Raw genomic sequence first — 144179 nt, 5'->3', positions numbered from 1 at the left:
TAGTGAGAGCTATGATGGTCAGAAACTGTCTTTCCATGTGGAGCAGGCTACTACGGTTTTGAGGAAGCATGAGTTCAGGGAGTTCAGAGACTTCAGTAGGATGTCATCATTTGCAGAATCACAGTTCCTTAGCGGAGGGGAAACTTTGTTGATTGTTCACCACTCAAAGGTGTTTTTACAGGAGTGAGTCCATCTATGACTGGCTGTTTTTCAGAAACAAAGACCTGATTCTGATGTGTTGGTTTGTAAAAGTGTGTACATTGAGGGGAATTGTGTTGATTGATTACATGGGTTTAAAACCAGTTTTTGATAGCTACTTCTTATTATGACTACAGAACAACTGCCTTTCCCTAAGTTTTGGGGAACATTTTTATTCTCATAAATCTCTGATCCTGTGTATATGACCTGTATATTTTTCCCCTTTCTACAATCTTGCAGGATCTTCTCTTTGTCTTCAATGTTTGAAATTTCACAATGTGTGCATTAGCCTAAGACTGTATTCACTTAATAAATTTTTCTGTCTGGAAATTCAGATTATTAACTTCTCTTCATTTTTTTCTTTTGGATGCTCTATTAGTCCATTTTCCTGCTGCTGATAAAGACATACTCAAGACTGGGCAATTTACAAAAGAAAGAGGTTTAATTGGGCTTACAGTCCACATGGCTAAGGAGGCCTCACAATCATGGCAGAAAGTAAGGAGGAGCAAGTCACATCTTACATGGATGGCAGCAGGCAAAAAAAAGAGCTTGTGCAGAGAAACTCTCGTTTTTTAAAACCATCAGATCTCATGAGACCCATCCACTGTCACAAGAACAGCACAAGAAAGACCCACCCCCATGATTCAGCCATCTCCCACTGGGTCCCTCCCACAACACATGGGAATTATGGGAGCTACAAGATGAGATTTGGGTATGGACACAGAGCCAAACCATATCAGATGCTAACACACTTGACCAGTTTCCTAATTGTCTGACATTTGTATCTCCTGTTTTCCATTCCCTTTTCTTTTTGCTGGAAAAATTCTCAACTTTACATTCTGACCTTTCTATTGAAAATATTAATTTCTAGTTGGGTGGATTGGCTCACATCTATTATCCCAGCACTTTGGGAGGCTGTGGCTGTAGGATCACTTGAGCCCAGGAGTTTGACACCAACTAAGGCAACATAGTAAGACTCATTTCTACAAAACGTAAAAGAAATTAGGCAGGCATAGTGGCATGCACTTGTAGTCCCAGCTACTCAGGGAGCTTAGGTGGGAGGATTGCTTAAACCCAGGAGGTCCAGGCTGCAGTGGGCTATGATTATGCCATTGCACTCCAGCCTGGGTGACTAAGAAGGATCCTGTCTCAAAAAAAGAAACAAAGAAAGAAAATAAAATATTCCTTTCAGCTATGTATTTAATTTTCAAGATCTGTATGTGTTTTGTTCCATTTATTTATTTGCTTATTTATTTTTGCATAGAATTCTTTTCTTGTCTTGTAGTTATAGTAGCTTCTCTTTGTGAGATGTTTGACTTTTATTTTATCTTCATTTCCTTGACATTACTTTTTTTCTTTATTCATTTTCTATCTTCCAAGTTAAAGGCTTTCCTCACATATCTTATCATCTTTGTATCTGATAATATTTAAGAGTGAGATACTGAAACACTGGCTGGAAGCCCTGAGAATATGAGAGCTGGGCTGGTCTGATGTGGGTTTCACTGTAAGAGCATCACAGTGGGTTGGGTCTACTGAGGGAACTTCCGATGTCAATATCCTTCCAAGGTCAGGTCTTTCATCATGGACCAAGCATATTTCCCAGAGAAGACTCCATGTCCTGCCTGGAGGGTGAAGGTCTAACTTTCAGTGTTCTTGGCCCAGAGAAGGAAAAGATGGATATGTATTGGGTATCCCAGAAGCTAATATGCATGAATTCACTTAATCCACTATTTTCAGTACAATTCTCTCACACTCAACTGCACTGATGTTCTTCCAGTGTAGAACCATCTATTTTACCCCATTCTGGAAATAAACTTCACCCTTTTGCCAGTTAAGGAAGGTGCAGTCTCTGGGATGCTACACAGATCTGGGGAGAAGGCTAGGGATCCAATCAAATTCCTCCTAAAGAATACTTCCAAACAATCCTCCTTATTTAGTCCATATCCCTTTTACCCTCACTTCTTCAGGGACCTGCTGCCATTAGTTTCCAAGTCTTCAGATATGCTATAAATCAGATTAGTTTTTAGTTTTCTCTTCTGCCTGGTGGGATTTAAATTTCTCAAATCTGCTCATTTTATCACTATGTATTCATCTGTTTTCCAGCTTCCAAAATTTTCCCTTCTTCAGCTCTCTCCATCTATTGGGTTTAAGCCTTAAAATATCTATTTACTGGTAGTTTTACTGGGATTTCCAGAAGTCAACAAAATAGAATTGTATGTTAGTCTCCTACCTTTACGCAAAGCTTGCTTTTCATTTGCTATTTACGGGAAGTGTGTTAATGGCTTCATAACTGAATCTAGCTTATAATTTATTTGTGATAGATCTAAAACTGGTTAATGAAAGATGGCTTCAATTACAGTAGGCTTAAAGCAATGTCTTTCTCCTTAAAAATACAGAAAAGAAAAAGCAACTCAGCACTAACCCAGTGAAGGGGCATACAGATAAGTCAAGATTTGTATATGGGGGACGGGCGCGGTGGATCATGCCTGTAATCCTAGCACTTTGGGAGGCCAAGGTGGGTGGATCAGCTGAGGTCAGGATTTCAAGACCGGCCTAGCCAACATGGTGAAACTCCGTCTCTACTACAAATACAAAAATTAGCCTGGTGTGGTGGCACATGCCTGTAATCCCAGCTACTCAGGAGGCTGAGGCATGAGAATAGCTTGAACCTGGGGGCAGAGGTGGCAGTGAGCCGAGATCACACCACTGTACTCCAGCCTGGGCGACAGAGCGAGACTGTCTCAAAAACAAAAACAAAAGTTAAAAAAAAGATTTCTGTATGGGAATATTCTTTCCGTGCGTTTGTATGCCCTTGCTAAAATGCAGGTTGCATAACAGCCTTAATAAGAAAATTCCTAAGCCTGTGGAAACTTGTGGGAGGGGTGTAGTCATGCATAATCTCACATCGAAATCTGCCAAGGCAGTGAATACTATAGAATCCACAACTTCAGTTTTCATTCTGCCCCACAGCTCAGAGCTGGAAACATATGTGCTTATGAATCTTTGTCAAGTTAATCACTTTTTCCTTTTGCACCAAAAATTTAAAACAGACTTCTTAACAACTGTCGCTAGCGTAATCTGTTTACTAAAATCATATGATAAATCACACTCGAGGTAAGTTACTGTTGTTCTGCAAGTTCCTGTTACTCTGTTAATGGCTGTCATTTTTTCCCAGAGTTGTGCTCTCCTGCAGCGTTTTGCGGACGGCTGGCTATCGTACCCAGAATCAATCACACTGGGACACTGAAAAAAAAAAAAAAAAGGAAAGTAAGTAGAGTCAGCTATTTCATCTCTTTGTGAAACGTCTCCCCATTCTCGGCCTGAAACCATAATTTACCTTCCCAACCTTAAGAAAATCTTTTCTGCATTCTGCTACTTCTTGAAAGTTGCCTTTGACCTTCCAGTGATCTTCTCTCACTTCCATTCTCTTTCAGCCCTGGCAGCATTTGCGAAGATGACTCAGACCCTCTTTACTGAAAGATAATTTATAAAACAACTCACATGTCATAGCCTCCGCAGAAAAACTTCATTTCCCACTTCAAACCCAAAGTTTCCCTCCTTTAACTATATCCTAATTGGTAATAACAAAAGCACACATTGAACAATGACTTAGACATTGTGCTAAGCACTTTACATATATTAACTCTTCTCACCATCCCAATAACACTATGAAATACAATCTATTGTTATATCCATTTTAATAAATAAGAAAATAGAATCCAGAGAGTTTATGTAATGTGCTCAAGGATAAACATTGCTCAGTGGCATGCCATTTGGTAATTGGTACCACCAACCATGCAGTCATTTGTCCACAACAGAAACCTAAGAATCAGGATTAATTGCTTTCTCTCCCGTTCTCTCCACATTCTTACCATCTTAGGCCAAACTACCACCATGTCTCACCCAGACCACTGCACCAGTCTTCCAACTATTTCCATTAATGTTCCTTTATAGACTATTCTCCATATAAATGACATATGAATTTGATAAATCCATAATCATAATGAGAGATTTTTAAAAACCTCTTTTTTTTTTTTGAGACGGAGTTTCACTCTTTTCGCCCAGGCTGGAGTGTCTTGGCGTGTAATGGCACTCTCTGGGCTCACCACAACCTCGGCCTCCCAGGTTCAAGCGATTTCCCTGCCTCAGCTTCCTGAGTAGCTGGGATTACAGGCATGTGCCACCATGCCTGGCTAATTTTGTATTTTTAGTAGAGACGGGGTTTCTCCATGTTGGTCAGGCTGTTCTCGAACTCCTGACCTCAGGTGATCCACCTGCCTCAGCCTCCCAAAGTTCTGGGATTACAGGCATGAGCCACTGTAGCTGGCTGGTAAAAACCTCTTTCAAAAACTGACTTCATGCAGACAAAATAGTCATATGACTCAAAAACATTTATTTTTATTGTGCAAATAACACAATTAATGATCCAAATCTTACGGAAATATGTGGAACACTACACACACACACACACACACACAAATAAAGAATACACAACAACACTTAGAACATTTACAAAAATTGGCTGGATGTGGTGGCTCACACCTGTAATCCCAGCACTTTGGGAGGCCGAGGCAGGCGGATCACTTGAGGTCAGGAGTTTGAGACCAGCCTGGCCAACATGGTGAAACCCCATCTCTACTAAAAATACAAAAATTAGCCAGGAATGGTGGCACATGCCTGTAGTCCCAGCTACTCAGGAGGCTGAGACAGGAGAATAGCTTAACCCAGGAGGCGGAGATTGCAGTGAGCCGAGATCGCACCACTGCATTCCAGCCTGGGTGACAAAGCAAGACTCCATCTGAAAAAAAAAAAAAGTTTACAGAAATTGACTATGTCTTATGTCTCAAAGTGAGTCAACAAACAACACAGTCATTATTATATAGACCATATTCCCTGATCACAATATAATAAAGTTACAAATCAGGAGCAAAAGGATAGTTAAGCCCTCTGTGTGTTAACTCTTCTTTACTCTTCCTCTATAAAAAGGAACTAGCATTTCCCAGCTCCCTTGGTCTCTGGTAACCTGGTAGGCTCTGCAATGGGAAGCACTGACTGCAACCTGGGGAGTCACAGGGGGTAAAGGAAAGATGTTCCCCACTTCCTGTGGGGGGCGCGAGGAGAGGATTCCTTACAGAGAAATTTATATCCCAAAAAGCAAGTTCTGGTTTTGAGCCTCGTCCTCATTTTGCTGACTTCTTTGCACTTTGTTCACCAAGCTAACCTTTTTCCTTTCTTTCACCATTTCTGTATAATTCCTTGATTTTTTATTTATTTATATATATATATTTTTTTTGAGGTGGAGTTTCGCTCTTGTCACCCAGGCTGGAGTGCAGTGGCACGATCCCGGCTTACTGCAACCTCTGCCTCCCAGGTTCAAGCGATTCTCCTGTCTCAGCCTCCTGAGGAGCTGGGATTACAGGCACCCGCCACTACACCCGGCTAATTTTTGGTATTTTTAGTAGAGACAGGGTTTCACCATGTTAGCCAGGCTGGTCTCGAACTCCTGACCTCAGGTGATCTGCCTACCACGGCCTCCCAAAGTGCTGAGATTACAGGCGTAAGCCACTGCTCCCGGCCTCTGATTTTTATACCTCTGTAATGCCCTCTTGAATCCCTTCTCCTCTTTCTATTTTCGTTGCGACTAGTCCTCTGGCCGCTCACCTGGAAAGGCAGTGGAGAGGGTTGTAACTCTGGGAGTTGAATTATAACTAATCTTCTAATGATGGTGTTTAACAAAAGCCACGTTAAAGGCAAAGTGCTTCTGTTTCGAAAAATACTCTCAAACCCAGTTTTCTCTTGGCCCTCACACCACCACAGCAGCAATCAACAACACAGAAGAAGACTTCTTTGCCTAAATATGTGGGGAATTTCCCCACTCACACAGCAGCAGACACCAGCTGGATGTCCTGCAATTCAGTTCCGACACTATCTACCTGGAGATAGCATCAGATTCTATCGGCTTGGGGCTTAGTCCCCAGAACTGCCCATTCCACAGACACCCATTGCAGATGTGGGCCTCTGGGACTTCCGACCACCCAGCTTCAAGCTGGGGTTCCTACACCTTCTCTTTGTGTTCGGTTAATTTGCTAGAGCAGCTCACAGAACTCAGGAAAACACTTACGTTTACTGGTTGGTTATAAAGGGCATTACAAAGGATAGAGACGGAGAGATGCATAGGGTGAGGTATGGGGGAAGAGGCGCGGAACTCCCATCCCCTCCCTTGGCGGTCACCGTCCAGGAACCTCCGTGTGTTCAGCTATCTGGAAGCTCCCTGAATCCAGTCCTCTTGGGTTTTTGTGGAAGATTCATGATATCAGCATTTCTTCCCCCGGCTTATAGGGCAGGAGCATCTCTGGAGAGGATCTTAAGACCCGTAGTCAGAAAGGTGGGGTAACACTAGACTCCTGCCTTCCGGAAGGTGAAAGAAGGGCAGGAAAAGGTCAGAGAGATTCTGTTTTCTGAATCTGCTCCTGAGGCCTAACACACCCAATGTTATAACGAAAGGTTGTAACGAGGGCTCTGGGAGATATGGTCCAGGAACTGTGGACGGAAATGTGTGTGTGTGTGTGTGTGTGTGTGTGTGTGTGTGTGTGTATAAAATAACACCACAGCTTCCTAGCCAGAAAGAAGAGGAGGCCGACCTTGACTGTAATGTCTTAATGCTGTTAACACAACTGAGAAAAACAAGTGTCAATCAGATGGGGCATTGGCAACTGGAAAACAACAGCAAACGCTAAGGCCAGCGGGTCTGGTCAAGTTAGTTCAGGATGCCTCTCTGTTGTGATTATTTTGTTGGATTTAACTTCTCTAGAACCAAATGTAACCGGTCTCTACATTTCTGGCAATCTCACACCGTTCCTTCAGTGATCCATGCTCGAAATGTGTAAATGATCGCTGACTCTTCTTCCCCTGTAGTCCTCACTATCTACTTGATTGAGCCTTTTTGATGCTTACTCATTTTTTTTCTCTTCCCTCCTCCCAGCCAACCATAATTTCAGGTGCTTATTAAAACACACTCAGATTAATCCCTCCAACTAGACCTCTTTGACTCTTCCTGACCCTCCCAAGGGTCCTGCCCTACTATTAGGTAACGACATAAGACCCAGGAATAAGTATAAGGATTCCCACTGGCCTCCATCCTGGTATTTAAAACAGGCACAGTGCTCACACCTGTAATTCCAGCACTTTGGGAGGCCAAGGCTGGAGGACTGCTTGAGTCCAGGAGTTCAAGGCCAGCCTGGGCAACACAGGGAGAATTCCTCCCCGCTCCATCTCTACCAAAAAATAAATTGAAAACAAAAAACAAAACTAGCCGTTTGTAGTTCCCAACTACTTAGTAGGCTGAGGTGGGAGGATTGTTTGAGCCTGGGAGGTCAAGGCTGCAGTGAGCCATGATTGCCCCACTGCACCCAGCCAGGTGAAAGAGTGAGACCCTGTCTTAAAAATAAATAAATTAATGAATTAAACAAAACAGGCCTCACTTTCCTCAGGGAACCCTGGATCCTCTCCCTACCCCGGACACAGTAGGTTCAGTTGGGTGAGTTCTCTGCTTTCCTCTAAACATGTTATGCTCACACTTGGCCCCCAGGGTTTGCACTCAGGGTGCCCAACTCACAGCCATACTGCAAAGTCCCACTTCCTCCTTGAGTCCTTTGCTGATATGCCCTGGTTTGCACCGATTCCTACCCTGGCTTTCTTTAGAGCCAAAGACATTTAGGCAAGGGCGGATGGGCCATGTTGCTAAGGAGGCTTACCCTTGAGGGCCCCTTAACTTGGACAGTCCCCTCCAAGACTGTGCACCTAATTTTTATTTATAATTTTGTATTGTCTTAAGAAGATCATTTAAATTGTAAAAGCCTCAGGCCCCACGCAATCTGGGTCTGTCCCTGAATTTAGACATTAATTTATATTCTTTTCTTGAAGGATTTTCTAACTGGTTAATGTACAACAAACCTGTTTTCTCAACTTAGTATGAGCTTCTTTGCTAAATAATGCTGTGCAGTATATAGTGTGGTGGTTGAAAGGGTCATCAGTAGAGTCCCACAGACCTGTGTCCAAAGATCACTTCTGCCGTTTCCTAGAGATGTGGCTTTTGGGCAAGTTTAGATTTTCATCTTCATTGATCTTCAGCTTCCTCAGCTGTTAAATGGGAATGATTATGGTGAAGCTTGCATTATGACTTTCAGAGGCCCAAGGCACTTTTGCCTTCATAGGCCCCTTTCTCCATGAAAATGATTACCAACTATATTTTGTGACTGTGTTGGTAAAAAGGCTAATATAATTCAACAGGGATTCTGTTCTTTTTTTTTCCTTTCTGATGCTAAAATAAACAAAAACATTTTCATGAGGCCCTAATAGTATCATGGACCCTTGACATAGCGCCTAGTGAGCCTGATGGATAAGTTGACCCTGATTATAGAGCACACAGAGAAGCCTGGTGAATAATAAATGAGACAGTGTACATACAACATTCGACAAAGTGCTGGTGTGTATTAGGTGCTCAGCGGACGTCAGATATTACTTTTGTTATTATTATATGCCTCTTTCATATAGAAATGCTTACTAAATGGGATTGAATAGAGCTTATTTTACACGAAACCATTTGTAGCAATGGGAGTTTGGAAACAGATATCACTTGCTTATATATTATTATAGAATGTCAATTAAAGCTTTCTGTTTCCCGACTTGGTACCCATCCTGTATTTACAAGCAGTTATTGCCTACGGACCAGGTGCTTAGATGTCTTGAATTTCAACAGAGCTCCTTAAACACTAGGTTCCCAAGCTCCACTCAAGAGATTCTGACTCAGTGGCTCTGGAGGGAGATCTGAAAATAAGTCCTTAAAAAAATCTTACTCCCTTGGTGATTTTGAAGAGCAGCTAAATTTGTTGGAAACCACTATCGTAGGCAAGCCGGTAGAGGTCGGTGGCAGCTGAAAGAGTGGTATACGGGGGCATTAGCTTACCTCTTCCTAAACTCTGTAACACCCACCCTCAATCACTGCAAATAAAATGAAGTGTCTGCTAGGCAAATGCAGCTTCCAGACAAGTCCCCTAGGCACTCCCTTCCCAATCAGATTGTACCACTAGCCCCCCTTAGTAAAGTAATTTTGGAGCAGTCTTCAGAAGAGATATAATTCATATTGTAGCTTTCAAGGAACTTCCAGGATAGATATCAACACAAAACCAAGGTAGCATACTTTTAAGATTTTAAGGACCGAATGGGTACTGTGGACATTGAGCACTCAGAAGAGGAAGCAATCATGATAGACTGAGTTGCTGGGGGAGCCTCAAAGTGAAGAGTGACTTATGTTGAATCATGAAAGAAGGTGGACCTGAGACACTGAGACAGGAAAAAAAGAATAATAGACTGGGGGTTAGGGGATGCAGGAATAAAACTGGCTTTGCCACACACTAGCTGGGTGTCTTTGAAAATGAAGATACGAAAAAATGTAAACCTGTCAACACGTATTCCAAACAAGAGAAACCTGGTATAAAAATGCTAATATTTGCAAAAATACAATTTAAGACAAAAAAGCATTATTAAGAATAAAGAGGGGGCCGTGTGTGGTGGCTCACACCTGTAATCCCAGCACTTTGGGAGGCCGAGGCGGGCAGATCACAAGGTCAAGAGATCGAGATCATCCTGGCTAATATGGTGAAACCCTGTCTCTACTAAAAATACAAAAAATTAGCCGTGCCTGTAGTCCCAGCTACTTGGGAGGCTGAGGCAGGAGAATTGTTTGAACCCAGGAGGCGGAGGTTGCAATGAGCCAAGATTGCGCCACTGCGCTCCAGCCTGGGCAACAGAGCGAGACTCCGTCTTAAAAAATAAAAATAAAGAAAATAAAGAAGGATACAACACCCTGATAAGGAACAGTTCACCAAGAGGATAGAATCATCATGTACTTGTATGCACTAAAAAAAGAAAAAATGTCCTGGAATATGTTAATTCTCAAACTGGGAGAATTGACACATGCATATCAGATAATGATGGATGAAGTATTTAAAACATAATAAGGACAAAGAATAAGTGATTTGAACAAGAAGGAAAAACCAAGGCACAGAGCAATGAAATAACTTGCCCAAGGTCTTGTAGCTAGTAAGTGAAGAGCTGGGATCCAGACCCAGGAAATCTGCTTTTATGCCTCCCTCAGCTAAAGTTTCATCTTGAGTGATAGAGCCTTAAAATGTGTTTACACCAAAAAGAAATATTAAGGATAAGTCAATTAAGCATTTAATATACAATTCAAGAAGTTAGAAAAGAAAGAAGAGGCCGGGCGCAGTGGCTCAAGCCTGTAATCCCAGCACTTCGGGAGGCTGAGGTGGGCAGATCACGACCTCAGGAGTTTGAGACCAGCCAGGCCAAAATGGTGAAACCTCTTCTCTACTAAAAATACAAAAATATTAGCTGGGCATGTTGGCCCGTGCCTGTAATCCCAGCTACTTAGGAGGCTGAGGCCAGAGAATCGCTTGAACCTGTGAGACGGAGGTTGCAGTAAGCCGAGATCATGCTACTGCACTCCAGCATGGGCGACAGAGCGAGACTCCATCTCAAAAAAAAAAGAAGAAAAGAAAAGAAAGAAGAAATATCCAAAAGGAAACAGAATGCAAAGTAAAAACAAGAATAAAAAAGAAGCTGGGCACAGTGGATCCCACCTGTAATCCCAGCACTTTGGGAGGCTGAGGAGGGCAGATCTCTGGAGCCTAGGAGTTGGAGACCAGCCTGGGCAACATGGCGAAAACCCATCTCTACAAAAATTAGAAAATTAGCCAGGATGGGAGACATGCATGTATGCTTCCAGTTACTCGGGAGGCTGAGGTGGGAGGATCACCCGAGTGCAGGAAGTTGAGGCTGCAGAGTGAGCCATGAAAATGGTAACTATGTGAGGTGATGGATATGTCCATTAATTTTGTGGTGATTATTTTACAATCACATATTGATATATGTATCAATATGTTTTGATACATATATCAAAACATCAAGGCCAGGTGTGGTGGCTCACACATGTAATTCTAGCATTCTGGGAGGCTGAGGTGCGAGGCTTGCTTGAGCCCAGAAGTTGGAGACCAACCTGGGCAACATAGTGAGACCCTGTCTCTATAAATAAATAAATACATAAATAAAATAATAAAAAATTTGAAGGGTAATTTTGTTTTATAGTGTACATATAATCATATAACTTTGCTATTTGCATATGGAGGGCGACAGTGAATATTCATTATCAAGAAGGGCTTTGGATTCAGAAAAGGTCGGATTTTTTATTCCAATTGAAAATGGTCTGGAAATACACATGCACAGTTGTTTGTCCTCGTTCACTCTCTCTTTCTTTCTTTCTCTCTCTCTCTCTCTTTTTTTTTTTTGAGACGGATTTCACTCTGTTGCCAAGGCTGGAGTGCAGTGGCACAATCTCGGCTCACTGCAACCTCTGCCTCCCAGGTTCAAGTGATTCTCCTGCCTCGGCCTCCTGAGTAGTTAGGATTACAGGCATGTGCCGCCACGCCCAGCTAATTTTGCATTTTAGTAGAGACAGGGTTTCTCCATGTTGGTCAGGCTGGTCTCAACCTCCCAACCTCAGGTGATCCGCCCGCCTCGGCCTCCCAAAGTGCTGGGATTACAGGCGTGAGCCACCGCCTCCCACCTGCAGTTGGCTGTTTGTTGTTTTTTTGTTTCTTTGTTTTGTTTTTTTATGCTGCCCCGCCCCCTCTGGTTTTTTGTTTTACAGAAAACAACAGGCCCAAATTGAAGGCTATTCTTTGACGTAACTGGCCAACACTCTTCAAAAATGTTAATGTGAAAATAAAGATTGAGAAACCATTAATGCTAATTTCCTGATATTAATCATTGAATATTTATTATTCATTAGTCTGAAACTATGTTACAATAGTTACTAAGTATACATAGACTATGTAGAAACTCTGTGCTCCATTGCTAACAGAGTGCACATTGATGCAATTTCCCTGAAGGATAATTTGGCAATACCCTTCAAAAGCAGAAACGTACATACTTTTTGATCAAAAATTCCGCTTATAAGCAATTGTCCTACAGAGTTGGTTTCACATGTGTGAAACGGTTTAAGTAAAATTGCGTATTCATTATAAGGGCAGCAGGCCGGGCGTGGTGGCACACACCTGTAATTTCAGCACTTTGGGAGGCCGAGGTGGGCAGATCACTTGAGGTCAGAAGTTCCAGACCAGCCTGGGCAACATGGTGAAACCTCGTCTCTGCTAAAAATACAAAAATTAGTCGGGCGTGGTGGCACATACCTGTAATCCCAGCTATTCAGGAGAGTGAGGCAAGAGAATCGCTTCAACCTGGGAGGTGGAAATTGCAGTGAGCTGAGCTCATACCTTTGCCCTCTAGCCTGGGCGACAGACTTAGACTCTATCTCAAAAGAAAAAAAGAAAAAAGACATTGTAAGGGCAGAGTTTGGAAGCAATGTACATAACAGTAATGGGATTTTTTTTTTTTTGAGATGGAGTCTCCCTCTGTCACCCAGGCTGCAGTACAATGGCGCGGTCTCAGCTCACTGCACCCTCCGCCTCCTGGGTTCAAGTGATTCTCCTGCCTCGGCCTCTGGAGTAGCTGGGATTACAGGCGCCCGCTACCATGCCTGGCTAATCTTTGTATTTTTAGTAGAGACGGGGTTTCACCATATTGGCCAGGCTGGTCTCGAACTGCTGACCTCGTGATTCGCCTGCCTCGGCCTCCCAAAGTGCTGGGATTACAGGTGTGAGCCACCGCACCCGGCCAGTAATGGGATGGTTTTAAGTAAATTATGATATACTTTTAAAATATAGTAAAATGGACACAATAGATTCCTATAAATGTACTTTTCTGGAAAGAATCCCAAGAATAGGGTTATTATTAACAGAAAAAAGTAAAGCATAGAACATTCGGTAGAATATGCCCTCATTTGTGTGTGGGAAAAGGTATATGTGTATGTATGTATATGCATTTATTTTATTATGCACCTATCTATATTTTGTATGCACATATACACATATATTTGTATACTTCTGTATATGTTTATATACATATATTTGTATACATTGGTATATGTTTATATTAGTAAATTAATAGGATAGCTCTCTAATGATGCCTAAGAATGTTGAGAAAATTTTGGCCTCAGAAAGGAACTGAGTTGCTAGAAGAGAGAGGGTAAGGGAGACTTACCTCAGTATTTCCAGTATTTCACTTTGTGTTTTGTGCAAAATATGAGTATTCCTATCTTTAAAAAATTAATTAATAAGAAAACTATGTAGAATGTTAGAGAGCCAATATGAAATCAATAGAAAAGAGTGAACATTTGTTAATAACATCAGTTAATAACATCAGTGCAAGCAGATGGAGAAGGAACTTGTACTGAACAATTCTCCAAATATAGAAATAATTTGATTTTTTTTTCTCCAAAGGCAGAAGAACAAGGGGCAGGAAGCCAGAGAAAGTTAGACAAACATGGCATGTTCAGAAATCTGTTTCCAGCTTAAAGGTTATCTTTTTATAGGCTGAGGATTATCACGTGATCCATTTCTTCTTTTCAAAACCAAAGTAAAGTGGTTAATTTTACGGTATATAAATTATACCTCAATTTAATAAATACATTAACTTTTAAGAAGTTAAGGATGATGATACATTCATCGGCCATCATATTAGCCGGGCGTGGTGGCATGTGCCTGTAATCCCAGGTACTGCAGAGGCTGAGGCAGGAGAATTGCTTGAAGCTGGGAAGCCGAGGTTGCAGGGAGCCGAGATCGTGCCACTGCACTCCAGCCTGGGCGACAGAATGAGACCCTGTCTCAAAATAAATCAATAAATAAAATTTAAAAAATCAAAATTACTATATAATAATAGTTAAAATAAAAAGTTTAAAACCAAAAAAATTTATTTAGCAATAAAATGAAAGAAAGTTTGTTTTTTTTTTTTGAGACAGAGGTTTGTTCTGTCGCCCATGCTGGAGTGCAGTAGTGTGCTCTCAGCTCACTGCAACCTCTGCCTCCCGGGTTCTAGTGATTCTCCTGCCTCAGCCTCCCAAGGAGCTGGGATTACAGGTGTGTGCCACCATGCCCAGCTAATTTTTGTATTTTTAGTAGAGACCGGGTTTCACCACGTTGGCCAGGCTGGTCTCGAACTCCTGACCTCAAGTGATCCCCCTGACTCACCTCCCAAAGTGCTGGAATTACAGGCATGAGCCACCGTGCCCAGCCAGAAAGGGAAGTATTGATACCTGCAACAACTTGGATAAATCAGAAAGGCATTATGCTAACTGAAAGAAGCCAGTGTTCAAGATTAGAGGCTGTCAGACTCCGTTCACATGACATTCTCAAAGACAAAACTATAGGAAGAAAGAACAGGTTAGTGGTTTTCGGAAGCTAGGGCTAGGTGAGTATAAAGGGATAACAGGAGGGAGTTTTTAGGGAGTGATGGAATTGTTCTGTATCCTTATCATGGTGATCTGCTGGGTGCGGTGGCTCACGCCTGTAATGCCAGCATCTTCAGAGGCCGACGCGGGCAGATCACTTGAGGTCAGGGGTTCAAGACCAGCCTGGCCAACATGGCGAAACTCTGTCTCTATTAAAAATACAAAAAATTAGCCGGGCATGGTGGCAGATGCCTGTAATCCCAGCTACAGGGGAGGCTGAGGCAGGAGAATTGGTTGAACCTGGGAGGCGAAGGTTGCAGTGAGCCAAGATCATGCCATTGCACTCCAGCCTGGGCAACAGAGTGAGACCCTGTCTCAAAATAAATAAATAAATTAATTAATTAAATTTAAAAACTCAAAACCACTACATAATAATATTTAAAATAAAAAGTTTAAAAAGCAAACAAAAAACCCCAAATAGAGTTGTATCAACGAGGTTTTGCTTGTGATTTGATTTTGTGGCTGTGATTGTCCTGTTCTCTTTCAACACAATAACCCTAACCCTCTCCCTGTTTCCTTCAGAAAGAGCGAGGGAGTAATTCTAGCCTATTTTTACAAGAACGCAGTGGCTATAGACAGTAAGTACTCTCCCATGTGAAAGCACCAGCTAATTAGACTTTGGTGGATGGTCATGACGTACCCAGTGACATGCTTTTACAGTTCGTTGTCATTGTTCTAGGTGCCGGTGTGAAGATGACTCAGCAAAAGTGGAGAACCAAAGATTCTAGGGCAGCACCAAAACTGGGAAAGCAATTACAGCAGAAGTTGCCTTCCCCATGGTAGCTTAGCAACTTCGTGTCTCTCCAAGGCAGAGAGGAAAATCAAGTCTAACAGGCCTTCCCGAAGGCTAGGTGTGAAATGCCAGAAGCCATCTTTGTTTCTGGCGATGTCACTAAATAAGTATTTGTTGATATAAAGTATTACACATCTGTTCTCCCACATTTCAGCTAAATTGCCAAAAGTTAACCCTTTCTGGAGATGCAGAATGGAGCAATATACCTAGCTCTCATTCATTATTTCCCTTGCTGATATTCTTGCATAGCTTTTAGTTTATGCATTTGTCCCAAATAAACCTAGAAAAAGCCACTTGTCGTAGGACAAGATGAGCTGATGATTTGAATCTCTCCCCCAGTGAGGAAGAAACCATCTGTGGAAAAGACTGTATAAGGTACTTCCTGGTTGAACGGTAGGGCTCTGGAGTCAGAAGTCTTGAATCTGAATCCCAGCCCTGAAATGTATCAGCTGTGTGCCCTTAGGTAAGTAACTGAACTTCTCTGGCTTCAGATCCCTCTGTGTGTGTGTGTGTGTGTGTGTGTGTGTGTGTGTGTGTGTTTTGTTGTTGTTGTTGTTATTGAGACAGAGTCTCACTTTGTCACCCAGGCTGCAATACAGTGGTGCTATCTCAGCTCACTGCAACCTCTACCCCCCGGGTTCAAGCGATTCTCATGCCTCAGCCTCCCAAGTAGCTGGGACTACAGGTGCCCACCACCATGCCTGGCTAATTTTTTGTATTTTTAGTAGAGACGGGGTTTCACCATTTTGGCCAGGCTGGTCTTGAACTGCTGACCTCAGGTGATCCGCCTGCCTTGCCCTCCCAAAGTGCTGGGATTACAGGCGTGAGCCACCGCAATTGGCCCTCTCTGTTCATTGTAGGTGCTGAAAGGAACCCAGTGAACTAGTGATAATACTTATCACATACCTAGCGCCAGGTCTGATGCTTAATTCATATTCAGAAAGTAGAAGCAATTTTCATGTGATAGGTCGTTAATGCCAATTTTATGTATCTGCAAATGAGGATGTGGGGGGTTCCAGGAAGTTATTTAAATGCTTTTGGTGCACGGTTCCTTCACCCTGCCTAGGGTTACCTACAACACACCTTTGGGGAACTTTGCCTGCTTCTTTGCTAGGCTGGGGTCCCATTCTCTTGGATCCTTTGCTGATCTGCCGATCAGTCTTGTAAACTATTTATTGCAGAGATGTTAATGACTTTATTTGACTTTTCTACTTAGAGACAGATAGATTAAGAAGTGTTTCAGGCTGTGGCCAGCTGGGACCATTCAGCAGCCTTCAGGTAACGCCTCTTTTAGCACAGGTCGGCCTGGCAGCCTGGGCTGTGGCCCCTGTGTGAATTGGCCTCTTGCACTAGAGGATGGTTGGGTGGGTGGTTGAGGCTGCCCTTCTCATACTCCAGGGTCTTTGTTCATATTTATGACACCTACATTTCTGCTTCCCTTTCTTACTTCTCCCTTCCCAGATCAGAGTGGAATAGAGGTCATTAAAGCTTTATAGGGGTAGTGCCAATAGAGAACTTTAGGTCTGGGGAAGAATCATTAGTAAAGATCGACTGTGTGCTCTGGGTGCCTTTAGGCAGCCACTGTTTCCATTGGTGTTTAATATTTATTGCTTTCTCATAATCTTCCAGCTGCTATCTTGTCACTGTTAGGAAGACTGGGGAAAATGTCCTATGGATATTTATTTTCTACCACATATTTAGTATATCACTTGAAAGTTTGAGTTTTGTGTTTCTTATATAAATTATGAATAATAAAATAAAAATCATCACTATTGCTTTCAGGCCAGATATATTTTTATTGCACAACATGTATCATGTACAAGAATATCACAAGATTTGGAAATGTTAGTCCTAGAAGAGTTTGACACAACGCAATGATAAGACAGTATGAAAAATGGAGCTATGAATAAAAAAGAATCCATAAGTCCCCAGAGCCTATGAATATGTTATGTTGCATAGTGATGTAGTTTGGATGCCTGTCCTCTCCAAATCTCATATTGAAATGTGATCCCCAGTGTTGGAGGTGGGGTCTGGTGGAAGATGTTTGAATTATAGGGGCTGATTCCTTATGAATGGTTTGGTACCCACCCCATGGTAATGAGTGAGCTCTCATTCTGGTAGTTTCTGTGAGAGCTGGTTGTTTAAAAGAGCCTGGCACCTCCCCTTCCTCTCTTGCTCCCTCTCTGTCTTGCCATGTGACACTCCTGCACCCCTTTACCTTCTGCCATGATTGGAAGCTTCCTGAGGCCCTCACCAGAAACCAATGCCTACACCATGCTTCCTGTACAACCTGCAGAGCCCAAATAAACCTCTTTTCTTTATAAATTAACCAGTCTCAGGTATTCCTTTATAGCAATGCAAATGGACTAACACACGTAGCGAGGAGGAATTAAGGTTGCACTTGGAATTAAGGTTCCTAATGAGCTGACTTTAAGATAAGGAGATTATCCTGGATTATCTGCATGGGCCCAGTGTAATCACAAGGATCCTTTTAGTAGAAGAGGGAGCCCAAAGAGTGAGGCAGAAAGAGATTTGAAGATGCTACCTGCTGTCTTTGAAGATGGAGGAAAAGAGCCACAAGCTAAGGAATGCAGAAATTGGAATAGAAAAAGGCAAAAAACACAGATTCTCCCCCAGAGCCTCCAGAAGGAATGTAGTCCTGCCAACACCTTGATTTTAGCTCCACGAGACCCAGTTCAAACTTCTGACCTCCAGAACTACAGGGTAATAAATTTGTGTTGGTTTATGTCAACAAGTTTGCGCTAATTTGTTGCAGCAGCAGTAGGAAACTAATACACTACTGCTGAGGGCTTATGTCAATAAAGACAATACTGATATGAAAATACCTGTAATATAATTGCAAACACAAATATCAAGTGCTTAGTGGACAAGGAGAGAAGAGCCTTCCCCCATGCAGAGTTCAGATGTTGCTTGATGATGGAGTTTACATGGGAAATTATATTATAAGTTACAGGTATTTAATATGTATAGCAACCCCATGACATAGTGACTGTCTGCAATTTAGAGAGGAGGAAACAGATAAGAGAAGTTGTACCATGACCCACAGCTAGTTAATTGAAAGAACTAGGGTTTATAACATGCATTGACTGTATCCATAGCCTGTTGTTTCAGCCACTGGGCAATTTTGCCTCTCGCTTCAATGGTTGGTCAAGGGGATATGAATGGGTCATCAACAGTATCTACTAAATACCTCAAATCAACATGCCCCAAACTGAATTCATGATCTTAACCTCCAAGACTGCTCTTTCTCCTGGGTTTCCTGCCTCACTAAATGATCTCACTGCCAACCCAGAACCTTGAGCCTTTTCAGTATTATGCTAGATTCCTCCCTTTCCTAAACTATCCATATCACGTCTGTCACCAAGTCTTGTCAATTCTACCTTTAAGCTTTTCTCAAATCCACCCAGTCTTTGCCTTCCACCACCAATACATAATCTCAGGCTACCACCATCTCTCACCTGGATGCCTCGTTGGTCTTTCCAACTCCCGTCTCCAGACTTTGTCTCTTCTAATCCATTTGCAATCAAACAATCAAAGTGGTCTCCAGAAACATACATTCAATTATGCATCCTATCTGCTAAAAACCATTCAGTGACTTTCCCTGAGGATAGAGGCCACAAGTCCTAACAGGTGTTTCTAGACATTCCAGGACCTTGCACTTGCTTACACCTTTAACTTCACACCGTATTCCTTTCCTATTCAACAATTCCCTAAAAAATGTGTCTTTTCCCTTCACCTACACACATACTTTCTACCCTCAGTCCTTCAAATATGGCATGCTCTCTCCACTCTCAGGGCCTTTGCTCACCCTCTCTTCCTCTAGTTATGACTTACCATCCCTGAGATCAAAATTACAAGTCATTTCTTTAAGAAAGTCTTCTCTGATCTCCTTTTCTTTTCTTTTCTTTTTTTTCCTTTTATTATACTTCAAGTTCTGGGATACATGTGCAGAACGTGCAGGTTTGTTACACAGGTATACACATGCCATGGTGGTTTGCTGAACTCATCAACCCATCATCTACATTAGGTATCCTAATGCTGTCCCTCCCCTAGCCCCCCACCCACCATTAGGCCCTGCTATGTGGTGTTTCTCTCCCTATGTCCATGTGTTCTCATTGTTCAACTCCCATTTATGAGTGAGAACATGTGGTGTTTGGTTTTCTGTTATCTGTATGATTCCCACAGCATCTGGTATGTCCTCATCATGGTATTTCTCACCCTGAATTGTAAGCTGTTTACCTGTCTAGATCCACCTCCCTCCTCCATAACTGAGAGATCTGTTAGGTAAGAACTGTATCAGACTTGATCATTGTTGTATCATCAGTACACAGTACTACCTGGCACATAGTATATACCTATGGAACAGATAAATACCATTGTTCACTGAGTGAGGGAAAAAAAATTTTCTGCATCCTATGGCAAAAGTGATAAACATGTAAATCTGGCTGGCTATTGACTGTCTCCCAAATGCCTGAAATCTGAGCGTTCAAAGCAGTTTTTTGCTTTAAACACCACATACCAAAGAAAAGGCCTCTCTTTGAAGTCAGCCTAGGAAGCCCAGGGCCAGGAGAAAGTGTGGTATGAATAGGCCTACCTCCCACCTGCTGCTGGAGGAATTTATCACTACTCTGAAGAGTATCCAAGAAGATACGTTTCCCGGAAAATCAAACCAAAGATCTTTCCAGAGCCCCGACTTTTAGTAATCCAGTACAATCGGTCTATTCATCTTTCTGGTAATGATTTCTTTCCCCCTCAAAGCACTCAATTCATTTTCCATCACTGACATGTAATCCAGAAATAATAGAGGTTAGTCTTGTATAACTCATATCCAAAAAGGGAAAGTGCCAACACCCTGAAAGAAAAGCTCTGAATTAAGTATTCCCAAAAATAATTCTCAGCAGATCTGGGGGATGTGAAAAGGCCTATTCAGTTGTGGATGATAATTCTTTTTGCTGTTTATTATAAATGTGGTTCCCTGATAGAAAGCATTGAGTTTAAAAACACTACTCTGGCACAGTCCTTGTAATTACATCCCAGGATTCAAATCTGAAAATTGTTTCTAGTTCTATTTTCTAATAAAGTCTTACTCAGTGGTGCTAATACTTGAAATTGGTCTTTAAGAACTCTTAAAAAAAAAAAAAAAAAAAAGGACCAGGCGTGGTGGTGCATGCCTATAATCCCAGCACTTTGGGAGGCTGAGGCTGGTGGATCACCTGAGGTCAGGAGTTCAAGACCAGCCTAGCCAACATGGTGAAACCCCATCTCTACAAAAATACAAAAATTAGCCAGGCATGGTGGTGGGCGCCTGTAATCCCAGCGACTCAGGAGGCTGAGGCAGGAGAATCGCTTGAACCTGGGAGGCAGAGGTTGCAGTGAGCCAAGATCGTGCCACTGCACTCCAGCCTGGGAAACAGAGTGAGAATGTGTCTCAAAAAAACAAAACAAAAAAAAGAACTTTAAACTCCCACTGTGTGGCAATGCACAGTCAAACACATGATCAGACCCCCAGTGAACATGTATCAGGAGTGAGAAATAAATCTTTGTTGTTTTAGCCATTAGGATTTGGGGATTCTTTGTTTCTATAGAAGTAATAATTTCCTATCAATCCTTTGACTTAAAAGCCACTTCGGAAGTGAACAGAAAAATCAGGCAGCTTGGAGAAAAAAGAAAGCCCAGTTCTATTACTGAAAGGGCTAGTTTGGAGAATAAAGCATAGACATTAGACAAAATCGGGTTCCCTAATAACTTCCCTCTAAATTGATCCAACCCATCCCAAACTTTAGGTCTCTCCACTGTAGGGCCAGATCCTGATATAAAAAGCGTATTACTTCATGGAGATTCAGAAGGAGGGGTTCTTGAGGAGAGGCAGGACAGAGAAACAGAATACAGCAAAGGGACTCAGCTGAGCACGCTCCGTTCCTTCTCCCTACTCTTCAACGAGACACGCCACTCCTCCCCGGAAGTATTCCCACACTTTCCCTTCCTGAGGAGAGGAACTTCTTTCCCTGCATTGAAAAACTCACAGTTGAAACAATGGAAAGTTGATCCATTTGAGCCCAAAGTAAGGTGGGAGGAACACGCAAGGCCTTCTTGCACCTTAAACTATTTTTGAATTTGTAGTTACTACAATTATGTAGTGTGACATCTATCCTAGGACGTGGATGGTTCAAAGCCATCTATTTTCAAGGAAAGCAGGATCCTGTACTGTTTCTGAAGCTGTGAGAAGCTGGATCAAATAAAACTATATCTGGGTAATAATAGCTTTATCTGGCCAGGTGCAGTGGTTCACGCCTGTAATCCCAGCACTTTGGGAGGCCAAAGCAGGTAGATCACCTGAGGTCAGGAGTTCAAGACCAGTCTGGCCAACATGGTGAAACCCTGTCTCTACTAAAAATACAAAAATTATCTGGGCACGGTGGTGCACCCCTGTAATCCCAGCTATTTGGGGGGTGAGCTATGAGAATTGCTTCAACATGGGAAGCAGAGGTTACAATGAGCTAAGACTGCACCACTGCACTCCAGTCTGGGCAACAGAGCGAGATTCCATCCCCGCCCAAAAAAAAAAAAAAAAAAAGAAAGCTTTATCTGATCTCTAAGAACAAATCTGAAGGGGGAAAAGTCCTTAAAAGACAACCTGAATAGAGGGACGTGAGAGGGAAAGAGGCAGTCCTATTATTTTGGCTTAATGAAAGAGGGCCCTGGGCCTGACAGGCGTACCAGCCTCGGTGTTGTGGTAGCAGATGATAGAAGCCCACATCCTCTTCTCGTCTGCTTTCCTCAGCAGCTGCCTCCTTCATTTACCAAATGAAGTTTAACAGGATGCACTGAAATCCAAGATTTTCTTTTAGGTTTCATTATAGAAGTAGTATGGAATTTGGCTTTAAGTTAATGACAAAGAAGTGTATTGCTGAGGAACGGGACACCACTGACGCTGAGCAGTTTTAAGCAAGAGGAGAAGCATGATGTAGTGACTCCTTGGAAAAAACAACCAACTCATCCTATGATTGTCACGTGGAATCTATCAATTGAGTAACAAATGTGTTTGACTTCCAAAGCCATAAAATGCCTTTGGCATCTGCCAATTGTAAAACTGTCTCGCTCTCTCTATTTTTCTCTCTCTTGTAGAAAGTCAGGATACATAGATAGATAGATAGATAGATAGATAGATAGATAGATAGATAGATAGATGGTAGATAGATAGATAAAGATAGATAGGAAGGCAGGAAGAAAAGGGGTGTCTTTTAAAAAAATTTATAGGCTATATAACAAATTGAGTCATTTTTGGTCAAATGTCTTTTTTATGTGCAACAGCTAAGAAACCACAAGCTCATCATGTGAAGAGGAAGAGTTTGGCAGCTCATCTTAAATTGTAATTATCTTCTTTGCATGAATCCTGGAGAAAAGGTCTTCATATCGGTTTATTTTTATAAAACCGTCTGGTCCTGCTGATGGTAAGACCTCACTTGGATGAGCTACACAGAAGCTAAGGAACTGTCAGGGTAGGCCCACATCATTGCTATTGCTATTGAGATGTAACTTCTTTTGCATAAAGCTTTGCTGCTACTATTTGTTCACTTCCTTTATAGTTTCTTGGATAGAATGTAGGAGCCTGAATAAAATTCCTGGAGAAGGAATTTTCTTTTCCTTTTTCTTTTCTGGGGGAAGTGAGGGTGGGGAGGGGCTGGGTCTCACTCTGTCACCCAGGCTAGAGTGTAGTGACACTATTACAGGTCACTGCAGCCTTGACCTCCTGGGCCCCACCTCAGCCTCCTGAGTAGCTGGGACTACAGGCATGCACCACCATGCCTGGCTAATTATTGAATTTTTTGTTGAGATGGGGTCTCCCTATATCGCCTGGGCTTGGACCTACTTTCTGATGGCCATTGTTTCTGGGGTTCCCCAAACTCAAAACATTAATGTATCTCATTGTAAAAGAAAATATGTATTTTCAGAAGCATTGGTAGCTGATTATAAATGGATGTTATATCTTCCCTGTGGAACACAAGTAATTTAGTTTTGATGGATAAAATGGCAATCCTTTAATATTATATTGCTTATTCTGATAGATCGGATTTGAGGTTGGGTATATTTATAAATTTTATTAAATGGATGTTTCAGAGAGCTGTGATTAAGATTCTAGGAAATTTTTTAGCCAGGGAAGCACATAGAATCTTGATAGTCTTCATCTCTCGTGAACACTTTTTATCAATAGTTTTAATTTCAGGTTAGAATTTATGATTTATTTAATCTCTGCTTGTTGGCAGGAATTCTATTTATATTATATATTTTTTCTTTTTCTTTTTCTTCCTGGCTTGTCTTCAGTACGATATACTCTAAATTTTGCTGTAAATTTCCAGCATGGTGCTAATATTTGGGTGAGACAGAATTTCACCAGTGGGATGTGTGTTCTGGTGCTTTTAAACCTGAATTATGATTTATTGTCATGAATTGTTTCTGGACTCTGGTAACTCTTCCAAGGTGGGTAAAGGCAGCACTGAGCCCCAGGACACCAGGGGAAGACATAGAAATCTATTTCCTATGGCAGAAGAGATTGTAATCACTTCTGCCCGCCGTGGCCTTTTGGTTACAGGAATCAATACAAACAGCAGCTCTCCACGGTCCATTTGCTTTCTCCGTGGCCCTCGGGTGAGCAATCATCTCAATTTGCCTGGCACTGTGGGGATTCCCCAGAGGGACTTGGGACTATTTTCCCAGTTTTTTTTTTTTTTCAATTTTAGAAATCCTATTGGTTTGCAGTGGTGCCCCATTGTGGTTTTGAGTTGCATTTCCCTGATGACCACTGATGTTGAGCATCCTTTTACATGCTTGCTGACCACTTGTATGTCTTTTTTGGAGAAATGTGTATTCAAGCTGTCTTCCTTATAGCTAAATAAAATCAAACAAAATCCCACCTCACATAAGGTGAAGTTTCCAGCTGTAGAGCGGATGAACTTTTAGGTCACCTGAGCAACCCCTTTTCTGACATGTTTGAGATAAATTAATCTTCTGATGACAGCACAATTGTCATGGGACTTATCTCAGGTCCAAGTATTGTGCAGTGAGGTGATAAACAGATCCAGAATGCTTCACCCAGCAACTCCACTCAACTTTTGTAATAGGTTGGATTTTGAGTTCCTGCAGAACAGGTAAGATGCCAGTCAACCTGGCCCTTGGTCCTTCACTCATGGGTCAGTCCGAGCATGTAGTACAATTATTCCTCCAGTGGCAAGTCAGCAAGAGGGGGCAGATGAGGTCAGCTACAGACAGGATAAGAGAAAGCAGGAGAAGCCTATTGTCCACCATTGCAATTTTAATTGGCTACATTTGAAGCTGGTAGGAATACAGACCACTGAGTGCCCTGGAGGAGGCAGTGCTTTAAGCCATTTTTGTTCAATCACTTCCTATGATTTAGTTTATTGGCTTAGTAGAAAACATTATGAGGGCCGGGTGTGATAGCTCACGCCTGTAATCCCAGCACTTTGGGAAGCCGAGGTGGGTGGATCACCTGAGGTCAGGAGTTCAAGACCAGCCTGACCAACATGGTGAAACCTTGTCTCTACTAAAAATACAAAATTAGCCAGGCATGGTGGCGGGCGCCTATAATCCCAGCTACTTGGGAGGCTGAGGCAGGAGAATCTCTTGAACCCAGGAGGTGGAGGTTGCAGTGAGCTGAGATCGCACTATTGCACTCCAGCCTGGGCAACAAGAGCGAAATTCAGTCTCAAGAAAGAAAGAAAGAAGAAAGAAAGAAAGAAAGAAAGAAAGAAAGAAAGAAAGAAAGAAAGAAAGAAAGAAAACATTATGGAATACTGAGTAAACAAGTTCAAGCGGGGCACAGTGGCTCACACCTGTAATCCCAGCACTTTGGGAGGCAGGCAGATCATGAGGTCAAGAGATCAAGACCATCCTGGCCAACATGGTGAAACCCTGTCTCTACTGAAAATACAAAAATTAGCTGGATGTGGTGGCACGTGCCTGTAGTCCCATCTACTCGGGAGGCTGAGGCAAGATAATCACTGGAACCCGAGAGGTGGAGGGTACAGTGAGCCGAGATCAGGCCACTGCACTCCAGCCTGGCCACAGAGCGAGATTCCGCCTCAAAAAAAAAAAAAAAAAAAATGTTCAGATGTGTGGGGAGGAAATAGGAAATGTCCTGGAATAGTGAGTGATGGATGAGTCTTATCGGGAAAAGCTTTAGGGGACTAGAGGTGGCGTAAAAGGACTGGGCCACATTTCAAGGGAGAGAAGGGATGCAGGGGTATTGTGGCCATTGCCTATTTCTTCTTTTTTTTTTTTTGAGACGGAGTCTCACTCTGTTGCCCAGGCTAGAGTGCAGTGGCATGATCTTGGTTCACTGCAACCTCTGCCTCCTGGGTTCAAGCTATTGTCCTGCCTCAGCCTCCCAAGTAGCTGGGATTACAGGCACCTGCCACCACGCCCGGCTAATTTTTTTGTATTTTTAGTAGAGATGGGGGTTTCACCACGTTGGCCAGGCTGGTCTCGAACTCCTGACCTCAGGTAATCTGCCCGCCTCGTCCTCCCAAAGGCCGAGGATTACAGGCTGGGATTACAGGCATGAGTCACCACACCCAGGTATGGCCATTGTCGATCCTGTTTCTTTCTCACTCACCCAGACTGCAGACTACCACAGGTCTTGTCAGACAATCCCTTACCATGCCGCTCCAACGCGAGGAAAGGTAAGGTAGGAAGAAGCTGCGTTTAGAGGGAGGGGACTTGTGGAGGGCACTTGTGGGAATGATGCACCAATAATACACAAAGGCTTCATTAGGGCGCATCAATCCAGGAGTCCTTCACTTTATAGTGTCCTTTAAGAACTTCTCCTGGGACTGAATTCCTCTGGGCTAGGACAGTCTGAGCTTTAGGGCAGCCCAGGAAATTCTTGGAAGAAATGAAAGGCTCTTGAGTCTGTCAGTATTTGTTTCCTTGCTCTTACATACACAGTGCAAGAGTGCATTCCCAATACATGCAACTCTTGAACTGTAACAATGATAATCATGGGTTGAAAGCTTACAATATTACAAATGTCTCTAGTTTCCCCAGAAATTTTTCTGTAGTTTGCTTTCCGTTTCTCCATTGATATTTTGAAACCCTTAAAGAAAAGCCACTTGCACACTGGATTTTGTTTCTGTTAGTATAGATCCTTCAAATGACAACCTAGTGACAAATGGAACTCTAGGACCTAAGATCCAGGATCTTACCCCTTCTCTCTCTCTCTTTTTTTTTACTTTTGAGACTGAGTCTCGCTCTGTCACCCACGCTGGAGTGCAGTGGCACAGTCTTGGCTCACTGAAACCCCTGCTTCCTGGGCTGAAATCATTCTTCTGCCTCAACCTCCGAGTAGCTGGGATTACAGGCGTGCACCACCATACCTGGCTAATTTTTGTGTTTTTAGTAGAAATGAGGTTTCATCATGTTGGCCAGGCTGGTCTTGAACTCCTGACCCCAGGTGATCCACCCGCCTCCGCTTCCCGAAGTGCTGGGATTACAGTTGTGAGCCACTGCACCTGGCCCCCCTTCTTTTGAATATTAATTCACAAGGCTTCTTCCTGTTGGCTACACCAAACGAAATTGTATCTATTCTGTTTTTGTTTTTTTGTTTTTTTCCGGTTTAGAAAACATGGCCCTTTTAGCTGTAATTATATGGCTGGAAGAAGAAACAAAGTTGTGAGCTGCAATGGAGCTGAATGTTTTTGGCCCCTCACCAATCCCCCTCAAAAAACTCATAGGTTGAAATCCTAACCCCCAATGTTATAGAAAATGGGGCTTTTGGGAGGTAATTAGGTCATGAGGGTAGAGCCCTCGTGGAGGGATTAATGACCTTATAAAAGAGACTCCAGAAAGCTAGCTTGTCCTATTTCTGCCATGTGAGGACACAACAAGACAGTAGTCACCTGCAACCCAGAAGAGGGTCCGCACCAGAACCCAACCATGCTGGGACCCTGATCTCAAACTGGCAACCTGCAGAACTCTAAGAAATGCCTCCTGTTTATAAGCCACCAGTTTATGGGACTTTGGTATAAGCAGCCCAAGCTAAGGCATGGGCAATGAAAATATCAGAATTGTTTGAAACTTTAATCTATTGTAATAACTCCTTTCATATTATGTATAATACGTCGGTTTAACAGTATGTAATAAAATTTTAAAACAAGGCATCTATTCCAAGAATTAATTAATTATATTAATTGAACAGACACTTACTAATTCATTCAAAAAATTGCTGAACACCTGATATGTGCCAGATATTTTTCCAGGTGCTGGAGATACAGCAGTGAAAACAAAGAGCAAACCTGACCCTTGTGAAGTGAATTGTCAGGAGCTCAGCTGAGCTGGGAGAGAGAGAGCTGTCAGAGTAGCCGGTTATAGCAACAAGCCGAATATAAAAGAACCCAGCCTTTAATCACTCACTGCAATGGTAAAAGCAAGAGCTTAAAGCAGTTTTATGGACCCTGAAGCAGGAGGGCAGCGGCGAGAGCTTGGAGTGGAAAAGTCCTGGGTGATGAGTCAGAGTAGGGAAATGTATCATCAAGGTCTCCCTCCTCCCCGCATAAGGAGGTCTTGGCAAAGGCATCTGAAAAGGACGTCTACCCAAGGTCTGCTAGAGACTAGCAATGAAGACTCTGGGGCCAGGAATGTAAACATAGGAAAAGCCTGACTGACCAGGAGAGCCTGAGTCCTTGACTGCAACTTCCTTCAGAGACCGTGACCCACTGGCTGTGCACCAAATGTCTCTCAGAGAGCAGCAGCTTTCTGTGTGAGGTCTGCCAGGTAAGGCCTTCGTAATTGCCTGTAGTCAGGTCTGAAAGATCACACATTTGGCTTAAGCAAAAGCCAGACTCCTCACTAACATTCTAGATAATAAATATTCAAGCCAAATATATGCTATATTAGTGGTAAGTGCTGACAAAAAAGGTAAACAAATAAATAAGCAAGCAAGCTGGGAAGGCAGACAGGGAGTAAATGAGAGTTACGGAGTACAAGTGTGATAGCAATTTGAGTCAAAGGCAGGCAAACGAGGCTTCATTGTAAAGGCGGCATTTGGTGAAACACTTCAGAAATTGAGACTCGCAGCTACCCAAGAGAAGAGCAGGTCAATCAGAGGGTACAAGAGGTAAAAATTTCAGGAGGTGGAAGTCCGTTTGTCTAGAGTGGAGCAAGCAAAGGGAGAGGGGCAGGGGTGATGGAGACAGAGAGCTAATGAGGCACCAGGTCTTGCAGGGCCCTGTAGCCACTGCAAGAACATGAAATTTTTCTCTGGGTGAGACGGGAAGCCACTGAGGACTTTGCAGAAATAACATGCTCTGACTCTAGATGCCCTCCTGAGAATAGATTTGGGAGAGAAGAGGAGAGGATGTTAAGGACAGAAGCAGGGAGACCTGCTAGGAGACTACTGTAATAATCCAGGAAAGAGATGATGTTGGTTTGGACCAGAGAGATGAGACTGGAAGTAGGGAGAGCTGGTTGGATTTTTGGAGAGATATATATATATATATATATTTTTTTTTTTTGAGACGGAGTCTTGCTCTATCGCCCAGGCTGGAGTGCAGTGGCACGGTCTTGGCTCACTGCAACCTCTGCCTGCTGAGTTCAAGCAATTCTCTGCCTCAGCCTCCAGAGTAGCTGGGATTACAGGTGCCTGCCACCATGCCTGGCTAATTTTTGTATTTTTAGTAGAGACAGGGTTTCACCATCTTGGCCAGGCTGGTCTTGAACTTCTGACCTTGTGATCCACCCGCCCTGGCCTCCCAAAGTGCTGGGATTACAGGCGTGAGCCACCGTGCCCGGCCTTTTTGGATATATTTTTAATACAGTGCCCCCCCATTTCATTAATTCTAAACATGTTTCCCTCCTTACATCTTAACATATCTAAAATCAGATTGCATCTTATATTGGGATGGCATTCTGTAATTGCTGTCAAGCAGGTGGCAGCTGTGATGTAGTTGTCTATTAGTTGAAAACCTTCCAGTGATACTATCTGGTAATTGCCAGCATCAATTCATAACGCAGATATGTTGTGACAAATCCAGGTTTTATGTCATTAAATTTCAAAGCTTAATACATTCGCTCAGAAACATATCATAAATGTGGCTTCTCTGCTTACGTTCATGAACGATACCTTTTTTGTAAAGCTCATCCCTTTTGCTCCAAAGCTGATCCTGTCGCTCAGTGCGTATGTCTCTGACGCAGTGTGGCACTGCAGGATTCATCCCAACCTTGACAGCTTCATATATGACCGTCACAGTCGGCCTCTCATTACATCTTCAGCCTCACTTCCCACCACTCCCTAACTTCATATTTTCTGCTCAGGTTGCAGTCAATGCTCAGTTTCCTGTGACACCAGGACCTTGTCCCAGCTGTATACTTTTCCAGTTGTTTTTGTTTTGTTTTGTTTGGTTTTTGAGAAGGAGTCTCGCTCTGTCACTCAGGCTGGAGTGCAGTGGCATGATCTCGGCTCACTGCAACCTCCGCCTCCCAGGTTCAAGTGATTCTCCTGCCTCAGCCTCCTGAGTAGCTGGAACCACAGGTGAGCACCACCACACCCAGCTAATTTTTTTGTATTTTTAGTAGAGACGGGGTTTCACCGTGTTAGCCAGGATGGTCTCAATCTCCTGACCTCATGATCCACCCGCCTCGGCCTCCCAAAGGGCTGGGATGACAGGCGTGAGCCACTGCGCCCGGCCTCCAGTTATTTTATCTTTCTTTCTCCCATTGGCTATTATCCTTAAAGATCCAGCTCAGTTGACACCTCTTTTGTGAAACTTTTTTGACCCTCCAAACAGACTTTCGGCATCCCCTGAACACAGTGCAGCTTGAACAACACCGGTTTGAACTATCCTCGTCCACTTATATACGAGTTTTTGTCAATAAATATAGTCGACCCTCCTTATCCTCAGGTTCCACATCCACAACCAAAAGAGGACGAAAAATACAGTGTTCTAATGTGAAACCTACGATACAGAGGGCCAGTCTTCATACAGGTAGTTTCCCTAGGGCCAACTGCAAGACTTGGGTATGCCTGGATTTTGCCTTCATAATTGCCTGTAGTCAGACCTGAAAGATCTGCAGCAGTCCTAAAACCAATCCCCCAAAGAATACTGAGGGACAACTGTAATATACTTGGCACAGAACAGTTATGCAATATTTGTAAGTATCTGTTTTTATTATATTGGATTTGATGAACCACAGTTTCCTGTTCTGCAAAATGTAGATAGTAATAGTAAATAGCATAAAGATGTTTTAGATGTTTTGAAGATTACTTAAAATAATACATACAAGCAGGCCAGGCACAGTGGCTCACACCTGTAATTCCATCACTTTGGGAGGCCAAGGCAGGCAGATCACTTGAGGTCAGGAGTTTGAGACCAGCCTGGCCAACATGGCAAACCCCCATCTCTACTAAAAATACAAAAATTAGCCAGGCATAGTGGCACACACCTGTAATCCCAGCTACTTGGGAGGCTGAGGCAGGAGAATTTCTTGAACCCAGGAGGTGGAGGTTGTAGTGAGCCGAGATCATGCTGCTGTACTGCAGCCTGGGCAACAGGGCAAGACTTGGTCTCAAAAACAAACAAACACAAAACAAAAAAAAGTGCAAGCAAGAATAATGTTTAGTACTTAAGTGCTCAGTAAATGTTTGCTTTTTTTCTTTTTTTGACACAGGGTCTCACTCTGTTACCCAGCCTGGAGTGCAGTAGTATGATTATAGCTCCCTGCAACCTCGAACTCCTCGGCTCAGGTAATCCTCCCACCTCATCCTCATAAGTAGCTAGAATTACAGGTGCATGCCATCATGCCCAACTAAATTTTTAATTTTTAATTTTTATAGAGATGGGAGTCTCGCTATGTTGCCTAGGCTGAGTTCAAATTTCTGGCCTCAAAAGATCCTCCTGCCTAGGCCTCCCAAAGCGCTAGGATTATAGGCATGAGCCACCAGGCCTGGCCATGCTTTTAAACATTTGTATTACACTATGAATACTAATACATTTTAAATGATCATATTTTAGCCCCATGTGGAAATAGTAACATCTATTTTTAAGCCTTAGATTTGTCTCATCACAGAAACTTCTAGTGTATTCAATGAAAAAGAAAAAAGCAATGAAAAGAGGAGATAACCCCATTTCATTTTTCTCTTGGTGCTAAAGTGCTGCGATCTATGATTGTGTGAAGATTCTAAATATAGATGCTGATGACCCAAAAGCTCTTCTCAAATTTCATTTTTTTTCTAATAGCTTCTGAAAAATACTCCCAGGAGTATCAACTCTTGGTGTCAATCAGGTAGTTTGTGCAATTCACAGTAGTTCATTGCATTTAATCATAATGACTTTATCTTACAAGTCCTTTCACGTCTAGTCTGCCTTGGCCATGATAAATACATCATTTAATTATTTATTTAGTCTCTTTTCTAACAACAATCTTGTCTCACTGCAACCTCTGCCTTCCAGATTCAAGCGATTCTCCTGCCTCAGCCTCCCAAGTGGCTGGGACTACAGGCGTGCACCACTACTCCTGGGTAATTTTTGTTTTTTTAGTAGAGACAGGGTTTTACCATGTTGGCCAGGCTGGTCTCGAACTCCTGACCTCAGGTGTTCCGCCTGCCTCGGCCTCCCAAAGTGCTGGGATTGACAGGCTTGAGCCACCACGCCTGCCTAGATAAGCAATTTAATGCATTGGTTAAGTCACTAAAATAGACATTATTGCACTGGGTCTGTGTTCATTCTATAATGCATGACTCTGAATAAGACTTTGACAACTTCTTCCATCCATGACTTAGGAGTTTTCCTGATTGCTACGTTAACGTTAATGAATGCTATGGTTTGAATGTTTGTCCCCTCTAAAACTCGTATTGAAATTTATTTGTTAAATTTGTTTTTGTTTCATGTTGAAATTTAATTGCCGTCGCAACAGTGTTAAGAGGTAGAATCTTGAAGAGGCGATTAGGTCACAAGGGCTATATCCTCACTGGTGGGATTGGTGCCATTATAAAAGGGCAAGTTTGGCCTCCTCTGTCTGTCTGTTTCTCTCCCTCTGCTCTTGCCCTCTCACCTCCCACCATATGGTAACACAGCAAGAAGCCCCTTGCCAAATGCTGGCACCTTGATATTGGACTTTCCAGCCTTCAGAACTACAAGCCAATCAATTTCTGTTTATTATAAATTACCCAGTCTTAGAGCTGGGCACAGTAGCAGGTGCCTGTAGTCCCAGCTACATAGAAGGCTGAGGTGGAAAGAGTCTCTGAAGCCCAGGAGTTCCAGGATTTAGTGTACACTGATCACACCTGTGAATAGCCACTGCACTCCAGCTTGGGCCACATTGGGAACTCTGCCTCTAAATTTTAAAAGAATAAAGTAGAAATAAATAAATCACCTCGTGTATTAGTCTGTTCTCAAACTGTTAATAAAGATATATCTGAGACTGGGTAATTTATAAAGGAAAGCGGTTTAATAGACTCACAGTTCCACGTGGCTGGGGAGGCCTCACAGTCATGGCAGAAAGCAAAGGAGAAGCAAAGAGACGTCTTACGTGGTGACAGGCAAGAGAGCGCTTGTGCCAGGGAACTCCCATTTACAAAACCATCAGATCTTGTGAGACTTATTCACTATTAGGAGAGCAACATGGGAAAGACTCTCTGCCATGGTTCAATTACCTCCCAACCGGTGACTCCCATGTGGAAATTATGGGAGCTGCAATTCAAGATGAGATTTGGGGGATACAGCCAAACTGTATCACCCAGTCTCAGGCCTTTTTGTAGCAGCACAAAATAGACTAAGATAATACAATTTTAACATGTGATTATTAAATTCCCCTAGGGAATTTTTTTTTTTTTTTTGAGACAGAGTCTCACTCTGTCACCCAGGCTGGACTGCAGTGGCGCGATCTCAGTTCACTGCAACCTCCACCGCCCGGGTTCAGCAATTTTGCTGTCTCAGCCTCCCGAGTAGCTGGGATTACAGGGGCTCACCACCACGGCCGGCCAATTTTTGTACTTTTTTTTTTTTTTTGAGACGGAGTCTCGCTCTGTCACCCAGGCTGGAGTGCAGTGGCGCGATCTCGGCTCACTGCAAGCTCCACCTCCTGGGTTCACCCAATTCTCCTGCCTCAGCCTCCCGAGTAGCTGGGACTACAGGCACCTGCCACCACACCTGGCTAATTTTTTGTATTTTCAGTAGAGATGGGATTTCACCGTGTTAGCCAGGATGGTCTCCATCTCCTGACCTCGTGATCTGCCTGCCGCAGCCTCCCAAAGTGCTGGGATAACAGGTGTGAGCCACGGCGCCCAACCAGTTTTTGTACTTTTTAGTAGAGACAGGGTTTCACCATGTTGGCCAGGCTGGTCTCGAACTCCTGACCTCAAGTGGTCTGCCCACCACGGCCTCCCAAAGTGCTGGGATTACAGGCATGAGCCACCCTGCCCGGCCTCCCCTAGGGATTTTAAATAAAATTCTTCCAAAACTTCATCTTGATTGGCGCACTATTGTTCTTGATACTTACGATGGCGCTCCTCCTCTTCATTCTTTCTCTTGTTTGGGTCCCTGAGAAACTGTAGAGTTTATTGGGTAAGTGAAAGTGTTGTATACATGTGTTATTTTCAAATTAGTGTAATAAACCCGAGATGTAAAGTACACTTGGGGCATTTTCTTTCTTTTTCTTTCTTTTCTTTTTTTTTCTTTCTTTCGAGACAGAGTCCCCCTCTGTCCAGGCTGGAGTGCAGGAGCACGATCTCAGCTCACTGCAACCTCTGCCTCCCAGGCTGAAGCTATTCTGGTATGTTTCTAATCTCCCCTTTCCTCCCTCTCCTTCTTACTGATGACCTTGATTCATGATTCACAAAAAAAAGAAGCAAACAAGCACTCTCTCATCTCTCTAGCATTCTGAATTGGGACCCATTCTTTCTATAGGAGGAAGTGTCTCTGCTCCTTGTTAAGGCCAACCCTTCACTTCTACTCTGGATCTTACCTCCTTGTAACTTATGAAGGACTTTACTCCTACAAATCGACCTTTCTCTCTTGCATTCTTGATTTCCCTCTCCAGGGGATTGTATTCACCAGCAAATAAACTTGCTCCTGATTTCCCATTCCTGTCTAGCTGCTGAATGAATGGCTTTCCCCATGACACCACCTGTTCTCTCACCTCAATCCATTTCAATTAGACTTCTGTCTTCCCCACTACATCTGAAACTTCTAAGAGATTAGCCAGTGACCTTCATGTCACCAAATACAATGGTCACTTTTCTGATTTCGTCTTACTCAACACCTCAGCTGCCTTTGTCCCAAGTGATCACTTTCTACCTCTTGAAACTCTTTCTTATCTTGGCTTCCATAATACCCCACTCTCCTGATTTTTTTTAATAGCACTGTCTACTTATTGACTACAGGATAGTAACTCTCAAATGTATATATCTATATTAGGCCATTCTTGCGTTACTATAAAGAAATACCTGAGACTGGGTAATTTACAAAGAAAAGAGGCTTGTGGTTCTGTAGTCTGTACAGGAAGCATAGTGGCATCCACTTCTAGGAGAGGCCTCAGGAAACTTGCAATCATAGCAGAAGGCAAAGGGAGAGCAGGAACATCACACAATGAGAATGGAGCAAGAGAGGGGAGGGAGGGGCTGCATGCATGTTCAACAACCGGATCTTGTAAGAATTCACTCACTACCACAAGAACAGCACCAACAAGATGGTGCTAAACCATTTCTGAGAAATCCGCCCCCATGACCCAATCACCTCCCACCAGGCCTGACTTCCAACATTGGGGATTACAGTTCAACATGAGATTTGGGTGGGGACACAGATCCAAACTATATCAATATCAAACTGTAATCTTCCCCAGAGTCGCATCCCCTATATCTAAATACTACTTGGCGTCTGTACTTGTGTGTCTAATTAGCATCTCATACCAAACTGTATATTATGATCATCTTTCAGTGTAAATGAATATACATTTAGAATCCTGTTGCTCTTTCCTCTGCCTCATACTCTCTCCCCCTATCCTTTGCCTTCATTTCCTGCCCCTATTCCTGGACCAGCCCCCAGTACATTAGGTCCCTTGATGATTTCATAACACCTAATAGTTTTCTCTCTGAGTAATTATCCCACTTATAGTCAATTAGTCAGATTATGTCTTTTACGTCAAACTTCCTTCTTTGGCCTCTATGATCCCTGAAGCCAGAAATTTGCTGCATTGTTTACTGTATCCTCAAGGCTCAACACAGTACTTTACACATATTTGGAGCTCAATACATTTTTTATTTTATAAGAAAGAATAAAGAGGCCTGTGCGGTAGCTCATGCTTGTAATCCCAGCACTTTGGGAGGCCCAGGTGGGTGGATCATTTGAGGTCAGGGATTTGTGACCAGACTGGCCAACATGGTGAAACCCTGTCTGTACTAAAAATACAAAAATTAGCCAGTCGTGGTGGTGCATACCTCTAATCCCAACTACTTGGGAAGCTGAGGCAGGAGAATTGCTTGAACCCGGGAGGTGGAGGCTGCAATGAGCTGAGATCATGCCACTGCAGTCCAGCCTAGGTGACAGAGTGGAACTCTGTCTCAGAAAAAAAAAAAAAAAAAAAAAGAATAAAGAGATGGATACTCTCTACATAACTTTTAACAGTTACATAGCATTGGTTTAGGGATATACTATAATTTAGTAAATAAATTTGTCTCTTTGTATATCTAGGTTGTTTTCTATTTTTCACTATTATAATCACTTCTACAATGAACATCCATGTAGCTAAATCTTTGGCTCATATTTACTCATGTGCTTAAGTAAATCACTAGAAATAGAATCACTGGTTTAACAGTGAAGTATACATTTTCAAGGCTCTTGCTATAGGGTGGTAGTCTGCAAAGTTGAACACCATTAACTCCTCTCTTCCCTGTACAAGCAAGCCACTCATCCCATCAAAAGGTGATGTCACTCCCTTATCCCTGGATGACTTGCCTGTAGAATATGGTGGAAGTAGGGCCACCAAATAAAATACCCAGTTATAATATTGTGATATAATAAGATATATATATTTGGTCTTCATCCCCAGTTTCTGGCACATAGCTCTTAAAACCTTTGGAAATTTCTTATAGAGGAAAAGGAGCGTCTTTTGTAAGGGAAAAGACTTTTGGAAAGCCCTAGAATGAGGAGCTGTTTGTCAAGGGAACTAACCAGGTGATTGAGGCTTGAACAAGTTGGACCCTTCAGCTCATCCTCTGACCTGCAAAGAAGGGAGAGGTGCTAGAGATTGAGTTCAATCACCAACGGCCAATGATTTCATTAATTATGCTATGGCAATGTGATGGACCTCCATGAGAACCCTATGTGGCAGGGTTTTGGAGAGCTTTCAGGTTGATGAACACATGGAGGTGCTAGGAGAGTGGTAACCCAGAGAGGACATAGAAGCTGCATACCCCACCTCTATACCTTGTCCCATGCATCTGTCAACTGAAGAATGATGAGGTTCATAAATTTGTAAAGGAGTGCTTTATTCTTTATAAAGGGCTGCAGCCTGAGGGTGGCTATTCTGGCAGGGTGAGAAATGTAGCATCTGGGCAGAAGCTGGAAACAGACACTTTGAGGGAGTGGGAAAAGGAACATGAATTTATGCTGAGCAGGGTGGCTGAATATACATATTTAATAAGTTATAGGAGGAGACATGAATATTTATGAAAGGAGAAATGTGTGCATGCACAATTGAGCTTCATGTCCCTTCATGGGATCCCTGTTCAAAAAAATGGCCTCATTAGCATAATCTGAGGATGGAGTTTTCAGGCCTCTTATGTCAAAAGGTGAAGCACGGGACATGAAAACCCTTATTGTGCATTCTCCATAGACTGGCCAGAACTACTCCGTTGTCAGTGGTCTCTTATCAGGAAGGAATGCTGGTCAGTTGCTTTGTCAAAATCCAAAAAGGGAGGAGCAGTGTCAGATGGTTGGTTGAAATCAGTGGTGCAAAGAGTCTTTTGAAAGGGTTGGTTTCTGTTTAACCCTTAGGGAAGAAAGCCTAACGGCAGCTAGCAAGGAAGGGGGTATAATGAGATGTGTCCTATCTCCCATCGAGTCATCGCTGGAAACTCAATTTTCAAGGTTTCTTGGGGGTTCTCTTGGCCAAGAGGGGGTCCATTCTGTTGGTTGGAGGGATTAGGATTTTATTTTATTTCTCACATCTCTTCCATCTGTTTATATGTATCCTTTAAAATTTCTTTTGTAATAAATCAGGAATAGTAAATAAGCTTTCCCAAGGTTTGTGAACCATTCTAGCAAATTATTGTAACTGCCCAATGGGTGCACAGATAAAATCAACTCACTGAGACTTCAGCATTGCAGTAGGTGGAGTTATTACTCAAATCGGTCTCCTCAAAGGCTCAGAGTTAGGGTTTTTCAAGGATAGTTTGGTGTTGGGGGCTAGGGAGTGGGGAATGTTGATTGGCTGAAGATAAGGTGATATGGGTGTGGCCTTTGGGTGAGGGCCACAGATCCCATGGTTAGGGTGGATAAGAAATGCAAAAGTCTGCTGGGTGCAGTGGTTCATGCCTGTAATTCCAGCACTTTGGGAGGCCGAGGCAGGCAGATTACTCGAAGCCAGTAGTTCAAGACTAGACTGGCCAACATGGTGAAACCTAGTCTTTACTAAAAATACAAAAATTAGCCGGGCTTGGTGGCAGGCAACTGTAATCCCAGCTACCTGGGAGGCTGAGGCAGGAGAATTGCTTGAACCCAGGATGTGGAGGTTGCAGTGAGCTGAGATCGTGCCACTGCACTCCAGCCCAGTCAACGGAGTGAGACCCCATCTCAAAAAACAAACAAACAAACAAAAAAAGAAATGCCAAAGTCTGAAAAGACATCTCAAAAACCAATCTTAGGATCTACAATACAATACAATAGTGATGTTATCTACAGCAATAATTGGGGAGGTTACAAATCTTGTGACCTATGGAGCAATGGCTGGTTATTGTTTATGCTTACATCTTAGCAGAATTCAGGCCTCTCTCATAACCATAACCTTGTGGACTTTCATTAGTTTTACAAAGGGGATTTAGTTTTGGGAAAGGCTATTATCATCTTTAAGGTTAAGCTATAAACTAAATTCCTCCTAAAGTTATCTTGGCCTACACCCAGGAATAACCAAGTACAGTTTGGAGGTTAGAAGCTAGCTGAAGCACACTATGTCAGATTGCTCTTACTCTCATAATTTTGCAAAGGTGGTTTCATTATTGAACCTGAAGAGGTGGTTGTGGGAGCCTTTGATTTGTAGCCAAGTCATACAGAAGTTGTGGATAAGTGCCCATCACTTGTGATTGGCATCTGAAGTGTGGGTGGATGGGGGCGGTTTTGTGGGACTGAGCCCTTAAGCTATGGGGTTTGCACTAACTCTGGGCAGTTACTGTCAGAATTGAGTTAAATGGTAGGATGCAGCCAGGCGCAGTGGCTCACGCCTGTAATCCCAGCACTTGAGAGGCAGAGGAGGGCAGATCACCTGATGTCAAGAGTTCGAGACCAGCCTGGTCAACATGGCGAAACCCCATCTCTACCAAAAATACAAAAATTGGCCTGGTGTAGTGGGGGAGGCCTGTAATCCCAGCTACTCAAGATGCTGAGGGAGGAGAATCACTTGTACCTGGGAGGCAGAAGTTGCAGTGAGCTGAGGTCGTGCCATTGCACTCCAGCCCGGGCAACAAGAGTGAAACTCCATCTCAAAAAAAAAAAAAAAAAAATTGTAAGATGCTCAGTCAATGTCCACTAAGAATTGAGGAATTGGTTGATGTGCGGAAACAAAAAACCCATACATTTGGTGTCAGAAGTGTTGTGTGAGTAGCACAGAAAAATAGTTTTTTCTTTTACCAGTTAAATTTGAATATCAAGTAAACAGAAAATTGGGACACACTTATACTAAAAAAAAATTTGTTGTTTATTTGGAATTCAAATGTACCTGGGCATTCTGTATTATTATTTATTAAATCTGGCAACCCTAGGTATGATGACACTCTTCTAGTTCTAGGTGTAGCCTTAAGAGGCCTGGCAGTTTCTCCTTTTGCCCTCCAGAAGCCAGCCACTATGCTATAAAGAACTTTGGGCTGGACTACTGAATGAAGAGAGGTCACCTGGAGAAGCCCTAGAAGATGAGAAGTGATTTTATATATTCCAGCTGCAACTGAATGGAACGTCTGTTGTGGGTTTCCTTTCCCTTTCTAACTATTGCATTCCTGGTGGGGATGAGGGAGTTAGGGGTATCTGGGGAGGATCAGAAAACAGTTTACAGGTCTTTAGATCCAGGAAAGCTGTACCAGAGGAGCTACGTCCACATCTGGACATGTAACTGATCGTGAATACTGGGCCTGATGCTTTAATAGGATAAGACTTTGCAGTATGTTGGGAGGGGTTGAAAGAATGTAAATAATTCATTGCCAGAGGGCAGACTGTACTTGACTCAAGATGGTCATGGTTTTATCGCCACTTCTCTGAACAAGAGACAGAGTCTATTTGCTGCCACCCCCACCCTCTCATGAACTCTGGGCTGGCCTTGTGACTTGCTTGGACAAACAGAAGGCAACAAAGTTGCTGTGTGACTTTCAGACAATAGTGTTCTGGAAAACCAGATCTATAAAAAAATTTGTTAAAGCCCTAATTTATATCACTTGCCTATTTCTGTGGTGTAAATACTCCCACCACGGCTGATTTCAAGCTATCAGCGTGATATCTCTGACCATGGAGTTGGGAATAGACAAGCACAACTGGCTTTCAGGAGCCTGTACAAATTGGCTCCAGCATGTCACCACTCTCAGACCTTGTCCTTGAGAGCTCTGTCAGCTTCCATTTTTGCTTCCTTGAAATCCACCCAACATGAAGGATCTTCAAGATAGGCTCATGAATGATGAGAGGCCGAATGGAAAGAAAGGACAAGTAGAAAAGGAAGGAGCCTTAGGCATTCTTGCCTCAAACTGGCTCCCAGCTAAGTACAGCTGTATTAGGGACCCTGGCCAACATTACATGGAGCAGAAGACCACCTCACCAATCCAGAGAAATATGAGAAATAATAAATTGTTGTGCATTGAAGCCACTATATTTTGGAGTGGTTCTTTTTTTTTTTTTTTTTTAAGACGGAGTCTTGCTCTTGTCACCCAGGCTAGAGTGCAATGGCACGATCCCGGCTCACAGCAACCTCCGTCTCCCAGGTTCAAGTGATTCTCCTGCCAAAGCCTCCTGAGTAACTGGATTACAGGTGCCTACCACCATGCCCAGCTAATTTTTGTATTTTTTTAGTAGAGACGAGGTTTCACCATGTTGGCCAGGTTGGTCTCGATCTCCTAACCTCGTGATCCACCTGCCTCAGCCTCCCAAAGTGCTGGGATTACAGGCATGAGCCACCATGCCCAGCCTGGAGTGTTTCTTAAATTAGCAATAAAATGAAACATATATTGCCAAGCTGTCATTAAATAAAGCTGTATCAAGTTTTACTCCCTTTAGCAATGCATAGGAGTGCCTTATTCTTTCAACAGAAGCCCACACTGTGAATTACCATCACCAGTTTGACAAATTAAAAAATATGTGTGTTGCAGTTTAACATGCATTTCTTTGAAAATGAGTTTGAACATTTTTTCATATGCTTATTAGTCATAAACTGATTGTACCCTCAGTCCATTTTTCTATTGATTTATAGGAGCTTTTACTATTTTAATAATAGTAATAATAAATGGAGGATATTTTGCAATATGTATGACTACATAGTTTACTTGTGTGTTCTTTGCAGTAAAGAGCTTAAACGATTGATATAAAAATGATGCCTGGCTAGAAAATTTTCTGATTGTTTCTTATAACGCCATCATATCCAGTTTTGAGTTTGTTCATTTTTAGCATTTCTTAAATTATTTTGAATAGTTTCCTTGGATTTTCTCTACTGGTGATTTTCTTCAATGGAATCTTCAGCTGAAACCCAGTACAAAACACATCTCCCCTGCCACTTTAATTTGAATACCACTGGCTCAAGCCACTGTAGTAGGCTAATTCTTCAACTACTCTTTTGTTGAAACCAACGAAAAGTCTTTGATACGTAGCGCAATTACATTTCATACCAATTTAAATTTCGCAAATTGGAAACAGCGCTATATAAAAATGTTATTAGTTTGTGCAAATTATAAATAATGTGAATTCTCCTTAAACCAAAAGTACTAAAATTGGATTGGATTCTAGAACCAAAACAAAAAAAGATGCATTAATGGGAAAGCAGAAAAATTAGAAAAACTCAAATAAGATCTAGAGTTCAGTTAACTTTATCAATGTTGTTTTCTTAGTTTTGACAAATGTACCTGGGTAATGTAAAATATCAGCAACAGGGAAAACTGGGTGAAGGAATATGTGGAAATTCTCTATACTGTGTTTGCAACTTGTCTATAAGTCTAAGATTATTCCAAAATGAGAAGTTTATTTTTTTAAGCATTTAAATATTTGCTCTAAGAAATGTTATACAGTGTTATAGGCCTATGTGTTCTAAGAATACTTTTCCTCATGTTATATTTATTCCTCTGGAGGAATACATTGTCTAGAATTAGGCAAGTTTGGAGTTATATGAGGTTTTCAGGACCTTATCTCCTGAATATAATTACTGCCATGTAAATTATATATTCACATCCCATTTTGAAAACCAAAATAGGAATAACTAAAGATCAAAGACTGACTCATAATTTTTTAAAAATTTTTTTGAGATGGAGTCTCACTCTGTCACCCAGGCTGGAGTGCAGTGGCGCGATCTTGGCTCACTGCAGCCTCTGCCTCCTGGGTTCTGTGGGAGCAATTCTGAGGTAGCGATTCTCCTACCTCAGCCTCCAGAGTAGCTGAGATTACAGGTGTGTGTCACCACGCCCTGCTAATTTTTGTGTTTTAGTAGAGACGGGGTTTCACCATGTTGGCCAGGATGGTCTCAAACTCCTATCCTCAAGTGAGCCGCCCACCTCGGCCTCCCAAAGTGCTGGGATTACAGGCCTGAGCCACCATACGCAGCCCTCTGAATCATAAACTAAAAGAAATCCTTCCTCTCAATAAAAACCAAAAACAAAACCCAAACTCTCTCTTTTCCAGTTTCTGACATTGGAATTGCGGCAGTAAAGCCTTACCACGCTATGGTGATCTTCGGACTAGCATGTGAGTGGAAATCTGGCTTTAAGTGTGGAATCTGGACACAAGGTCCCAGGTAGGGCTTTTCGTCTACCTCTAAGAGGCAGAAGTGTAAGCACATAAATCCAAACCTTGCAGCCACAATCATAAATCTTTACGAGAAATTGGGCTTTGCTCATGAAGTTGGTAAGGAGACCCTCTTGTCCCGTGCTTTTGTATTCTCCTCTCCCATCACAGCAAGTGTCTTGGGAATGAAGGAAGGGGTTTTAGTTTAGTGTTTTGCATTCCTCTGTTTGTTTCTTTGCAGATAAAATGTGTCTTTTTATGGGCTTCCCAGTTGTAAAAGAAATTCCAATAATTTAAGTTCTGGGTGTTTCAGGTTTTACAGTTCTGACTGTTTCCCCTCTACTTAGAGTATATATTTCCGAATACTATGATACACTCCCCTGTTCGTCATTTCTTATACAGATGATAGCCACTGATATTGAGTGGCCTCTGAATAAACAGTGCAGTCATATTTTGCACTAATTTGAATTAGCAAATTCGAAACAGTGAGAGATGAAAAATATTATTAAAGTCTCACTTTATGCACACAAGTTGAAATAATGTAAATTCCTCACACTAAAATTTGTTCATTCTGCATTAAATAGTAAGTTTGTTATAAGAAACGCACTACAATGCCCTAGGTTTATGTGCACGGAGGCTGTTATTTCTTGCATTACATTCATTCTTAAGGGAAAAATCTGTCTGAAATTATGCGTATTTTGAGTTATGTGAGGTTTTCAGAAGCCCTTCCTAGAGTGAGTCTGGAGTAACTTGGGTGATTTAACTCCCCCAGTGGGAATCTGTTTTATTATTGTTACTGATGTGATTTCTAATGGCAAAAGTTATTGATTGCTTAGTCCTATGCCCAGTACTGTACTGAGTACCTGTATGATGTACTTAACAATGTATATTATTCCATCACATCTATGAGGCAGGAATTATTACTTTCATTCTATAAATGAAAAATTGTATGCTTGGTAAATTTAAGTAACTTCTTCTTCTTCTTTGTTTTTTTCTCACACAGAATCTCACTCTGTTGCCCAGGTTGGAGTGCAGTGGTGCAATCTTGGCTCACTACAACCTCTGCCCTCTTGGTTCAAGTGATTCTCCTGCCTCAGCCTCCCTAATAGCTGGGATTATAGGTGCCTGCCACCACATCTGGCTGATTTTTGTATTTTTTTAAATAGAGATGGGATTTCACCATGTTGGTCAGCCAACTCCTGACCTCAGCCTCCCAAAGTGCTGAGATTACAGGTGTGAGCCAGTAACTTCTATCCAAGGGATTATCTTTGGATTTAAGGCTGGAATCTAAATCCCTTTTTTAGGGCTGGAATGAAGATTTTTTTTTTCTCTGCAAATTCTAATACTTTTGCTAACTAACTCAGTATAAAATGTTTACCATGCATCAGTTATTTCAACCCTGTAGAAAAGTAGATAGGTCTTTGCTTTTGTAATCATGGTCTTTCAATACTAAATTTTGATTTTGCTTCTTGATTCCTAAGTCACTGCTAAGTCACCTTTCAAGAAAGCAGCCTCATCCTGTTGAGGTTATTAAGAGACTGATGCAGCAAACCAGTACCTCTGGAATTGCCAGGACTGGAGAAGCTGTTTGACAATTTTTTGTTAGCTTGCTTGTTGTTACTTGTTTCTTTTGTTGTGGGAAATTTTCCATATCAATTGAAACTGCTCAAAATCTTTTTCTAATGGGTTCTATGTGCCACTTCTTTAAACAACAGTGTCACTAATCAGTATTTCCCCTCCTCCTAGGGGTGGTTGATATTGTTAAGACAAAATGAAAAAGGGTACTTGTAGGGGGAGGGTACAGTTTGTTGTTGTTATTGTTGCTGTTTGCTTTACAAATATTTTTCCTTTTTGAGTTAAAAAAAAGGTAAATCTACTCACAGAGGCAGTTTGGTTCCTACTCATCTGAGGCATTCTATGGCCTATGATGTACTTTCCTTTACTAAATCCTTCAATGTGGAGAGACAGAGTAGCCCCGGGACAAGGAAGAAACTAAATCTTTTTAATATCTTCCAATCTCTGGGCGCAGAATGGAGGAAGAATGGACCTAGAATGGAGGAAGATGAGCTGATCTGGAATTGGGAGTGTCGTACTCTACTCCACTTATATTTTTGATCTATAAAGGTGTAACCACACTCATAAATGCTTATTAACCAAAGACCCAAAGTTCTGCTCCATATCAATAATCTTTGCAAGACCTTCATCATTAGTTTTCATTAATAATTCATATTCTGTCACCCCCACTAAAAGTGAGCTTCCTGAAGGCAGAGACTTTGTCATGAAGACTACCTGACACAAAGTAGGCATTCAGTTTATTTTCAATGGATGACTGAATTAATAAATGAATTATGGTTTCATAACTGAGACCTCATTAAAGCAGCTTCCACCTGCCTCAGCCTCCCAAAGTGTTGGGATTACAGGCATAAGCCACTGTGCCTGGCCTGGAGACTTCTATGCTAATGCTTGTACCTATGTATCTACTTTAATTAATTAATTACTTAATTTATTTATTTTGAGATGGAGTCTCACTCCGTCACCCAGGCTGGAGTGTAGTGGTGCGACCTCAGCTCACTGCAATATTTGCCTCTGGGTTCAAGCCATTCTCATGCCTCAGCCTCCCTCGTAGCTGGGATTACAGGCGCATGCCACCACGCCCGGCTAATTTTTGTATTTTTAGTAGAGACAGGGTTTCACCATGTTGGCCAGGCTGGTCTCGAACTCCTGACCTCAAGTAATCCTCCCGCCTCAGCCTCCCAAAGTGCTGGGATTACAGGCGTGAGCCACCGCGCCTGGCCTGATTTTTAAAATTCTATTTCCTATTCTACTTTGTTGGTTATGAATCACTAAGTTAGTTTCATGACCTTCTCTAGAGGTTTGAGAGAAAAAATCAAGACCACTACTGTAGAAGATTTCAGGGGATTCAAAGGGAAATGATGGCCACTGGCCAATAGAAAGCACATATAGGCCACTGAATTATCAACATAAATCCAAACAAAATGCTGTCCGTTTTAACAAATGGTGCTGGGAGACCAACTGTGTATTCAAGTGTAATGAAATGAAATTGGACCCCTACCTGACACCATATATAAAAATTAACCGGAAATGGTTAAAGGCCTAAGCGTAAGAGGTAAAATCATTATACTCATAGGTGAAAATATAAGCATAAATCTTCAGAGCTTGGATTAGGTGGTGGTTTCTTAGACAGGACAAATAAAACACAAGCCACAAGAGAAAAAGAGATTGATTGGACTTAATCAAAATTTAAAACTCTTATGCTTCAAAAGACACCATAAAAAATTAAAAAGACGGCCGGGCACGGTGGCTCACACCTGTGATCCCAGCACTTTGGGAGGCCGAGGCAGGCAGATCACTTGAGGTCGGGAGTTCGAGACCAGCCTGACCAACATGGAGAAATCTATCTCTACTAAAAATACAAAATTAGCTGGGCATGGTGGCACATGCCTGTAATCCCAGCTACTCGGGAGGCTGAGGCAGGAGAATTGCTTGAACCTGGGAGGCAGAGGTTGTGGTGAGCCGAGATCATGCCACATTGCACTCTAGCCTGGGCAACAAGAGCGACACTCCATCTGAGAAAAAAAAAAAAGAAAGAAAGAAAGAAAGAAAAAATTGGAAAGGCAACCTACTGAATGGATTTTTTCTTCAAATTATTTATCAGATAAGTGATATATGTCTAGAATGCGTAAAGAACTCTTACAACTCAATAGTAAAAAGACAAACAAGCCAATTAAGAAGTAGACAAAAGATCTGACCAGATACCTCACACATTGTTTTTAGTGTTTGGTGAGGGAAGGAAGAAAGAAAGGAAGGAAAGAAGAAAGGATGGGAGGAAGGGAAGGAAAGAAGGAGGGAGAGAGGAAGATTCTTTCTTGCAGGTCTTTGGGCACTAGGTATATTTTAGGGCAGGAAACAGAGACTTGGGAAAAAGGACCTTGGGTGAATTTCAAGATCAGTATCAGATGATTATTCATTACCACAGAATCTCCATATCTTCTAGTAGGAGGGGACCCTGATCTAATTCCTTCACTGAATAAGGTAAACAGCGTCCCAAGAGGTGTAGTGACTTTCTCAAGATCATATGTCCAATATGAAAGAAGCTAGGGTTAGCAGAGTTTAAGTCTCAAATGACTTATGAAATATTGTTATAAAATAGGAGAAAATACAGAGAACAGAAGGACAAAGAAGCAGGAAGTGGGGGGATATTAAAACACAAAATATACATTTGCCATGATAACCTTTGTTCTCCGGGACAGAGGCATACATTTTGCAGTATTGTGAAATAGCGGTTAGGAGGGGAATAACTCGTGGATGCTAGGCCAGAATCACCACATGAGTGCTGTGGGGACCAGTAAAATTTTTAGAGTTTTATAATACAAAATACTCAGTGTTCTTTTAGTGCCCTCTGTAGTTCTTTGCAGAATCAACTTAGTGTGGAATGATTTCTGCTGGGTGCTTCTTTGTCCTCTTTATTTTCTTAATAAACCACTTCCTTCTTTCAGTCTCTACTACTACCAGAGATCTGGATTCCTCATTTTCTATTCTGGGAGAAAGCCTATTCTGCAGGAGGATTATCATCCCCCCGCCCCTAGTTATTTATGTACTATATATAAAACATATATTAATATATATAATTTTATAACAAAACTGTGTAGATTCATTGAAGAAAATGTAGAAGATATGGGAGTAAAAGCAAGATTTTTAAATCACCTTTAGTCTCACTATCTAGATATTAATACTAATAATATTTTGTGGGATTTCCTTTCAGTCTTTTGGGGGATTTTTAAAAATGCATATACACAGACACAGATACACACTTTAAAACAATTAATTGGGCCAAATTATACAAATATAACATATTATCACTTCCTGTTTTCATTTAACAATGTATCATTGCCACTTTTCTCTATCCTAAAGTAATCTTCGATAATATTTTAATTATCTCAAATATTCCCTTGTATAATGTGCCAAAAAATATTCAGATCATCTACTAGTCTTGGATATTTTTGTTGCCTCCAATTTTTTCATAATATAGAAAAAAATGTGGCTGGGCGCCATGGCTCATGCCTATAATCCCAGTACTTTGGGAGGCCAAGATGGGTGGATCACGAGGTCAGGAGATCGAGACCATCCTGGCCAACATGGTGAAACCCCATCCCTATGAAAAATACAAAAATTAGCTGGGCCTAATAGCATGCGCCTGTAATCCCAGCTACTCAGGAGGCTGAGGCAGGAGAACGGCGTGAACCCGGGAGGTGGAGGTTGCAGTGAGCCAAGATTGCACCACTGCACTCCAGCCTGGAAAACAGAGCAAGACTCCGTCTCAAAAAAAACAAAAACGAAAACAAAAAAATGCTACATTGAAAGTCATTGGAGCTAAATCTTTTGCGTGTGTCAATGGTGATTGTTTACTCAGGATAAATTCCTAGAAGTAGGTCAAAGGTAATCATATAATTAAGCACAAATAGGTAAGTATATAATTTAAAAGTTTTGATAAGTGCTGTCAAATTGTATTCCAGAAAGCTTGTGGAACTTTATAGCCCTATTAAAAAAGCAAAGTGAGGCTGGGCACGGTAGCTCATGCCTGTAATCCCAGCACTTTGGGAGGCCAAGGTGGGTGGATATCGAGGTCAGGAGTTGGAGACCAGCCTGATCAACATGATGAAACCCCGTCTCTACTAAAAATACAAAAATTGGCCGGGTGTGGTGGCATGCGCCTGTAATCCCAGCTGCTCAGGAGGCTGAGGTAGGAGAATTGCTTGAACCTGGGAGGCGGAGGTTGCAGTGAACTGAGATCGTATCACTGCACTCCAGCCTGGGCAACAGAGCAAGACTCTGTCTCAAAAAACAAAAAACAAAAACAAAAAAAAGAAAAGTGTGCCTGTGTATTTGTGTATATTTGTATGTGTGTGTATATAATGTGTGTGTATATGTGTGTGTTTTACCCAGTATTGTGGGAAACTCCTTAGCTTAGGTCACTATATTAGAGTAACTCTGGTTGCTATCATAAATAAACTCTAAAATTGCAATGGCATAACATAATATAAATTTATTTTTTGTGCATGTAACTGTCCAATGAGGGGTTCCTGGTTGAACATGGCTTTCTCCACAGGGTAATTTAGGGATTCAGGCTTTTCTATCCTGTGGGAATTTTCTGGTGCTTCCCCACTGTTGTATCCATCTGATGGGGACACAGGGAAAAGAAAAAACATAATGGAGACATAACTTCACATTCCATTGACTAGAACTCAGTCATATAGTCAATCTAACTGCAAAGGAGTATAGGAAATGTAATCAGGAGGCGCTGCCACAGTAACCAAAAAGGATAAACGTGGGTAAAACAATGGAGCAGTTTCATGGAATTAAAAACACATTGCTGACTCTATTGACAGAAGAGGCCAATTGCAGTCATTAGCAATAACATTTCCATGGACACATTGAAGTTGAAAAGACAACTTAAATTCTCTAAAGGCTTTCCACCTGTATATTTGCAAACATATGATAGGGTTTTTTAAAATACCAATTTTATGCTGAATAAGGCTTTCCCATTCAATATCCTACTGTTAGTTTTTATCAGTATACTATATATTACAACAAAAAGATACTAAATGCCTAGTTAAAATAATTAATCATGCACAGAGCATTATTTCATTTGACAATGTTCTGTTCATTTATCTGCTGTAATTCCTACAATACGACTCAGGCAGGTGAATTTGTAGGTTTATTGATGTTCCACAGTGAGCAAGTCTATGCAAACCTAACCCCAAAGGCCAAGGAAGCTGAGAGTCTGAAGAATGAGGCTGACAAATCCACTCCCTCAGAAAAAAACATTTAACAGGGAGTTATGAACAGAAGCTATGTCCTAGGCAGCCACAGAAGAGATGGCAGATTCCCAGGCCATTTCCACCCAGACTCAGGGTATATACCATAGGGAAGGAATGTGTAGGACAGTTAAAGCTGACCCCTCAGGGAAAGGCAACAAGGCAATGTGAATCTACCTAAACGCAGGATGTATGGTAAAGGTCGTTTTGAACAAAGGGCAGGATTTACAGTAACAGTAGATAAAGGAGAAATCTTAGAGGCATTCCTGGAACAGGGGTCAATCAGAAGTGAACATAGCAGATTAGCGTCCAAGATGGAGTTGCTTTAATCTTCACAATTGGACAATCATACAGGCTGTCCTAAGATTTTTATAGGCGTGTTTCCTTTTGTCCTCTTCTAGAAGTCAATTTATGGCTTGACGATATATTTAAGGTCAATTTGCAGAAGTATGAATGGCTTTATGTTTTTTCTCCTTTCATATTAAGTGCAAGTTAAGTAGTCTGCCAAGTAGATCGTAAAACAGTCTTGAAAATATTGGCCAGGCACAGTGGCTCACACCTGTAGTCCCAGCACTTTGGAAGGCCAAGGTGGGTGGATCACCTGAGGTCGGGATTTCGAGACCAGCCTGACCAACATGGAGAAACCCCGTCTCTACTAAAAATACAAAATTAGCCAGGCGTGGTGGTGCATGCCTGTAATCCCAGCTACTTGGGAGGCTGGGACAGGAGAATTGCTTGAACCCGGAAGGTGGAGGTTGTGGTGAGCCGAGATCGTGCCATTGCACTCGTAAAGACATGTAGTTTTTTTTTAATAACTCGTTTTGTGCGCTGAGACTCATTCATAACACATAGCCAATGTCTCTTCCTTAACGCCATCACTGTTAATGTCTGCTGCTTGGGGCTGAGATAAAGTTCCTGGCTTACCTTTAAACACATCACATTGGCACTGAAATTTTGAATTTAGCTGGAATCCCACAAGAATCTCCCTCCTGCTCATCTGCATGGTCACAGTCAGATGGCCAGTCTGCCATTCTTATTTGTGGCAGCAGAGTCTCTCCAGTTTGGGCTTCCAGCTGCAAGTGCTGCAGACATCTCCCTAGAGATGACAACCAGAAACAAAATGCAGACCTCTGGCTCAGGTAAAGCCATTCCCACCCAGACTTCTTATTTGGTGGCCACACCCATGACAGAAGAGCATTTCAGGCCTGTGGCATCCACACCCGAATCATTAATTGCTGTGCCCTGTGCAGCTGTACAGTCACAATCTCTAACTAGCCAGTGGTAATGGAGCCTCAGATGGACCCTGGAAAAGGCAGCTGAGAAGGCAGTGGCTGCTTTTCTGCATCATTGCATGATCCAGGAAATACCTTCCGTGGCTCTAGAGTTGAACCTTATTGAGGCTGAGCTGGCTGTACTTTCCAGTGCTGATGACTGAGTTGTATTTGGGAAGAGGAGCGTGATGGTTGTTAATTCAAGCCTGGCAGGAGCTCTCAGAGATATTGGTGGGAGGGTGACAGAAACAGCTGGACTGCTTGCCTTATTTGGCATAAGGACCAGTGTGTGTGAATCTGGGCTGCAGGCTGTGTTCCCTGAAAATCAGACATTGGGAATCTGAGATTTGCATGTAGGGAGTCTATAGGGGCTGACGCATGGTGGGTATTTTGGGCATCAGTATATGAGGGGGAGTGAAGGACACAGGAATAAGCAGAGGGAAATGATGAATTGCTGTGTAGTGACAATAAAGGACTCAACTGATCCCTGGAGGCACTGTGGACCTATAAAGTTGTCCCCAGCAGAGGCAAGCATGCTGGGCTTGCATTCCTCTCATCCTCCCACCTCCCATGTTTGGATAAGGGCTGCCTCCAGGGCAGTGACCTTGAGTGAGGCAGCTTTGGTGATTCCGCTGAGAGCTGTCAGCCTTCAATACTCCCAGCAGCTAGGAACATGAGTGATGTATTTCTGAAAAGATGGTACCAGGTGAGGGGAGAGATGAATCTTACATCCCACAACAGCATCCACTATATTCTACGGCACAGACATGTCAGATAGGAGGCATTTCTTATAAATTTACAAAATTGGCGAGGAAACCTCTCTGCAGCTCTGCATACTGACTGCATGTAAAATCTAACATCATCGAGGGTTGCACAGTAATTGTGTTGCCCAGTAAGCTTGTGGCCACCTCAGAAGCAGACATACTACTCCTGTTCTCATGACCTCACCGTAATGGCAATGTAGCTTTTCTCTCTGTTCATGTCTTCCTGTCCTCGACCTCCATTTCAACTGTTTTCCCCCCCTCCCTCTTTCTTTCTTTCTTTCTCTCTCTCTTTTCTTTCTTTCTTTCCTTCCTTCCTTCCTTCCTTCCTGTCTTCCTTCCTTCCTTCCTTCCTTCCTTCCTTCCTTCCTTCCTTCCTTCCTTCCTTCCTTCCACGGACTTTCATTCTGTCACCAGGCTGGAGCGTAACAGCCCGATCTCAGCTCACTGCAACCTCTGCACCCCGGGTTCAAGCGATTCTCCTGCCTCAGCCTCCCGAGTTGCTGGGATTACAAGTGCACACCACCACACCCAGTTAATTTTTTGTATTTTTAGTAGAGATGGGGTTTCACCATGTTGGCCAGGCTGGTTTTGGACTCCTGACCTCAGGTGATCCCCAGCCTCGGCCTCCCAAAGTGCTGGGATTACAGGTGTGAGCCATGATGCCCAGCCCAATTATTCTTTCTTTTGCATTTGTATCTTCTGAAGAGAAAATGTGTCTGAATCTCTGAGTTGACCTCTGATACAGAATGTTCCAGTTGGGTTGATCTTCTGGGCAAGGCCAGCTCAACCTATAACTAGTTGTCTTTGGTCTGGAAATGGTTTCAGCTCTGGTCACATGACACAAAACAAGTGAAGATAAGTAGAAACAGGCACAGTCCTACACAAAATTAAGGTGTTGAATTAATAAACGCATTTTTATGATATTTGTGAATATTATTAATAAATAGTGGCTCCCGGTTGTGGGAAAGATGATATAGAAGCACTGGATATATCCTGTGATATTACTATGCACAGCAACTATTTAAAAAAATTATTTTAAGAATCTGATCAATATGTACTTACATACAAAAAATTAGCTGGTCGTGATGGCACACGCCTGTAGTCCCAGCTAATAGGGAGGTTGAGGCAGGAGAATTGCTTGGACCCAGGAGGCAGAAGTTGCAGTGAGCCGAGATTGTGCCACTGCACTCCAGCCTGGGTGACAGAGCGAGATTCCATCTCAGAAAAAAAAAAAAATGTACTTATGACTTTTTTGAATGGTAGCAAAAGTAGCAGAATTTTTTTTTTTTTTTTTTTTGAGACAGGAGTTTTGCTGTCACCCAGGCTGGAGTGCAATAGCATGTTCTTGGCTCACGGCAACCTCCGCCACCTGAGTTCAAGCGATTCTCCTGCCTCAGCCCCCCAAGTAGCTGGGATTACAGGCGTGCATCACCATGCCCAGCTAATTTTTGTGTTTTTAGTAGAGACGGGGTTTCACCATGCTGGCCAGGCTGGTCTCAAACTCCTGACCTTAAGTGATCCACCTGCCTCAGCCTCCCAAAGTGCTGGGATTACAGGCGTAAGCCACTGTGCCCGGCGAAAAGAAGCAGAAATGTGAAGGTTTAGAATAGCATAGGAATGATGTCTCCTTAAGAACAGGACCTTGCCCCACTCGCCACTCTTCGTTCCATGCTTATCATCTTTTAGCTGTTTCCTTTGTTTGCCACAGTTTACGCTATTCCTTCATTTTAGATGTTATCAAATTTTTATTATGGTATATGAAAATTAAGTTTTCTTAAGCTCTTCCTTCTTTTGACTGGGGGATCATATTAAGTTCAATCATCCTTAAAAAGTTGCAAGCATTATATTACTATTAGCCATTAATGCTTTAATATGAATGAATCCTTCAAAATTTTCCACATTCAACAGCTAGTTGAGAGCATTTTGGAAAAAGTGTGGTACCTGCACAGAAAAGTGTGCCTAGCAAATAGACACGGTGACAAGAGAGTCAGAGAAAAATGTGATTTCAACTCTTTCATCTGATTGTTTTGGTGTTTACCTCCGAATATCTAAATAACCTGTCACAATATTGGCCTTAGTTACGAGATTATAACTAGTAATAAGATGGAACAGGAAATACAGCTTTTTAGCTGGGTACATTGTCACTGCGAATAAAATCTTGGTTCTTTTGGAATAGAAGAAGGACAGAATGAATATTTAGTAGGTGACTAGAAGTCACTTTCATGTCCTTGTAATTCAAATTTTTTTTCTTTTTTTTTTGGAGACAGTTTTTCTCTTGTTGCCCAGGCTGGAGTGCAGTGGCACGATCTCAGCTCACTGCAACCTCTGCCCTCTGGGTTCAAGCGATTCTCCTGACTCAGCCTCTCAATTAGCTGGGATTACAGGAACCCGCCACCATGCCCGGCTAATTTTTTGTATTTTTAGTAGAGATGGAGTTTCACCATGTTGGCCAGGCTGGTCTTGAACTCCAGACCTCAGGTGATCCACTCCAGACCTCAGTGCTGGGATTACAGGTATGAGCCACCGTGCCTGGCCTTTTTATTTTTTTTAATCTTAAAAGTGATAGCATTTAATTGTCTAAAGGAAAATGGTGGAGAATACCAGAGGGACTGGAAAGGAAGAAGTGGTAGTTATGGGCATTTGGTCACATAGTTAGTAATGTAAGTGTTAGTGGCCTGGCCTGTCTATTTTTATGCATAAAGAGAGATCAGCAAGAATCAGATTATTTAGAGTGGCACATTGTTCAACAATAGACACAGTGAACATGAAAATAAGTGGTTACCCAGAGTTTAGGGAAACTGAAAGTGCTGCATGCCTTTTACGCATTCAGATGTCATGCAATTCTTGTTTTCATTTAGTTATTCATTTGAGTTGTGCCTGGATTAGAGATACCGTAAGTGGCAAGTCTACCAGAGTGGAAAAAAATTCAGTCATGATATCATGCCTTAAGGAAAAATGTGGTTATTAAAGCATGTTAATTTTTAACTGAAAAATAGCTGACTCTTTTCCTGGAAGGATGTGACCAATGCAACTATTTAAAAGTAAACTTTTTAAGCCACATAACCAGCACCCATTTGAGGCTTGTGTTGTATTAGGTACTGAAAGCATTTTATGGAACTCTAAAATTACTAACAATATATCAAATACAAAGCATCTGTAAATTCAAACCATATATATAATTGCATACTAGTAATTTAAGGAAATGAAACTTTCTCCCTCAAATTCTTACTACCATAGTAGTAATTTATTCAGGCTCTCTAAATGTTCAATAACAGTAAAGATATATACCAAATTCATGGCATCAGAGGTGTTTCTGGTGGCCTTGTCTTTCACATTACATAGCTTTTGGGGGAAAAACTCTTTATTTTTCTTGAAATTTCTTTGTTGTTGTTGTTGTTTTTGTTTTAGACGGAGTTTTGCTTTGTCACCAGGTGGGAGTGCAGTGGCACGATCTCGGCTCACTGCAACCTCCACCTCCTGGGTTCAAGCAATTCTCCTGTCTCAGCCTCCTGAGTAGCTGTGACTACAGGCATGTGCCACCACGCCCGGCTAATTTTTTTTTTTTTTTTTTTTTTACTGTAGTAGAGACGGGGTTTCACTATGTTGGCCAGGATGGTATCTACCTCCTGACCTTGTGATCCACCCGCCTTGGCTTCCCAAAGCGCTGGGATTACAGGTGTGAGCCACCGTGTCCAGCTCTGAAATTTCTTTTAATGAAAAATTTCAAGCATACATAAAAGTAGAATAATATAATGAACTCCCCATATACCTATCATCCAGCTCCAACTATGTTAAATTCTTGGCCAATCCTTTTTCATCTATACTCCATCCCCTTACTACCCCAAATATTTTAAAGGAAATCTCAGACCACATATTTTTCATCTATAAATACTTTAGTTAGTATACACCTCTAAAAGATAAAAGAATCTTTTAAAAATATAAGCATGGTGGTAGATTATAGATGGTCTTACATGTTTTTTACTTCTCCTCTTGAGAGGGGAAGTCTAATTCCCCTCATCTTCAATCTCAGCTGGTCATAGAGACTTGCTTGATCTGTAGAATGTGGCAGAAGTATTATTTCGGCACTTCTGAAGTTAAGTCTTAAGAAGCTTTGAAGCTGCCATCTGGACCTCTTGGGATACATCCTTTGAGAACTCTAAGCTTCCATATAAGAAATCTGAAAACCCTGAAGCGCTGATGAGATCACAGGTCAGTGCTCTAGTATAAAGTCTCAGTTGAGGTTAGCCTTCCAGTCTTCCTTTCCAAGGCACCAGACATGTAAGTTAAATCATCTTAGACCTTTTAGATCTGCCCATCTGCCGAGTGAATACCACGATGAAGCAGAAAAACCATCCAGCTGGACCCTATTCAAAATTCCTGGCTCACAAAGTTGTAAGATGTAATAAAACGGTCGTTGCTTTAAGCCACTGTTTTGGGATTATCTATTATGCTGCAATAGATAAAATGGAACAACCACAGAACCATTAACACTCCTAAAATAATTAGCAATAATTCCCTAAAATATCAAATATCCATCGTTCAAATCACAACTAATCTTTTGGAATAATTTTATTATTATTATTATTTTGTAGAGACAAGTGTCTCACTATATTGCCCAGGCTGCTCTTGGACTCCTGGGCTCAAGAGATCTTAATGCCTCAGCTCGCTAGAGAGCTGGGATTACAGGTGTGAGCCATCATGCTTAGCTACGAATAATTGTTTTTGTTTCAAAATTATCTTGAATATTTTGTTTTAAGTGGGATCTAAACAAGGTCCATACATGGTGATTGATTTTTATATACATATTTTTTTGAGATGGAGTCACACTTTGTTGCCCAGGCTGCAGTGCAGTGGTGTAATCTTGGCTCACTGCAATCTCTATCTCCCAGTTTCAAGCAATTCTTCTGCCTCAGCCTCCCAAATAGCTGAGACTACAGGTGTGCACCACCGTGCTCTGCTATGTTTTGTATTTTTAGTAGAGACAGGGTTTTGCCATGTTGGCCAAGCTGGTCTCAAATTCCTGACCTCAAGTGATCCGCTATCCTTGGCCTCCCAAAAGTGCTGGGATTACAGGCATGAGTCACCACGTCCCGCTGATTTTTGTATTTCCTAAGTCTCTTTTAATAGTTTCCTCTTCCTTTTTTTTGTTTCAAATTATTTAAGAAACTATATAATTTGTCCTCAGAATTTTCCGTAATCTGGATTTTAGTATTGTTTTGTTGTTGTTTGAAGCAGAGTCTTGCTCTGTCACCCAGGCTGGAGTGGAGTGGCGTGATCTTGGCTCACTACAACCTCCACCTCCCAAGTTCAAGCAATTCTCCTGCCTCAGCCTCCCACGTAGCTGGGACTACAGGCATGCACCACCACGCCCGGCTAATTTTTTGTATTTTCAGTAGAGACAGGGTTTTCCTATATTGTCCTCAAGTGATCCGCCTGCCTCAGGCTCCCACAATGCTGGGATTACAGACGGGTGTGAGGCACTGCACCCATCCTGGATTTTAGCATTGTTAACACCTTCTTCTATCGCCTGTGTCTCCTGTAAGTTGGTAGTTGGATCTAGAGCCTTGGTCCATTTCACGTTTGATCTTCGGCAAGGCTATTTCACAGTGGTGGTGTATACTTCCATCAGGAGACACATCATATCACATTGTCTCTTGTTCTATGATGTTTGCAGCCATTGACAATCATTGCCTTGATCCATCAATTAATTTGGGTTGCAAAATGAAGATTGTATTAATTAGCTATATCTGCATAAGAAAAGAATCAAAGAATCTCAGCAGCATACAATAATAAATATTTATTTTACTTATTTACCATCACCTTCACCTCATCTTGTGGGTCGAAGCAAGTCGTATGGCCAAATCCAGAGTCAAGAGGTAGCAAAGTAATCTTGCCTCGAGTGGAAGGTGAGGAGTCAGCTTCCAGTCCAAAATCTTATGCATGATCTTCCAGACCTGATGATGGGGAATTAGAAAGCTTTACCTGGCAAGACTCATGGGGGAAGCTGCCCTCTTCACACCACACTTGGTGCACAGCCAGTGCATTGCAGTCTCTGGAGGAAATTACAGTCAAGGACCCATGGCCCTCTCTGCAGACCAGCCATGTCCTTACACATTCTGCATTCCTAACTTAGGTGTCTCCATTCAAAGGTTTCTTTATTGGGGGGGCCTCAGCTAAGGTACTTCCGTTGTGCATCTTCCAAGATCCCCTTATGGGGAGTCTTGACTGAGGCGTTTTTCTGTACTTTGACTCAGTACTTTTGCACTCTGAGCCCTTCCCTCTCTCCCTTCTTCCAGTCCCTTACTCCATTTTTTTCAGGGTTCCTCAGCAGTGAAATGATTCCCACTGTCTATGCTGTACCCACCTGACCCTAGTCCGGTGATGTTCACTGGGAAAACTGGGACACTGGGGAGGTGGTCCCTTTCTCTTCTGTCTCTTGCCTGCATTGTCACAGTAAGTGAATAAGGCTTAATTGTTACTTTAAGTTAGTCTTGTCCTAACTGACCACCTTGACACCTAGCAGCTCTGCAGGAGGGAGTTACATGGGAAAGCTACATAGAAACAAAGTTACATGCCAGGTGTGGTGGCTCAGTCCTGTAATCCCAGTACTTTGGGAGGCTGAGGTGGGTGGATCACTTGAGCTCAGGAGTTTGAGACCAGCCTGGCCAACATGGCGAAACCCCATCTCTACTAAAAATACAAAAATTAGCTGGTCGTGATGGTGCACACGTGTAGTCCCAGGTACTCGGGAGGCTGAGGCCTGAGAATCACTTGAACCCAGCACACAGAGATTGCAGTGAGCTGAGATCGTTGAGATTACGCCACTGCACTCCAGCCTGGGTGATAGAGTGAGAGTCTGTCGAAAAAGAAAGAAAGAAAGAGAGAGAGAGAGAAGGAAGGAAGGAAGAGAAAGAAAGAAAAAGGAAAGAAAGAGGCATGGACACTGAAATCGGAGAATTATGTCAATATCATAATCTATCAGAGTCAGTGATAGTCCACTATTATTCTTCCTTTATTAAATAGCAACAATATTTCTAGAAAGAAAAAACTAACAAGTTTTTCAAAATGGTTACCTAATGTTTAGCACTTTAGAAAAGTGACAAATGGCCGGGCGTGGTGGCTCACGCCTGTAAACCTAGCACTTTGGGAGGCTGAGGTAGGCAGATTACTTGAGGTCAGAAGATTGAGACTGGCCTGGTCAACATGGTGAAACCCTGACTGTATTAAAAAATTCAAAACTTAGCTGGGCATGGTGGCACCTGCATGTAGTCCCAGCTACTTGGGAGGCTGAGGTAGGAGAATCGCTTGAACCTGGGAGGTGGAGGTTGCAGTGAGCCAAGATTGCATCACTGCACTCCAGCCTGGATGACAGAGCCAGACTCTATCTCAAAAACAAACAAACAAACAAAACCCAGAAAGGTGACAAATGAGTTTTTAAAGTATCTTTAAAATTAATTTATGGACAAATGCAAATCAAAACCACAATGAGATACCATCTCACACCAGTTAGAATGGCAATCATTAAAAAGTCAGGAAACAACAGGTGCTGGAGAGGATGTGGAGAAATAGGAACACTTTTACATTGTTGGTGGGACTGTAAACTAGTTCAACCATTGTGGAAGTCAGTGTGGCAATTCCTCAGGTATCTAGAACTAGAAATACCATTTGACCCAGCCATCCCATTACTGGGTATATACCCAAAGGACTATAAATCATGCTGCTATAAAGACACATGCACACGTATGTTTATTGCGGCACTATTCACAATAGCAAAGACTTGGAACCAACCGAAATGTCCACCAATGATAGACTGGATTAAGAAAATGTGGCACATATACACCATGGAATACTATGCAGCTATAAAAAAGGATGAGTTCATGTCCTTTGTAGGGACATGGATGAAGCTGGAAACCATCATTCTCAGCAAACTATCGCAAGTACAGAAAACCAAACACCGCATGTTCTCACTCATAGGTGGGAATTGAACAATGAGAACACTTGGACACAGGGTGGGGAACATCAAACACCGGGGACTGTCATGGGCTGGGGGGAGGGGGGAGGGAAAGCATTAGGAGATATACCTAATGTAAATGACGAGTTAATGGGTGCAGCACACCAGCATGGCACATGTATACATATGTAACAAACCTGCAAGTTGTGCACAAGTACCCTAGAACTTAAAGTATAATTTAAAAAATTAATTTATGGATTTTAAACAAACAAAACCCAGAAAGGTGACAAATGAGTTTTTAAAGTATTTTTAAAAATTAATTTATGGATTTTAAATATATTTGACATATTTTAATCTATGGCAATTACCACTCTGATTATTGGTAAAACTGCTCCGTCTTTTGCCAAGAGGAGCCTCATGAAGAGGTTACGGAATCTTTTTGACATGACCACAGTCTTCTTTGATAGCTTCCTTGCTTCTGGTATGACAGGATATTGCAGACCTGAAATCAGGCATTCAGCACTTAATGTTACAATGTAGAGGTAGATCCAGTGATGGAAGGGTCAACTTACTTTTTAGTATATCTGAAAAGGGGTTACTTTTGAAAGATTAAGTAATTTGGTTACCAGGATGAATTATGTATAAAAATATGCTGTAAAAATTCAACATACTTAATCTGGCAGTATAATTATTTCTACTGTATTTCAGAAGGAAAGCCAGGCCATATTTGTGGGGGCTGACTTCACAGAAAGATCTCTGTCGTGTTCCCTATCAGCCTTCATCCCTTCTCAGTCTTGAAACAGGTTCTTCTATGTGACGTCTTCCGATCAATGCCAATCACTAGAATTCATCTTTGGCTTTAGCCAGACCTTTGTGACAACAGCTACATCTCTTCTATAGTCAAATGTATTTAATTCATTGTTCATTCAATTTTAAAAAGTACTAACTGGGCTCTAGCATTGAGTAAAAGCAACCAGCTGGGCTGTATATGAAATGCAGAAGAAGTAGATAAGAAAAATAAAATATATTCTCTGCTTATCCAGACAAGATGAAGAAACAAGATAAATGCGGGAACAATTAAATTATGACCCGGGATAATAAGTAATTATGTGTTCAAACAAGTGATATTAATGCTTATCACTGTGGGATTTCAGAAGACAATGAGATGCATTAGCTTAGCATGGTCCAAGGTGGATTTATGGAGAAGTTGTTCCCTGATCCAAACCCTGAAGAATGGGTGTCATTTCCATGGGCAGAAGAAGGAAAAGGAGTGAGGAAACATGGAAGCAGTTATAAAGGTGGAGGTACAAATGCCTCGGAGGACAGTGAGGAGGCCAGCCACCTTGGAACAGAGGGTTCTGATGAGGAAGTTGGGCAGATTATGTGTGGAACACATGGGCTGGAATCACTTTCTTGGCAAGTTTAAATGTTAGGCTGGAGAGATTAGATTTCAGAAAAGCATCTGTGCCCTTCATGTCAGCTGCCAAGGTCTTTGCTGTTACCCAATAGCTAGCATATTTATTGTGGCAAAATGTCTAGGAGTGTGATTAAAGGTGGAAAACAACTATCAGAGTTCAGAGTGGTAAAGCCGTGACATGCAGAATAGAGATTCGAGCGAATGGTGAGGAAAAGAAGGTAGTAAATTCAGAAAGGGGAGTCTGTTCACTCGTTGAACAAATATGTATTGAATACCTCTGTGCAAGGCATGTGCTAGGCACTGAGAAGGGAGAACACCATTTCTTAAGAACTGGTTAATGGTCTGAATAATTGAAGAAGAATCAATATCTTGATGTAGATGACTTAATAATTTAATCCTTAAGAGTAGAATTTCCGATGTGAAAATAGTCCAGGAGAGAAGGTATTTTTTTTTAAATCACAGTTGCCTTTCCTGTTGTCTCAAATAATCCTGTGTGTTCAGACACCTACTCTGTCACCAATGTGTAATGCAAAGCTGAAAAGTGAATGGATCTCCTCCAAACTGAATCTCTCTCTCTCTCTGCCCTCTCATATTCCTGGCCCTTAAGAGCTCCTAGGAGGACAAGGGAGCAGTAACAGCAAGAGCTCTGAAAAGTGGAGGATAATGGTTCCAACAACATCAATTGAAGCTAGCTACACCGGAGCAGAGGGCTTCTTTAAAAAAAAACTGTCAGGAAACACTTGTCATACATTTATTTTATCAATAAATATTAATTGAGGTCAGACCCAGTGGCTCACTCCTGTAATCCCAGCACTTTAGGAGGCCAAGGCAGGAGAATCACTTGAGGCCACGAGTTTAAGACCAGCCTGGGCAACATAGCAAGACCCCTTTGGAAAAAAAAAAGTTTAAATTAGCTGGATTTGGTGGCGTGCGCCTGTAGTCCCAGCTACTCAGGAGACTGAGGCTGGAGGATGCTTGAACCCAGGAGTTTGAGGCTGCAGTGAACTGTAATTGTGCCACCGTGCTCCAGCCTTGGTGACAGACCAAGACCTTGTCTCTAAACAAGTAAAAAAGTAAAAATTAAACAAAAAATATTAATTGAGCTCCTTCTATGCTTTAGGCACTGATTTAGGTGCTGGAAATACAACACTGTACAAGACAGAAAAAGTTTCTGCCCTCATGAAGCTGATATTCTGGTGGGAAAACACACACACATACACACACACACACACACACAGAGTAGTTCCAGTTAGGGATAAGTGCTATAGATGATAGATAGATAGATAGATAGATAGATAGATAGATAGATAGATAGATAGATAGATTTTTTTTTTTTGAGACAGAGTTTTGCTCTTGCCACCCAGGCTGGAGTGCAGTGGTGCAATCTCAGCTCACTGCAACCTCCACTTCCTGGGTTCAAGAGATTCTCCTGCCTCAGCTTCCCGAGTAGCTGGGGTTACAGGCGCCCGCCACCATGCCTGGCTTTTTTTTTTTTTTTTTTTGGTATTTTTAATAGATACGGGGTTTCACCGTGTTGGCCAGGCTGGTCTCGAACTCCTGACTTCAGGTGATCCGCCGGTCTCGGCCTCCCAAAGTGCTGGGATTACAGGCGTGAGCCACCATGCCTGGCCATAAGTGCTATTTTAAAGAGACTATGGGAAGGTAGGAGAATGAAGAGTGATGGGAGTGTGTTGGGGGTGGGGGCATGCACCTGCGCACGCTAGGCTGGGAGAAGTAATTTTATTTTATTTATTTATTTTTTTGAGATGGAGTCTCATTCTTGTCACCCAGGCTGGAGTGCAGTGGCATGATCTTGATTCACTGCAACCTCCAAATCCTGGGTTCAAGCGATTCTCCTGCCTCAGCCTCCTGAGTAGCTGGGACCACGGGCACACACCACCATGCCCAGCTAATTTTTGTATTTTTAATAAGACAGGATTTTACCATGTTGGCCAGGCTGGTCTCAAACTCCTGACGACAAGTGATCCTCCCACCTCGGCCTCCCAGACTGCTGGGATTACAGGCGTGAGTGACCACGCCCGGCCAGGAGAAGTAATTTTAGATTGGGTGGATTGGGAAAAACCTCTCTGAGGAAGTAATGTTGGAACACTTTGGAAATAATGTAAAAGAAGAGAATGCAAATGTCCTAGGCAAGGAATAATGAAGGAACAGCAAGAAGGTGCTTTGGCTGGAATCTTGTGAGCTGGGATTAAGTGGGAGAAGAGGTAGGTAGAGGGCTGTTTATTTAGGACTTATTGAAGGCTTCAATAAGAAATATAGATTTTATTCACTGTGCTGGGAACAGTGGGAGGCTTTTGAGAGTGAGAATGATGTAATCTGATTCACATTTTTAGAAGATCTTTCTAGACATTTCTAATTTTGAGAACAGACTGTATAGGGCAAGAATGGAAGCAATTCCATCAGGAGCAGTTCTGGTAGTCAAGGCAAGAGGTGATGGTAGTTTGGGACCAGAGTATCAAGGTGGAAGTTGTGAAAAATAGTTTGACTCAGGAGGTGTTTGGAAGGTAAGAGCTGGCAGAATTGGTTGATGTACTAAGGTGTGAGGAACAGAGGTGCATAAAGAGTGACCCTTCCTTACTTTAGCATGCCTTGGAGGTTCCTTTACTGAGATCATGAAAGGCTGGTGGAGGAGAGGGTTCAGCACTCACTATATGTTTATTGAACGAATGAATGTATCAAACAATTAATGATGTTCCCAACTTGGGGTGATGAGGATGATCAATTGTTTATGTCTTCACTATTATGAGATAATAAGAGTATATAATAGTCTGGAGTCATTCTAGATCATAGTAGGGTTTATCTAGAGTTTCGGGGGTTAAGAGTTGGGAGGATCATCTGAGCCTGAGGAGTTGGAGGCTACAGTGAGCCACGCCCGGCCGGATATATGTAATTTAAAATTTTTTTACTTTGAAAATATAAGGCCAGGTACAGTGGCTCACGCCTATAATCTCAACACTTTAGGAGACTGAGGGGGGCGGATCACTTGAGGTCAGGAGTTTGAGAGTAGCCTGGCCAATATGATGAAACCCCGTCTCTACTAAAAATACAAAAATCAAAAATTAGCTGGGCGTGGTGGCGGATGCCTGTAATCCCAGCTACTTGGGAGGCTGAGGCAGGAGAACTGCTTGAACTCGGGAGGTGGAGATTGCAGTGAGCCAAGATTGCGACACTACACTCCAGCCTGGGCAATAGAGTGAGACTCGGTCTCAAAAAAAAAAAGAAAAAAAAAAGAAAGAAAAATTTAAATCTATAAAACAGTTGCCAAGAATGGTATGATGAACCCTCATACACTCTTTGTCTCAATTCTCTAATTGTTAGCATTCTGCAGTATTTGTTCTACCATCATCCCTTTATATCTATGCATAATAAAATACATACACACATATTATTATTACTACTACTAGTGTTGTTGAACCCTTGATGACGAAGTTGCAGATGCCATAACCCTTTCCCCTTTCCTGATGTGTCTCCTAGGAACAAGGATATTCTCTTACTTAACCACAGAACACTGATAAAATTCAGTATATTTAGCTTGGATACCATATTATCATCTAATGCACAGTCCATATTCAAATTCCAGCAATTACTTCTATAATGTTCCTTTTAGAAAACATTTTAAAATTTATTTTAATTGATATTTATTTTAATTATCATGTACATGTTGTCTTGAAATATGTACACATTGTAGAATGGCTAAATTGAGCTAATTAATATATGCATTACTTTGCATACTTATTTTTTGTGATGAAAACACTTAAAATCTACTCTCAGCAATTTTTTTTTTTTGAGGTGGAGTCTCGTTCTGTCACCCAGGCTGGAGTGCAGTGACGCAGTCTTGGCTCACTGCACGCTCTGTCTCTGGGGTTCACGCCATTCTCCTGCCTCAGCCTTCCTAGTAGCTGGGACTGCAGGTGCCCGCCACCATGCCTGGCTAATTTTTTTGTATTTTTAGTAGAGATGGGGTTTCACCATGTTAGCCAGGATGGTCTTGATCTCCTAACCTTGTGATCTGATTGCCTTGGCCTCCCAAAGTGCTGGGATTACAGGCGTGAGCCACTGCGCCCGGCCTACCCTCAGCAATTTTCAATAACATAATACATTGTTATTATCTCTAGTCACCATGTTGTACAGTAGATCGCTTGAACTTATTCTTACTGTCTAACTGAAATTTTGTGTTTTTTGATCAACAGCTCCCCAACCCTTCCTCCCCCTAGCACCTGGTAACCACGATTCTCTTCTCTGGTTCTTTAAGTTCAACTCCTTTAGATTTCACATATAAGAGGGATCATATGGCATTTGTCTTTCTGTGCCTGACTTTTTTCACCTAGCATAATGTCTCCCAGAATCATCCATGTTGTCACAAATGACAGATTTTTCTGAAGGCTGAATAGTATTCTATTGTATATACCTACCACCTTGTCTAATGCATTCATCTGTTGATGGACACAGGTTGATTCTATATCTTGGCTTCTGTGAATAATGCTGCAATGAACATGGGAACACAGAATATGTATTTGCCATAAAGTTGGCCCTCCATATCCGTGGGTTCCACATCCATGGATTCGACCAACCATAAATCAAAAATGTTCAGAAGACAAAACAATAAAAATAGCAATACAATAAAAATAAAAAGACAATACAGTGTAACAACTATTTACCCAGCTTTTACACTGTATTAGGTGTTGATAAGGTTTCGCTCTGTGTCCCTACCCAAATCTCATCTTGAATTGTACTCCTCATAACCCCCACGTGTCAAGGGAGTGACCTGTTGGGAGGTGATGGGATCATGGGGGCAGTTTCCCCCGTGCTGTTCCTGTGATGGTGAGTGAGTTCTCATGACAGCTGATGATTTTACAAGCATCTAGCACTTCCCCTGCTTGCACTTCTTTCTCTCCTGCCGCCCTGTAAACAAGGTGCCTGTTTCCCCTTCTGCCGTGATTGTAAATTTCCTGAGTCCTCCCCGGTCACGTGGAACTGTGAGTCAATTAAACCTCTTTCCTTGATCAATGTTCCAGTCTCAGGGAAGTTCTTTATAGCAGTGTGAGAACGGATTTACACAGGTATTAGAAGTGATCTAGAGGTGACTTAGAAGTACATGCAAATACTACTCCATTTTATATCAGAGACTGAGCACCTGCTAATTTTGTTATCCTCAGGGGTTCCTGGAGCCAATCTCCCGAGGACACCAAGGGGCAACTCTACTGATTTAATTTCCTATGGATATGTATCCAGTAGTGAGATTGTCAGATTATATGGTAGTTCTATTTTTGATTTTTTAAGAAACCTCAATACTGTTTTCCATGATTGGCTGTATTAATTTATATTTCCCGCAACAGTGGGTGAGGGTTTCCTTTTTTTCTGCATCCTCTCTACCACTGTTAACTTTTGTCTTTTTGATAACAACCATTCTAGTAGGTGTGAGATAATATCTCACTGTGGTTTTAATTTGCATCTCTATAATGATTAATGATGTTGAACACTTAAAAAATATACCTGCTGAGCATTTGTGTGTTTTCTTTTGAGAAATGCCATTCAGGCATTTTGCCCATTTTTTATTTATTTATTTTTATTTTTATTTTTATTTATTTATTTATTTTGAGACAGAATCTGCTTTATTACTCAGGCTGGAGTGCAGTGGCATAATCTCGGCTCACTGCAACCTCTGCCTCCCAGGTTCAAGCGATTCTCCTGCCTCAGCCTCCTGAGTAGCTGGGATTATAGTTGCCTGCAACCACGCCTGGCTATTTTTTGTATTTTTAGTAGAGTTGGGGTTTCACCATGTTGGCCCGGCTGGTGTCAAACTCCTGACCTCAGGTGATCCGCCCGCCTTAGCCTCTTAAAATGTTGGGATTACAGGTGTGAGCCACTGCGCCCAGCCTGACCGTTTTTTAATTAGGTTACTTGTTTTCTTACTATTGAGTTGCTTGAATTCCTTATGTATTTTGCATATAGCCCCTTCATAAATAAATGGTTTACAAATATTTTCTCCCATTCTACAGGTTGTCTCTTCACTCTGTTCATTATTTCCTTGGCTGTGCAGAAGTTTTTAGTTTGATATAACCCTATTTGTCTATTTTTGGTTTGTTGGCTGTGCTTTTGGGTTTCTATCCAAAAAAACATTGCCCAGACCACTGTCAGGGAGCTCTCCCCCTGGTTTTTTTGTTTGTTTATTTTGTTATTTTGAGGCAAGGTCTCACTCTGTCGCCCAAGCTGGAATGCAGTGATGCATTATAGTTTACTATAGCCTTGAACTCCTGGGCTCAAGGGATTTTCTCATCTCAGCGTCCTGAGTAGCTAGGACCGCAGACATGTACCACCACACCCAGCTAATTTCTTTATTTTTTGTAGAGACTTCTTGGTCTTGGTCCCACTCCTGGCCTCAAGCGATCCTCCTGCTTCCACCTCCCAAAGTGCTGGGATTACAAATGTAAACTACCGTGCCTGGTTCCCCTCCTCTCTATTTTCTTCTAATACTTTTATAGTTTCAGGTCTTACATTTTAGTCTTTAATCCGTTTTGAGTTGATTTTTTAATATGACATGAGATATAAGGGTCTAATTTCATTCTGTATGTGGACATCGAGTGTCCTAACATCATTTACCGGAGAGATTCTCCTTTCCTCGTTGTGTGTTCCTGACACCTTTGTTGAAAATCAGTTAACTATAAATGAAGTGGATTTATTTCTGGGCTCTCTATTCTCTTCCACTGGTCTATGCATCCAGTTTTTTTGTTTGTTTGTTTTGCCAGTACCATGCCATTTTCATTACTGTATCTTTGTAGTATATTTTGAAACCAGATAGTAGGATGCCTCCAGCTTTGTTCTTTTTGTTCAACATTGCTTTGGCTATTTGGGGTTTTTTGTGGTTCCATATGAATTTTAGGACTTTTTTCTATTTCTGTGAAGAATGTTATTGGAATTTTCATGGGAATTGCATTGAATATGTAGTTCATGTTTAGTAGCATGGAGATTTTAACTGTATTAATTCTCCTAATCCATGAACAGGGGATGTATTTCCATTTATTTGTGTCTTCTTCAGTTATTTATTTATTTTTCTTTTTTAGACAGGGTCTCCCTCTGTCACCCAGGCTGGAGTGCAGTGGCATGATCTCAGCTCACTGCAACCTCTGCCTCCCAGGCACAAGCCATCCTCCCACCTCAGCCTCCCAAGTAGCTGGGACTACAGGCACATGCCACCATGCCCAGTTAATTTTTGTATTTTTTGTAGAGATGGGGTTTTGTCATCTTGCCCAGGCTGGTCTCAAATTCCTAACCTCAAGCAATCCTCCAGCCTCAGCCTCTGAAAGTGCTGGGATTACAGGCATGAGCCACTGCGCCCGATTAAAACATAAAATGATTTATGTTTTATCATTTTCAGTGCTCATCCTTATACATTAATATGGGCTTACGTATTTCTGTTTCAGTTTTGAGATGTTTACCTTGACCTCAAGCACTTCATTTTTAAGTGAGGATTCCTGGCAGGTAGAACCATCCAGGGAAACTTGAGTTTACCGTGCAGCACATCTGTGAATATTGTATTTATATTCATTGACCAAGGCATCTCAGCATTAGCACTATTGACATCTTCAGCCAGATAATTCTTTGTCATGGGGACCGTCCTGTGTATTACTGTAGGAGGTGTAGCAGCATCCCTACCCACTAGATGCCAGTAGCATTTTCCCCACTGTGGCAATCAAAAACTTTCTGCAGAAACTGCTAGATGTCTTTTGAGGGGTAAAATCAACCAATCGAGAGCCACTACATTGAGACTGAGCTCAATAACAAAGAGGATTTCTGATTTACTTACTATTGCATGGTAAGTACCATATCAGGCACAGAGTTGGTGCCTGATAAAGAGCTAATCAACCAAAGCACTAGATTTCTGCTAATTTGTTCAGTATCCTTACTATGTTTGTATTGAATTGTATCAACCACAAGTTTTTCCAGGGATTGAACAAGGAAGGGTTGGGTTAGCTTCATGGAATCTTGTGATGAAACTGCATTTCAGTCAAAGTTCAAAGTCCTAATTATACAGCATAAATACATAAATCCAGCACAGTATGCAGTTAGTTTTAGAAGGTTTCTTTATTTATGTAAGAAAAAAGACCAGGCGCAATGGCTCACACCTGTAATCCCAGCACTTTGGGAGACTGAGGCGAGTGGATCACGAGGTCAGGAGTTTGAGATCAGCCTGGCCAACATAGCAAAAACCCATCTCTACTAAAAATACAAAAATTAGCCAGGCATGGTGACATGTGCCTGTAGTCCCAGCTACTTGCACGGCTGAGGCAGGAGAATTGCTTGATCCCGGGAGGCAGAGGTTGTGGTGAGTTGAGATCACACCACTGCATTCCAGCCTGGGCAACAGAGCAATATTGCATCTCAAAAAAAAAAACAAAGAAAAAAGAAAAACGATCACTGACAGTTTAAGTCTGGCAGGGAAGCTGATGGGATGAAGGCAATTGATTCACCACACAGGGAAAGCCTGTGTGTATTATGCAGGGGTCTGGTTTTGATGCTTCTGGGTAAGTTATCCACTTGGTCTGTGAGGAAGGTTGAAGGCTCATTCATGCTGAACTATCAGAGGCCTTTCTTATCTTAGCTGTAACAAATGCACACTGTGAAAAGCAATCTTTTTTTATTTTTTGAGACAGAGTCTCACTGTATCGCCCAGGCTGGAGTGCAATGACATGATCTAAACCGCACCCTCTGCCTCCTGGGTTCAAGCGATTCTTGTGCCTCAGCCTCCCAAGTAGCTGGGATTACAGGTGTGTGCCACCACCCCTGACTGATTTTTGTATTTTTAGTAGAGACAGGATTTCACCATGTTAGCCAGGCTGGTCTCAAACTCCCGACCTCAAGTGATCCACCTGCCTCAACTTCCCACAGTGCCAGGATTACAGGTGTGAGCCACGGCACCCAGCCAAAGCAATCATTTAACTTATATTTGTCAGACAAGAGAGGTATGGAAAAACTGTGTGTAAAATCATTACATTAAAAATACTATCTTGAAGCCGGGTGCAGTGGCTCACGCCTGTAATCCTAGCACTTTGGGAGGCCGAGGCAGGTGGATCATGAGGTCAAGAGTTTGAGACCAGCCTGGCCAATATGGTGAAATCCCGTCTCTACTAAAAATACAAAAATTAGCTGGGCATGGTGGCGCACACCTGTAGTCCCAGCTACTCGGGAGACTGAGGCAGGAGAATCGCTTGAACCCGGGAGGCAGAGGTTGCAGTGAGCCAAGATGGCGACACTGCACTCCAGCCTGGCAACAGAGCAAAATTCCATCTCCAAAAAAAAAAAAAAAAAAAAAAAAAAACTGGTTGAGGATGTAGAAATGTAGGAACTGAACAATAAATGCAGAATAGTGTTATCAAATTCTATTCTGTGTGTTATCTACGATAGCCACTAGAGAATATCAGAGATAAAACTAGTGGTTCCAGATTAGGGGCAGGTGAGACATAGGGTAAGCGTAACAGGTGACAAAGCAGAACACAGTGCTGCTGCAAGCTGGGAAATGGGATGTGTCAAGAACCAACAAATGATAGGATGTACCCACCAAAAAAACCACCTTGCAGGAGATAGGGGAGTATAAATCCTGTAGAAAATGTCCTTAATTTGCCCCCTAAAAGGTACATTTATATCTCTAGGTCTCATTTGTTTAAGCAGCAAGCTACTGCATATGCAGTTGTTATTAGGCTCCTTTTGTTTGTTTGTTTGTTTGTTTGTTTTTGAGACAGTCTCACTCTGTCGCCCAGGCTGGAGTGCAGTAGTAGTACGATCTCTGTAAGCTCCGCCTCCCGGGTGCACACCATTCTCCTGCCTCAGCCTCCGGAGTAGCTGGGACTACAGACGCCTGCCACCACGCCCAGCTAATTTTTTGTATTTTTAGTAGAGACAGGGTTTCACCGTGTTAGCCAGGATGGTCTCGATCTCCTGACCTCGTGATCCGCCCACCTCGGCCTCCCAAAGTGCTGGGATTACAGGTGTGAGTCACCGTGCCCGGCCTATTAGGCTACATTTTAAAAGGTAAATCTTGCGAAATCTAAAATACCTAGAGTGCTGCTTCACCTTGCCAAGTCTCCTTTATTGTGCTATCAAGGGATTTGAACTGCAGTTCAATTATAACATAAAAGAGGTACTTTCAAAATCATGAATATATAGATGGTAAGAAGACCAGGCAGCCAAATCTCTCAGAAAATACTCATCTTGGAATGACCTTAACTTTAGGTCTCCCCTGCAGGAGTTTGCCTCGTTAATGTCTCCTTGGAGCAGCTTTTATCACTGAGACAGTATGACTTTTGAGGTCATTAAGTATAAGAGAAGAATGTTAAATACAAAATAGAAAAATTTGAAAAATATAGAGTCCACGAAACCTAGCATTAACATCTTAGCAAATGTTAGATAATATTTTTTTCAATAGATCTTATTTTTAAAAGCAATTTTAGGTTTACAGAAAATTGAACAGAAAATACACAGCTCCCATATACTTCCTGCCCCCACACATGCACAACTTTCCTCACCACCAACATCCCCCACCAGATCAAGAGAGTATTTTTGTTTGTTTGTTTGTTTGTTTGTTTTTGAGACGGAGTCTCACTCCGTAGCCCAGGCTGGGATTACAAGCATGAGCCACCACACCTGGCCATGTTTGTTTATTTATTATCTACTTCCTCCCTCTAGAATATAAGCTCTAGAAAGTCAGAGTCTTATTTGTTTTGTTTTGTTTTTGAGACGGAGTCTCACTCTGTCACCCAGGCTGGAGTGCAGTTGTGCAATCGTGGCTCACTACAACCTCCACCTCCCGGGTTCAAGCAATTCTCTCACCTCAGCTTCCTGAGTAGCTGGGATGACAGGTGCATGCCACCATGACCGGCTAATTTGTATATTTTTGGTAGAGATGGGGTTTCACCATGTTGGCCAGGCTGGTCTCGAACTCCGAACCTCAGGTGATCCACCCACCTCGGCCTCCCAAAGTACTGGGATTATAGGCGCGAGCCACTGTGCCTGGCCTGTTTTGCTTTTTGTTAGATATTTAGTGCCTTGAAGTTAAGGCCATTCTAAGATAGACTAGTACCTTCAGTAGAACATGACACACAGCGGGCACTCAAATATTTGTAGAGCCAATGAATATATCCTCCATATTGTCTAGTACAATGCTTGCTGGTCATAGAAGAGAGCACCAATAAATATGTTTTGATCAGTTGCCATAGGAGGGCCCATGATAGAAAACAATACCTTTCAGACTTATGATATGTTTTGAGTTCTACAATATGTTTTAAGTTCTATAAAATTTTGCTCTTCAGAGTTACTAGGAATTACAGTGATACAAGCTTATAGTATAAAATTTTTAAGGTAGTAAATAATTTATCTACACGTTTGCACAAACCTGTATTGCAACACTTTCTTAAAAGTGTCCTGTGCATAAGAAGGCACTTTAATTTTTTTTTTTTTTTTTTTTTTGAGGCAGAGCAGAGTCTCACTCTGCTGTTGGGGCTGGAATATGGTGGCACGATCTTGGCTCATTGCAACCCCTGCCTCCGGGTTCAAGCAATTCTCCTGCCGCAGCCTCCCAAAGTGCTGGGATTACAGGAGTGAGCCACCATGCTCAGTCTAAATATTTCTTAAAAATATTACATCCATGAATGAACTTTGCTGTTATCATGTCTTTTTGTGACTTCAGGAGCAAAACCAGGCCCTTGCAGATTTGCCTGAACAAAAGGTCCCAGAGTCATCTTAGGATTTCTCAGGGGATGTAATTTTGGCCACAGAAGCAAGCCCTCTTCAAGAGAATCACGTCCTAGGAAGCACTGTCTCATTTGATTGAGAGTAGGTAGAGAGGTGAGATGTTTGTTTCTTGTACCCACCTAACACTTTCAGAAATAAACTAGACAAATTAAAACGGTCAGAAGGCTGCATGGAAAACTGCTATTAAGAAATGGAGTCAGTTGGGCCGGGCACGGTGGCTCACGCCTGTAATCCCAGCACTCTGGGAGGCCGAGGTGGGCAGATCACAAGGTCGGGAGATCGAGACCATCCTGGCTAACATGGTGAAACCCCATCTCCACTAAAAATACAAAAAATTAGCCGAGTGTGGTGGTGGGCGCCTGTAGTCCCAGCTACTCGGGAGGCTGAGGCAGGAGAAGGGCGTGAACCTGGGAGGTGAAGCTTGCAGAGATCGCACCACTGCACTCCAATCTGGGTGACAGAGTGAGACTCCGTCTCAAAAAAAAAAAAAAAAAAAAAGAAAAAGAAATGGGGTCACTTGTTTGCAAGGTCACCAAGTATAAAATTCTCCTTTTTCTCAGGGTTCCTAGTATTAGTAGGTTGAATCTTTTGATGACCTAATTAATTTTATCAAAGAAGAGAGTGGGGGCTTTTTCATGTCTCCAAACCATAACCCTGCCTCTACCTGACAAATGGCTCTCAAAAGTCAAATGGGTACCAGACAAAGTGAGTTTTTGTGAATGAACTGTAAAGCTCAGACAGCTCATAGGAAGGGCACTATTCAGGGGCCCTCTGCTTATAATCTGAATTTGCTCAGGCTTTCAAATGGGTACAAGTTCATAGTAGCAACTGTAGCTCTAGCTTCACTGTTTGCGCTCCCACCTGCACACACACATAATGCCTGACTTCCAAAGATCTCCTATTTTCCCTCCAACTGTTTCTGGATTCCCTAGATGCTCTTCACATGTTCTCGCATATAAGCCTTCTTTTAAAAAGTAATTTATTTTTATTAAAATTTTTATGAGGTTAAATTAGCATAACGTATCAACCAGCCGGGCACGGTGGCTCACGCCTGTAATCCCAGCACTTTGGGAGGCCGAGGCAGGAGGATCACGAGGTCAGGAGATGGAGACCAACCTGGCCAACATGGTGAAACCCTGTCTCTACTAAAAATATAAAAAAAAAAAAAATTAGCCAGGCGTGGTGGCAGGCACCTGTAGTCCCAGCTGCTCAGGAGGCTGAGGCAGGAGAATGGCGTGAACCCAGGAGGCGGAGCTTGCAATGAGCTGAGACTGTGCCACTGCACTCCAGCCTGGGCGACGAGCAAGACTCCGTCTCGAAAAAAAAAAAAAAGAAAGTGAACACTTCAGTGGCATTTAGTACATTCATAATATTGTGCAACCAATACCTCTATCTAGTTCCAAAAGATTTCATCACTTTAAAAGGAAATCCCATACCCGTTAAGCCGTTGTCCTCTTCCAATTCCCTCCTTGTATTCCCTGGAAATCACCAAGTTATGCTACCTACTGGGGATGTTTCATGTAAATAGATCATACAGAATGTGACCTTTCATGTCTAACTTCTTTAACTTAGCATAATGTTTTTGAGGTACATCCATGTGGTAGCATATAGACGTACTTCATTCCTTTGTATGACTGAATGATGCTCCACTGTATTTATGTACCACAATTTGTTTATCCTTTCGTCCACTAATGTACACTTGGGCTGTTTCCACCTTTTGGCTATTTTGCATAATGCTGCTATGAACAGTTTGTACATGTACCAAGGCCTTCTCTTCCTGGATGAAGCCACTGTATTATGGGGGACCACAGAGTCTACCTCTTGGCATCGTTATTGCCCACCTGGGCACTCCCACCAGTGACCTCGATGGTACCTTGTGGTTCCAGGTTGTGTGGTTCTTATTTTGTGATTTGGGTTGTATTCTTAAAGCCTTGGTCCTTAGAAAAGAGGAGAAATTCCATGTAAAACATTGTATTTGTCTCATTCCTTTTGTCTCAGGCTCACGGAAGATGAGTGGAGAGAGGAAAGTAAGAAAGAAAATTCTGTAAGAAATTTTCAAAGGAAGCAGCTCTTTCTTTCTTACTTTCCTCTCTCCACTGGTCTTCAGTAAGCCTGAGACGAAAGGAATGAGACCAATGCAATGTTTTACATAGAATTTCTCCTCTTTTCTAAGGACCAAGGCTTTCTTATAGGTCACTATTGCTTCCTAGTTCTTTCTTAGGATGAGTCGTTTTCCAGCAAAATCTCAGTCTTCCTTTGCCACAGGTGTCAGTTTACCAGCCAATACCATTGACTTATTAGACTCAAGCTAGAGCCCCAGCTACACAGAGATAGAAAAGTTCACAATTAAGTCTTCAGTAAATTCATAAATGGCTACATCTTGACTTGAGATAATTTGACTATAACTAATAAATGTCTATTTATTTATTTGGGCATTTTTTTTTGCTTGTGGTGGTGATAGTTTGGATATTTTCTGCTTCAGATCTCATGTTGAAATTTGATCTCCAATGCGGGGGGTGGGGCCTGGTGGGCGGTGACTGGATCATGGGGGCAGATCCCTATGACCTGCTTGGTGCCGTAAGAACTGCTTGCTAAAAAGAGGTTTGCCTCCTCTCTCTCTCATCCTCTCTCTCCTTGTAATATACTGGCTCCCCTTTGCCTTCTGCCATGAGTAGAAGCTCCCTGAAGCCCTCACCAGTTGCAGATACTGGTACTATGCCATGCTTCTTGTACAGCCTGTAGAACTGTGATCCAAATAAACCTTTTTTTTTTCTTTGAGACAGGGTCTCACTCTTTCATCCAGGCTGGAGGGCAGTGGTGCGATCTTGGCTTACTGCAATCTGTGCCCCTGGGCTTCAGGTGATCCTCCTACCTCAGCCTCCTAAGTAGCTGGGACTACAGATATGTGCCACCATGCTTTGCTAATTTTGTATTTTTTGTAGAGACAGGGTTTCACCATGTTGCCCAGGCTGGTCTTGAACTTCTGAGCTCAAGTGATCTGCCCACCTTGACCTCCCAAAATGTTGGAATTACAGGCGTGAGCCACCATGCCTGGCCCACCTGTTTTCTTTATAAATTACCCAGCCTCAGGTATTCCTTTATAGCAACACAAACAGACTAAGGCGGATTGTTTTAAAATGTCCAGAAAGTCACGCCTGTAATTCCAGCACTTTGGGAGGCTTAGGTGGGTGGATCACGAGGTCAGGAGTTCAAGACCAGCCTGACCAACATTGTGAAACTCCGTCTCTACTAAAAAAATACAAAAAGTAGCCGGGCATGGAGGCATGTACCTGTAATCCCAGCTACCAAGGAGGCTGAGGAAGGAGAATTGCTTGAACCCGGGAGGTGGAGGTTGCAGTGAGCCAAGATTGTGCCACTGCACTCCAGCCTGGGCAACAGAGCGAGACTCAGTCTCAAAAAAAAAAAAAAAAAAAAAAAAAAAAAGTCCAGAAACTTGACGCTGTTTGCTACAAAAAGTGGAGCCTCATTTTTCTCCTGTTGTATATGCGCCATTCTCAGTGACTTTCTTCTAATTAATAGAATATGATGGTGTGACTTCTGAGGCTTCTTTCTTGCTCTCCTTCTGATACTTCTTGCTCTGGGGAAAGCCAGCAAAGCACCAAGTGATGGAGCTCCTCAAAAAGCCTGGGTAAGGGCCGGGCACAGTTCTTCATGCCTGTAATCCCAGTGCTTTGGGGGGATGAGTTGGGAGGATAGCTTGAGGCCAGGAGTTTGAAACCAGCCTGGGCAACATAGCGGGACTCCCATCTCTATCACAAACATACACACACACACACCCACAAACAAAACCAACTTAGCCAGGCATGGCAGTGTGTGCCTGTAGTCCCAACTGCTTGGAAAGCTGAGGTGGGAGGATCACTTTAATCCAGGAGCTCAAGGTTGCAGTGAGCTATGATTGCACCACTGCATTCCAGCTTGGGCAACTGAGTGAGACCTTGTCTCAAAAAAAAAAAAAAAAAAAAGGAACTGAGGCCTTCTGCTGACAGCCATGTAAGTAAGGCATCTTAGAATCAGATCCTCCAGGCTCAGCCAAGCCTTCAGATGATAGCAGCCCAGGCAACATCTTGACTGAAACCTCATAAAGAGACTGGGCCAGAACCACTGAGCTACACCCTGAATTCCTGGCCCACATACATTTTAAAATAATTTTTTAAGCTGTTGACTTTCAGAGTGGTTTGTTACACAGAAATATATAATTAGTATATTTGTTTCTTGAATGAGCTGGACTTTGTAGGGCACAAACAGAAAATAATGTTATTCTTTATTACCTTTTCTCCTATAAACTTGTTTGCTCTATTTGTTCTTTGCTGTCCCAGGATGAAACAGTAGGAACTTGCTTAACTTCTCTGAATACGCTTAGATATTAGAAAGTCCATTTTAGTCTAAAAGTTATAACTTCTAACTCTTATTCAATTAAACTACACTCCTCTGCCAGCCAAGGCCTATTTCAGGCCTAAAAGCCTGCAGTTGGGAAGAAAACTTGGCTCACCTCTTTATTTCACATCTTGCTCTATTACTTTTCCCCCACTCACAAGGCTATCTCTGATGCCTCCATGGGTAGGAGTCAGAGTAGAGAAAGGAGGCCAGGTAAGAATCAGGAAAGGCCTTAATTGACTGCTTTGGCTGTAATCTGGCTTTTGTGCCTTCTGGAAATGGAACAGTGGTATGTGGGAATTGGCCTGCACTGACTCATAAGAGCTGACAGTTAAATTAGTTAAATCAGGGATTTTTGCAAGGAGGTTAAATCCAGCCATCATTATAATTAAATGACAAGGACAGGCATGGTGGCTCACTCCTTTAATCCCAGCACTTTGTGAGGCGGGTGGATAACTTGCGCCCAGGAGTTTGAGACCAGCATGGGCAATATGGCCAAACCCTGTCTCTACAAAAAATATTAATACGAAAATTATCCAGGTATGGTGGTACATGCCTGTAGTCCCAGCTACTCGGGAGGCTAAGGTGGGAGGATTTCTTGTGCCCGGGGGACAGAGGTTGCAGTGAGCTGAGACTGTGCACTCCAGCCTGGGTGACAGAGTGAGATCCTGTCTCAAAAAAAAAAAAAAAAGAAGGAAACCAAAACAACAAAAACAAAAAACAATGAAATTACATATAAACTTATAATTAAATAAATGTATTCTACTCATTAATAATAAATACTCATTACCTCCAATAATTTAACTACATTTACGATTACCTATGCTCTTATCTTGAGTTTACTTATATCTAATTGTAGATGCAGGGTGGAAATACTCCATATAATGATGTTCTGTTGTGCATCTTTTCTCAACTCCATGTTCAGTGACATCACATTAGTAACTTGAAGTTGGCCTTGGTGGGAGTCAAGAACCATGGAATCATAATGCAGGCATCAGAAACACTTCATATATGGGCTGTTTTCCTAGAGATCTGGTTGTGAAATCTTTACTGGAATACCAAATGCAAATTTATGTTCTCATGGAATGCTCGTGCTGGGAAATATGGTATATTCCAAATACAGATCTCTGTTTTCACGGGATGTTTCTGCTGAGAAATATGTTTCCTGGAGTTCACTGGACATGGATCCTGTCTGGTTTACCTGGCCATTGAGTCATTCTCTGTCAGGGGTACTGCATCCCTCTAGGCAGCCCTAGTGGACAGAATCCCTCATGTCATAAGAAACCCATTATGGCTCTTTCCTCTAAGATCCACTTCTGGCCCATGAGAAATTCATCTTCATTTGCCCTGCCTGGAAGTACAGGCCGTTCCCATCCAAGTTCCATTTCCTTATCCTGCTGTCAGTGTAGCAAGCCTCCTGTAGCCTCTAGCTGTAGCCTCACCCCAAGACTGGGGCACCAGTGTCCCTTAAACTTGAGAGAATATATGCCAAGATCTTTGTATGCTCTCTCAAAGTGCCCACCTCCTGCTTTGCTTGGCTTGAGAAGGGAAGAAGCATACCACCCAAATCCCTGTGGGGATACTGATAGTGATATTCAGATCATGTGATAACTCTTCAGATAAATTCATACTTACCCATCTCTTCAACTCCTCTTATGGGTTCTTAGTCTACATATACAGGCTGGATATGCGTGCTGTGCTGATGGTGAAGCTGGCTAAGACACACTTTTTATAAGTCCCACATAGATAGTCTAATACCTCACGTTACACTATGACTATCTTTGCTAACTATTTTTTGTTCTGTGCTTTCATTATTAAGCAAACAGGCTTGCTGCCTGATGCACATGGAAGCCAATAACCATGGCACCGGCTTTTGAGAAAAGAAAGGCTTTATTGCAAACTGGCCAGTAAGGAGATAAGAGCCAAGTTCAAATCCATCTCCCTGATTTGGAGTTTGGGGCAAGTTTATGGGCTCAGAGAGCAAGGCAAAGGGATTTGGAAATGTTGGCTTGGCAGGGTCTGATTGGAAGGCTTCAAATTTGACCATTTACCAAATTATGGCATTCAGGTTCAGGTCATGTCCCAGTCTTGATGGTCTGAGGAGAGAAATCGTTGGTTCCAGGTATCGTTAAGGTCAAAGCTTTTTCTACTGTGCATGCCCAGGCAACATGACCTTCAGTTTTTGGCTCTGTTATACCTATAAGGTAACTCAACATTTTATTATCAACAGAGTAGACCTAGTTTGGGCTGGTCCTGCCACTGTACTTTGAGGGACTCTGTTCAAAGCAGAAGAAAAGAAAAGTCATATCTAATAACATGTTACACATATCACGGCCTCAGTCTTTTTTTTTTCCAAATCTTTTTCCTTGGGGCTTAAGGCAATCTGGGATGTTCACTGGTCCCAGGGAGTATGAGGCTCAGGCTGAGTTGTTCACTTAGTGACAAGAAGCAGATAGGCGTTTAAGTGCTGGTGCAAAACTTCCCCTTTACCCTCTGAAGGTTCACTGAAAAATCAACTCACGAAAGACAGGTTAATAGGTGAAATGGCATACAAATGTATTAACATGTACCAAGCTGCCTGCCATTTGAGTGGCCCATGCCAGCAGACTACAGCATGGTAATGTAAAGAATCACAGAGTGATTACCCCAAGCAGAAAATGGGGCACAAAAGCTTATAGAACCTCTTAAGGTTACAGAAAGAATGGAGGGTTTGATTGTGGCAAAACAGGTTTTGGTGGCAAAATAGGTTATAGTTGGGGAAGAAGAGGACTGGCTAGAAAAGATAGTCTTGTTATGTAGAGGAAATCTCACAGATAGCAGCCCTCAGAGAGAATAGATGGTAAATATTTCTTGCAGATCTTTAGAGGTATCAGATTCTCAGTTACTCTTCCTTAGATTTGGACAAGAGAGGGCCTCTGAGAAAGCCTGGCTATATCAATGCAGATTTTCTCTACAGATGCAACTCTCCCCAACAAAAAGACAGCTTTTCAACTGTTCTCGTATTTCCAGCCCTTCTGAATAGCCATCTTGAAATATGTTAAAGAATTCTGTTTTGGGGTGAAATATTTTGGTTTCCCTCAGTGCAAATTACGAGAAAGAGCCAATGTTGTACTGGGTGAGTGGTATCTGATATCAGGAGCAGAGTACAAGTCAAACGATATTGTTCGGATTTGTGTCTCCACCCAAATCTCTTGTCAAATTGTGATCTTCAGTTGGACAGGGGCCTGGTGGGGGGGTGACTGGATCATAGGGACAATTTCCCCCTTGGTCTTCTCACAATAGTGAGTGAGTTGTCACAAGATCTGGTTGTTTAAAAGTGTGTAGTACCTTCTAGAAGTTCTCCCTCCTACTCCAGTGATATAAGACATGCCTGCTTTTCCTTTGCCTTCCACCATGATTGAAAGTTTCCTGAAGCCTCCCCAGCCACGTTACCTGTACAGCCTGTGGAACTGTGAGTCAACGTAACATTTTTTTTCTTTATAAATTACCCAGTCTCAGGTCATTCTTTATAGCAATGCGAGAATGGACTAATACAGAAAATTGGTACTGAGGAGTGAGGCATTGCTATAAAGATACCTAAAAATGTGGAAGTGACTTTCGAACTAGGTAAGGGGCAGAGGTTGAAACAGTTTGGAGGGCACAGAGGAAGAAAGGAAGATGAGAAAAAGTTTGGAACTTCCTACAAAGTTGTTAAATTCTTGTGACCAAAATGCTGAGCGTGATATGGACGATGAAGTCCAGGCTGAGGCGGTCTCAGATGGAGAAGAGGAACTTACCAGGAACTGGAGCAAAGATCGCTTTTGTTATGCACTAGCAAAGAGGTTGGAAGCATTGTGCCCCTGCCCTAGAGATCTGTGAAACTTTGAACTTGAGAGTGATAATTTAGAGTAACTGGCTGAAGACATTTCTAAGCAGCAAAATGTTCAAGACATAGCATGGCTGCCTCTTACAGCCTATGCTTATATTCATGAGGAAAGCAATGACCTGGAATGAGATAAAAGGGAAGCAGAGTGTAAAAGGATAGAAATTTGCAGCCCAGCCATGTGGTAGAAAAGAAAAAACAATTTTCTGGGGAGGAATTCAAGCTGGTTGCAGAAATTTGCATAAGTAAAGAGGACCCTAATGTTAATAGCCAAGACAATGGGGAAAAATGCCTTGAAGGCATTTCAGAGACCTTCAATGGCAGCCTCTCTCATTACAGGCCTGGAGGCCTAGGAGCAAAAAATGGTTTTACAGTCTGGGTCCAGGGCCCCACTGCCCTGAGCAACCTCAGGACACTGCTCCCTGCATCCCAGCCACTCCGGTCTCAGCCGTGGCTAAAAGGGCCTGAGATACATCTCAGGCCACTGCTTCAGAAGGTGCAAGTCACAAGCCTTGGTGGCTTCCATATAGTGTTAAGCCTGCAGGTGCACAGAGGGCAAGAGTTGAGGCTTGGGAGCCTCTGCCTAGATTTCGGAGGATGCATGGAAATGCCTGGGTGTTCAGGCAGAAGTCTGCTGTGGGGGCAGAGCCCTCATGGAGAACCTCTACTATGGCAGTGCAGAGGGGAAACGTGGGCTTGGAGTCCTCACACAGAGTCCAAGTGGAGCCATCCTCCAGAACCCAGAATGGATCCATCGACAGCTTGCATCGTGCAGCTGGAAAAGCTGCAGGCACTCAATGCTAGCCCATGAAGGCAGCTGAGGGAGCTGCACCCTGGAGAGTCACAGGGTCAGAGATGCCTAAGGCCTTGGGAACCCACCCCTTGCATCAGTGCGGCCTCAATGTGAGACATGAATTCAAAGGAGATTATTTTGGAGCTTTCATATTTAAGGACTGCCCTGCTGGCTTTCAGACTTGCATAGGGCCTATAGCCCCTTTATTTTAGCTGATTTTTCCCTGTTGCAATGAGTTTATTTAATCATTGCCTGTACCCTCATTATATCTTGGAAGTAATTAACTTGTTTTTTATTTTATAGGTTCATAAGCAGAAGGGACTTGCCTTTTCTCAGATAAGATTTTGGACTGTGGACTTTTGAATTAATGCTGAAATGAGTTAAGACTTGGGGAACTGTTGAGAAGGGATGATTGTATTTTGCTATGTGAGAAGGACATGAGATTTGGGAAGGGCCAGGAGCGAATGATATGGTCTGGATTTGTGTCCCTGCCCAAATCTCAGGTGGAATTATAATCCCTGGTGTTGGAGGAGAGGCTGGGTGGGAGGTGATTGGATCATGGGGGGAGACTTCCCCCTTGCTAATCTTGTGATAGCAAGTGAGTTTTCATGAGATCTGGTTGTTTATTTATTATTTACTTATTTATTTATTTTTGAGACAGGGTCTGGCTCTGTCACCCAGGCTGGAGTGCAGTGGCATGATCTGGGCTCACTGCAACCTCTGCCTTCCAGGCTTAAGCAATTCTGTCATCTCAGCCTCCCAAGTAGCTGGGTGATATGGTTTGGCTCTGTGTCCCCACCCAAATCTCATCTTGAATTTTATTCCCATAATTCCCACATGTTGTGGGGGGCACCTGGTGGGAGATAATTTGAATCATGGGGGTGGTTCCCCCATACTGTTCTCATGGTAGTGAATAAATCTCACAGGATCTGATGGTTTTATCAGGGAATTTCACTTTTGCATCCTTCTCATTTTCTCTTGCTGCTACCAGGCAGGAGGCACCTTTCACCTCCTGCCATGCGTCTGAGGCCTTCCCAGCCATGTGGAACTGTAAGTCCAATTAAATCTCTTTTTCTTCTCAGTCTCGGGTATGTCTTTATCAACAGCATGAAAACAGACTAATACATTGGGACTACAGGCATGTGCTACCATGCTTGGGTAATTTTTGCGTTTTTTGTAGAGACAGGGTTTTGCAATGTTGCCCAGGCTGTTCTCAAACTCCTGAGCTCAAGAGATCCACTCGCCTTGGCCTCCCAAAGTGCTGGGATTACAGGTGTGAGCCACCACGCCTGGCCTCTGGTTGTTTAAAAGTGGATAGCAACTCCTCCATTGCTCTCTCCCTCCTACTCCAGCCATATAAGACGTGGCTGCTTTCCCTTCAGCTTCCACCAAGATTGAAAGTTTTCTGAGGCCTCCCCAGCCACGTTATCTGTACAGCCTGTGAAACTGAGTCACTTAAACCTCTTCTGTTTATAAGTTACCCAGTCTCAGGTAGTTCTTTATTGCAATGTGAAAATGAACTAATCCACCAAAGATGGGAGATGAGGGAACAAGTTAGAAGCTGAGGTCAAGACCACATTGGGAAGTGGGTGTGGCTGTCAATGAGCTCCTCATTACTATGCCCTGGTTGGCTGGCATGGGCCACTAATCTGGCAGGGGGCTTGGTCAGCTGCTTGAAGGCACAGGTTGGGCATAGACAGTGCCATTTTAAATTGCTCAGGAGCCAATCAGATGGGCCTTTTGCTTTCTTATCCAATTCCCTACCAATTATGCCTTCAACAATAAGATACAATAGGAAGTGATACCCAAGTGAGATCATTTTCAAAATCACCATTGATTTGGTTTGCAGCATGGTACAGAGTACCAAGAGATGTAAACCAAAAATAAAATTCCCTGATCAACTGAATCAACCCCTCCTTTCGGCCAAGGACATTCCAAAGTTAACCAGAAAAACTATTTCAGGCCGTGATGGGAAGTGAGGGTCAGACATGATTCATTATACCGTCCTCCCTTTGGAATTCAGGCACAGCTGACCAGCATTAACATTAAAATAGAGATCTTAAGACTGATGAAACACACTTTTTGTAGCAATAAGACACCAAATTTCAGCCTGACTCTAGTATGGCATCACATGACAGATAGTGGGCCTTGAAAGAACTCAAAGTATTTTACCTCAAAATATATTACTTTGACGGAGGATACTAGAGAAATGCATTTAGTTTCGGTATCTGCTAACTTAGCAAATACCTGCCCAATTTGATAATCAGTTTTGTCTATAACATGATTTCCCTAAGGGCAGACCCCATGTCTTTTGTAGTAGTTCCACAATACCGCCACACTGGTAGACATCAAGTGGACACTCAATAGTTTTTTTTTTTTTTGAGACGGAGTTTCGCTCTTGTTGCCCAGGCTGGAGTGCAATGGCACAATCTCGGCTCACGGCAATCTCTGCCTCTCGGGTTCAAGCTACTCTCCTGCCTCAGCCTCCTGAGTAGCTGGGATTACAGGCATGCACCACCACGCCAGGCTAATTTTGTATTTTTAGTAGAGACGGGGTTTCTCCATGTTGGTCAGGCTGGTCTCCAACTCCTGACCTCAGGTGATCCGCCTGCCTTGGCCTCCCAAAGTGCTGGGATTACAGGCGTGAGCCACCGTGCCCAGCCAATACTTTCTAATCTACTGAAAGCTTTTCTCCCTTACTTAAATGCCCTTAGGTTTTCATCACATACAAATTAAAAACTCTCTTGCCTAGTTTCCAAAGCATGCTTCAGTCTCCCCAGAACTCACCTGACCTGTCTTATTTCCCACTGCTTCTCTACATGTATGCCAAACCAGTTTTACACTTGCCTATGAACACAACTTTTTTGTCTTGGTCATCATAGTTTTACTCACTTGGAAAAAAATCCTTTTCCCCCCTTATTAAAATCCTACCCATCACTGAAATCAAGCTCAGATTTCACCACTTTTTAAAAGTCTTCTCTATCAGTATCTACCTGAATAGGTCACTCCAGGACTCTGGTCCATCCCCTCATGGGCATGACAACAAGTGGGGTACATAGTTGGCTGGGGCAAAATTAATGTGAGTAGAGTGAATTTAGGCCAAGCTTGAAGATTGCAACCGAGGAGCATAGATTCAAGTTGCCTTGAATATACGCACTGATTAGCAGCCACCTTCAAGCAAACACTGCCTAGGGATGCTTATTCTATGGATGTTGGGAACTTTTATTCAAATCTCTGTGAATATATTACTCCTCCAACTTGCCAGTAAACCCCCTGAAACTTATGACTTGATTGCATGCAATAACCCTTAATACTTTAGATATCTCAGAACCTCCCAAGTTTATGACGTTCACTACAGCATGATTTACTCCATAAAATGCAGTAAGGTGGCCAGGAGCGATGGCTCATGCCTGTAATCCCAGCACTTTGAGAGGCCGAGGTGGGCAGATCATTTGAGGTCAAGAGTTCGAGACCAGCCTGGCCAACATGGTGAAACCCTGTCTCTACTAAAAATACAAAAGTTAGCCGGATGATAGTGGTGCATGCCTGTAATCCCAGCTACTCGTGAGGCTGAGGCAGGAGAATCACTTGATCCTGGGAGGCGGAGGTTGCAGTGAGTCGAGATCGAGCCACTGCACTCCAATCTGGGTGACAGAGTGAGATCCCGTCTCAAAACAAAACAAAACAAAACAAACAAACAAAAAAAACGTTGTAAGGTTCAAATTCAAAATAAGTCTTTTATATACGATAATTTTTAAAAATTGTCAACCTCAATCCATTTAATTACATCTTAGAAGGAAATCAAATCAACAAACATTTGTCAAGCTGATCATGTGCCCAGCATTCTGGTAGGTACTGCAGAAAATAAGATGATATAGAGTACTCTTCTGACAGACTGAATATAGAAATGGACAATGACCAGAACATATATAAAAATAGAACTCTGACCTACAACCTCTCCAGGAACTAGTCCAGAAAGACAACAGCTATTTCTGCATTAATCATCCCAGGACTTGATCAACTGCCAGTTTCCTTAGTTTTTGTCCTGTTTCCAACTTAGGACCAACCAGAGAAAGCCAAATATGTATCCCCAACTGACCACATAGGATGCCGTGCTTCCACTTAACCTGCCTCCAGCCAGCAACATCAAATCAGGGCATACCTGAAGTCTTTCCTTTTTTCACATTATAAAGCTTTCACACTCTCCTGCCTGCCTTCCGATCTCTGAAAAACACAAGTGATGGTGGCTGACAGCTTTCCTACAGCAAGCTTTGAATAAATATCCTTTGCTTGTACTCATTTGAGTGTTCTCCATTTATTTCTGCTCTTGGAATTACAGAATTATTATAGGTGGTTTCAATTATTAATTTATACCCCCAAAGACTCAAGATATAGTCATTTATAATTTTATTAGGGCTGGGATTTGAATTATACTATTTGAGACTGATATATGGCAGTTAGTGACTGCCCTGTACACACATATGACTTTGCTTTTATATTCACACTGTGACACATGCACCTTACTGGGGAAATTATACTCTCTAGAGTGTATTTTGGGGGATTATTTTTGAAGGCATTGAACTTAACACCTTATGTATCTTAAGGGTCTGCTATTGAGAAATTTCAAGAGTGATCGACTTTGAAGAGTAAAGAGGAAATTAATAAAATTAAAAGATTAAGCCTGTGGGACTTAGAAAAATAGTGCTACTCTGTTGACCTAAAAGGAAGAAGCTGAAGCAAAATTAATATAAGTAGAGTTAATTTGGGTCAAGCTTGAAGATTGCAACCTAGGAGCATATATTCAAGTTGCCTTGAATATACACACCATTAGCAGCCACCACAGGTGAATCTTTATTATTTATTTATTTATTTTGAGACAGAGTCTCGCTCTGTTGCCCAGGCTGGAGCCAATGGCACCATCTCGGCTCACTGCCACCTCCGCCCCCAGGTTCAAGAGATTCTCCTGCCTCAGCCTCCTGAGTAGCTGTGATTACAGGTGCATGCCACCACACCTGGCTAATTTTTGTATTTTTAGTAGAGACAGGGTTTCGCCACGTTGGTCAGGCTGGTCTTGAACTCTTGACCTCGTGATCCGCCTGCCTCGGCCTCCCAAAATGCTGGGATTACAGGCGTGAGCCACTGCGCCTGGCCCACAAGGGAATCTTTAAAGGCAAAAAAGGGAACAAGGAGTGGGCTGATACCACGTTGTGTACAGAAATTCTTATTGGTTTATGGAAATAACATTTATTAGTGATTGGTTACATTGTTAAGCTATAGGATGTGGGTTATACTGTCCAATGGGACATTAGGTTAATTTATAGCTACTTGTAGCATAAGCAAGTAGTTTCAAGAGATGAATACATAGCACAAGGGAGAAGTAGGATGTGATTGTTGTCTCCTTTTAATGTTCCTCTGGGCCTGACAGTTTAAAATAACTACATTCCTCAGATAAAAATAATTTTCTTTTCTCACTACTAAATGACAGAAATGAAGACTTCAGAAAGGAATTAAGTATGAGGAAAAGATCAAGAGACAGCAGGATGTTCAAGTTCATTGAACAAACATTGACTGCCAGCTAGAGAATAGTAAGCACTATTCTAGATGCTGAGGATAATAGTGAAGAACAAAATAGACCAAAATCCTTGCTCTTGTGGAACTTATCTTTGAAATTATACAGCTGAAGATTTAGCCTTGGGTAACACAGTGAAATAAGGACGAAAAAAGGAATGCATGAGATGCTCAGGATGGTGCCAAAGCACAGAAGCACACTAGGGCCTATGTTACAGCAGTCCAGTGGAATTTCCCTTAAAGAAACCAGGGACAGGGAAAAGACATTAATGGAAGTTAAACTGTGTTTTGAGACTCGCTGAAGACAGTCTGCCGGAATTACTTTATCCGTTACAAGAATATCCACAGCTTGTCCTTTGACAGATGGTCTGGAAACAGGTGGTAATAATGGTAACTTAACAAAGTACTATCATTTACAATATTTTAATTCAGAAACCCATATTTATAGAAGAAACTAAGGCACAGTAGAGAGTGGAATAATCCTCAGGATTACATAACAAGTTGTAGTCAGATTAAGCATTGGTATCCAGCTTTCCTGACTCTTAGATTCTGAGAGAGATTTATAATGCTCTTATTTTTTAAGACTATACATCAAATATGTAGCATAAAGAATTCTTAGGCGTATTATGGGCTGATACCCTAAAGAATGCTAATGAAATAAAAAACAAACTGGTGCCAGACTAATGTGATTAATGTCTGCAACCAAATTTCCCCTAAGTAGTAATACCAAGTAGTTGGTTAAGGATTTATTTATTTATTTATTTATTTATTTATTTATTTTGAGACGGAGTCTTGCTTTGTCACCCAGGCTGGAGTGCAGTGGCGCGATCTCGGCTCACTGCAAGCTCCGCCTCCCGGGTTCACGCCATTCTCCTGCCTCAGCCTCCCGAGTAGCTGGGACTACAGGTGCCCGCCACCACCCCCGCCTAATTTTTTGCATTTTTTTAATAGAGACGGGGTTTCACCGTGTTAGCCAGGATGGTCTCGATCTCCTGACCTCGTGATCCGCCTGCTTCGGCCTCCCAAAGTGCTGGGATTACAGGCATGAGCCACCGCGACCGGCCTGGTTAGTTCTTTTTTTTACTCTGCACAATAGGTTTCTGAATGATTTATTAGAGGTGTTTGATGCTGATAGTTTGAAACTGATTCGATCAATTAAAAATGTTCATTGGTATTGTTTTATTAGTTGCTAGAATATGCATTCAACTTCAGTGAAACGAGACTTAAAAGGTAAGAGGTGCACTACATCGTGACTACAGGAGTAAGAAAATTTAATTTCTTCACACCATCTGACCAAGATGTTAAATTACAGAACCCTTTAGTCTTGTTTTTGTTTTCTAGATAGAAATCAAGATGCTGGACAAACCTTTCTCATGGAATAGTCAAAATATTTAAGGAACAAATCTATACAGTTTGATAACTGCCAACATTTGTCAGGGCGTGGTGGCTCATGCCTGTAATTCCAGCACTTCGGGAGGTCGAGGCGGGCGGATCACTTAAGACTAGGAGTACGAGACCAGCCTGGCCAACATGGCGAAACCCTGTCTCTACTAAAAAATATAAAAATTAGCCGGGCATTGGTGGCTTGCGCCTGTAGTCCCGGCTATACTGGAAGCTGAGGCTGGAGAATCGCTTGAGCCCGGGAAGCAGAGGTTGCAGTGAGCTGTGATTGTGCCACTGCACTGCAGCCTGGGTGGCAGAGAAAGACCCTGTCTCAAAACAAACGAACGAACAAAAAATTGCTAACGTTTGTGAGGTTCTTATTATGTGCCATGAATTGATCCACGTCCTTCACATATGTAAACTCATGCAATCCTAGCATACACACAAAAAACGAACGTGGCAGGTACTATCATTATCGTAGACAAGGAAACCGAGGACCAGAGAAGTTGAAGTAGCTTGGCCTAGGATGTAGCTTGTAACTCCTAGAGCTGAGATCTTGTTTATATACAAAAGGTTTCAAGAATCAAAAGTACTCTAAGCCACTTTGCGTTTCGGCCGTCATCGAGAAAGGGATATCCAAAGTTTCAGGTTCGCAGTTTGTGAAACGGAACGGCCAGCTTTCGTTCTAAGGCGGGCGGAGGTTTAGCCACTCCCTCGTCCTTTGCTCTGCCCCAGACACCCACGCTCGGTTCCTCTTCTTCCTCCACCTCGCCCTACTTCCCTTCTTCCTATCTTCTCTCTTCTTTCGCCTCGCCGCCGCGAGCCCTCGCTCGGTGCCCAGCGCCTCGCATTACTTCCCCCAGCTCCGCCAAGCCTCGCTGCACACGCGCCCACGCCCAGTCCGCCGTCGCGCCTCTATGACGTCACCCGCGCGCCACCGCTTTCGGGCTGGGGACTCGGGGCGGGGCTGCGCGGAGGGCAAGCCGGGGGCGGGGCCGGGGCCAGAGCAGAACTCCGGGCCTCCGCGGCCATAGCTGACTGTGCCGTCCCTTCCCCTCACCCGCTCCACGCCCTCCTGGGCCGAGTGGAGTTGGGTGGTGTCAGGAGCCTCTCCCTGAGGGGCACCGCGGCTTCAGGAGCTGGGCCTCCAGTGCGGCGCGATGTCAGGCGCGGTGACAGCTCTGTGAGTCCGAGGCCGCGGCCGTGGCGCTGGGCGGCTGCGGGGCCTGACCGGTCCGCTCATGGTGCCGCCACGACGCCATCGCGGGGCAGGAAGGCCAGGTAGGCAGGCAGGGAAGGGCCCCGACATCACCGGAGCCCAAACCGGGACGGAGTGCCCACCAGCAGCACCACCTCCTGCCCTTGGTGGCAGCAGGAGCGCCTTGACCGAAACCGTGAAGGTCTCTAGGGGCGGAGGGAGCGGGAGCTGACAGGGGCGCCCGGCTCGAGCCCTGCGCCCACCGCTGGCAATTGAGGAAGCCGTGCGTGCGCCCTCGCCTCGGCTCCCCGGGGAGGCGTCGCTGCCTTAACTGTCTTCCCCGCTCCAAAACAGAAGGATGATTCCTTTTCCCAGCTGTTTCTTTTTAAATGACTGGATGTTTTGACAGAGGTGGGTGGAGGAGCATGGAGAATCCTTTTCTTTTACCACTTGAAGAGATTGGAAAGGTGCCTTCAAGACCCACAGCAAATCACTTACTCTCCGATAACCAAATTCCACTCCAGCAGATCAGGGACAGAAAAGACACTTTTAGAAACAGTGTCTAGACGCTGTCCCCAGGGATGGATTCCTCTGGATGGAGAGGTGAATGGAGTTCCGTATTTGTGAAACTCAGAGAAGCTATTTTCTAGTAGTTAACTCTTCTTAAATGTGCCGTATGTTGTATATTACTCCCCCTCCCTGTCCGCACCGTATCGCGTATCTAAGTATAATCTGAAGCGTGCAGTGGATACCATGAAAGTACTGAGAAAGGTGGCAAGTATGTTTAACACAATTTGGTCCTTTTCATTGATTTGCTTTGAGTTTGAAGATGAAGAGTAAAAAACGATGTGATGAATCTTACCTTGCGTTATTCACGTTTTCATAGCATAATTTCATGGTTGTTTTTAGGCGTGCTGAGTTCTTCACCTCCTTTTAGACTGAGATCTGCCAAGTTTTCCGGCATTGCTCTTGAGGATCTCAGAAGGGCTCTTAAGACAAGGTAGATTCCACGTTTATCCTCTATGTAACTTTCACACTGAACATTAGCTAACAAAAGTCAAATGTTTCTGTTATACTAATGTTCTCATTTTTAATGGTTGTTTTTCTAAAATCATCTCTAATGTGATCTGTATTTTCTAAAAAACAGACTGCAAATGGTGTGTGTATTTGTCATGAACCGAATGAATTCCCAGAACAGTGGTTTCACTCAGCGCAGGCGAATGGCTCTTGGGATTGTTATTCTTCTGCTTGTTGATGTGATATGGGTTGCTTCCTCTGAACTTACTTCGGTATGTACCTTTGGTCCAGGAATGATGTTACATTACAGCCACAATGTTACTCTTAACCTGTAGTAACTCTAGCCGTTACAATCTCCTGCTTTCTAAAAGCAGTATCTTAAATACTATTGAATTTTTTAAAAACGTTGAATTATTGCCAATTGAAGTTAAAACTGAAAGGATGATCCTTTTTATTGTTTCATACAGTTTTCTTGTATCTTTTAGGGAGGGTTACTTAGAGAGACTATGCATATTTTCTTACATTTGAAAGTGTTACTCGTGGCTTTTTTTCTAAATTCAAATTCTTTCTGTAAATATTATTTTCTAGTGAAATAACTGTCAGGATGCAAAACAATGTCACCATTTAGTAGAAAGTTCAGAGTGCTTTTGGACAAATGAGTAAAAATAATGAGTTTTCATGTATAGGTCACTGTTATAATGCCCATGAGTGGTTGCATCCACATTTATGCTTGCTGACTCAAACCTTATTATAAGATGCATGGTATACCTCATAATTTTCCTTCAGTTAAATTGTATCTTGACAGTTTCCTTCAGTTAAATTGTGTCTTTATTGATGACCTATTGGTAGTAATGTGGCATTTTGAATTTGCAAGCTAGTTTTTCTTTCTACTTGTATACTTTATTCTGCTTGGTTAATGATCCCTATAAAAAGCAACTTTTATTTTCAGAAGTCTGCATTTCAACTTCTACGTTGCAATTTTAAGGCGAATATACAGCAGGAAACTGGCATTTATAAAATGAACCTAATTTTCAAAAGAAGCAGTTTAATACTCAGGTCTCATATTGTAGCTAAGTAAATATTGACATTGGCATTGTATCCTATGAGTATATAAGTTTTTTTTTTTTTTTCTTTTTTTTTTGAGATGGAGTCTTGCTCTGCTCTGTCGCCCAGGCTGGAGTGCAATGGTGCGATCTTGGCTCACTGCAACCTCCGCCTCCCGGGTTCAAGGGATTCTCCTGCCCCGGCCCCCTGAATAGCTGGGATTACAGGCGCACCCCACCACGCCAGGCTAATTTTTGTATTTTTAGTAGAGACGGGGTTTCACCATGTTGGTCAGACTGGTCTCAAACTCCTGACCTCATGATCCGCCCGCCTCGGCCTCCCAAAGTGCTGGGATTACAGACGTGAGCCACCTCACCTGGCCAAGTATATAAGTTTTTATGCTTTTCAGAATTAATCTCTGGAATCTAATAGACCATATATTTTTTGCTTTAAAACTCTTCTCTAATCTTCTTTTAGATGAACATTTTGTACTTTTACCTCAAAGAAATGTCTTTGATATTGACAGGGAACTAAACCTATCTTTTAAATTTTATTTTCATTTAAAATAAATAGTTTGTTTTTATATATTAGTTAATAAAATTTAGGACAAAATAGCACCTGGTTAAATTATCATTTAACCATATCTAAGCAAAGTAGAAAGGAAAAAACAATTTGTTGTTTGTGGTAACCATTTCACAATGTATACATATATCGAAACACCGTGTTGTAAAAAATACATATATATATATATATATATATATATATATATATATATATTTTTTTTTTTTTGAGACGGAGTCTCGCTCTGTCGCCCAGGCTGGAGTGCAGTGGCGCGATCTCGGCTCACTGCAAGCTCCGCCTCCCGGGTTCACGCCATTCTCCTGCCTCAGCCTCCCGAGTAGCTGGGACTACAGGCGCCCGCTACCACGCCCGGCTAATTTTTTGTATTTTTAGTAGAGACGGGGTTTCACTGTGTTAGCCAGGATGGTCTCGATCTCCTGACCTCGTGATCCGCCCTCCTCGGCCTCCCAAAGTGCTGGGATTACAGGCGTGAGCCACTGCGCCCCGCCAAAATACATATATTTGGTGTTTGTCAGTTGTACTTTAATGAAACTGGAGGAAAAAACTCAACTTACCTTAATTTTTTTAAAGTAAAATATTTTAGTAAGAGGATATTTTACAATCTCATTATTCAAGAATATATGTAATGTCTCTACTTCTTCAACCAGTTATGCTCATTAAACTTTGGAGATAGGGCCAGGCGCAGTGGCTCACGCCTGAAATCCCAACACTTTGGGAAGATCAGGTGGGCAGATCACCTGAAGTCAGGAGTTCGAGACCAGCCTGGCCAACATGGTGAAACTCAGTCTCTACTAAATACAAAAATTAGCTGGGTGTGGTGGTGGGTGCCTGTAATCCCAGTTACTCTGGAGGCTGAGGCAGGAGAATCGCTTGAACCTGGGAGGCAGAGGTTGCAGTGAGCTGAGATCATGCCATTGCTCTCCAGCTTGGGCAACAAGAGTGAAACTCCTTTGCAAAAAAAAAAAAAAAAAAAAAAAAAAAAAGAAAAAACAAACTTTGGAGATAAAGTGTGTATTTCAAAAAGAAAATCAGTCTTTTTATTATGGATATTTTCTAACATATACAAAGTAGAATATTATAATGAGTCTCCATGTATTCGTTACTTAGCTTTAGCACTTAACCAAATTTGCCAACCTTATCAACCTCTCCTCAAAACTTTTTTTCCTGGAGCATTTTAAAGCATATGTCACATGCCATTTCACCCACAATTTCTTTCCTATTTACTTTAAACTGAAAAGGACTTTTAATTTTCTTAAACATAATCACTATGCCATTAACATAGTTAACACAATTAACTGTAATTGCTTAAGATCATCTGTTATCCAGTCTATGTTCAGTTTTCTCCAGTCCAGTTTTCTCCGGTGGTGTCAAGGACTTTTTTTTCCCATTAAGTTTGTTAGGATCTAAATGAAGATCACGCATTGCATTTGTGGTATCTTTTACTCCTTAACTGTATCTTCCCTCCTTTTTTTTAATACCATAAATTTGTTGGAGAAACTGGGTCATTTTTCCTATTGGATGTATCACACATTCTGGATTTGGCTGATTGTTTCCTTGGGGTATCATTTAACTTGTTATTTTTCTCTTATTTCTTGTAAAGTGGTAGTTAGGTGTAAAGTCTTGATTTAGGTTTAGTTTTCAGGAAAGAATACTTTGGGGTACTGAGTACTTCCTGTAACATTCCAGCATGACATACATAATGACTGCAAGTCTCACTTTAGATGATGCCAATTTAAGTACTATAAAATTCCTCACCAACTTTTAGGTAATAGTTGAATATCCACGTTTAAGTTGTCTAGATAAAGTATTTCATTAGGGGTTGCAAAATGGTGATTTTTTTTTTTGAGTTATTCCCTCTGTATTTATTAGCTGGAATTCTTTAAGTCTTTTTAATATGGCCTTATTAATCTTTTTTTTTTTTTTTTTGAGATGGGACAGAGTTTTGCTCTTGTCACCCAGGCTGGAGTGCAATGGCACTATCTCGGCTCACTGCAACCTCTGCCTCCCAGGTTCAAGCAATTCTCCTGCCTCAGCCTTCTGAGTAGCTGGGATTATAGGCACCTGCCACCACGCCCAGCTAATTTTTGTATTTTTAGTACAGACTGGGTTTCACTATGTTGGCCAGGCTGGTCTTGAACTCCTGACCTCAAGTGATCCACCCGCCTTGGCCTTCCAAAGTGTTGGGATTACAGGCGTGAGCCACTGTGCCTGACATCTTATTAATCTTTAACATTTTCTTTCCACCACAAGATGCCCTGGGCCCATCTTGTACATTTTCTGCTCCATACCTGGATTTGGCCATTTATTATAGGAGCCATTGTTTCTTTTTTCTTTTTTGGGGACAGAGTCTCACGCTGTTGTCCAGTATGGAATGGTGCAGTGGCATGATCTTGTCTCACTATAACCTCTGACTCCTGGGTTCAAGTGATTCTCCTGCCTCAGCCTCCAGAGTACCTGGGATTACAGGCGGGTGCCCCCATGTGCTGCAAATTTTTGTATTTTTTGTAGAGACAGGGTTTCACCATGTTGGCCAGGCTGGGCTTGAACTCCTGACTTCAAGTGATCCACCCGCCTCAGCCTCCCAAAGTGCTGGGATTATAGGTGTGAGCCACTGTGCCTGGCCAGAGCCATTGTTTCTTTTAGTGTAAAATGGCGTGGACCACCATTTACGTCCTAGAGTTGCACTTTCCTCCTGGATTGTCATTTTTTTCTATGCCTTTTTAGTGGATATAACTAGGAATTTTCTTAGGATATAAAAAATTGTGAGTTTATATTCACAATACACTAAAACAAACAAACAAACAAACAAAATTCTCCCTTGGGAAACGTCCATAACCTTGAAATTTGTCAGTCTCCTTTTGGTGCTCCGTGGCATCCTGAACCCCTCTCTTGTTACTTGGCACATGATGCTGTATTCTCTTCATATATATGTCTCCTCTATTAGATGTTAAGCTCCCCAAGGGCAGGATAACTTCCCTTCCTTCTCTTTTGTTTTTCTTTATGAGATAGGGTCTTTGCTCTGTTGCCCAGGCTGGAGTGCAGTGGCTTGATCATGGCTAACTGCAGCCTCAACCTTTGTGAACTCAGGGGATCCTCCTGCTTCAGCCTCCCAAGTAGCTGGGACTGAGGGTGCACGCCACCACCCTGGCTAATTTTTCTATTTTGTTGCAGAGACAGAGTTTTGCCGTGTTGCCTAGGCAGGTCTTGAAATTCTGGGCTCAAGCAATCTTCCTGTCTTGGTCTCCCCAAGTGCTGGGATTATTGGCTTGAGCCTCCACGCCTGGCCCTGTCTTACTTTTCTTTAGCTCCTAGTATAGACACTGTTTCGTAGTAGGTTTCAAGGAATGTTAAACCAAACTTATTTTAGCAGGTTGTTGCTGCTTTGTTTGGTGATATCCTTTTGTATGCAAGGTAAATACAGTATTCAGAAATGAATCTAAAATATTTTTGTAATCCGTTTGACTTTTTCTTTCCAAGTGAACTTCTGAAGAGTTAAAAATCATGTAGTGACTTTATTTTGGAGATGAGTAATAAGGTTTAAGGTCATCTCAGAGTTGTCTGTGTAACTTTTTCCTCTACAGTATGTTTTTACCCAGTACAACAAACCATTCTTCAGCACCTTTGCAAAAACATCTATGTTTGTTTTGTACCTTTTGGGCTTTATTATTTGGAAGCCATGGAGACAACAGTGTACAAGAGGACTTCGCGGAAAGCATGCTGCTTTTGTAAGTTTTTAATTTTAACTGTCTGTTAGGAAGGGGGTATAGATACATTTTTTCAAAGTTTAAAGATGTATTAGTTTCTTTAAGGGCAGTCATATTTTAAGTTGTTCAGTTAAGTGAGTGAAGATGATATAAGAAAACCAGTTCTTGTCCAAAATTTTAAATTTATTCTTCTAATTAAGTAGTATCAGAATAGTTTGTGAGAACTCTTACTCCATGACATTTTCTGAGTTGTTAAAAATTGTTGAATTAGCCCAAATCAATTAATGTGGCAATGAAGATGAAAGTAAGGAATAAGAAGAATATCAAGAGTCTGTCATTTGCAGATTGGATGAGTATCCTCTAATTGTTAGGTGGATTCTGGAAATAAAAAAATTCAAAGTTTTATGTATTAAAATGAGAATATCATATTTCCAGACGTATTTTAGATGTTTGGCTAATCAAATTATATTCTTTGATTGATGTAATATAATATAATATGCTCATTCATAGTGTTGAAAGAAATATGAGTTTATATAATGATATATCTTCCTTATAGAAGTAGAAATTTTGAATTATTGAGAATGAAGAATTATAAAACTTCCTTATGTTAATCCTTTTAAAAAATTCTTTATTATGTTAGAATATATATAATGTGAAATACACCATTTTAACTATTTTTAAATGTATAGTAGTGGCATTAAGCGCATTGACTTTGCTCTACAACCATCAGCTCCAGAATTTTTCATCATCCTAGACCGAAAGTCTGTACACAGACTTAGAAATAACTACTATTCATTCTTCCCTCCAAACCCTAGTAACCACTGTATTATTTTCTGTCTCTCTTAATCTTTTTCTTTCGTGTGTATTATTTTTTGTGGGTTAAAATAGTATTGTTTCTTGTCTTATCTAATAAGTACATCCTTTTTAAAATTATTAATTTATTTTTAGAGACAGGGTCTCACTTTGTTGCCCAGGCTGGAGTGCAGTGGTTTAATCACAGTTTGCTGTAACCTTGAATCCTGGGCTCAAGCAGTCTACTTGCCTCAGTCTCTCAAGTAGCTGAGTACATAGCCACGCAACACCACACCCCACTAATTTTTGTATTTTTTGTAGAGACAGTGTCTCACTATGTTGCTCAGGCTGATCTCAAAGTCTGGCCTCAGGCATTCCACCGTCTTGGCCTCCCAAAGTGCTGGGGTTACAGACCTGAGCCACTACACCCAGCAGTCAGGGGCTTTCAATAATTGTTTTTTAAAGCTGGGCTTGGTGGCTCATGCCTGTAATCCCAGCATGTTGGGAGGCCGAGGCAGGCAGATCTCTTGAGCCTCAGGAGTTCAAGACCTGCCTGGGCCATAGTGGCTTATGCCTCTTATCCCAGCACTTTGGGAGGCCAAGGGGGCGAATCATGAGGTCAGGAGATCGAGACCATCCTTGGCCAACATGGTGAAACCCCGTCTCTACTAAAAATACAAAAATTAACTGGGCATGGTGGCGCACTCCTGTAGTCCCAGCTGCTCTGGAGGCTGAGGCAGGAGAGTTGCATGGACTTGGGAGTCAGAGGTTGCGGTGAGCTGAGATCGCACCACTGCACTCCAGCCTGGTGACAGAGCGAAACTCCGTCTCAAAATAAATAAATAAAAAACAATTAAAAACAATTTTTTAAATGTAGGTGAAGCCTGCAAATGTATACTCATGTACACACATAAATTTAACTTACCAAAAATATGAGTATGTATTTTTTTACTTTGCAAAAGTAATACATATACATTGCAGAAATTATATATACATCATAATATCACATGTAGGGATAAATTGTATGTGTATTAGTATAGGTATATTGTTGAAAATTTAGAAGCTACAGAGAAACAAAAAGAGGAAAATAAATGCTACCATTCAAGGAATAACCACTGATAATATTTTGACATATATCCTGCCATTCTTTTCATGTGTGTATTTTTTATTTTTTACAAAAATGGAATTGGGCCTGGTGTGGTATCTCATGCCTATTATTCCAGCACTTTAGGAAGCTGAGGTGGGTGGATCACTTGAGGCCAGGAGTTTGAGACCAGCCTGGCTAACATGGTGAAACTCTGTCTCTACTAAAAATACAAAAAATTAGCCAGTCGTGGTGGTGCACTCCTGTAATCCCGGTTAGTCGGGAGGCTGAGGCATGAGAATTGCTTGAAGTCGGGAGGTGAAGGTTACAGTGAGCAGAGACTGAACCACTACACTCCAGTCTGGGTGACAGAGTGAGACTGTCTCAAAAAAATAAAATAAAAACAAAAATGGAATTCTTTTCAAGGTTAATCCATATTGTAGTGTTTCTGTACTTCATTCATTTTTTGTTGCTGTTGTTGAGACAGAGTCTCACTCTCTTGTCCAGGCTAGAGTGCAGTGGCGCGATCTCAGCTCACTGAAACCTCCACCTCCTGGGTTCAAGTGATTCTCCTGCCTCAGCCTCCTAAGTAGCTGGGATTACAGGTGCCCGCCACCATGCCCGGCTGATTTTTGTATTTGTAGTAGAGACGGGGTTTCACCATGTTGGTCAGGCTGGTCTTGAACTCCTGACCCCAAGCGATCCACCCCTCTCGGCCTCCCAGAGTGCTGGGATTATAGGCGTGAGCCACTGCGCCCGGCCAAATAATGTCATTTTTAAAGCTTTTAATTCTTATTGCTAAATTACTGTCTGTAATGGTTGCATTAATTCTTATCTCTGTTAGCAGTATATAATTAAACCCTTGTTAAACACTCATTAAATCTCATGATTGAACCCTTACCAACATCCCATCATTTGCCAACTTGACAGGTGAACAATGATGATAGCTTGTTTAATGTGCATGTTTTTGGTTACTTTTTCATATATTTTTTGGAAAGTAGAACTCTTGTGTGTGTTGTCTGTGTCTTATTTTTCTACATTGACTCCCTTTTTGTTACTGATTTGTTAGGGTTCTTTTACAGCATGGGCTCTAGTGTTTGAATCTTGTTCTATCACTTGCCAGTTTTTGATCTTGGGCAAGTTTTTTAACCTCTTCAGACTTTCAGCAGAGATAATGATAGACTAGCTGTGGATATGAAATGAAATCATATTTACATAGCATTAGCGCAGTGATTCTTAAAGTGTGATCCAGACCTTGAAATTCATTCAGGGTTTTTTTTTTTTGAGACGGAATCTTGCTCTGTGGCCCAGGTTGGAGTGCAGTGGCGTGATCTCGGCTCACTGCAACCTCCACGTCCTGGTTCAAGCGATTCCCCTGCCTCAGCCTCCTGAGTAGCTGGAATTACAGGCATGCGCCACTGTGCCTAGCTAATTTTTGCATTTTTTAGTAGAGATGGGGTTTCACCACGTTGGCCAGGCTGGTCTCAAACTCCTGACCTCAAGTGATCAACCCACCTCAGCCTCCCAAACTGCTGGGATTACAGGTGTGAGCCACCGTGCTTGGTCTCATTCAGAGGTTTTTGAGGTCAAAATTAATTTCATAATAATACCAAGATGTTTCTTACCTTTTTTTTTTTTTCTTTTTTTGAGACGTAATCTTGCTGCCCAGGCTGGAGTGCAATGGCACAATCTTGGCTCACTGCAACCTCCACCTTCAGAGTTAAAGTGATTCTCCTGTCTCAGCCTCCCGAGTAGCTAAGATGACAGGCACGTGCCAACACTGCTAGCTAATTTTTTTGTATTTTTAGTAGAGACAGGGTTTTACCATGTTGGTCAGGCTAGTCTTGAACTCCTGACCTCAAATGATCCCCCAGCCTTGGCCGTTACTTGCCTTTTTAACTAACCCATCCCTCTTTTCCCTACTTATCTGAAATGTTATAGTAGTGTTGTGAAAAGGGCATAAGCTTTGGTTTTAGACTAACTTGGGTTTTAATCCTGACTGTCAGGATTAAAAATCTCTCAGCCTCAAATTTTTCATCAATAAAATGAAGATAATACCTACCTCACAATGGTGAATATGTGGCATTAGCTGCTATTATTATTAGTAACAGTTTTAGTCTTACAGGTTGATTCTGGATTTTTGCTTCTATTTATCTGAGTTATGTCTGACTAGTCCTACAGTATAATGTAAGTTTCATTGAATTTTGTATCTTGTTATCTGTATTTAGTTTGCAGATGCTGAAGGTTACTTTGCTGCTTGCGCAACAGATACAACTATGAATAGTTCTTTGGTAAGTGCTTCTTTTCTTGTCAGGAATAGAGAGGTGGGGTTGAGCCATGGTAGGAAAAACTGAAACAGTTTTGATGGCAGCAAAGCTGTATTACAACATAGATATGGCTCAATATTGGGTGCCCATCATTAGGATTGTAATTTGGTACTTTTTTTCTCCTTAGGGGTACCTGGGGCCTAGAGGTAAGCAATTTAGCTGCCTCTGAAGAGAGAGGGGAAGGGAAAACTGGTTCAGGAGTGAAAATAATAAAGGACAATCCTTTGTTACTAACCGACTTTTTCACTTCATGCACATTATTATTATCACTTAGAAACAAATATTTTTGACACTAAGACTATATAGGCAAATTATTCGTTTGTTCCACAAATTTTTTACAGTGACAAATCTGTGTTAAACACATTCTAGGCTCTGAAGATACAGCTTTGTTTTAGTGCGTGAGTGTGTGCGTATTTGCGAGGGGACAGGTAATAAGCAAGTAAAGTAATTGACATAGTCACTTATTTTAAGTATTTGTAATCTAGTTGGAGAGGTAGTATATAAAAATCTTTTTTTAAGATGATCACTCAGGCATCTCTTTTTTTATTTTTTATTTTTAGATTTCTTTTTAGAGACAGGGTTTTGGTCTATTGCCTCTGGTGGAGTACAGTGGCACAATTATGGCTTATTGTAACTTTCAACTGCTGGGCTTAAGCAATCACCTTGTCTCAGCCTCCTAAATACAAGCATACTCCACCACTAACTTTTTATTTTTGCTTTCTAGAAACATGGTCTTGCTGTGTTGCTCAGGGTGGCATCTCTTTAAAATGTATTTTTAATGATACTTGTTTTCTTTCCAAACATGGCATTTTATCTGAGAAAAATTTTAGTTACTCTAAAATTTAATAGCAATTTGTGAAGCACTGGCTTGGTGACCTTATTCACAGCACAGTTTCTTGTTTGTCTCTCTGTTTTTTAGAACTGCAATGGCATGCAGAGTAGGTTAATAGATACTATGAGGAATTTTTTTTTCCTGGGATCTTAAGCATCAATAAAATAATTTAATATCATTTGTCTCTATCAGTACAGAGGGCAAAGTTGAGATGGCAGCCTGCTCTTCTGGCTACTCTTGTACTAATTCTTACTATTATCTGTAAGATGGATATGTCAAATTGCTCTAGGCCAGATGCCGTAATGAAAACTTCAGTGTAACAAAGAGATTATGTCTGTTTCCAGACCCACTGTCCCTTCATTTACTGAATTTTTTGTTGTTGTTGTTGGTAGAGCTCTGTACCAGGAGTTAAAAGAGAAATCAAAGAAATAAAAAAAGTTCTGTTAATTTTGAAGAATTAGCCTAGTTGGAGATTTGTACCTTAAATATAGATCATCTGAAGAACATTTGCAAAAACAGTTGAGGAATTTATAACTACCTAAAAATATGGACCTTTGGAGCATGGTTAGACAAACCTGGCTTTAATTGTTTTGTCTGCTACCTGATTACTTTATACCTCAGCTTTATTCTCTAAAAGTATAAATATTATTATTATTTTGAGATGGAGTCTCGCTCTGTCACCCAAGCTGGAGTGCAGTGGCGCAATCTCAGCTCACTGCACAACCTCCGTCTCCTGGTTTCAAGCGATTTGCCTACCTCCACCTCATGAGTAGCTGGGATTACAGGCACACACCACCACGCTCAGCTAATTTTTGTATTTTAGTAGAAATGGGGTTTCACCATGTTGGCCAGGCTGGTCTCGAACTCCCGACCTCAAGTGATCTGCCCGCCTCAGCCTCCCAAAGTTCCGGGATTACAGGCCTGAACCACTGTGCCGGCCATATTCTATAAAATTATTGTGAGTGCTAATGAGAAATATATGTTTAACTGCTCTAGAGTTGGTACTCAATACACCGTAAGAACTGGTAAGTAGTAGCTATTTTGTGTAAAGGTCTTCAAGAATTTTAGTTTTTTATTGAGTTTTACATAATAAGAGGAGACAATTTAGTAAATATAAATACATACTATATACCTGGTTATCAGTTTGTTATCTGCCTTGCCTGTTAGACTGCATGATCACTGAGGAAGAGACTGCTTTTATTCACCCTTCTATCCCCAGGACTTAGAACAGCGTCTGACATAGTAGGAGCTCAGACTCCTACTATGAGCACTTGTTAAATGAATGAAAAGGAATGAGAGAGAATCTGTTAGCTGAGATGGAATCTGTTAGCTAAGAAAGAGATATGTTTTTATGACATTTAAATATTAGATATCATAATATGCCAATGCTGTTATATTACATTGCTAAACTGTAAACTGATTCTTTTCTGTCATTGTAGCTGTATGGATCTGTTGAGTTTCCTTTTTTAAGTCTTGAAAATTGCTGTTTAAACTTTGTGGTGAACAACCACGTTTTAGATGGTATTTGTGTCTACATACTATCCATTTAAATTTTAACCACTATGTTAGCTTTTATATTTGTTGTTTATATTTTTTTCTGTTACATTCCAGAGTGAACCTCTGTATGTTCCTGTGAAATTCCACGATCTTCCAAGTGAAAAACCTGAGAGCACAAACATTGATACTGAAAAAAGTAAGCAAAACTTGGAAATGGGTAGAAAGTTTACCTTTATTCAAGCCACTTCAGAACTTAGTGATGATGTGGGTTGACTGAAACATGTAGCAGTTCTGCTCCATGTGGTGTTGACTCAGCCTATAGTCTTCTAGAAGTTTGACTGGATTGTGAATCTAATATAGTATAATCATTTTTGTATTATTTCAACTGGAAATAATTTCCAAATACCATAAATCTCTATGGTTTCATCATATATATGTATACACACATACACACATGCATCACACGCTCATATATAAACAAATAATATCCTCTTAAATATGCCCTCAAAGAGCCTAATAGCAAATTATAAGAGTTTTGCTGATTCTGTGAATTTAGTAAAGAATGCCACCTTTAACATAAGGTGCAGTGTTTATCCTTAATTTCCCTTGCAAGAAATGGACCTATAGAGAATAGTTCTGCGTGCTTGCCGAAGAAACTAATTCTCGTAAATTGGGTATGTGTGAGGAAAAATCCAAATAAAGTTTTACTAGGAATACTAAAATAGTAAATCAAACTAAAATCCTGAAATAGGCAGTTATGTATATACAGTACACAATTGCAGAAACCTTGTTTGAATATTGGTCTCATTTTAAACCTTTTACAACATTTTTGTAGATGAAATCATTTTTCCTTTTAACTCTTTTAAGTGAACAAAGTTGTCTCAGGTAATGATATACCTCTTTTTGGTTTCCTTTGACTGTCTTACTCTGATCATAGATGAACTTATACATTTATCAGTAAATTAAAACTTGTGACTTTTGTTGGAGAGGAATTATTTAATTGTTTCATATTATGCTCTTCCTTTTAAGCCCCCAAAAAGTCTCGTGTGAGGTTCAGTAATATCATGGAGATTCGACAGCTTCCGTCAAGTCATGCATTGGAAGCAAAGTTGTCTCGCATGTCATATCCTGTGAAAGAACAAGAATCCATACTGAAAACTGTGGGGAAACTTACTGCAACTCAAGTAGCGAAAATTAGCTTTTTTTTTTGCTTTGTGGTAGGTCTTTTATGATATGTTTGCATATGATGTTTGAAACTTGAATTTTAAGACTGTATACATACCAACAATATAGGATTGAAGTGTGAGACAATTAGGTTGTTTAATCATGACTTTAAACTCTGCTATTTGATACCTGTAGGAAGTTAGGGTATCAAAATTAATAAATGCTTGATATACCTCAAAGAGTTAGAATTCAATAAGTCCTATAACACTTCAGCTATTTACATATATACACAAACTTACGAACACACACAGGTTGGGAAGTTCTTCAGAATTTAGCATTGCCTCATGCTCAAAATTATGAATAGAGTTATTTTACACTGTGATATATGTATATACAAAGGCTAGTAAATATCCAGATAAGAGTTTACTGTATGCATTGATTTTTTTCAAATAAGTGTTTTGCAGTTTTATATTCATATAAATGAGGTTAAGTATTATTTTGTCAAGTACTCAGTATATTTCTACAGAATTTCTGGTTGTATTATTTATAGTTTCTTTTTAAAGATAGAAACTGAAAAATGTGCTTAAGATTTCACATCGAATAATGATGGAGTAAATAAAGTATTGTTATTTTGGGCTAAGCTGGGATTAGAGACTTGTCTGAGTTAGAACTCTAACATGTAGAATTTAAAAAATGAATTTCTGTGATATTTTATGTGTACATCATTGGAAGTAGCCTAATCCAAGGTTTTTTAAATATGAGCCTTTAAGATTCAAATTTGTACTGAGCATCTTAAACCCCTAAACAATGAAATGCTAATGTCAATGTTATTAGCCTGATTATAAAATTTTTTTAACGTCATGATTTTGCCTTTCATACTCATTAAAATAGCCCATTTTTCTCCATTCCCTGGCTCTACTAATAACACTATTCTTTATAGCATATTTAAAGATATGTGCAGATAATAGCCTTTTTAAGAATTAATTTTTGAAATTATAATAAAGTATTACATAAAATATACCATTTTGATCTTTTTTTTTTTTTTTTTAAATGGAGTTTCGCTCTTGTTGCCCAGGCTGGAGTGCAATGGCGCGATCTCAGCTCACCACAACCTCTGCCTCCTGGATTCAAGCAATTCTCCTGCCTCAGCCCCACGAGTAGCTGGGATTACAGGCATGCGCCACCACACCCAGCTAATTTTGTATTTTTAGTAGAGACAGGATTTCTCCATGTTGGTCATGCTGGTCTTGAACTTCTGACCTCAGGTGATTCCCCCTGCCTCAGCCTGCCAAAGTGTTGGGATTACAGGCATGAGCCACCGCTCCTGGCCCTGATCATTTTTAAGTGTACAGTAAGTGGCATAAAGTACATTCACATTGTTGCACAACCATCACCCCATCCATCCACAGAATTTTTTCATCTTATAAAACTGAAAGTATCCGTTAAACAATAGCTCCTCTTTCCCACCACCCCCAGCCCCTGGCAACCACTATTCTGTTTCTGTTTCTATGGATTTGACTACTCATAAGTACCTCATGTTGAGTGGAATCATACAGCATTTGTCTTTTTGAGACTGGTTTATTTCACTTAGCATAATGTCCTCCAGGTTCATCCAGGTTGTAACTTGTGTCAGAATTTCCTTTCTTTTGAAGGCAGAATAATATTTCATTGTACAGATATACCATCTTTTCTTTATTCATTATTCTGTCAATAGATGCTTGGGTCACTTTGACCATAAATGGTCTTTAAATAATAGCAACTTAAAATACATTGTGAAAGCAGAGAGCTAACAGATAATTTCAGTTTTATAAGATGAAAAAATCTGGCCAGGTGGGGTGGCTCACGCCCATAGTCCCAGCACTTTGGGAGGCTGAGGTGGGTGGATCACGAGGTGAAGAGATTGAGACCATCCTGGCCAATGTGGTGAAACCCCATCTCTACTAAAAATACAAAAATTAGCTGGGCATGGTGGTGTGCACCTGTAGTCTCAGCTACTCAGGAGGCTGAGGCAGGAGAATCGCTTGAACCCAGGAGGTGGAAGTTGCAGTGAGCCGATACGGCGCCACTGCACTCCAGCCTGGGTGACTGAGCGAGGGTCTGTCCCAAAAAAAAAGAAAAAGAAAAAAATCCTGTGGATGGATGGGGTGATGGTTGCATAACAATGTGAATGTACTTTATGCCATTAACTGTACACTTAAAAATGATCCAAATGGTATATTTTATGTATATTGTAATTTCAAAAAATAATTTTTAAAAACACTATTATCTGCACATACCTTTAAATCTGCTATAAAGACTAGTGTTATTACATAACAATTTACATAGTACATTTCTCTCAGAGTTTTAAGTTAGGAAAACGTTTGCTTTTTCCAAGGAAGAGAGATAGTTCCTTTTAACAGACAATAAGCTGTGTAACTCAGGGGTTTTCCTATTGCCTCCCTGCCTTTCTGCCTACGGATGAGTTGTGTGCTCACCTGAAGTAGCTTTCTTCCTTTAAACTGAAGTTTCTGATACAATCATCACGTTCCACAGCCAGCTCCCACTCCATTACTCATTTAATCTGGCTCTTATCTTTTTACTCTTGTTTTAATTTTTACCGTATTACAATTGGTCCTTGAACAACATGGGTCTGTATTGCACAGGTATGCTTACACACAGATTTTCATCTATCTCTGCCACACCTAAAACAGCAAGACCAATCCCTTCTCTTCCCCAGCCTTCTTACACAACATGAAGATGACGAGGATGAAGACCTTTCTGTGATGATTCATTTCCACTTAATGAGTCATAAATATATTCTTTCTTATGATTTTCTTAATAGCATTTCTTTAGCTTACTTTATTGTAAGCATATAGTATACAATACATACAACATACAAAATACCTGTTAATCATTACTTATGTTATTAGTAGGGTTTCCAGTCACCTGTAGTCTATCAGTAGTTACGTTTTGGGGGAGTCAAGAGTTATAGCAGATTTTTTATTGCCTGAGGGTTTGTCCCCTAATCTCCATGTTGTTCAAGGGTCAACTATAGATGCTTTTATTACACATCTCCTTTGAAAACTGGGTAGCATATAATTAATACATTTTAGTCCTGCCTGACACTCATTTAAAACAAGCAAACAGAGATCCCAACTAATAACATGAATATGTGAGACTTTAAACTATTTTTATTACATACGTAATTATCATACTACAAATCCCAAAGATTTTCTTTTGATTTACATAGCAGAATATTATTAATCAAGTTACCACTAAAATAAAGGCATTTCTTTGGGAAGTCAGAGGAATATAGTCCAGACATACAGTTGGCCCTCCAAATCCTTGAGTTCTCCCTCCTTGGATCCAACCAACTGCAGATCAAAAATAATGAAGGTGAAAAAATAGAAGAATAGCAATACAACGATAAAAATAATAGAGATTAAAAAACAATAGCACAACAACTATTTACATTGTCTTAGGTACAAGTAATCTAGAGACGATTTAACGTATATGGGAGGATGTGTGTAGGTTGTATCCAAATGCTATGCCATTTTATATAAGGGACTTGAGCATCTTTGGATTTTGATACCTTTGGGGTTGGGATCCTGAACCCAATCCCCTGCAGATACTGAGAGAAAACTAGCTTTTTGGAAACCTAGCTTAATAGAATGATAAGCTTTAGATAAGGTTAAGAGCAGTGCTGTTCAATAGAAATATCACATGAGCCTCAAATGCAGGCCACAAACATAGTTTTAAATTATCTAGTAGATACATTTAAAAAAGGAAAAGGAAACATGTTATCAATTTCAATATTATATTTGTATTTAGCCCACTATATGTAAAAATATTATTTCAACATGTTATTGATGTAAAAATTATTGATGAGATAGTTTACATTCTTTTTTGGTACTAAAATCTTCTAAACCCAGTATGCATTATACTTAAAGCACTTTTCAATTCAGACCAGCCAATTTCAATTGCTCAGTAGCCATGTGTGGCTAGTGTCTAATGTATTGGACAGTGTAGATCAAAAGGAGTTAATGATTACTGTATTTGCCAGTCTTCTTTGAATATCTTTTGTCTTACTAGGTTTTTTTTTTTTCTGTAAAATATAATTTAGGTGATACTGGCTTTATCAAGAATATCTCTTACTACATATCCAAAGTAAATGAAATCAGTATCTCAAAGAGTTATCTGTACCTCCATGTTTATTTTACAATATTCATCATAGACAAGATATGGGAACAACCTGAGTGTCTATCGATGGGTGAATATATATATAGTACATTTTCATGGCTGAACATAATGTAATATTATTCAGCTCTAAAAAGAAGGAAATCCTGCCATTTGCAACAACATGGACAAACCTGAAAGACATTATGCTAAATGAAATAAGCCAGGCATAGAATGTCAAATACTCACAAATATGATCTCACTTACGTATGTAGAACCTAAAAAAGAAGGAAAGAGTAGAATGGTAGGGAAATGGGGACGTGTTGGTCAAAGAGTACATGATTGCAATTATAAGATGAATAAGTTCTGGGAACTAATGTATATGGAGACTTCAGATAACAGTACTATATTCTTTACTTGTAATTTGATAAGAGCAGATTCTTAAGTGTGTTCATCACATATACACGCAGAAAAATGGTAACTATGGATGATGATGGATGTGCTCATTAATTTGACTATGGTAATCAGTAGACAATGTCGTGTATATTAAATCATGTCATATACCTTGAACATACACTTTTTATCAAATATTAACATTTTATGACAATTTAAAAATGAATTACTAATGAAATTATGAAATATATTAATTATTTGCTATAATTATTCATAAATGGTTATCCTCAACTCTGAAATAATGAAGGGAGACGTTGTATGGACAATTTCTATTGGAGGATGGTTGAGATGGGTCTTCTTTGGTGATGAGGGTGCTGTGGAAACAAGAGCCAGAGAATGGAGTTTGGGGAGAGGTAGAGAGTGGGAAGGTTATTCTGGAAAGAATTCACAGCTAATGAAGGATTCTTACGACCTTTGAATGCTTCTTATCTAAGTGATCTGTTTTTATTTATTTACCTTGAATTAGCATGGACCAGTGAGGTTGTTTGGAAAATGAGCACAATATTTAAGTATAAAAATAGTAAGAGAAGTGGGTCAAGAAAGCTAATAATCACTCTGTGAGCATTATCTGTTCATGGAGAAAATCTTTGACAGATAAGATTAAGGGTAAAATCTTCTTTTCTAGCACTTCATCGGCATGCAGATTGTGGCTTCTCTTGCCATATATGTTTGATATTGCCCATCAACTGTTAACTCATTTTATCTAGATAGGCATGTGAAATTATCTAGGAAATCAAAGGATTGCAGATGGAATCAGAACCACGTTGCCACAGTTTCATTCTGGCTTTAGCCTTGAGTACAGTATGGACTGAATGGAGACTACTAGGCTCTCAGCCATCTGCTGCGTTCTGGTAGTGCTCTACAATCATGTGTCTCTACTACTTCTTTGCAATGTAAATACTAGTGTAAAACTACTCAGCCACAAGCTCTGAAAGAGATCGAGAGATGTCCTTCTCTTAATAGAGATAAGTCATTTGGTGGAATAACTCTTCGAGTCAACCAGTGTAAGTAACAGAGACACCAAAAACTAGCCATTAGTTTAGTTTGCTTGACCCAGCAATCTACCTCTTAGTATATGCTTTGGTGACACTCATGTACTTATGCACCAGGTGGCAGGTGTGTACTAGAATTAAGATATTCATAGTAGCATTGTTTCAGATAGTAAAAAAGTGTTAGCCACAAAAAAATGGATGAATTATCAGTGAAAATTACTGAACTTTGGACACACACACATCCTGCCAACCTTCATCAAAAAAAGCATTATTTCTTATTCTCCATCCTAACCTAGATAAGTGGAAGAGAAGAAAGAATTTTTTTAAAAAAGTCCTGATAGCTGGAAAACTTCCTTCACTGTATCCAAAGTTATGAGAACTCTTTGGGTTGTGTTTCCAAACTGAGATTCAGAAACGCAATCACAATTAATCAATAAATTATCATTTTCATAGGACATTTCTAAGTTTCCAAAGTGAATATAGCCTTTTATTTTTCAATCCAGCTAGCTAGCTAGGTCCATCCATATCCATGCACATCATCTGGTTTAATAGATTTCTCATTATGCTGTATTCATCTGTATATATTCTAATGTTGGAGAATTTTCTCAAATTTAAATATGATTTAGATAACAGAGTGTCAGCAGTACTTAGATAAAGCGATTTTTTTTTTTTTTTTTGAGAAATGGTCTCTCTGTCACCTAGGCTGAAGTGCAGTGAGGCAGTTATACCTCACTGCAGCCTCAACCTCCCAGGCTCAAGTAATCCTCCCACCTCAGCCTCCTGAGTAGCTGGGATTACAGGTGTGCACTACCATGCCTGGCTAATTTTTGTATTTTTTTTTGTAGAAATGGGGTTTCACTGTGTTGCCCAGGCTGGTCTTTCTGGGCTCAAGCAATCCACCCACCTCAGCCTCCCAAAGTGCTGGGATTACAGGCATGAGCCACTACGCGCAGCCTAGATAAAGCAAATTTTTAAATTGATTTGATACTTGATTTTACTCATTAAAAAAAAAACCTGAATGCTAATTGTTAACCAACTATTGTTAAATTTTAAGGGCAATTGGGTAGCATGGTCTTAGGTCTGATTATAAATGTTTGTCTTTTTTGGGAGCCTGTGATTTTTTCAATACAAAGCAGCTTTTAAAACATCTTGTGAGAACGGTATTTAGGAGGAGAACAAAAAAGGGAATTCTGAATTGTAATGACAGATGTAAACATGTCTTTCATTAGGGTTCACTTTGGTTTTCTTTTTCTTTAGTGGTTTTTGGCAAATTTGTCATATCAAGAAGCACTTTCAGACACACAAGTTGCTATAGTTAATATTTTATCTTCAACTTCTGGTAAGAAATTTGTCTTTAAAAATCTGCATTATAAATCAGTGTATGTATTTCTGGTATATATGTGTGTACATGTACAACATTTTTATCTTGTTATAGCTTCTTACATTAGTTCTAATATACATTAGTCTATTATAACTGCCTTTTAATCTGTATACAGTCAGGTGCTGCATATGATGTTTCAGTCTACAACAGACTGCATGTACGATGGTGGTCCCATAAGATTATAATACTGTATTTTTACTGTACCTTTTCTATGTTTAAATATGTTTGGATACACAAATACTTACCATTGTGTTACAGTTGCCTACAGTATTCAATACAGTAGCATGCCATACAAGTTGGTAGCCTACAAGCAATAGGCTTATAGCATATAGCCTAGCTGTGTAGTAGGCTATACCATTTAGGTTTGTGTGTGTATGCTCTATGATGGTGGCACAAGGATGACATTGCCTAACGACACACATTTTCTCTGTATTTATCCCTGTTGTTAAGCATGACTGTAGTTTCATGCCTTAGCCTGTGCTATTTATGTTCCTTCAAATACTTTATAATATTTTTTATATAACAACATATTACAGTTTTATAGGCTGGCCTTTTGTATTGTAGTTGCCTTTCCCTTCACACATCCTTTCCAGAGATCTTTTTCTAGACCCTTTGGCTAAAATGTAATTGCTTATTTCAGAACTATAATTTGCCCTATGATAGGTGTTTTATTTTTAAGATTGAATCACCTTTCAAATCTGGAAGACAAAAGTATTTTTAAAGCTATAAAAATAACTTTAGGGACACAGGCTTGATTATGATGAAGTCAGCATGTTACTCTGAATAAGATTTAAGTTTCCTATTAGTTTAAAATAAATAGGACTGTACTTGATCTGTACTGTTGAAATAAACATGGTTTAGTTTGGAGGCTATTTTATGCATGAACTTTAAACATTTCAGTCTAGTCATTACTTAACTGCAGTCATTTTCTTAGTTAAGAGTGACAAAAATAATTTGAAAGGTAGGTATATAATTTGCTTATTTAAACAATGAAGTTGGTAGTAAAAATGTTGACAGTATTTAAACTCATGTACCATTTTTAAATTCTTTTCTCCTCATAGGACTTTTTACCTTAATCCTTGCTGCAGTATTTCCAAGTAACAGTGGAGATAGATTTACCCTTTCTAAACTATTAGCTGTAATTTTAAGGTAAGCATATAGTGTGATAGCTAGTTTACTCTGCTTAAAAATACAATATTACAATTTCTGATAGTGGCACCAGGGTAGTTTGTATTGTAAGAGCAAAGAAAGATGTGGATAAAAGAAGGCTTTAAGTGGACATGATGCTACTTAGCCCTGTCACATCCTGCACTAGGTTTCTAAACCTTCCTGGGTAGGGTACCCAGAGGGAAAACCCCAAGGCTGCTTTGGTTCCCATTCATGTGTCTGCAGACTCATCAAGTATTGGACTGATGTTCACACTTAACGTGGCAGCTTAATCCTCATAATCTCCCAAGTTTCTATTTCTTTTTCTTAAGGCAATTTCCCCTCTTTGTTTTGATTTTTATTTCTCCTTTTTCTACTTCTCTTAGAAAGCTAACATTCAGTTTTCTCTAATTGTCTAAGCCTCAGGTGATGTTTCAGTTATTTTCTGTATAATTCATTTGGCAGTTTTGCACTACTGCATAATATGAGTGTTGCTGATAACTATACTTAAATATTTTAATTTAACTTTGTGTATGTTTGTCTTGTCTTCCCTACTGGTTTGTAAACCCTTGAAGGCCATAGCCTTGTTTTATATTTGTGTCATCAAAGACCTAGCATAGGGCTTTGCCCATAGACAGTATTGAAAAAAGATGTGTTGGTTTAATAAAACTTATTTTATGAAACAAAATCAGAGAAGGTAGCAGGATGATTTGATGGAGAGTAGTGTTTCTTGGTTATCAAAGCTGAGATTGAATAAGAGCTCTGCTGTTTGCCCTGGGGCAGTTTTCTTAAACTCTGAAAGGGTTTCCTAGTTGAGAAAATGATATTATCTATTTTACCTTGCAGCCTTGTTTTAAAGTTTAGTGGTAATAGCAATGAAGTGTCTGGTATTGGGCAATCATAGAAGACTGGTAGCTCTTAATATTAAATGTTTTTCTTTTTTAGTTATAAGGGTAAATTAACCACGGTTGCTCCAATGGGCAGCTGGTTGATCCAACTAATTTATCATTTAGACTTTATGGCCACTAGGGATTTATTCTTTTACATGGTTTACTAATGTTTTAAGCCGAGCAAATTTTTGCATTAGGGAAATATGTTTGTATTGGAGAAGTAAATGAGGTTTTATTTAACTTTACTTAAAATATGTGCTAATTTATAACTTTTCTTCGTGGTATCTTAATAAAGACTTGATAAAGAAGGAAATGGATATAAAATATTGAACTTGTAAGTATTTGACAGAGTATTTTACTTCTTCTCATTAAAGTAGGTAGACGAACAGAGGTTGGCAAACTATGTTGGGTCAGCTGCTGGTTTTGTAAATAAGATTGTATTAGAACACAGCCACTCTCATCTATTTGCAAATTGTCTATGGCCATTTTAGCACTACAGAGGCAGAGCTGAATTGCAATACCATGTGGCCCAGAAGCCTAAAATATTTACTATCTGTACCTTTAAAAAAAAGTGTTACTTAGAAATTTTTTGAGTAAGTATATGTTCTTAAGAATTATGTATTAAACATTGTTTAATATTTTGTTTTGAATTGGCATTTTACTAAGAGATTCAATTTCTGAGGCTATAAAAAGAATTTTACATAGCAACAATCTTGAAGGGAATCTAAGCAAAGAAATCTCATTTCATCAATTGAGAGACAAGAGTGTGGCCTCAAGCCAAACAACTTGGAATCCAATCCCATCTCCATCATTACTAGTTTTGAGATCTTGAACAAGTTCCTTACATTTCTGTGCCAATTTTCTCATCTGTATATTGGGGATAATAATAGGATTTCTCTCATAGGATTATTATGAGGATTAAATGAGTAGAAGTTCTAAAGTGCTTGGAACAATGTCTGATACACAACAGGAGGTGCTCACTATATTTAGCCTTTATCATGATCATCATCATTTAAATGGAAACAAAATCCCTGGTTTCTAATATATTGTGGATACTCAATAAATAATAGCTGAATCTGAATATGAACAGTGATTATTACAGAAAATTGTGATGATTTAATTGAAGGGTTTGCATATTTAGTGTAAGGACTACACTTGAGTTCTGATGACATCTTTCCGTAAGGGAATACATATTTTCTTTCATCTTCCTCTCCCACTGCCACACTGGTCTTTCTCATCAGGGTGAGAGAATTAGGCTAATTTTTTTTTAAATTAGCAATATCTCATCTACTTGAAAACGTGTTACAATTTATAAGATTCATAGAAATAGACAATGTAAAGAGTTCCCTGAGGACAGGAACCACATCTGTATTGTTCACTTCTGTAACCCAGTGCTTTGCCCATATTAGATGCCCAGAAAATAACAATTGAGTTTATGAATGACCTCTGATATCTCTACATCCTTAATTCAGTCTTATTTTTATCCACTAAAATCATGAGATTAGTGAAATTGTTTAAGCACGTAAGGATAGTTTTACTGTTAATTTAGATTTTACCAATAAGCAAGAGTAGTACCATTGCTGGATTTATATGGGTTTGATATATTTGTATAATCCAAAAGAAAGATTGGAAAGGGATGACAAGTTGGTTAATTCATTCTTAACTGAAAGACAGTGGATAGCATAGCACATAAAAGCACTGGACTCTGGAGTAAAACTGCCTGTATTTCAGTCTCGGCTATGTGATCTTGGTCAAGTTACCTTACCTCTTTGTGTATTAGCTTTCACATGTAAAATGGGAATGGCAGTAATAACACTTCCTTATAAGGTATAATATTGTACATTTTGTGAGGATTAAATGAGTTAATACAAATATAACGCTATATTATATTGATATTGTTAGATATTATTATTGAAATTGCTAAATTATTTGATAGTTTTACCCAAAGTTGAGATTAGTCTTGATCACTTATAAATAATTTTTATCTTTATGATTAGCCTTTTCAGAATTCTTTAGCTCATCATTAATGACTGTTATTCTCATAGCATTGGAGGTGTTGTACTGGTAAACCTGTCAGGGTCTGAAAAATCTGCTGGAAGAGATACAATAGGTAAGTACTTGACTCTGGATTCTCTCTGTTAGAGTATATGAGAAAGTTTTTTGTTAGAGTAAACAAGAAAGTTAAATGTGCATGCTCATGTGCACAGATGAACGTACAAAGGGTAGGCACTAGCGGGGTGGTTTTTTTTTGAACTTTTCCTTTGGAAATAATATAAAAAAATGCGTAAATAGTTTAGTGAATTCTCATAGCCTTCACCCAGATTTTTCAAATGTTAACAGCTTACATAAATATTATACAGTTATAAAAATCAGAAATTAACGTTGATTATGATACTGTTATCTATAAAGCCTTTTCAAATTTTGCCATTTTTTCCACTAATGTTCTTTTTCTGATCCAGGATCATTTATTGCATTTAATTGTCGTGTTTCCTTAGTTTCCTTTAAATGCAGAAGTGTTCCTCAGTCTTCTTGTCTTTTATGACCTTGACACTTTTGTAGGGTACCACCTAGTTGGTTTGTAGAACGTTCCTCAATTTGCATTTGTCTGACATTTTCTTTGGTTAAATTGAGGTTGTGCATTTTTGGTAAGAATATAATGGAAGTGATATTGTTTCCTGATCAGTGCGTTCTACCAAAAGGCACATGATATTGATTTGTCCTGTTGCTGGTAATGTTAATTTTAAGGTGGTTAAAATTAACCACCCTACTCCAGTGTAAAGTTACTAATATTTCCCACTGTAAGTAATAAGCATCTTGTGGGGGATACTTTGAGGCTATACAAATTTCCTGTTGCTGTCATATCTTCACCCACGAATATTGTCATTTACTCTTGATTCTTGATTCATAGTTACTGCTATGGTGAACACTTAGATTTTGATCCATTGCTTAGACTTAACAAAAACAAAAGTAATCAGAACCTAGCTGGGCTGAGCATGGTGACTCATGCCTGTTATCCCAGTGCTTTGGGAGGCCAAGGTGGGAGGATCGCTTGAGGCCAGGAGTTCAATACCAGCCTGGGCAGCATAGTGAGACCTCATAATAAAAAATAAACCTAGATTAATTATTTCTCTTTGAATACTTCTTTAGATATTTGAGGTTTATTGAATAGAACAATGCTTTCTGAATTATTCCTAGCTACTACCCAGTGAGCTGTGCTTTAAACCTCCTCACCTCTTTCTCACCCAGAGCAGCTTTGTGTATATAAAACAATGTATGTATTTGGTATGTGCATGTGTATGCAAGATTTTGTTGACAGGCTTTTCCTTAGCTTTAAAAAAAGTTTGAAAATAATAAAAAAAATTTAATAAAACATTCGTCTTTTGAATAATTGATTAAAGTATTGAATATGACCACTTGGCAGAACATTATTTAGCTGTTTGGAAAAGTTTAAATGTTTTTGAGAGTTAATAAAGAGAATCAGTATTTATTATTCATGTACTGTGAGATCTGTATTATGTTAGCTATTTTGGAACATTAAAAAGTATAAATTATGTGTTTGCAGTTTTCAAGGAGTTCTTGATTTGGAACAATATGAGATTTATAAAATGAAGCTACTAGGGATTAAACTAATACCATACTTGACAATAGTAAGTATTGTCTAAAACAGAAGACAGGACAGAAATACAGCCGATTAGAAAGAGGATGCTTTGTGGAAGAAATGGAACTTTAACAGAGCCTTTAAGATGGGAGTGGTAGTGCAATACATATTAAGAATGATATATGGGGGTAAGGAAGACAATGCAAGCAACAGCTTAGTGATGGAAAAAAACATTTGTTAAGTTGGAAAATGCCAGGTGTCAAGATTGTTTAGGTAGGGTAAAATAAGAAACATGCATTTCTAAATTAAAAACAAAGTGTTACTTTGGAGTTGTATTATTATAATATGTATAGGTTTTGGTCGGATCATTGAGGTGAATGCTTTTGCATTTATTTGTTAACACATTAAACTCCTTCCTGTACTCCTAGAAGACTTGGATGGGGTAGGCTATACCTTTTCATTATATATCTTTATATCAATATAAAGGTGATTTATATCATTATATATCTTTTCACTTTTGTATATTCTTGCAATATTATCTGACACATTATTGGATTTTAAGCGTATATTGAATGAGCTAATGAGTGATTGCTTTAAATCATGTCCATTTTTACAGGTTCCATTTGGTCTCTTGCTGGAGCCATGCTCTATGCTGTCTATATTGTTATGATTAAGAGAAAAGTAGATAGAGAAGACAAGTTGGATATTCCAATGTTCTTTGGTAAGAATATATGTAACTTGGGAGGCTATTTACTCTAAATGATTAACACAGGGTTTTGCTTTTGTTTTTCGGAGGGAATAGGGAAGCCTTTTTTTTTCTTCCGTATGATTCTTTAAAACCATTTAAAGATTATGAAGGCCAGTCCCAATGTTTTCCTTACTTTATCCTGCATAGTTGTGCACCTATGAGGGAGTGCCCATCTCCTCAGTGTGAGACAGAAAGAAACTCCTAACACTTTTTTCAAATTGATGTCTTCAGACTGCAAGTCAGATATTTATCTCACTGATAGGACAGATTTATGCTCTTATAAGCATGTGAGAGTTTACCTGCTGTATTTTACATTTTGCCATTTTTGAATAGTTAGCAAAGGACTGGGGAGACTGCCCCCGAATTATATGTTTAATGCTGTCGCAGTCTATGTACTTATGTACATTAAAAATTGTGGGCCATTTAAATGCTTTTCATTTGCATTTTATCTTTAAGACACAGACACTTTTATAACATAGATTCATTCTCAAATTACCCAATTATAGTTTCTGGATATGGTTTATAAATTTTCCTTTGCCTGACATCAGTTCAGGAAAGAACTTGCGATATCTGTAGGACTGCAGAAGAAGAACACATTGACAAGGTAATCTTTCAAAAGATATCTGAATATAAATAGATAAAGAAGCTCCGTGATAAGAGTTCAAAGTGCAGCTTACAAGGAGTCAGGAGACCTGGAATCCAGCTGTTGTAACTTTATTTATCTCATAGGCATCTGAAATATGAGGAAATTGGACTAGATGAATGGCCTCTAAACTGTGATTTAGGGAATAGGTAGGCTTCTGGGATGGTTGGAAGGAAATACAGTTGCATGCAGGGGTCTAGTTCTTGGACTCCTTTGCTGCTTCACCTGTGGAACAGCTCTACTTTGTTGAGCATTTTGCATTAGAATTTAATTTATAGTAAAGATTTTTCTTATGGCTGGGCATTGTGGCTCACGCCTGTGATCCCAGCACTTTGAGAGGCTGAGGCAGGAGGACTGCTTGAAGCCAGGGATTCAAGATCAGCCTGGGCAACATAGGGAGACTGCATTTCTATTTAATTTTTTTTAAAAAAAGACTATTTTAAAACTATTTTAAAACTAAAAATAGATTAAATACTTGTACCTAAAGACTAACAAAAATAAAATGTTTGAAAAGCCATGAGGCTGAATGATTGCTTAAATTCTTTTTAAATACAGAATTCAAGAAATACAGCATAATAGCCAGGTTTGGTTACATGTGTTTGTAATCCCAGCTGCATGAGAGGCTGAGGCAGGAGAATCACTTGAGTCCAGGAGTTCGAGTCTGCAGTGAGCTATGATTGTGTCTCTGCACTCTAGCCTGGGTAACAGAGTAAGATGCTGTCTCTTAAAAAAGAAAAGATAATTTTAATGATATTTTATTTGAGAGTCATAGAAAATTGTATTTGGAATTGTATTTGGAATGGAATAAAATGCTAGTTTTTTTTAGTGTTATAGGTAGGTGGTTGGGTCAGTGGTACTTTTTAAAAATTTATACATTGACAACTTGCAAGAAAAATTGCTTAATTTACTCATATTAGGGAGAGTGCATATAGACATGTGGCTTGTGTTGGTCCTGTTCATATGTGATGTGATATGTAAAGCAATATTGATCTGCCCTGGGCTTTAGAATAGACAGGATTCGGAGAAGTTAGGATTGGGATGTTGGGGGCTCTTCAGGCAAGGGAGTGTGAGCAGAGGCTTAACAGGGAGCAGTGAGTAGAACTGAATGATTGTGCTGGAACTTCGCTTTGTGGAAGAAGAACAGAAAGGCATGTGGTGCCAGATTCTGGGCAGTCGAGGGAATAGGTGGGGTCATTGGGACTTTTGTCTCTAGGTCAAAGGATGTTAATTTATGTGGGATTTCATAGACTCAGCACTTCAGGGACTAGAAAATAGATTTAGATCTTGGTAATGCCACATTTTGGTGTTTCATTAAAACAACTTTGTAATGTTATTTAAGCATTTTAGGTCATGTGTCCTTGCTGTATATGTGTTCTTTTGTTGTTGTTTTTTTAATCAATAGATGTAAGTTGGTGTATTAGTCTGTTTTCACACTGCTATAAAGAGCTACCTGAGACTGGGTAATTTATAAACAAAAGAGGTTTAATTGACTCACAGTTCTGCATGGCTGGGGAGGCCTCAGGAAACTTACAATCATGACGTAAGGTGAAGGGGAAGCAAGGCATGTTTTACACACTGGCAAGAGAGAGAGAACTTGAGAAGGGGGAACTGCCAAACACTTTAAAACCATCAAATCTTGTAAGAACTCACTATGATGGGAACAGCATGGGGGAAACCACCCCCATGATCCAGTCACTTCCCACCAGGTCCTTCCCTGACACATGGGGATTACAAGTCAAGATGAGATTTGGGTGGGGACACAGAGCCAAACCATAATAGTTGGGCTCCCTAAAACAGGATATGAGATGGGGAATTTGTGTGGGTGATTTTTTGTGGGGAGTTCACTGAAGGAAAAACTTGCAGTGAAGGAAGCAAGATAGAGAAGGGGAAAGAACCGTGTGGCGCACAAGTATAACTGAGGTTTGGCCCAATTCATTGCAGGTACTGAGGCGGGGAGCAGAGGGAGAGCAGCTAATATGTCTGGGCCTTGAGTCGTGATGTCTGGCCTCGTAAAGCCTCCATCAATTAGTCATGAGCTGCAGAAGATGGGGTGGAGTGGAAGGTGGGCACTTGCTGGGAAAGGCAGACTTATTTGCCCCCCTTCACAGAAGTGGGGTGGCTGTGAGTCTTTAGCATCAGACAGAGAGTGGGTGCTCCTGCCCTGTTAAGATTTAACTAGGCATCCTAATGACTGGTTTATTATTTAGGTGACATAGTAAGTATCAATTATATATCTACTGTAATTTAATTTTCTTTTAAGAAAGCTATATAGTTACATAAATCATATAGCAAATTTGTGACATAAACTATAGGAAGTACAACAAAATTTATTATAGAATTGTAATCTTTTTTCTTTATATTCTTTACTTTTACATGTATATAGTCATATATAAACTTAATTTCTATAATAATATTAGCTAACTTTTATTAAGTGCTTACCATGTGCCAGATACTATGCTATATTTTATGTGTTTTGTCTAATCTTCCCAGCAACCTAATTAAATATTATTAAATGTTATTTTATGCTTATAGATTGGAAAACTGAGGCTTAAAGAGGTATAAGGCTTGCACTACTATTGAGTGATATATAGAGCTGGGATTGGACCCAGGCAGTCAGACTGCCGAGCACACACTTAACCACTAGTCAGTCTGTACTTTGGTCATACGTTGAATAGCTCTTTGTGTGTACATACTTTCTCACTAACTAGTTAGAGGTCTGGGAATGCAGGAACCAAGAGTTTTATCTCCTTTGGAACCTTCTTCCATTATTGCTCGCAAAGCACAAGTGTTTTGGACATAAATAATTGAATCAGAGAGCAAACCATCTAATTCCTCAAAATTAATTTAGGCTGAGTACACAAACACATACATACCAGTTATTTCTTTTAAGTTCTAGGGCACTATATTATCAGTAGCTAAGGTTAACAACCCTTCTTGTTGAGTTGTCCTAAGTGGTTTATTCCATAGTAGTTGCTCCCATACAATGTGGGTAGTTGAACTGAGTGATCACCAGTTGCTTCAGACAGTTTTTTTTTTTATGGTGTTGAGCTATTCACAGGACTGACTTAAAAACAAACCAACAGAAGTTTTAGCTAAGGAAACCTCCCAGAGTGCTTTTGTGCAAAATCTAATTTTGATTTTAGAGTTAATAAGCTTGGAAAATAGAAATAAATCAATTTTAACTCTTGTCTCTTTTATACATGTTCAGGTTTTGTAGGTTTGTTTAATCTGCTGCTCTTATGGCCAGGTTTCTTTTTACTTCATTATACTGGATTTGAGGACTTCGAGTTTCCCAATAAAGTAGTATTAATGTGCATTATCATTAATGGCCTTATTGGAACAGTACTCTCAGAGTTCCTGTGGTTGTGGTATGTACTGTTTATTCTCCAATTATTATCAGTTGATTAATTTTTGGATATTTTAAGCGTTTATATTTGTCTGTTTGCTGGTGGCCCTTCCTGTGCACCCCATTCTGCAACACACATACAACTGAATACTTTAACTCCACTAGAGCAGGGACTTTGTTTTTTAACTTCCGTGTGCCCATTCTAGAGTAGTACCTTGTCCACAGAAGGAGCTCAATAAATACTTGTTGAATGAAAGAATGAATATGAATGGTCTAAATCTGTAAAAATGTTTTAGAAAGTGGAGTGTTATGCAATGAAAGTAGTCATTATCTAATGGATATCCAAACATATGAGGTATGTATGCCAAGTATGAGTGCATGAGTTCTAGTTGAGAATCCAGGAGATGGTGCTTATTTAAGAGGCTTTGGAATATCTGTTTGCTTGTTCATAGGTGTTTTTGTTTTATTTATTTTCAGGACCTTTCATATGGGTGAGCCAGCTATGTAAACCTTAAACTCTGATTGATTTGAGATGTTAACATACTTTGATATGCTGTATATCCAATATACTGATATGCGATAATAAACTTAAAATAGTTTGAAGACAGTATCATGTATGGAGTTTGAGAGACCTTTCAAATAACAGAGCTTTATACTTAGTCCTATTTTTATTTAATAGAAACTTGAAATGAATAGAATGAATAAAACATAAGTGAATAAAATGAGTTTTATTACATACCCATTGAAACTGTTAACTAGTTTTCCCTTGCAAAAGACTGCAACAGAAATAGACTTTTTTGTGGAGTCTTCCTTAATGCTCTGCCTACAGTGCTGTGTCTCCCTGCCCAGTTAAGAAATACCTATTTTCTTGGTATCCCCCATATCACTCTCTTTTGTGTAATACTTAAAGATTTACTTTGTATTGTAGTAATTTATGTTCTTATCTAAACTCCTTTGCTGATCTAAAATTCTTTAAAATCATAATCCATTTGCTCATTAATTTTTTCATCTTTAGTTATGTACATTTTAGATACTCGATTTTTTTAACCTTAACTATTAACAGATGACAAAAGGCTTTAGCCTTTAGCTAAATTGGATCCACCTTAACAGCTGGATTAAGTCAAACAGGCTTTATAATTCTACCTCCCAGGTTTTTTATTATAGTACTCTGCATGATAAACATCCAAGAACATATGCTGTATTTGACCCTGAATGCTCTTTTCACAGAGCAGCTAAGTAGTGGGAACCACAAGTACTTGTTTCCTTTACCTCATCAATAAGGACTCGTTGTTCAGCCTCTGTTCATTACTTCTAGTGACACTTTATTGAGAGATAGCCCCTTTTATTGCAGGACAGCATTATTAATTCTGACATATACTGAGCTAGATTTTACTTGCCTATAACTTCCATGGATCTGTAGTCCTAACGATATACATTATGGTTTTATCTTGGCTTATAATTCATTTTCTCCTTATATGCCCAAATTATCAGTCTTTATAAATGGCTCATCTGTCTCCATTGGGTATAATATTTTCTTTCAATTCAACAAAATTGTATGCAGATAGATATTTCAAAATTTCATACCCACATTGATAATTCAAGGTGAAAATAAAGAGCTTACTTAGCTTTTGGTTAGGACAATTGTTAGAAAAATGGAAAACAACAAGAAAATATTTTTAAAGAATATTCAAGTCTTTCTTTTTTTATGCCAAGCCAAATCAAAAGAGTAACACATGATTTTAGTGTTCATGAAGGTGAGATATTTTTGCTTGGTGACAGAATCACATGTTGGCTTATCACTTCCTTAAAGTCTATGTGTGAAGTATTGTCCTGCAATGTTAATAATGCTGTTTTCTTTGTTATCTACAAATCATCACAAAACTGTAATAACTGTTCAACAGTTTTTTAAAAAATTTAATGAAATATAAGCATACACCCAAAGTTGAATAATATCTGCAAACAGATCTTAAAAATAGCATAAAATATTTTGAGCTTTTTATACTTATATATTTGTATTTTTAATATTTGAAGAAAAACTTTGAGAATCATCTTAATAACTTTATTATATTTTATGTTTCAATCCATCCTAGCCTCTTATCTTTGCTGCTGATCTCACAGGCCTATATTATAGGATAGAAAGTCTTTGTTCAGTGTTTTTCTTTGGTTGTTTAATTTTTTAAATATAGAAATGTATATTTTCTTTTTTTTAGGGGCTGCTTTCTTACCTCATCATTGATAGGCACACTTGCACTAAGCCTTACAATACCTCTGTCCATAATAGCTGACATGTGTATGCAAAAGGTAAGGAAACTATTTATTATTCATAGATATTTTAGGTGTGTTATTAAAACAAACCTAATGAAAGTTGAGATGTGATTAAATTATAAGGATACAAACATAAATAATACTTGATGCTTTCTCTCCCAAGGTGCTTTACTACATAGAAATATAGAAAGTACCAAAGAAATAGATAATTTCCATTTTTAGCTTTTCCATTTTTTCCCTAAATTTCTAAGTTAAGGGCATCATCTTCATATGTAGTTCTCCAGTTTTTGAGCTGCTTCTGTTCCAGATGTTCTTTGGTAAGTCACATTTTATCATACAAGCATTTTAGTTTCTGCGATAAACCCTGTCACAGGCTCCTTCACACTGTGCTGAATGAGCAGCATGGGAATCATGCTGTTTGCAGTAAAAGTTAGCCATCTCTCTCTGGACTCAGCAGAGTGGGTATCCCATCCCTTTTCTCTGAAGGCCTAGTATGGATGTGGGGTTCTTGTGATAAATATTGGCAATGCTAACACCACAGAAAAGAGAATCTGGGATGTTGCTGCCAGCAGCCTAGAAGGGAAGAGTTTATTCAGTGCTCCTGGGTGTAGCAGGAAGAACAGAGGTATGCTGTTGCCCAGCACTGAAAGATGGAGCATAGCCATTTATCACACAGTTCAGTATATGTAGGCATTTAACTTTTAACTGCAACTACTAAGTCACAGAAGTATGTGTGTGTGTGTGTGTGTGTGTGTGTATGTGTGTTTTAGTCTAATATAATTTGAAGAGGGAAATACTTCAAGTCCCAAAGGCTTATAATGTGTACAAGCAATAATCAAAATTTTAAACCTATTTTTCTCTAGGTCTTAGCCAGGCACAGTGGCTCATGCCTGTAATCCCAGCACTTGGGAGGCCGAGGCAGGCAGATCACTTGAGGTTAGGAGTTCGAGACCAGCCTGGCCAGCATGGTGAAACCCCGTCTCTACTAAAAATACAAAAATTAGCTGGGTGTGATGGCGTGCACCTGTAATCCCAGCTACTTGGGAGGCTGAGGCAGGAGAATCCCTTGAACCCGGGAGGCGGAGGTTGCAGTGAGCCAAGATCATGCCACTGCGCTCCAGCCTGGGCAACAGAACAAGACTCCATCTCAAAAAAAAAAAAAAAGATAAAAGCAAAATATGCTTAGTGCTGTATGTCCTCTTTATTTATAAAATAATTCTTTACTGATATTTAACTTTGTTTTATGGTCAGTAAATTCTTATTTGTCATGGTTAAAGAACTGAGATTCTTTCCTTAATTGAGAATTAATTATCTTACATAACTTGCATTTTCAAAGAATGTGGATATTCTATATAACACTAACATTGCACATTATTACACATCATTCTTTTATAGATTTAAGTAATATCTAGGCCCTTCTTCATCTTCAGGTCATAATCCTGAATATGAACCAAACTGATTGTGAAACTGGGAAGGTGCTACTTGTTAGAGGATTTTGGTAGACTACTGTGTAAATCATCTTTATTATACTGATATTTTAAAAACAAAAGCTTTCGTAGATTGAAAAAAATTGCAGCTTAATGTTCAGGAATTTTTAAGAAAATAGTCACAGGGGACCTCATTGTATTAAATGATTAGTCATTTCATAATTATCATTACAAACAATAATGGTTATAATTTGTTTAATAAAGTATTTTAGGGTAAAGACAAAATGGGGAAATGTATGCACATGCAATTAATTATAAAAACATAACCAAACTTTAACTGATTGCCCAGTTCTGGATATGAAGACAATCAAGAAAAGATTTGGTGTTCTTGATTGTCTTCATATCTAGAACTGGGCAGTCAGTTAAAGGAGCAGGCTGTGTGTTGGTGTCAGGATTGAGGTTAGGGAGATTCCATCTGGAAAAAGCAGCAGTGTGTGTCCAGAACTGTAACACAAACATGATAAGAGAAATCTACTTTTATAGGGTTTTTAGGTTTAATTAGCTAACTGTATTTATATATAGCTTCTGAAATGTTAGCATTTATTAACATTGTGCTTGAAACAAATTGGTTATTTAAATCTATTTATAATCATTTTATATAATAGAGAGCATCCTTGATCATATTCTATTTGATATTCAGATATATTTAGGAATTAGAAAAAAAATTTTTGTTTACATAGGTAATTTTCTTTGTTGTAATAAATGGCTTCATTTCTTTTGTCTTAGCTTGTTGGAAATCAAATTAGAAGTTTTTTATTATGAGACAACATATAAACAGCTACATTGTGGAAAGTGAACTTGCCTTCTAAAGTCTTCTAGGGCTTTATCTATCTTTATTAATGTTTGCTTTGATTCAGTTATGAAATAAGGTTTTTAGTTGAATATTCATGAAATAATTCTATCAACTAGATCTACATTTTTAATCGCATGATTTATAACTTCTTAATACCTTTTCTGATCTTGGATAATTTAAATGCAGCATGGTTTTTTCTGATTATTAGTCATTCTGGCAAATATTCCAGGAATATGTTAAAATATATTGGTAATTTCATAACTAAATGAAGGCTTTTCAGTTTAATGACTATTCTTTCTGGGGTGTTCTTAGGCTGACTCAGTCATTGTATATGAATACCATAGAAATAGGGCATGCATGTTAAAAATTGTCAGTTATTATTCTTGTGTTATGCATTGTGAGTTCCCTCATAAAAGACATTATGCTCACAAAACTCGTTTACTCTGACTAATGGTGCTATGAAATGGAATAGTATATGTTTTCCACCAGAGGGAGTCTTACCTATGATTCCATGCCCTTTTTTTTTTTTTTTTTTTAATTCTCAAAGAGGGCAAACACAGTTTTCCTTCCCTATTTTATAGATAGAAGTTACTATTTTCATCATTATTTTTAAAGCAAACCTCCTGTGTGTTACACTTAAGTCTCAGTGGTTGATCAGTGTAGGCTTCTTTGACAATCGTTTCTGATCTTTAGCCGAGTCTAGATGGTAAAAGTGAACTAGTGAAAGGGAAGAATGAGTTTTGTTTTGGATGGCATCTCATTATTTTTTATTTTCTTTTTATTTATATATTTGTTTTTCTTATTTTTTTTTTCTTTTTGATTTTAATACCTCCACCCTACTTACAGATATTTTTTATTTTCTTGACAACCCTGATAAATGATGGATTGGAGGATCAGACTTGTTGACATCACTGATGAGGCTTGTCTTGTTGCTTGTCTTCTCTGGCTAACATTCCTTAGTAAAAATATTTCTATATTTTTTTCTTTATTTTATTTGGCCATTATTTCATTTTGAGCTTTTTTCATTTATTACTAGATAAGCGAGTTTTGAGTGTCAAATTTGCACTTAATTTGTTTCTGGTACTGTCATAAGGACTGTAGCATACACAGCATACTACAACTGTAACTTTTTACGAAAATATACATTTTTTGAAGATGACTTCAGAAACTGAGGGAGAGAGACCCACTTGAGACTAGGCAGCAAACAGTGAAGAAGAAATGAGCAACATGGTGTGCAGGAGCAAAGTTTCATACTGTATATCTCTACTCTAAGTGTACAATGCCTATAAATGGAAAGTATGCTTTCTTGGCTTTCCTTTAGCCTATTTTCCAAGCAAGAACTATTGTTGTTGGTAATTTAGGTACATGGAATAGTAAGTTGAAGTCTTGAATTCTTATTTAATAATAATACACTTAATACATTGTCAGTGTTTAATTTTGTCTTCCCATTGTTCTTATTCCTGCTAGTTTTCACAAATAGAAAACTTACACTGAAGGGGAAAATTGCCTTAATGATAATTGTGGGTGTGTTTTTTCCTCTATCTTTTATTTTTAGGTGCAGTTTTCTTGGTTATTTTTTGCAGGAGCTATCCCTGTATTTTTTTCATTTTTTATTGTAACTCTCCTATGCCATTATAATAATTGGGATCCTGTGATGGTGGGAATCAGAAGAATATTTGCTTTTATATGCAGAAAACATCGAATTCAGAGGTACGTTTAGTCCCAATACACATTTTTAAAAATAGTGTTTGCTAGATAACTGAGAATTGCATCATGCTGGCCTAGCTTTTAGAGATTTTGTGAGGAAGTATTGAAAGATGATAACTTATATGTTACGGCAGATGAAAATAAAATAATTTGTTTAGATCTTTTGGGTAATAAGGTTCTTTCTCTTTCTTTCTTCTTTCTTTCTTTCTTTCTTTTTCTTTCTCTCTCTTTTTCTTTCCTTTTCTTTCCCTCTTTCTTTCTTCTCTTTCTTCTCTTTCTTCTTTTTTTCTCTTTCTTGACAGAGTCTTGCTCTGTAGCCCAGCCTGGAGTGCAATGGCACGATCTCAGCTCACTGCAACCTCTGCCTCCTGGGTTCAAGTGATTCTCCTGCCTCAGCCTCCTGAGTAGCTGGGATTACAGGCATGCACCACCACGCCCAGCTAATTTTTGTATTTTTAGTAGAGGCAGGTTTCACCGTGTTGGCCAGGCTGGCCTTGAATTCCCGACCACAAGTGATTTGCCTGCCTAGTAACTACATTTAAAAAAAAAAAAATATGATTCACAGGTAATACCAAAAGGTTTACTGTTTTGCCATAACAAACTTAAATATAGAAAACTTTTATTGGTTTGAACATAATTCATGATAGAATAGTATTGCCTCAGTTTTTCTTTCCAATTTCTTTCTTTTTAAGAATGAAAGCTTTTTACATTTTGCTATAAAAAGAACTTGGTTCCAGTGACTCTGGAGGCTGAGGTGGGAGAATTGCTTGAGGCTAGGAGCTCAAGACCAGCCTGGGCAACATATCAAGACCCTGTCTCTAAGAAAATTTAAAAAAAAATTACCCAGACACGATGGCATATACCTGTAGTCCCAAGCTACTTGGGAGGCTGAGGTAGGAGGATCACTTGAGCCCAGGAATTCAAGGCTGCAGTGAACTATAATAGCACCACTACACTTTAGCCTGGGTGACAAAGTGAGACCCTGTCTCTTATTTAAAAAACAAAAACAAAAAACGCTAACTTGGGACAAGTTCTTGGGAAATTTTATCCTAGTGTTGGTTCTGCCACTGACTTGCATCCTGTCCACATAGCTTCAGCCAATGGAATAAATAAGGTTTGAGGTTCCTTTTCAGCTCTAAAGCTTTCCTTAATTATTGCTTTTTTTTTTTTCTTAAGAGTTCCAGAAGACAGCGAACAGTGTGAGAGTCTCATCTCTATGCACAGTGTTTCTCAGGAGGATGGAGCTAGTTAGCTGTTTGTTGTCTGTAGCCCAGGTTTGTATGTGAGCTGGGTTTAGTATTGAATAAGGTTCTTATCTGTGTGATATTCAAAGGGTTGATTTTCTATAATTAGTTGTTTGAGAGGCAATACAGCCTTAGAGGCTAAAGGGGCTAAAGCCTGGACTCCAGTTCCATCTTCTCCACATACTAGCTGTGTGGCCCTATGCAAGGTTCTTAATCTCTTGATGCTCCGGCTTTCTTATTTGTGAAATGGGATTACAGTAGAACCTCCCTTATGAGGGTGTTAAAATAGTAAATACTTGGTAAATATAAAGTATGTATAATAGTGCCTGACTCAAATGATCAGAAAGTTTTAACTCATTTTTATTCATGCTAAGGGTCATTTTATTTAATAATATGCTTTAGAAAAATATTTTTTCTCTGATGATAAAAGAAAAATGTAATATTCTGGTGTACAATATACTGGTTGGAAAATACTAGTCTTTATGTGTGTGTTTTACATAACTGGCACAGTGTTTATCCTCATTCTCTGACATTGCTTTGTCATTTAACAATGCTTCTGGAATATTTTTCCATTTTTTACATTTTAAGAAATAGTGTCTTTTATATGTCTTCGATGATAGAGTACATGACATTTAATACTTTGCTGAATGAAAGCTTGAATTAAATGTAACATACAGATTTTGCAGGTACAAAAGTGATTATTTAGAATGAAAGATCACAATAAACTACTAGAATTTTTCTAGTTTTTCTAAGACATCTTTAGGCAATTTATATTGAAATGTTTCTTGATTGCTACTGAGTTTTCCCTCCCTATCTAGAACATTGTACAACTCCTGTCAGTTGTTAACACTTATATTAGGCTTGAAGATTAAGTTTCGTTATCCTCATGGTAAACTTGCTTCTAACCTACAGCTAATGGTCCTGGTTTTCTGTTTTTCTTTAGTGTGCTGTTTTTAAATCTAGTTTATACCTGCACATGGTTTGAGCTCTAGTTCTCCAAGACTTTTTGTACAAGGCAGTTACCCCTGCCCTTCCCTGCCCTGCTCATCCTGCTTTCATTTTCTTCCCACTCTGAGGAAATTAAACTCTTAGCTGATTCTTTTGGTATTTTCCTTCGTCTCCCTAAGTATCACGCTTACGACTTGTGTTTCATGAGTTCTCGGTTTTAGGCATCTTCAGCTGACTTTCCCATTAAGATCAATGAGGACAGATTATTTTCAGGTTTACTCCTCCTCTGCTCCCACCTCATATGCCTCCTGTCTCCATATCAGTTCTGCCTCCTCATCATCCCTGTATAGTTATTGCATAATTTTGGATAGATCTGTAGTCAGTGTTTATATTGTTGTCACTAAAAAATTGTTACTTATAACTGAGCTATGTAGAATTCGTCCTGGTATTTCCCTTATCCAGAGATTCTCTGTTACTACCCTTTTTGGAGAGTAAACCTTAAAGTCTTCTCCTGGGATAGAGAAAAGGCACTTGGCCAACTGTGAAAAGTAAGAGAGGGCATCTGAGTGTCTGTCTGCTTTTTCTATAGACATTATACCAGTCTTCTTGTTTTTAGTTGTTTCTTCACCCCTCCTTACAGAGATATCTGGTCCTGTTTTTCCATTGCTAACCAAGAGTTGGCTGTTATTTTCTCATCTCTCTACTTTTCTTTTTGTCCATGTGGTTTATTCCTTTTAAGAAAAAAATTCCAGGCTGGGCATAGTGACTCATGCCTGTAATCCTAGCATTTTGGGAGGCCAAGGAGGGAGGATCACTTGAGCTCAGGAGTTTGAGACTAGCCTGGGCAACACAGTGAGACCTTATTTCTGTTAAAAAATATAATTTTTAACCCTTTGTTTCCTTTTTAGTGAGGTTTTGGAGAACAAGTGGAACTAAATATATGTTTATGTGCCATCTTTAAATTTAAAAAAACGTAAACACAATTACAGTAAGTCCTCACTTAACATCATCAGTAGGTTCTTATAAACTATGACTTTAAGCAAAATTACAGCAAAACTTTTTTTTTGCATCAACATTATAACAACAACACTGAACGAAAAAATGTTATTCGGGGACCTAAAGTCAGTTTCCTAGAACCTATGACATTAAGTGAGGACTTTGTATTCTTGAAAGCTTTTTAATGCTGTAATTTATGCATTATTTTTCTTGGGTATGCTGTGCATTGTTCTCATACTCACACTTAAACCTACCCATATCCAGCAAGGTTTCAGTATTTTTAGAAGTGAGAGCTGTGTAAAGAAGAGAGTGAAGACTAGAGAGGATGGATTGCAATAGAGTAGAATAGACTGGGTAGGTGTCTTTGTCTTTGCAGGAGTAATGGTGGAATATACCAGGAGTACAACTAACTGCTAATACACAGTCTTTAGTGTTGATGTCAGCTTTTGACATTGCTATAGAAGTCACATTCATAAGTTCTTAGTACTCCAAATTTGAGTATCCAGTTATTAAGTATGTATACAGCGAAAATAGGTATTTCAAGTTTAAGATAATTTGCTTTTTAAAATGTAAACTATAGAAAACTAAAACTGTGAAATTATAATCTAATCACATTTCTGTGGTTTCTGTTTTTAGCTTGATAATGGAACTATACAGCGAAGAGACAATCTCTGGCAAGTTTTTGTAGAAAAAATGTTTCAGTGCCTAGTCTGAAAAATAACAGTTTCAGTTCTTTGAAACTCTAAAATATATTTTTCTCATACCTATTTTCTTCATTTTCATAATGAAGCACTTTGCTATGTAGCTGTGTACATATCACTACAGTTATAGGAAGTTTCAGTCTACAGTCCATCCAAAGGACCAACCTGCCTTACACATCTCAAGGAATTCAGCTGTTGAAATCATTTGAACTAATCAAGGAATAAATCCTAATGTTCTGGGACTTTATTTTCACATGTCAAATGCTGGAATATATTATGAAAATGTTTTCAAGAAATCACTTAAGTGTTCATAGACCAGTATTTCTGACAGGTAAAATGCTAAAATAAGCTACCTGTAATAAGTGTGGATTATATTTTTGGGTTTTGTAGAATATTGCAAATTAACCACACAAAAAATGTTTAATTTATGCAACAAGCATGTTTGTGCAAATTTCATGGGACTTTAAAAAGAATAAGTATTTGAGAAAATATCTGGTTCACTTACACTACATTTACTGTATTATTCTTTTATAGCATTAGGTGCCTTGTATTTTAAATCTGTGACAAGCCATGGCAAATTTTTAAAGGGGAAGTATTATTATAAAATGAAGAAATATGTATTTCTAAATGCTATATTGCTGTAAACTTAATTGATAAAGCTCTGTTTAATTTAGAGTTTTGAAGAAATAGTCTCCCTTCAATTAAGAAATTTTCATAATGGAATGATTTAAATTGAAGTGACAAAGAGTATTATTAAAATACAATGTTTATACGTGTATTTGTGTATTGTAGATGTATCAAGTGATTTCTAATTTTTTTCACATATGAATGTGCCAGATTACTCTAGAACTAGATGTCTCTTCTTTAAATAATTTTAGTTTTCCTGAACAAATTTGTAATGGTTAAAGTACCAAGTAAGTAAGGCGAGAAGGGATTCTGTTTTTAAAATCACATCAGAACTTTTCCTCTACTAAGATTATAAATTAAATGTAAAATACTCCTAATTGCAATTCTTAAACTTAGGCCTTACATGTACTTATTATGCAACTGCTCCCGGACTCTATTCACCATAGATATCAGTAAACGTATGTCCCAGGATTCACAGGCTTTTGATTAATCAATATTCTTTTCAAGTTTTCTGTGAAGAGTTTAGTTCTCTTCAAAATTTCTTAACTAATCTGATTTTTAAGAATTCTCTTTGCAGTGTTTAGCTTCCTATTCACATTCTTAAAATTGCTTTGGTGTTACCATGAGTCTAAAATGAAGTTTAGCCTTCCTTTTGTTTCATTCTGAGAACTTCTATATTATATTACCTTTAAAAATTGTTTATGATATTAAATTTAAAATACAAACAGCTCTCTCTCTTTTTTTTTTTTTTAATCATCCAGCCCAAAGTGGCAAAAACAGCTCTTTTCTCATTTGGCACCACCAATAACGCAAGTTAAAAATAATGTTGAGTTTATTATACTTTTGACCTGTTTAGCTCAACAGGGTGAAGGCATGTAAAGAATGTGGACTTCTGAGGAATTTTCTTTTAAAAAGAACATAATGAAGTAACATTTTAATTACTCAAGGACTACTTTTGGTTGAAGTTTATAATCTAGATACCTCTACTTTTTGTTTTTGCTGTTCGACAGTTCACAAAGACCTTCAGCAATTTACAGGGTAAAATCGTTGAAGTAGTGGAGGTGAAACTGAAATTTAAAATTATTCTGTAAATACTATAGGGAAAGAGGCTGAGCTTAGAATCTTTTGGTTGTTCATGTGTTCTGTGCTCTTATCATCACACAGGTCATGTGTTGTTACTCAGGATTCTGGAAGTACTAAGCCGTAGTTAACAGGCTGGATAGACCTTCAGCCAATCCTCTTTCATTATACTGCTGCTTTTCTGTTTCTTAAAAAAGAAAAATCAATGAACAACTTCTTTAGAAGGAAGCACCACTGTTCAATTGGTTAACTGAAAGTATGAATCACTGCCGCTTTGCTTGCCCACCTGTTGGCTTTTTCTCACAGGTTTTATTTATCTGAATGATTGTTGCATTTGAATACTGTAGCCATGGTGAGTGAGCAGTTGAAGACTTCCTTTCTGCACCTTCATAGTTAAGGGTTCATCTTCTCAAGAAATAAAGTTGTGCTGGGTTGTTTCAATTCTGTAGATCACCTAGAAACTAGGTAACAAGGCCCTTGGATCACAATGAGCACATTGCAGGTCTTTGGAAATGCTGGGAAGGGGTTACATTCAAGTAACTGCTGACGTCCTTCCTCTCTGTCAGACCCATGTTGGCCTGTAATTATATTTTTCTGAATCTAAAAACAAATAGAAATTTCTGATATCTTTTCAGTCTCCTACTTTTCTTTCCATTCATCACTTAAATCTCATTATTGTATAACGTTTCAAATTATGACCTGGATTGAAGGAAGTCTGTTTTGTCAGGGACTTTGTTAGGTGAACATCAGAATCTCAACTACAACAAAGCTGAAAAATGAGGCAGCCTTAACAGTAAATGCTTTTGGGCCGGGCGCGGTGGCTCACGCCTGTAGTCCCAGCACTTTGGGAGGCCGAGGCGGGCGGATCACGAGGTCAGGAGATCGAGACCATCCTGGTTAACACAGTGAAACCCCGTCTCTACTAAAAATACAAAGAATTAGCTGGGCGATGTGGCCGGCGCCTGTAGTCCCAGCTGCTCGGGAGGCTGAGGCGAGAGAATGGCGTGAACCCGGGAGGCGGAACCTGCAGTGAGCCGAGATCAGGCCACTGCACTCCAGCCTGGGCGACAGCGAGACTCCGTCTCAAGAAAAGAAAAAGTGAATACTTTTGAAATGAATGCTTTTTGAAGCTTAGAAGAACCATTAGGTTTATGTAATGCACCCATACTTATTCCTTTAAATAAATTTTAATTTAAAAACATTGAGATATTGGCTTCTGTCAACCTGATTTAATTAATTCTTTACATTAAGCTGATTTTCCCCCTGGCAGCTGACAAATAAGTTCATTGTTCTTGTAGAAGTGAGCTCACAAGGTTAAATGTGAATGTTCTCAAAGGTACACAGCCTTGTTTCAGAAGAATTTTAATGCCCACTGTAAAATCAATCATGCAGAGCCAATTTGGGGTATGACTCCAAGGTATGCAAGATATGACTCCTCTGGAAGCCAAGTTTTTTCATAGGGCACTGTGGTAATACCCATAGCACTAATCCTCAGTGTGCTGGTTGAAGAAATAAAATGTTTTTAAAGAAGGATAAAGGAGGAATTAATTAGAAAATGTTTTTTTCCACATATTAGCAAATAAATGAAATGTCATTTTCATATTAAGTAATTATAGTTATGATCTTGCTTCATTTCTACCTACTCTCCTTTTGAAATATTCTTTATTACTAAATAATATTTTAGGAGGAGTTAACAGAAATAATTACCTGTAACATCTGCAGATAAACTTACATAGCTAACATTGTGTGCTGACTTTTTTAAATGGTGAAGTGGCATTAATGAGATGTTCAGTTTACAGAATTTGAAGTTTGAGTTCTATTTTAATAGTCTGCCGTGTCCCCCAAATCCCTTTTAGATAAATTGAGGTTCATTTTTCACATAGACTTGCAATTTTTAGACACCACATTTTTTTTATAGTAACAGCCTCATTTGCCTGTACAATAACTAATAATACAGTATTTCATAGGTACATTGTATGTGCACAGGAAATTTTTCTTTAAATCTTAAGAGCCTTTAATAAACGGGATATTTTAATATTTTAATGTTACTACATTTAAAAAATAGTGTTTTCCTACAAAATTTTCTGTATTCAGTATACGTTAACTATGAAAATGTCAAACAATGAAATCATTGAAATATATTTAAGGAAAAATTACCAACCAAAAGTAATGAGTACCCTCTATATGCATATTTGCTGGAATGTTCATGTGAAATGGTAACATTTCCAATAACAGCATTTTGAATCTGGGGTGACTCAAACATGATTTTTATTTTTGAGCTAGGGATTTTGATGGAGAAGCACCTAGATGAAGACACCATTTCATTCATGATATTTTAAAATTAGAAAAGTAAAGCTTCTAAATTGAAACTCTTAACAGGTCACTTCATGAAATTTTTAGTTTTAAATTTAATTTTACATGAGATGTCTTTCTGAAGAGCTACTTTTATTAACTTTCACTTAGATCGTTGTATGCTAGGCATTCAGTATTTCTCTACTTGATTTTCCTATGCCTAGTTGTGATTACAGCAAGTATTTAATAATAAAGTCAGTCATGTGAGAGTATCCATTAATTTCAGTGGGTCCTTGGAAGGCAGGCAGAAGATTTCTGTCCAAGAGTCTTATTTTTGACATGAGATGAAATTCTTTTTTTTTTTTTGAGATGGGGGTCTCACTCTGTCACCCAGGCTGGAGTGCAGTGGCAGGATCTTGGCTCACTGCAACCTCCCAAGCTCAAGCCATCCTCCCACCTCAGTCTCCTGAGTAGCTGGGACTACTGGCATGTGCCCCCATTCCTGATTAGTTTTTTTTGTATTTTTGGTAGAGATGGGGTCTTGCTATATTGCCTAATTTTTGTGTTTTTAGTAGAGATGGGGTTTCACCATGTTGGCCAGGCTGCTCTTGAACTCCTGAGCTCAAGTAATCTGCCCGCCCTGGCCTCCCAAAGTGCTGGGATTACAGGCATGAGCCACCATGCCTGGCAAAAACCAATTCTTTAGATTGTTTTTGCCACCATTTGCTTACTTGGAATAGCTTTCACATTTATTTTTCTTATGAAGAAATCCAGTGTCAGTCAGACCATGTAACATCAAAGCAAAATTTAATTGAAGCCTATCCTTGTCTTAATTATTCTAAAATAAAGTACAATAAAGTGAATTATTTTGCCCTTTGTAGTAGCATAGTGTTAAGTTATATATATTTTTTAATATGCATACTCCTAAGTAAAGTTTCAGAGACCACATGCTGGAGAGCAGTGGCTTTCAGACAGCATCAGCATCACCTGAAGGCCTTGTTGAATACACATTATTGGAAGAGAGGGGAGAACACAGGCTCATGCCTGTAATTCCAGTGCTTCGGGAGACTGAGGCAGGAGGATCACGTGAGCCCAGGAGTTCAAGATCAGGCTGGGCAATACAGCAAGACCCCTGTCTCTACAAAAACAAAAACAAAAAACAAACAGGCATGGTAGTGCATACCTGTAGTCTGAGCTGCTTGGGAGTCTGAGGCAGGAGGATCACTTGAACCCAGGAGTTCGAGGCTGCAGTGAGTTATTATTGGGCCACTGCAGTCCAGCCTGGGCAGCAAAGTGAGACCCTGTCTATTAAAAAAACAAAACCAAAAACTTGATTGCTGGGTGCCACCCTAGAGTTTCTGATTCAGTAGGTCTGGCGGTGGGGATGGTGGGCCTGGTAATTTGCCTTTCTAACAAGCGTCCAGGTAATGCCCCAGCTGCTGGTCCCAGGACCACACTTTGCAGATTATTACTCTGAGAAGAGCACTAACTCTGACGTTGGATTCCTTCTGTTCCTCATTAGTGAATTTATTTGGGGGAGATTATTCAATCTGGTAGATCCGCATTTACTTAGCTGTGAAGTGGAGGTTAATGCAATCTGCCTGAGACTGTGAGAATGAGAAACTCTAATTGAAATACCAGGCCCAGCGTGCCTGGATGCTTGAAAAATGCTGACTCCCATGGTCCGTCCTTCCCTCACTCTTCTCAGCTATAAAGTGAGGAGGGAAATTCAGTATCTTTTAAGATTCCTCTCAGGTGTAAAATGCTGTGATTCTAAAAGTTTAATTTTGTAGTTCCAGAGACAATGCCAAACACCTGTGTGTACTTAGTGCTTTGTAAAGAGTGGTGATAACAGTGACACCACATAGGCCGTAATTTTGTTTTTGCTTTTGTTAGGGTGTTCAGCATCTTGACTCCTTAAAAGTTTTCAGTCAGATTTATAAAGCAGCATTGAAGAAGTTGTATTATATTTGAGTACAGTTGGAATCCATGGCAGTTTTATGGAGGCCGAATATATCAGATGAATAGGCTAATTTCCCTGAGTTGCTGGCCTTATTAGTCCCTACTATGTTGCCCCCTGGTTACCTAATGCATGTTCAAAAGGTATAGTTTTCATCACCTGCTTGATCTTGATTTTCAGACAGCATCAAATCAGTTGCAAAACAAATCCAAGCTAAAATTGTGAGCGTATGATTAATTTACTATAGCATGTAATTATGCAGTATTTTATTTTTTATTTTTTATTTTTTTTGAGACAGAGTCTCGCTCCATTGCCCAGGCTGAAGTGCAGTGGCACGATCTCGGCTCACTCTAACCTCTGCCTCCTGGGTTCAAGTGATTCTCCTGCCTCAGCCTCCCGAATAGCTGGAATTACAGACATGCACCACCACGCCCAGCTAATTTTTTGTATTTATAGTAGAGACGAGGTTTTACCGTGTTGGCCAGGTTGGTCTTGAACTCTTGACCTCAAGTGATCTACATGCCTCGGCCTCCCAAAGTGCTGGGATTACGGGTGTGAGCCACTGCGCCCAGCTATCCAGTATTTTATTTAAAAGTTGTCACTAGGGTGTTCACTATTGTGAATTTATAATCTTAAAAGTTGGGGATGCTAAAAGTACCAGACTAAAATACTACGAGGTTTTCTCATCTTTTAATTCCATTTTGTTAGAAAAAAATAATCACAACCAGGGTTCTTTTACCTTTCCCCAGCCATCTAGACTGCTTTACTGCAATGTTGGGAAGATTGCATACAATAAAAACTGTAGCTAGTTGATTGGGATTTGGGAAAATTGAATCAAGTATTTGCATTCATCCAGAATGGTCTTAAACTGCTGACTGTGGGGTGCCCACAGGATGAGCACTGGTGGCATGGGTGGGAGGAATTTCCTTGGATACTGCAATTGCATTTGAAAGATCTATTTTCCAAAACCCGAGCAGAGAGAGGCTAGGAGGAATGCAGACAGGACATTGAAAATGCGAATTCCCTTTACTAGTAGAACATGAAATATCTGATAATGGTTTAAAAAAAATAAGTGCCAGGATACATTGTAGTATAAAGGTTCAACTAGTATAATTTAAAATGAGTCTTTATATTCAGGCCAGGTGCGGTGGCTCACACCTGTAATCCCAGCACTTTGGGAGTCCGAGGCGGGTGGATCACCTGAGATTAGGAGTTCAAAACCAGTGTGACCAACATGGACAAACCCCTTCTCTACTAAAAATACAAAAAATTAGCCAGGCATGGTGGTGCACGCCTGTAGTCCCAGCTACTTGTGAGGCTGAGGTAGGAGAATCGCTTGAACCCAAGAGGCAGAGGTTGCAGTGAGCTGAGATCACACCACTGCACTCCAGCCTGGGTGACAGAGCGAGACCCTGTTTCAAAAAAATAAGAAATAAAAAGTGAGTCTTCATATTCAAATTAGTATATGAGGTTAGGCAACAGTTCTTGTATCGGACCAGGTATATTTAATTTGCCTTTCTTTGCAGTCATCCTAGTAAATCCTTGTAAAGGGTTATTTTATATACAATTTTGTAGTATATTCTAAATCCCCTTTGGCAAATAAAGCTGAAGTTATCTAGTGTCAGCATACTGTGATTTGTATATTTATATAAGACAAGATTGCATCATTCTGATTAAGTTGCAGCATTTTAGTTTTATCTGATAGGCCTGTATTGAGTAATCAGTAGCTATGTGCAAATATTAAGTCAACTTAATTACCAGACCCAGAAGTCCAGAGGTAATCAAAGAGTACTTTCGGAAGATGAAATATTTATAATGAGTTATGGAAACAATGTTTTAGAAATGTTTTCCTTGGTGTAATTTAATGCAGATTTTTACCTCAATTTTGTTAAAAAACTTGATAATTTGATCCCTCCATCTATTTAATATTTAATATTTTCAGATTCTAGAGTATTTAAAATTTAAACACAATTATAAAATTAATTATAATTCCTACTTATGTTAGCTATGATTTAGGGCCAAAACTACCCTGGTTTTGTCTGCAACTTGAAACATTGTGTATTTTAAACTATATAATTTGGGAACATTATTTTATAGACTGTGGATAACCAAATATAAGATTTGTGATTTTTAATGCTTCATTTGTGTAAAATCATTTGTATATTCTATTTATAGTATGCATTTTCTAGCTCATTAAAAGTACAGAAAAACCTCAAATCTGTCCTTATACAAATGTTTGATTTCTAGTTTCCTTTTATTAAAACATTTTCACTCATTCATTCTTTCACACCTTAGTCTCTAAGATGTGTCTCGGGTATTTGATAAAGTAGGTCTTCTTGTGGAGCACATCACTCAGCTTTGGAGACCAAACATTAAACACACTGAGTTGCATCTTATGCATGTTAAGGTCTAAAGCCAAAAGGTGAAATTTTTGAATAATCAAATTGCCCTTGGGAGGGTCCTGAATAAGAGATCTACATTCCGTCTCATGATAAGTCCCTTCCATTGAACTTTTCCTCCAAAATTGGAATAGAAATTAGCAACAGCAGAAAGCCAATGCTATCCCTAGGATGGTGGGGTGGAGGGAGGAAGCCGTCATAAAGCTCAAGGCCAGGGTCACCCAGAGGAAGCACAACCCCCGCAGCAGAGCACAGGGGCCTTCAGGGTGCTGCAGCTGGAGGCAAAGAAGGAGGGAAAGAAATACTCTCGCTTTGCTTTGCTTTTTGCCATTGACTCCCGGTGGCAGGAGCTGAGTGGAAGCCAGCTGGCACAGGAGCTTGGAGCTTGGTGGTATCCCTCTGGTGTCGACTCCCCTGACTTAGAGCAGAGCCGCAGACCTCAGGTCAAGCAGGCTCAGAATTGGCACATTTGCACTGGGGACCATATTGTATGGACAACACTTACTTTCAACAGTAGAATCACAGCCTGCGAAGATGTCACAGTACAAGAAATATTCTGGAACCAAGATCACCTTTATCCATGTCAAGTCCACTCCAGAAAGTGGAATTAGGGGAAAGTACCTGCCCTGGACTAGTATTTCGAATCCCTTCCCTCCTCTACTTACTCCCCTTTCCCTTTTTCTTCTCCCAAGCTGAGCTAAAGGGAAATGTGAAGAACATTATTGCCTCTTTAAAACCAAACATATATAAAACATGAAAAATATTTTTCAGTGACAAAAGATAAGAATGAAAGCATTCAGGATAGTGTATTCATAGAAGCTTTGGGAAAGAGTAAAAATAATTTCTTAAATTTTTTTCTTGAAAGACTGAAAATAGAATCTTAAGGAGATAGTGTTCTTAAAGCCTTGATCTGACTACTTGAGTACTTATAACTTCTTTCTTCATCTACTAATTATTTTGAAAAGTCACTTAGTCATTTGTCAATCCTAACCTTTAGAGATAAACATTTAAAATCAGTTCACTAATCACAGCATTTTTTTTTTTTTAGATGGAGTCTTGCTCTGTCGCCCAAGCTGGAGCGCAGTGGCGAGATCTCGGCTCACTGCAACCTCTACCTCCTGGGCTCAAGCGATTCTCCTGCCTCAGCCTCCCGAGTAGCTGGGACTACAGGCGCACGCCACCACACCCAGCTAAATTTTGTATTTTTAGTAGAGACGGGGTTTCACCATGTTGGTCAGGATGGTCTCGATCTCTTGAACTCGTGATCCGCCCTCCTTGGCTTCCCAAAGTGCTGGGATTATAGGCGTGAGCCACCGCGCACGGCCCACAGCATCATTTTTCAAGGGTCTCTAGGGTGACCAGGGGTCCGGGTTTGCCAAGGACAGTCCTAGTTTCTACCTGCTGTCCTAGGACAATCATGAATAGTGCCCCTTTCAGTTTCAAAAGTGTCATAGTTTAGACATTAAATTACCTGACCACCCTTATATGCCCCATGTTTCTTAACATCTAGGCTGCTGACAAAATTCACATTTTCTGACTGTCAGTCTAGTGTTCTCTATACTAGACTGATATGGATCCACAAAGGAAGCAATATTGGCCAACAATTAATCTTCAGTCTTTGGATTAGTGAGAGGTGACAACGTGCTGGCAGCCGTCACAGCCCTCGCTCACTCTCCCCGCCTCCTCTGCCTGGGTTCCCAGTTTGACGGCACTTGAGGAGCCCTTCAGCCTGCTGCTGCACTGTGGGAGCCCCTTCCTGGGCTGGCCGAGGCCGGAGGCAGCTCCCCCAGCTTGCGGGGAGGTGTGGAGGGAGAGGCGAGGGCGGGAACAGGGGCTGCGCGCGGTGCTTGCGGGCCAGCGCGAGTTCTGGGTGGGTGTGGGCTCGGCGGGCCCTGCCGGCCCCGGGCAATGAGGGGCTTAGCACCCGGGCCAGCGGCTGCGGAGGGTGTGCTGGGTCCCCCAGCAGTGCCGGCCCACCGGCGCTGCGCTCGATTTCTCGCCGGGCCTTAGCTGCCTCCCCGCGGGGCAGGGCTTGGAACCTGCAGCCCGCCATGCCTGAGCCTTCCCAGCTCCGTGGGCTCCTGTGTGGCCAGAGTGCCCCCTGCTCCACGGTGCCCAGTCCCATCAACTACCCAAGGGCTGAGGAGTGCGGGCGCAGGGCGCGGGACTGGCGGGCAGCTCCACCTGTGGCCCCTGTGCGGGATCCGCTGGGCGAAGCCAGCTGGGCTCCTGACTCTGGTGGGGACTTGGAGAACCTTTATGTCTAGCTAAAGGATTGTAAATACAGCAATCGGCACCCTGTGTCTAGCTCAGGGTTTGTGAATGCGCCAGTGGACACTCTGTATCTAGCTACTCTGGTGGGGACTTGGAGAACTTTTATGTCTAGCTAAAGGATTGTAAATAAGCAATCAGCACCCTGTATCTAGCTCAAGGTTCGTAAACACACCAATCAGCACCCTGTGTCTAGCTCAGGGTTTGTGAATGCACCAATCCACACTCTGTATCTGGCTAATCTAGTGGGGACATGGAGAACCTTTGTGTCTAGCTCAGGGATTGTAAACGCACCAATCAGTGCCCTGTCAAAACAGACCACTCCCTCTCTGTAAAATGGACCAATCAGCAGGATGTGGGTGGGGCCAGATAAGAGAATAAAAGCAGGCTACCCGAGCCAGCAGTGGCAACCCGCTGGGGTTCCCTTACCAAGCTGTGGAAGCTTTGTTCTTTCGCTTTTTGCAATAAATCTTGCTGCTGCTCACTCTTGGGGTCCACACTGCCTTTATGAGCTGCAACACTCACGGTGAAGGTCGGCAGCTTCACTCCTAAAGCCAGCGAGAGCACGAACCCACCAGGAGGAATGAACAACTCCAGACGCGCCGCCTTAAGAGCTGCAACACTCACCGCGAAGGTCCGCAGCTTCACTCCTGAGCCGGCGAGACCACGAACCCCACCAGAAGGAAGAAACTCCGGACATGCCGCCTTTAACAACTGTAACACTCACCGCGAGGGGCCACGGGTTCATTCTGGAAGTCAGTGAGACCAAGAACCCACTGAGTCCGGACGCATTAGGATGTTAGAGTCCCACCTTCAAAGCATTTTTCTCCTGGAGTGGACTTTGCGCAAATGGTAGGCCGATTGTGGAGTCAATGAAGAACCAGGCTAATCCAGCTTGTTTTATTGGCCCCAATTTTTCTTCTCAGGGCCGTAAACCAGTTATTACCAGGAAACAAAAGCAAAGTAAGTATTAAGTTTTGAATTGGTATTGAGGAGAAACATCTAAAATCAAATCTCGCCGATCTAATTAAATTAGATTCCCAAACCGGAAGAAGCTTTGCAATTACTGCCAAAATGTCTCAGAGGGCATTAGGTTAATTGAAGCTGGAGAGGAGTGAGAAAAGAGGCAGCTGCTAGTCACTGAGAATAAGGACTCTCTATTTGCTGTGAGGTTTGTAGGGGCAGCACTTTGCTGTTGGGGTTTGGTAAGTGGATTTGTTTTAAAATTGGAATTATATTTTGTTGGCTTTTAATCACAAGCAGGGAAATACATTTTTCCTACGCCTAAGAATTTACATAAGCTAATTTGTTCCATAATTAGAAAAATCCTTGCTTTTAGCATATGGACTGTAACAATAGGGGTCGTAACTTGTGAGTCGTGTGACACATTGTTTCCCTTTGGTGAAGTTTTACTTTAAGATCTGTTGAGTATATCCAGGGAGAGAGATGAAGGTCAAGACATGCTTATTTTTACAGAGAGAGAGAGAAAGAGATTCATTAAACTTTGAGTTATACTTTATTTTTATTTATTTATTTTTTTGAGATGGGGTCTTGCTCTGTCACCCAGGCTGGAGTACAGTGGCATGATCTTGGCTCATTGCAACCTCCACTACCAGGGCTCAAGTGATTCTCCCACCTCAGCCTCTCAAGTTGCTGGGACTACAGGTGCACACCAACAAGCCTGGCTAAGTTTTTTGATTTTTAGTAGCGATGAGGTCTTGCTATTTTGCCTAGGCTGGTCTCGAACTCCTGGCCTCAAGCAATCTGCCTGCCTTGGCTTCCCAAAGTGCTAGGATTACAGATGTGAGCCACCGTGCCTGGCCCATATTTTACTCAGTAGGAATCTTTGCTATTTGCTATGATTTTTAATTCTTCTTGCATCTTAATTTTGCTTCCCCAATGAGTATGTTAAATGTTCTTTAAAATCTTCCTGTAAAAAAATCGTAAACATATTAAACAGCAGTTCTCTAATTGAATGTGCTAATTTGATAAATATTTGAGTGGATACCTACTATTTGCAAAGCTTCAAGGAATACAGTGGTGAGTAAGATAGTCTTTTTTTTTTGAGACAGAGTCTTGCTCTGTCTCCCAGGCTGGAGTGCAGTGGTGTGATCTCGGCTCACTGCAACCTCCGCTTCCTGGGTTTCAAGTGATTCTCCTGCTTCAGCCTCCCAAGTAGCTTAGATTACAGAAG

The 144179-nt window shown here is 40.5% G+C and overlaps 1 protein-coding gene across 11 annotated transcripts; it reads left to right on the top strand.

The window, feature by feature from the left end:
- The first annotated feature begins 22762 nt into the window (after positions 1-22762).
- Positions 22763-139532, top strand: SLC35F5 (solute carrier family 35 member F5). Of its 11 annotated transcripts, none has more exons than XM_063595102.1 (19): positions 22763-22933; positions 31113-31188; positions 42515-42577; positions 88191-88305; positions 90730-90820; positions 90968-91109; positions 96045-96188; positions 100272-100334; positions 102814-102895; positions 103729-103916; positions 110721-110802; positions 111906-111993; positions 114926-114990; positions 117095-117199; positions 121078-121237; positions 123426-123516; positions 127316-127470; positions 128644-128741; positions 131292-139532. In XM_063595102.1, the coding sequence occupies exons 4-18, from the start codon at positions 88284-88286 to the stop codon at positions 128717-128719; spliced, it is 1554 nt and encodes a 517-aa protein (XP_063451172.1). In that variant the 5' UTR covers positions 22763-22933; positions 31113-31188; positions 42515-42577; positions 88191-88283; the 3' UTR covers positions 128720-128741; positions 131292-139532. The 11 variants fall into 11 exon arrangements, with proteins under 11 accessions (XP_063451172.1, XP_063451168.1, XP_063451166.1 ...); XM_063595098.1 differs by having other exon boundaries at positions 42515-42626; XM_063595096.1 differs by having other exon boundaries at positions 22814-28220.
- The last annotated feature ends 4647 nt before the right edge of the window (positions 139533-144179 follow it).

Source organism: Pan paniscus, chromosome 13 (genome assembly GCF_029289425.2).
Source record: "Pan paniscus chromosome 13, NHGRI_mPanPan1-v2.0_pri, whole genome shotgun sequence".
NCBI lineage: Eukaryota > Metazoa > Chordata > Mammalia > Primates > Hominidae > Pan > Pan paniscus.
This window is presented reverse-complemented; position numbering and strand designations above follow the sequence as displayed.

Coding starts and splice junctions, on each gene's coding strand:
- SLC35F5 (XM_034953919.3), top strand. CDS start 89,864: ATGGTGCCGCCACGACGCCATCGCGGGGCAGGAAGGCCAG. Junction 91,110..96,044: donor CTTCCTCTGAACTTACTTCG/GTATGTACCTTT, acceptor TTTCCTCTACAG/TATGTTTTTACCCAGTACAA. Junction 110,803..111,905: donor TATTTTATCTTCAACTTCTG/GTAAGAAATTTG, acceptor TTCTCCTCATAG/GACTTTTTACCTTAATCCTT.